Here is a 144,179-nt window from a genome sequence, read left to right as displayed (position 1 = left end):
GGTTGCCATGTGCCAAACAGTGAAGATGTAAGAAGATGTAGCAAGATGAAGGTCAGCAGGCAGAGGAGAGGATCATGCCCCCCTCTGCCTGGACAAGCTACAAGAGGCAGGATATTAGTCCCTAGGGCACAGAGACTTTCAGGGTCCATGCTAAACTGAAAGGCTATGTGCACACTTTGCGGGGTCCTCTGCGGGTTCTCCCACAGTGGATTTGATAAATCTGCAGGGCAAAACCACTGCGGTTATCCCTGCAGTTTTATCGCGGTTTGTTTTGCGGTTTCCGCTGCGGTTTTACTCCTATACTATTGATGCTGCATATGCAGCAATATGCAGCATCAATAGTAATGTTAAAAATAATAAAACATGGTTATATACTCACCCTCTGATGTCCCGATCTCCTCGGCGCTGCACGCGGCGGTCCGGTTCCAAAGATGCTGTGCGAGAAGGACCTTCGTGACGTCACGGTCATGTGACCGCGACGTCACCACAGGTCCTGCTCGCACACCAACCCTGAGACCGGACGGCCGCGTGCAGCGCTGAGAGGTGAGTATATCATTATTTTTTATTTTAATTCTTTTTTTTTTTTACACAAATATGGTTCCCAGGGCCTGGAGGAGAGTCTCCTCTCCTCCACCCCGGGTACCTTCTGCACATTATCCGCTTACTTCCCGCATCGTGGGCACAGCCCCATGCGGGAAGTTAGCAGATCAATGCATTCCTATGAGTGCAGAATTGCAGCGATTCTGCACAAAGAAGTGACATGCTGCGGAATGTAAACCGCTGCGTTTCCTCGTGGTTTTTCCCGCAGCATGTGCACAGCGGATTGCGGTTTCCATAGGGTTTACATGTAAATGTAAACGCTATGGAAACTGCTGCGGACCCGCAGCATCAAAATCGCTGCGGATCCGCGGTAAAACCTGCAAAGTGTGAACATGGCCAAAGACTGCTCGGTTTTCATATAACAAGCAGTCATGTGCTTTTGCCCAGGAATTCATCAGCACATAGAATCAGGGACACTGCTGCAAGAGAAACTGTTTTCCACAGGTTTCCAGCTGCCTGCTCTCTGGAAGAGATCATGGATCCAGTAACTGTTGACCTTTGATCCCCGGGGATCCAATGAATTGTTTACCAGAGGTATGTTTAGCAGCAGGAAGGCTACACTACATCACAGCATGATTAAAAGCTAGTGTAGCTCAAAACGCGTCGACTGTTATCATGTTTTTTCAAGTTTTCCTTTTCATATTTTAAATCTACTTATAAATGTGATGTTTTATGCAGGGGCGTAACTACCGCGGTCGCAGGGGTCGCAATTGCGACGGGGCCCGCAGTGCTTAGGGGCCCACCCAGTCCAGCAGACTGGGCGGGCTCCTAAGAACTCTAAGCTACAAAATGGGCCGCCGGCCCTTTAAATAATTCTTCCTTACAGGCCCTGCTGCGCGTGCACTCGCGATCACGGGTGGGACTGCACTTGACCCGCAGCAGAGCCCCTCCACCGCAGAGAGCCGCACACCACTACTATAGCTGCCACTGCTCTGTGCGCACAGGACCTGTGATGAGGTCACAGGAGGGGAGGAGTTGGAGTCACATGATCAAGGGCTTCCGTGTAGTGCAGGACAGTAGTGCAGTGCTGTTTGTCATCATGCTGGAGGAGGGTAAGCTTTTGTGTGAGGTCAGGAGGGGTTTGGGTGGATGTAGCAGAGCAGTGTGTGTATGAGGTGTACAGAGCGGAGCCGGGTGTGTATGAGGTGTACGGAGCGGAGCCGGGTGTGTATGAGGTGTACGGAGCAGAGCCGGGTGTGCATGAGGTGTACGGAGCGGAGCCGGGTGTGTATGAGGTGTACGGAGCAGAGCCGGGTGTGCATGAGGTGTACGGAGCGGAGCCGGGTGTGTATGAGGTGTACGGAGCGGAGCCGGGTGTGTATGAGGTGTACGGAGCAGAGCTGGGTGTGCATGAGGTGTACGGAGCAGAGCCGGGTGTGCATGAGGTGTACGGAGCAGAGCCGGGTGTGTATGAGGTGTACGGAGCGGAGCCGGGTGTGTATGAGGTGTACGGAGCAGAGCCGGGTGTACGGAGCAGAGCCGGGTGTGCATGAGGTGTACGGAGCAGAGCCGGGTGTGCATGAGGTGTACGGAGCAGAGCCGGGTGTGTACGAGGTGTACGGAGCGGAGCCGGGTGTGTACGAGGTGTACGGAGCGGAGCCGTGTGTGTACGAGGTGTACGGAGCGGAGCCGTGTGTGTACGAGGTGTACGGAGCGGAGTCGGGGGTGTACGGAGCGGAGTCGGGTGTGTACGAGGTGTCGCATCTCTGCTTCAGGAAAATGGCCGCCGCGATCTCCATCTGGGCACGCGCGGCATCCTGCGGCCATTTTCCTGAAGCCGCGGCCAGCAGAGCGCCGCTTCTGCGCACGCGCGGCCAAAGGAAGATGGCCGCCCCCACCGATCACCAATGAAATGTCGCACATCACGCTATTTTCACTCCCCTGTGCAGTGGATTCGGGACCTTGGGCATGCGCACACCACTACGCCACCAACGGAAAACTAAGCAAGATCTGGGGGAAGACACCACGCCCATCTGACCAGACCAGCCTGATTGACAGGCGAAAACGACTACTTTGGTAATGTATTTCGGCAGCATAGGTGGGGAATCGGGGTCCACAAAATACACTATTGCAATGCACAGCTCAGGCCCTATTTAACAGTATTTTTATCTCATACGGAAAAAACGGGGTGACAGGTTCCCTTTAAGAGAAAGCCAAAATAACCCCAGGACAGAAGGCGAGAGCAGGGGGGAGGTGCGGGACAGAGCCGCTTTAGGCTAGTTTCACACTAGCGTTAACTGCAATACGTCACAAATGCGTCGTTTTGCCGAAAATACGCATCCAGCAAAAGTTCTTGCTGGATACGTTTTTTCGTCATAGACTAACATTAGCGACGCATTTGCGACACATTGCCAAACGTCGCGTCCGTTTTGCGACGCTTGGGCGTGTGGTAGTGGACCGTTGGGAGAAAAAAACCTTACATGTAACGTTTTTTGCTCCCGACGGTCCACTTTTTCCGACCGCGCATGCGCGGCCGGAACTCCGCCCCCACCTCCCCGCACTTCCCCGCACCTCACAATGGGGCAGCGGATGCGTGGGAAAAATGCATCCGCTGCCCCCGTTGTGCGGCGGAGACCACACTAGCGTCGGGAACGTCGGCCCGACGCACAGCGACGGGTTGTTCCCGACGCTAGTGTGAAACTAGCCTTAGTCAGGAGAAGCTGAGGAGCTGCAGCCGGTTTACATCAGCCACCCCTGTACCAGAGAGGAGATTATGAGTTGTGTATATGAGCTGGTATCTCTGGTGTGTGTGTGTGTGTGTGTGTGTGTGTGTGGTATCTGTAGTGTGTGTGTGATAACTGTAGTATGTGTGTGATATCTGTAGTATGATGTGTGTGTGTGTGTGATATCTGTAGTGTGTGTGTGTGTGTGTGTGTGTGTGTGTGTGTTATCTGTAGTGTGTGTGTGTGTGTGTGTGATATCTGTAGTATGATGTGTGTGTGTGATATCTGTAGTGTGTGTGTGTGTGATAACTGTAGTATGTGTGTGATATCTGTAATATGATGTGTGTGTGATATCTGTAGTGTGTGTAATAACTGATGTGTGTGTGTGTGATATCTGTAGTATGATGTGTGTGTGTGATATCTGTAGTGTGTGTGTGTGATATCTGTAGTGTGTGTGTGTGATATCTGTAGTATGTGTGTGTGTGAGGCAGCGGCGTAACTACTACGGTCGCAGCTGCAAGCGGCTCTGGCAGGTCAGGGGGCCGTGAGTCCCCTTGAGCCTGTCTCCCTTATGCTTGTGTCCCCATGTGCCTGTCTCCCTTGTCCCCTTATGCTTGTGTCCCTTGTCCCCGTGTGCCAGTCTCCCTTGCCCATTAGTCCCTGTGTGTCCCCTTGAGCCTGTCTCCCTTATGCTTGTGTCCCCGTGTGCCAGTCTCCCTTGCCCATTAGTCCCTGTGTGTCCCCATGTGCCTGTCTCCTATGTCCCCTTGTGCTTGTGTCAGTCTCCTTTGTCCCCTTGTGCTTGTGTCAGTCTCCTTTGCCCACTAGTCCCTGTGTGTCAGTCTCCCTTTCCCACTTGTCCCTGTGTGTCCCCTTGTGCTTGTATCCCTTGTTCCCTTGTGTCAGTCTCTTGCTCACTAGTCCCTATGTGTCCCCTTGTGCCTGTCTCCCTTGTCCCCTTGTGCTTGTCCCTTGTCCCCGTGTGTCAGTCTCCATTGCCCACTAGTCCCCTTGTATCAGTCTCCCTTGCCCACTATTCCCCGTGTGTCAGTCTCCCTTGCCCACTAGTCCGTGTCCCCGTGTGCCAGTCTCTCTTGTCCACTAGTCCCCGTGTGCCCTTTGTGTCAGTCTCCCTTGCCCACTTGTGTCAGTCTCCCTTGCCCACTAGACTCCTTGTATCCTTCTCCCCTGCCTCCTAGCCCCCATGTGTCCCCTAGTGCCTGTCTTCCTTGCCCCCTTGTTCCCTCTCCTCTGCCCCCTCGTCACCATTTGCTCGTGTCTTTGTCACTGCCCCTGTATGGAGGGGCTGCATTATACTATGAGGGGGGCTGCATTGTATTCTATGGGGCTTACATTGAATTTTATGGCGGGGGGGGCCCCATTTGGAAGTTCGCACCGGGGCCCATAACTTTGTAGTTACGCCACTGGTTTTATGACTTATGCGGTTGCTGGGTTTTCCCATTTTTTTTCACAGGTCTGACCAACACCCTGTATGTAAATCCTCTGGAAGTTTTTGGAACTGTTTGCAGAGCTGCAGTAAAAGATACAAACTGATCACTACCGTGTCTAAGGCTGATTACTTTCTGCTGCACTATTCCAACTCCCCAGGGAGCCAGCCCTGGTGGGGAAAGGGTTAATCATCTGGCACTGTCCAACACCACCTAACTCCCAGGGACCCTCATCAATGCCCTGCCATACTAGGCCGAACATCCCAACTGGCATCCCAAACCTTTTTATTATTTTATTATTAACCCCCACAATTGACAAAGACTGGTGCGTGCCCCTGGTCAGACCATACCAGCATTCTGAACCGCCGTGCACCAGTACCGTCACTGCAGCTGCCCAGCCGGGATTGCACAGATCTCCTGTGTGTTGGTCTGTGCAAGGGCCTTAAGAAATGGATACTAAACTGAGCAGGAGGATCCGCTATTTTGTATGAACTTTTTACTTTGTGTTTTCACTTTGTGCTAGAAAAGGCTGTTCTTTAGTTTGATTTCCTGAGCGGTTTATGCAGTTCTAATAAACCTGCCTGGACATTTTAATGAAACCGCTTCCTGTGCCTACCTCAACTGCAGCTGAGTGAATAGAAACCTGTACACTCACCAAAATCATCCTTCCATCTATAGGGGGCAGTAGGTTTCTTAAAAAACTATGGCTGCTTCTATGACTACCACACAGGTTGTCATCCAGCTTTCCTAAACATTTATTTTCAATCAAGAGGCTAAATATCCAACCTGGTACGATAATTCCCACATTCATTTGTTACAATGTCCCAGTGTACAACATCCATTATGTATCATTAGAACACATCTCTCTCTTTTTACCATAGTTTGTTACAATTTTGCAGAGGATTGTCTGGAGAGGATACGTAATTGTGGGAATGTTCAAAAATGTTCCTATTAGCTGACAAGCAGAGATCTTGAAACTCATGATGTGCATGTTGTGTATAATAGTAATGTGACAACTGTTATTTACATTAAGAAAATAAACATTTATAAACCGCTAAAAAGAATAAATTAAAAAAAAGTGTCCTTTTTGCCTTAAGGCTATGTGCACACGATGCGTTTTTGATGCAAGTAAATGGCCCAAAAACACAATGGAATACCAAAGCAAGGTAATTCAATGAGAATCCTGAAGTGTTGTGCACATGATCAATAAATTTCCGTCTGTATTTGCAGCATTTTATTTTCTGCAGCATGTCTATTCTTTTTGTGTTTCTGCAGCGTTTTTGACTCAACTTCAATGAGTCAGTCAAATCTGCAGCAAAAGTGCAGGTGTAAAAAGGTTTGTGTATTTGCTGCCAAAAACACTGCAAATTGTCAAAGTGAAATGCTGTAAGAAGGAGGAAGAGTGTGTGGGCGGAGAATATGTGTGTGTGTGTGTGTGTGTGTGTGCGTGTGCGTGTGCGTGTACGTGTGCGTGTGTGTGTGGAAAATGTGTGTGTGGAAAATATAAATGTGTCAATGTGTGTGGGCGGAGAATATGTGTGTGTGTCTGTGTGTGTGGGTGGAGAATGTGTGTGTGTCTCTGTGTGTGGGCAGAAAATGTGTGTGTGTCTCTGTGTGTGGGTGGAGAATGTGTGTGTTTGTCTGTGTGAGCGGAGAATATGTGTGTGTCTCTGTGTGTGGGCGGAGAATATGTGTGTGTGTGTCTCTGTGTGTGTGTGGAAAATGTGTGTGTGTGTGTCTGTGTGTGGGCGGAGAATATGTGTGTGTCTCTGTGTGTGGGTGGAGAATGTGTGTGTTTGTCTGTGTGAGCGGAGAATATGTGTGTGTCTCTGTGTGGGCAGAGAATATGTGTGTGTGTGTCTCTGTGTGTGGGCGGAAAATGTGTGTGTGTGTGTCTGTGTGTGGGCGGAGAATATGTGTGTGTCTCTGTGTGTGGGTGGAGAATGTGTGTGTTTGTCTGTGTGAGCGGAGAATATGTGTGTGTCTGTGTGTGTCGCTGTGTGTGGGCGGAGAATGTGTTTGTCTGTGTGGGCGGAGAATATGTGCATGTTTGTCTGTGTGTGTGTGGGTGGAGAATAAGTGTGTGTGTCTCTGTGTGTGGGCGGAGAATATGTGTGTGTATGTGTGTCTGTGTGTGTCTCTGTGTGTGGAGAATATGTGCGTGTGTCTCTGTGTGTGGGCGAAGAATATGTGCGTGTGTCTCTGTGTGTGGGTGGAGAATATGTGTGTGTCTCTGTGTGTGAGCGAAGAATATGTGTGTCTCTGTGTGTGGGCGGAGAATATGTGCGTGTGTCTCTGTGTGGGTGGAGAATATGTGCGTGTGTCTCTGTATGTGGGCGGAGAATATGTGCGTGTGTCTCTGTGGGTGGAGAAAATGTGCGTGTATCTCTGTGTGTGGAGAATATGTGCGTGTGTCTCTGTGTGTGAGCAGAGAATATGTGCGTGTGTCTCTGTGGGTGGAGAATATGTCTATAACAACTCTGCTGGCATCACGGCATGGCCTCTCATCTCTCACACTCTTACCCACTGCTCCAGGCCATGATGTGGTTTCTGTTTCATGCCAGCTCCATGTTCTGTGTCTCTACTCTCTGCATGCTTCCTGGCTGTGTGTATAGGGGGGCAGCGCCTGAACTCTCTGGATCTTATAGGAATCAGGTGCACCTGTCTAATCTGTTCCTGACCAATTGCCAGGAGGCCTCCAGTATTTAGTGCAGCTCCACCCAGTGGTCTGGGCCTGTGCAATGTGTTAGCTCAGTTTGTATTTAGCTGCTGAGTTTGCCAGGCCTTCCTCTGAGTTACTGCCTCTCTGGAGGCTTTTCTCTGTGCTATTGCCTTGGTCTTGTTGTCCGCCCTCCAGGAGGCAGAATATCCTGGTCCCTATGTCTTTGTCTTTGTTTCTTGTCTTGTTCCATTTCCTTGTCTGAACTTAGTCTTATCTCGGTCTCCTTGTCTGTGGCTTCCTTCCCTGCTGTGTCTTTCCTCGTGTTCTCAGTCTGCTTACACGCTGCACTCTTGTGGCTCTGCCTGCTCTGTACCTTTGTGGCTTTACCTCTGCTCCGCACTCCTGCGGTTCTGCTCCTTTCTACTCTGCTTAGCTTCTGCAGCTGCCGTAATCTCTTGCTGCAGCTCCTCTCCGCATTCCTTGCGGTTCTGCTCTGCTGCTGCAGTTATCCCTTGCTGCAGCTCCTCTCCACATTCCTTGTGGCTCCACTCTGCTTAGCTTCTGCTGCTGCAGTTATCCCTTGCGGCAGCTCCTCTCCACATTCCTTGTGGCTCTGCTCTGCTTAGCTTCTGCAGAAATCTCTTGCTGCAGCTCCTCTCAGCATTCCTTGCGGTTACGCTCTGCTTAGCTTCTGTTGCTACACTATCTCTTGCTGCTCTACCATTCCTATCCACAGCCTTGTGGTTCTCTTCCTGTGTGAACAGGTCCCAACCTGTTCCTTCATTCTCCTTTCCTTCTGGCTTGTTTCCGTACCTGCATCTCCTGTGTGAACAGGTCCCAACCTGTTCCTTCATACCTCATTCCTTCCTGCTTGTTTCCTTTCCTGCACCTCCTGTGTGAACAGGTCCCTACCTGTTCCTTCATATTTCATATCCGTTCCTGCACCTCCAGTGTGAACAGGTCCCTACCTGTTCCTTCATACACCACATCAACCAGTCCTGTGTTCTCTGCCGTGCCTACCAATCCAGTGTTTCTGCCAGTCCTGCCGTTCCTGCCGTGCCTTCCAGTCCTGTGTTCCTGCCGTCCTAGCCATTCTTGTGTTTCCTGCCGTCCCTGCCAGTCCTGTGTTCCTGCCACCCCTGTGTTCTCTGCCAGCCCTGTGTTCTCTGCCATGTCTCTGCCAGCCCTGTGTCTCAGCCGTGCCAGCCTACTCGTCTGAGTTTCAGCCGAGCTCTTCTGCCAGTCCTGCCTGATGCCCGCACCAATCCTGGTGTTCCTGTCTCCCAAGTGGGATCAGCAGCCACAGCCAGTACTAATGTATAGGTGTCTTATAGACGCCTCTCCATTTCTAACCTGTGGGCTTGATGTCACCTGACAATACAAAGGTGACATTAACCCCACAAATATGGACCCCACTTGCCACCGCTACAGGGCAAGTGGGAAGAGCGAGTCTAAGTGCCAGAACTGGCGCATCTATAAGATGTTTTTAGCTGGGGATGCCAATATCCATGGCCCCTTTCCAGGCTTTTAATATCAGCCCGCAGCTGTCTGCCTAGCCTTTGCTGGTTCGATTTTATAGGGGGACCCAATGTCAATTTTTTCTGGGGTTCCCCTCTACACTAGCCAGTAAAGGCTAAGCAAACAGCTGTGAGCTGATATTAATAGCCTGGGAACCTTTGGCTATTGGCTCCTTCCCAGAATATTACAGCCCTCAGCCGTCGGCTTTCCCTCTGTTGGTTATGAAAATTATGGGGGAGCCCATGCAATTTTTTTTTTCAATTTTTTGAAAAGTAAACAGATATTGCATTTCACGCAGATTTCTAGCAGTTGCTTTTTTGTTACAACATATGTAGGTCAATTATGTTAATGCTCCTACATAGGCTTGTGAATATGTGTGTGTATGTCTTTATTTAATATTAATGAGGGTATCTGGCTGAAGAGGTTGAACAAGGAAATTACATCTCAATTCTTTTTTTTTTATAATATACTGTATCTTTATTGAGCTCTATGGATTTACGAAAACGCATAAAAAACTAGCATATTGTCAGCTGTGTTTTTCTGCCAAGAGATGCAGAAACCTTGCAGAAATTTCTGCAAGCAAATATGCAACGTGCGCACATAGCCTAAGAACTCCTCTGCCTCTTTGTTGCTGGTGGAAAAATTCTGCCCTAAAACATGTTTTAATTAGTGTAATTATGCTGATACTGTGAGCAGCAAGACTACGGATCGTCAGAAACTCAATAGAATTGATTTTTTTTACCTGCTCAATTATTCCTACACTCCCCGGTACTGAGTTTTACGTTCCAGCGCCAAGCAAAGGATTAAAAGTGTTCTACCTTTTGACTTCTTATTGACAAAACTCAGACACTTCTCTGACCCAATCTACAAAATAAAACCTTCAGATTTTACTTATCCTACCCGCCACTTGGGATTGTAAAGTGCTAAAAAAGTGAAAAGCATTGAGCACCTTGTAACCTGAAGTGATCTCAACGACAGCTGTCAATAATGAAAGAGAAATCTACAATCACTAAAATACATTTGAATATGTGAGATTAGTGTAACAAAATATCAGCATTAATAGTGACTACTATAATACTGCCCCTAGATACAAGAATATAACTACTATAATACTGCTCCTATGTACAGGAATATAACTGCTATAATACTGCCCCTATGTACAATAATATAACTACTATAATACTGCCCCTAGATACAAGAATATAACTACTATAATACTGCTCCTATGCACAAGAATATAACTACTATAATACTGCTCCTATGTACAAGAATATAACTACTAGAATACTGCTCCTATGTACAGGAATATAACTACTATAATACTGCCCCTATGTACAAGAATATAACTACTATAACACTGCCCCTAGATACAAGAATATAACTACTATAATACTGCTCCCATGCACAAGAATATAACTACTATAATACTGCTCTTATACACAAGAATATAACTACTATAATACTGCTTCTATGTACAAGAATACAACTACTATAATACTGCACCCTATGTACAAGAATATAACTACTATAATACTGCTCCTATGTACAAGAATATAACTACTATAATACTGCTCCTACTGTATGTACAAGAATATAACTACTATAATACTGCCCCTATGTACAAGAATATAACTACTATAATACTGCCCCAAAGAACAAGAATATAACTAATACAATACTGCCCCTATGCACAAGAATATAACTACTACAATACTGCCCCTATGTACAAGAATATAATTACTATAATACTGCCCCTATGTACAAGAATATAACTATTATAATACTGCCTCCTATGTGCAAGAATATAATTACTATAATACTGCCCCTATGTACAAGAATATAACTACTATAATACTGCTCCTATGTACAAGAATACAACTACTATAATACTGCCCCTATGTACAAGAATATAACTACTATAATACTGCCCCTATGCGCAAGAATATAACTACTATAATACTGCTCCTATGCGCAAGAATATAACTACTATAACACTGCTCCTATGTACAAGAATATAGCTACTATAATACTGCTCCTATGTACAAGAATATAACTACTATAATACTGCCCCTATGTACAAGAATATAACTAATATAATACTGCCTCCTATGTGCAAGAATATAACTACTATAATACTGCTCCTATGTACAAGAATATAACTACTATAACACTGCCCCTATGTACAAGAGTATAACTACTATAATACTGCCCCTATGTACAAGAATATAACTACTATAATACTGCCCCTATGTACAAGAATATAACTAATATAATACTGCCTCCTATGTGCAAGAATATAACTACTATAATACTGCTCCTATGTACAAGAATATAACTACTATAACACTGCCCCTATGTACAAGAGTATAACTACTATAATACTGCCCCTATGTACAAGAATATAACTACTATAATACTGCTCCTATGTACAAGAATATAACTACTATAATATTGCTCCTATGTACAAGAATAAAACTACTATAATACTGCCTCTAGGTATATCTTTATTGTAATTTTACCCACTTTTTGTTTAGGATCATAGGAAATTCATTGTCCCTGAGGGCCTGTAAATTACAGATTACTTTCCCCCCCATCCCCCTCCCATTTTTCTGAACAAACCAAACACCTTGCGAGCTCCTTGATTTCAGTTCTATAGATCAGACCATGAATTATGGAGTGGCCTTGCTGTCATACACTTAGCAATATTAAATTAGATTTTCAATTCCCACTACATCCCGCTTTCTGTTCTCCTTAATCATTTTTGTGATAACAGCTGGTATTCAGTCAGCAGGAAATAAAGGCAATAGCAGTGACGTTCCTCCATCCTTGGCTCATGACGTGATTGCCACATAAACCGATGGTGGAGATTGAAGATGCTAATAGACAACCCAAAGATGCGGCAATGTGCGACACAGAAGGAAGAGAGTGATTAACTGGAGGGAGACCGTGTCCTGTAGCAACAACAAAGCTGTTTTGTACCAGTATCACAGGTGACCGTGAAAAGGTTGGAAATGCTTAAATTATTAGATTACTTAGATTATAAGGGATCTTTTCATCACTTCAAGGCAAATAGTATGTACTAGAATAAAGCAAATTTTTCTAAACTTTATAAAACGTACATGATAAGATGTCACCAATCAAGTAAATTGCTTATCCTGTACTGATCCCGAGTTACATCCTGTATTATACTCCAGAGCTGCACTCACTATTCTGCTGGTGCACTCACTATGTACATACATTACATTACTGATCCTGTACTGATCCTGAGTCACATCCTGTATTACACTCCAAAGCTGCACTCACTATTCTGCTGGTGCAGTCACTGTGTACATACATTACATTACTGATCCTGAGTTACATCCTGTTTTATACTCCAGAGCTGCACTCACTATTCTGCTGGTGCAGTCACTGTGTACATACATTACATTACTGATCCTGAGTTATCTCCTGTATTATACCCCAGAGCTGCACTCACTATTCTGCTGGTGCAGTCACTGTGTACATACATTACTGATCCAGTACTGATCGTGAGTTAAATCCTGTATTATACTCCAGAGCTGCACTCACTATTCTGCTGGTGCAGTCACTGTGTACATACATTACATTACTGATCCTGAGTTACATTCTGTTTTATACTCAAGAGCTGCATTCACTATTCTGCTGGTGCAGTCACTGTGTACACGCATTACTGATCCAGTACTGATCATGAGTTAAATCCTGTATTATACTCCAGAGCTGCACTCACTATTCTGCTGGTGCAGTCACTGTGTACATACATTACATTACTGATCCTGAGTTACATCCTGTATTATATTCCAGAGCTACCCTCACTATTCTGCTGGCGCAGTCACTGTGTACATACATTACGTTACTGATCCTGAGTTACATTCTGCATTATACTCCAGAGCTGCACTCACTCTTCTGCTGGTGCAATCACTGTATACATACATTACTGATCCTGATTTACATCCTGTATTATACCCCAGAGCTGCACTCACTATTCTTCTGGTGCAGTCACTGTGTAAATACATTACATTACTGATCGTGAGTTACATCCTGTATTATCCTCCAGAGCTGCACTCACTATTCTGCTGGTGCAGTCACTGTGTACTTACATTACATTACTGATCCTGAGTTACATGCTCTATTATACTCCAGAGCTGCACTCACTATTCTGCTGGTGCAGTCACTGTGTACAAACATTACATTACTGATCCTGAGTTACGTCTTGACGGTATCTGTAAGGGACTGTACAGAGCGCAGCATCAATCACACATAGTATTTTAGCCTATTGTCATGAATCCCAATGGCTAGGGATAGCAAGGGACAAGCAAAGTCATACAAAATAACGGACGAGCTCTAGGGTGATGGAACCTGGGCTGACCGCTGCCCTACGCCTGACAAACGCAACTAGAGATAGCCAGGGAGCGTGCCTACGTTGGTTCTAGACGCCACGCACCAGCCTAAGAGCTAACTAGTACTGCAGAGAAAATAAAGACCTCACTTGCCTCCAGAGGAATGAACCCCAATAGGTATAGTTGCCCCCCACATGTATTGACGGTGAAAATGAGAGGAAGGCACACACATAGAGATGATATATATAGGTTCAGCAAATTGAGGCCCGCTGTAAACTAAAAAGCAGAATGATACAAAAGGGGTCTGAGCGGTCAGCAAAAAACCCTAATCAAAAAAACCATCCTGAGATTACAAGAACCCATGTGCCAACTCATGGCACATGGGGAGAACCTCAGTCCACTAGAGCACCAGCTAGCATAGAGACATAATAAGCAAGCTGGACAAAAAAAAACCAAACAACTGAAAATCAGCACTTAGCTTATCCTGAAAGATCTGGGAGCAGGTAGGCAGGAACCAAACAGAGCACATCTGAATACATTGATAGCCGGCAAGGGAATGACAGAAAGGCCAGGTAAAATAGGAAACACCCAGCCTCTGATGGACAGGTGGAAACCAAAGGCCGCAACCCACCAAAGTCACCCAGTACCAGCAGTAACCACCAGAGGGAGCCCACAAACAGAATCCACAACAGCCTATACTCTGTAAACAGAGGAAAACAATGTAGCTTATCTCAGTGACCTCCATCCCCCTGGGATAAGTAATATCATCTAAAGGGAAATATGAAGGGGCCGCCATCCTAGATAATTTGCATAAACACAGTAGAAATGTTTCTTTAGCCTGGTGGCTGACGAGGATGTGTATGTGCGCAGGTAGAGCGGCGGCGCGGCACACAATACACAGATTCGCCGGCTCAGCAGTCCTTTTTATATTATATATAGAAGCATTTCAAAGCCTCAAAGACAAAACAAGAAACAAACTTGTAACGCGTCAGCGTCAGAGAAAAGAAACTTCTGCTTATCTAGACTAAACACACCTCATGTATCGTCAGTGCCAGAACTGTGGGCTAATACAAAGAGATCCCACATCATAGGCGAGTACAAAGCGCGTTTCAAGACCGAAGAATCGTTTAATGAAACAATATATCGGCAATTGTTTACAGAGGCTCATTCAGTTTTGTAAAACTAAATGATGCTATCTGGGAATGGATGCGGGCTGGGTCACATGATCAGAAGCAGAAGTTTATATCCTAAGCTACATTGTTTAAATATTGTAACAAAGTTATGTTAGTCATTTTAGTTTAACTCCTGAAAAATGTACCGTGGTTTGGAGAAAGCTGATCAATTTTAATTAGAGGAAAAGGAGCGAAGGTGCAAGATGATGAGATGGATAATTCTTTGTTGCAGTAAAAGTATTGGTGATGCAACGCATTTCAGGTCCAACTCACTCCTTTCTAAATAGTATTGCAGTTGCCTGATAGATCTGAAGTGCAGGACAAGGTGATCACTCCTTTCTCAGAGTAGAAAACAAGACTGTACAATGAGACTGTCACGCGAAGCTCAGTTTTATCAGAAACGTAACGCATTGCTGGTCAAATTGTAAAAATATTGCAGTTACCTGATAATTATGAATGGCAGAACAGGACAGTGACTCAAGGGAATGCATTTCAGGTCCAACTCACCTATTTGTCAGATACATTACAGGAAGAAATGGAGAAAGAGACTGTTCATGCTTTTTACTAAACTTTATGAGAAGTGCAACACGTTTCAGGTCCAATCATTTTCTTTCTCAATTATGTTGCAGCACAAAACAGAAAACACTGTAAGATGGGGTGATTATTATTATTATATTATTATAATACATTTTTATAGCACAATTTATTCCATGACGGTTTACACGTGGAAGGGGCAAATATAGACAAGTACAATAAACATGAGTAAAACAAGGCACACACAAATACAGAGGGAGAGAGGACTCTGCCCGCAAGGGCTCACAGTCTACAGGGGATGGGTGAGGATACACTAGGAAAGGGTAGAACTGGTTGTGCGGCGGTTCAGTAGACTGGGGATCACTGCAGGCTGTAGCCCTCATCCTCATGTTTATAGTCTTTTCACTAGGCACCGCTCCTAATAGCCAGTTTCCTACTCCACACTGATGAGGGGCAAATACCCCGAAACAGCTGTCTGTGGCTGGATACCATGTTTTGGCATAGGTGGTTTTCCTTTATTGGATGCTGCCCTTCCCGTGGTTGTTCCTTCCCGGTGAAAGACCTGGCTATTCATTGCTTGTGTTGAGAAACACGTGATGGTGTCTCCGAGGCTTTTCTACATCCACTTTTATCAGAAGCGCAAGGCATTTCAGGTCCAACTGAAATACTACAGTTTAAAAAGGAGAAAGAGACTGCATGGGATGCTCAACACAAGGTGAATTTTATCAAGAGTCTTAGTGACCCCTTACTGAAAAGTATTTTAGGTGTTTGATGAGTTAGCAGTACAGAACATGGAGGATTGTTTTTAGTGTTATGTTCTCGAGTGAGTTGCTAGACTATCACAACATTATGGGCTTTTCATCCAGTTCTGGAAATGTTTCTGGTTTGATTGAGGTCTAGAGAGAATTGAAAAAGGTCTTTTGATATCTTGCGATCACACCAATAGAACTGCAAATCGCAGACGTAGGAGGGTCCCTGTCTTTGGGGTGGGAGATTTTGTTCGGCTATTCTGAAAAAATCTTTGTCTTAAAGTTCTATCAAGTAAATTGTCTCCTAAATTTGTTGGTCCACATAAGATAATTCAGTTAACTAATCCTGTGATGGTCAAGCTCCAACTCCCGGTTGAGTGGAGGATTAATTATCCTTCTCTTAAAAAGTTTGAGGGGACGTTGGGTCCTCAGGATATCTTTGAGATTGACTTGGAGGAGGACAAGGAGCATGAGGTGGAGCGTGTTTTGGGTTCCTGACTTGTCAGACGTCGACTGAAATATCTTGTTAAATGGAAAGGTTTCTGTCTGGAGGAAAATTCCTGGGTTGGCATGGAAGTCTTGCATGTGGATCACCTATTTAGGGAGTTCTGACAGCAGCTTTAGCAGTTGGGGATCTCAGTGGGTCCAATGGCCCGTCTTAGATGGAGGGCTACTGTCATGCATTTGGGTTTGAACCCTTGAGCCTGTGCTTTGTGGTCGCTTCTCTGTCTGCTGAGCAACAGCAGATACACCTTTTTATCCTGGTGTTTAGTTTCTTTTATCCTCTTTTTAGGGTATCAGGTGTTTTCATTTACTCATTTGTCTGCCCTATCAAGTTTCTGGTGCAGCTCTATATAACTTCTCCATGCTGGTATTTCCTGCTGGTGATAGTCTCATCTGGATGTCCAGCCATACTGCTGTAGTTTAAGCCAGTCAGTGAAAGACCAGCTAGGGATTATCTGTCTGCTGTTTATGTTCTTTACCTGGCACATATCTTGTTTTATTATTTTTTAGCATACTTTCTCTTCTGTAGGTAATTTGCACTCTGCTCTGCCCTCCTGTTTTATTAGTCATTCAATGCATTTCAGGTCCATCTGATTCCTTGTTTCAGATATATTGCAGCATGGAAAGGAAAAGAGATTGAATGATGGAAAGCCATGATTTTTTTCTAGTGTATCATGGGAAGCTCACGTGAAGCTCAGATTTTTCAGAAATCAATGTGTTTTAGGTAAGCTGCATAAATATGAAGAAAGAGTAGTCACAAGATCAAGTTTCTAGATGCCATTGCAATCTATTCCCTTCATTAAGTGAAACATATCAGTTTCCTTTGCTATTAAGTTCTAGCTTGAGACTCCCATCCTGCCATACAGTGACATTGCCATCCCATTACATTAATATTTCTCCATCACGTAGTGTATAAATACACTACAAGGAGCCCACTTGTACATTTCTTTTTTTGCCGAGTTACAACCCAAAATGTGTCAGGAATATTTTTACAATTGGTACGAGCAAGAACACAGCAAATTTGGGTTACCTCCAGGTTCATGTTGGCACTGGATTTGTCGGACCCATGCTGTTTTTCCAGTTTGCCAACTATATAACACAAGGGCGAACATCTCATTGGTGCAGCTACACAGGGGCCCATCCAGCTCCAGAGAAGCTGGAAGGGAGCATTATGAGGAGCTATTGGACTACAAGGGGCCCATATTCTGTTCTGGTACAGGGGCCTCTTCTGTATGTGTCCACAGGTGGTATAAATGGTTTACCTAGAACACTGTGGCCCCCAATCCCATTGGGTCCTGACATCAGTTTAGCACTTTATTTCTGCACTTTTTCTCTACAAGACATACAGTACTTTCTCCAGCAGAAGACAACAGTGGCAGCCACTATTGCGGTTCCTTGTACTCTTTGCAGACTGCAGGGCCCACTGTGGCCCCTGCTCACAATTACTGAAGAAAGAGATCACTTTCCAATAACTGGCTTGTCTGTTACTTTTTCTCTTGGATAGAGATATCCCAAGATGCATGGTATAAGACGATTAAAAAAAAAATGGTGTTATTCTCCCGGGCGCTGGTTATGCTATAGGTGTCTACATGACAATATATCTAATTTCTAAACTGAAGTTCTTCCTGAGGTTAGACTGGTGATGGTGTCGGTCGTGCCGGTCCCCTGAGCACTACAAATCACGGCTGGCACCTCTGACCAGCCGTACGGTAATTTCTCAGCTTCTCGGCTGCTCTATGATCTTACTTCTTGCAGTCGCCTCTTAATCATTCTCCGAGACTTCTGATCCTTGCACCCAGGAAGAACTTTGGTGACTTGATGCCACTTGAAAGTGGTGCAGTCCTCAGATGGATTGTGTGTGTCTCTTTCATGGCTCGATATTGTGGTTGTGCCGGGTCAATGTGTGGTCAAGGGCAAAAAGGTCAAGTCATTCCTTCATGATGAGCCTCAATTTCTCTGAGTCCCCCTCTCCTATAGGCAGCAGCAATCGTACGGGGGGGGGGGGGTTTACTGACAGAGGGAACTGAATACATGAGTGCGCTGCCACTGTGAATGCTCCCATCTCCCGGTATATGCCGATCCTTGGCCGACAGGGTCCCAGTGGGCTCCTCTTTGCTTTCGACTTTTCCTCATTGCCTTTGAAGAGCGACAAATTTTTATTTCTTTGAAAGCTTGTTTTTTGCTTTACAAGTTGTAGGTTTGTTCATTGCGTTTTGGGGTACATACGCTTTCTTTATCTTTTTTTATTCCATTTTTTGGGAGAGAGCATGACCAAAAAATATAGATTTCACGATAAAGACTTTTTTGTGGGTGTTCACCATGTGGAGTAAATATGATAATATTTTATTACTTCAGACATTTATCCACAGCGAGATTTTGGTGTTTGTTTTATTTATTTACACATGTTTTTAGCTCCCAGAGTCCAGTACTCGCCATCACTTGTGCAATACTGATGTACTGAGGTGTATTGTAAACAGGGCCGCACTGGCCATTGGCTAAATCTGGCAACTGCCATTTGGCCGATCTGGCCATGACCCGCACTGACTATGACACTGCTAACAGCTATTGTAGAGCACGGACCACCTGCTTTATGTTGGAACCATCATACTCTATGGGGGGCTGTGTAGAGACCATCATTCTCTACAGGGTGCTGTGTGAGGACCATCATACATTATAGGGAGGCTGTGTGGGAACCATCATACTCTAAAGGGGTTGTGTGGGGACCATCATTCTCTATGGGTGGCTGTGTAGGTACCATCATATTTTATGGGGGGGCTGTGTGGGAACCATCATATTCTATGGGGGGCTGTGTGGGGACCATCATATTTTATGGGGGGCTGTGTGGGGAACATCATTCTCTAGGGGGGCTTTGTGGGGACATCATACATTATGTGTGGTCAAACATACCCTATGGGGGCTGTGGTGGGCATCATACTATGTTGGGAGATTTGGTGGATATCATACTGTGTGGGGGGGCTGTGGTGACTATCTTACAGTGTGGGGTGCAATCATAAGGTGTAGGAATGTAGGGACATCATACTGTGTGGGGGTATTTTCAGTGAACCATACTCTATCAGGGCCATGGAAGGAAATGAGAACATGAAGGGGCTTCATTAGGAAAAAATATCTTTGTGAATGCTACAAAACATATCCATCTCATCTCAAAATTATTACACTAAAGGGGCACTAGGGGTCATTATCATAAGGAGGCACAATGGGGGATTTCTATCATTATAGGGGAAGCAAGGAGGCATTATTACTATTATAATTATTATTATTATTATTATTAAGAAAGCATGGAAGGGTTCTATTATAATAGGGAGGCACTGTATTGTGTGGGGCGCAGGAGGAGGTTACTTTTACCTTAAAGAGGTAGAGGGGGCAATGTATTGTGTGGGGCACAAGAGGAGGGTACTATTACTGTATAGGTGCACCCGGGGGCAATGTATTGTGTGGGGCACAGGAGGGAGGGTATTATTACTTTATAGAGGCACAGAGGTGCAATGTATTGTGTGGGGCACTGGAGGGGGGTACTATTGCTTTACAGAGGCACTGGGGGGTCAGTGTATTGTGTGGGGCACAGGAGGGTAGTACTATTACTTTATAGAGGCAGAGGAGGCAATGTATTGTGTGGGGCATGGGAGGAGGGTACTATTACTTTATAGGGGCACCGGGAGGCCAACGTATTGTGTGGGGCACAGGAGGGGATTACTATTACTGTATAGAGGCTCAGGAGGCAATGTAATGTGTGGGCCATGGAAGAAGAGTACTATTACTTTATAGGGGCACCGGAGGCAATGTATTGTGTGGGGCACTGGAGGAGGGTACTATTATTTTATAGGGGCACCGGGGGTAATGTATTATGTGGGGTACAGGAGGGAGGGTACTATTACTTTCTAGAGGTAGAGGGGGAAGTGTTTTGTGTGGGGCACAGGAGGAGGGTACTATGACCCCTGGCAAAAATTATGGAATCACCCGCCTTGGAGGATGTTCATTCAGTTGTTTAACTTTGTAAAAAAAAAGCAGATCACAGACATGGCACAAAACTAAAGTAATTTCAAATGGCAACTTTCTGGCTTTAAGAAAGACTAAAAGAAATCAAGAACAAAACATGTGGTAGTCAGTAATGGTTACTTTTTTTAACCAAGCAAAGGGAAAAAATTATAGAATCACTCAATTCTGAGGAAAAAATTATGGAATCACCCTGTAAATTTTCATACCCAAAAATAACACCTGCATCAAATTAGATCTACTCGTTAGTCTGCATCTAAAAAGGAGTGATCATACCTTGGAGAGCTGTTGCACCAAGTGGACTTGTACCAAAAAATTACCGCACACTCAGAACCGGTATGATGCAAATGTATTTGACAAGTTTATTGTGTTCACAAACCAGGTTGCCACAAAGGAAAATGTGCAGATAGAAACCCAACGTTTTGACCCTCCCGGGTCTTATTCATGGGGTTACTTGGTGCACGATTAAACACACATACGAGTGGCAGGCGTGGGGCAGGATATATCCCTTGGCACATAAACTGTCGCTTAACAGGGAACAAGATGGGGACATATAGATTCTCAACGGAACATGATTATCCAATAAGGAGGCCGTCACGTTTGCGGTGGGCCTGTATAATCCTGGATATCCTGTGTGGGCGGCGCTCCCGTGTCCTGTCAAGTGTGGCACGCAAGAAAGGGGATATCTTGTATAAGCGGCGCTCCCGCGCCCTGCTGTTGCCCAACTTTTTTTTAACCAAGCAAAGGGAAAAAATTATGGAATCACTCAATTCTGAGGAAAAAATTATGGAATCACCTTGTAAATTTTCATACCCAAAAATAACACCTGCATCAAATTAGATCTGCTCATTAGTCTGCATCTAAAAAAGAGTGATCATACCTTGGAGAGCTGTTGCACCAAGTGGACTGACATGAATCATGGCTCCAACACGAGAGATATCAATTGAAACAAAGGAGAATATTATCAAACTCTTAAAAGAGGGTAAATCATCACGCAATGTTGCAAAAGATGTTGGTTGTTCACAGTCAGCTGTGTCTAACATCTGGACCAAATACAAACAACATGGGAAGGTTGTTAAAGGCAAACATACTAGTAGACCAAGGAAGACATCAAAGCATCAAGACTGGAAACTTAAAGCAATATGTCTACAAGACAGGAAATGCACAACAAAACAAATGAGGAACGAATGGGTGGAAACTGGATTCAATATCAGTGACCAAACTGTACATACAGAAAAGCTAAATGAAAGCCATCATTAACACCTAAACAGAAATAAGCAAGGTTACAATGGACTAAGGAAAAGCAATCGTCGACTGTGGATGACTGGATGAAGTCATATTCAGTGATGAATCGCAAATCTGCATTGGGCAAGGCGATTATGCTGGAACTTTTGTTTGGCGCTGTTCCAATGAGATTTATAAAGATGACTGCCTGAAGAGAACATGCAAATTTCCACAGTCATTGAGGATAAGGGGCTGCATGTCAGGTAAAGGCACTGGGGAGATGGCTGTCATTACATCTTCAATAAATCAACACGTTTATGTTGATATTTTGGACACTTTTCTTATCCCATCAATTGAAAGGATGTTTGGGGATGATGAAATCATTTTTCAAGATGATAATGCATCCTGCCATAGAGCAAAAACTGTGAAAACATTCCTTGAAAAAAGACACATAAGGTCAATGTCATGGCCTGCAAATAGTCCGGATCTCAATCCAATTGAAAATCTTTGGTGGAAGTTGAAGAAAATGGTCCATGACAAGGCTCCAACCTGCAAAGCTGATCTGGCAACAGCAATCAGAGAAAGTTGGAGCCAGATTGATGAAGAGAACTGTCTGACACTCATTAAGTCCATGCCTCAGAGACTGCAAGCTGTTATAAAAGCCAGAGGTGGTGCAACAAAATACTAGTGATGTTTTGGAGTGTTTGTTTGTTTGTTTGTTTTTCATGATTCCATAATTTTTTCCTCAGAATTGAGTGATTACATAATTTTTCCCCTATGCTTGGTTAAAAAAAGTAACCATTACTGACTACCAGATTATTTGTTCTTGATTTCTTTTACTGTTTCTTAAAGCCAGAAAGTTGCCATTTGAAATGACTTTAGTTTTGTGCTAAGTCTGTGATCTGCTTTTTTCTACAAAATTAAACAACTGAATGAACATCCTCCAAGGCCGGTGATTCCATAATTTTTGCCAGGGGTTGTATTACTTTATAGATGCACAGAGGGGCATTATTTCTGCCTAAGGCCCTGATTATAGCACTGTGTGGTTTGTGCAGATGTGTGGAAATGTGATGAGGGGGCTGGAAAGCAGAAAGACAAAGAAGAGGTCATGACTGTCCGGGCCAAGAGGAAAATGAAAGGGAAAATGACTGACCACGATTATCACAAACGTCAGTGGTGAGATCCCGTGCAGTCAGCAGCATGGGTAGGGGTGCTTTGAAATGCCCGGCTGAATTTCAGGTCAGTTATTAATCAGAGCTCAGATGCACGCAGACCGCTCCTCATGCACATCTATGTACAGATATATAAGGTTTGGATACATTGTTGCTTTGTAGCAGGATGTGTACAATTGTTAAAATATAACTTTTAATTAAACAAGATAAATATATTACCACCAATTACCCCCTGCGGAACCGATAGGGGCTGGAAAAGACTCACACTCAGAGGCGTAGCTAGGGTTTCAACTTAGGGGGGGCGCGAAACATCTGAGTGGGCCCCTAACCAGCTAACCCTGATTACAGTTACGGTTGCACACTCTAATTGTGAATATAGGAGAACCTCAGAATATAATCGCACTGTTATTGAAAATAAATCTATATGCAAAAACGAACGTTGACTTTACCGCCATATTGTGACCATATGCAACTTTGATGGTCACAATACTCTGAGTGCCCCTATAAGAATGATGCTTAAGTGCCCACTTAACATTTAATAATGTCCCCTAAGTTCCCCCATGTACTGCTCCATTATACACAGTATGGTGAGCTTAAAGTTTCCCTATACACAGTCTAAGGCCCCCACAGCTCCCCTATACACCGTATGATGTTCTCACTGCTCCCCTTTACACAGTATAAGGCCCCCACAGCTCCCCTATACACAGTATGATGATTCTATAACTCCCCTATACACCGTATGATGTTCCCAATGCTCCCCTATACACAGTAAAATGCTGACAGAACTCCACTATAGAAAGTATAATGCCTCCCAGAGCTCCCCTATATACAGTGTAATGGGCCAACAGCTCCCATATGCACAATATGCCTTCACAGCTCCCTTGTACACAGTATGATGGGCCCGCAGCTCCCTTATACACAGTATGATGGACCCGCAGTTCCCTATACACAGTATGATGGGTCCACAGCTCCCTTATACAGAGTATGATGGACTCGCAGCTCCCGTATACACAGTATGATGGACCCGCAGCTCCCTTATACACAGTATGATGGACCCGCAGCTCCCTTATACAGAGTATGATGGGCCCGCAGCTCCCTTATACAGAGTATGATGAGCCCACAGCTCCCTTATACACAGTATGATGGGCCCGCAGCTCCCGTATACACAGTATGATGGGCCCGCAGCTCCCTTATACACAGTATGATGGGCCCGCAGCTCCCTTATACACAGTATGATGGGCCCCCAGCTCCCTTATACACAGTATGATTGGCCCGCAGCTCCCTCATACACAGTATGATTGGCCCGCAGCTTCCTTATACACAGTATGATTGGCTCGCAGCTCCCTTATACACAGTATGATGGGCCCGCAGCTCCCTTATACACAGTATGATTGGCCCGCAGCTCCCTTATACACAGTATGATGGACCCGCAGCTCCCTTATACAGAGTATGATGGGCCCGCAGCTCCCTTATACAGAGTATGATGAGCCCGCAGCTCCCTTATACACAGTATGATGGGCCCGCAGCTCCCTTATTGTTGTGAACTCTATTTCTGGGCTCCCTCTTGTGGTCACAAGTGGTACTGTGTGAGTGCTGTCTTTCTGCAGGTTTGTAACTGGCATCAGCTGTCTCGTTATCTGTGGGCTGGTTTTCTATTTAAGCTCACTTGGACTCTCAGTCTATGCCTGCTGTCTTTGTATTCAGTGCTATTCTGATTGCTCCTGTCTACATCCGTTATCAGTCTCTCCATGAGAAGCTAAGTTCTGTTTGCTTATTCTTGCTCATCTATGTTCAATATGTTTCCTAGAATATTATGAGTTTTGTCCAGCTTGCTAATATGTGATTTCTCTGCTTGCTGGTAGCTCTGGGGTGCTGAGTTACTCCCCCCACATCGTTAGTTGGTGTGGGGGTTCTCGCATTCTCTGCGTGGATATTTTTTTGTATAGGGCTTTTTACTGACCGCACAGATCCCTTGCTATTTTCTGCTATCTAGTGTTAGCGGGCCTCATTTGCTTAACCTGTTTCATCTCTGTGTTTGTCTTTTCCTCTTAACTCACCGTTATTATTTGTGGGGGGCTGTTCTATATCTTTGGGGTTATTTCTCTGAGGCAAGTGAGGTCTTACTTTATCTCTAGGGGTAGTCAGTTTCTCAGGCCGTGAAGAGACGTCTAGGATTTCAGGAAACATTCCACGGCTACCTTTAGTGTGTTTGGTTAGGATCAGGTTTTGCGGTCAGTCCATTTACCACATCCCCAGAGCTTGTCCTATTTTCTCTGACTTAGCTGGTTAGATTTGTGATCCTAAGCCACTGGGATCATAACACCTTATACAGAGTATGATGGGCCCACAGCTCCCTTATACAGAGTATGATGGGCCCAGAGCTCCCTTATACAGAGTATGATGGGCCCACAGCTCCCTTATACAGAGTATGATGGGCCCACAGCTCCCTTATACAGAGTATGATGGGCCCGCAGCTCCCTTGTACAGAGTATGATGGGCCCGCAGCTCCCTTATACAGAGTATGATGGGCTTGCAGCTCCCTTATACACAGTATGATTGGCCCGCAGCTCCCTTATACAGAGTATGATGGGCTTGCAGCTCCCTTATACACAGTATGATTGGCCCGCAGCTCCCTTATACACAGTATGATGGGCCCGCAGCTCCCTGTCATGATTTGGATGCCCCGGTCATTTACTCATGCTCCGGCGTATTCACTATTTTGTGGCACTGCTGCAGTCCCACTGGTCAAACTTGTGAGCGCAGCTTCTGACAGGCCAGAAGTTAGTATGTCACAAGCGCTCAATGTAAGACTATGAGGCTATGTGCACTTGTTGCGGATTCGTGTGCGGATTTACCGTGGATTTCCTGTGTTTTTAGTGCAGATTTCACCTGCGTTTTACCACCTGCGGAATCCTATACAAGAGCAGATGTAAAACGCTGCGGAATCCTCAAAAAGAATTGACATGCTACGGAAAATACAAGGCAGCATTTCCGCGCGGTATTTTCCGCACCATGGGCACTGCGTATTTGGTTTTCCATAGGATTACATGGTACTGTACACCAGATGGAAAACTGCTGCAAATCCGCAGCGGCCAATCCGCACCGTGTGCACACAGCCTGACAGTGAGAAAGAGGCCAGAACGAGGCTCCCACAGACTCACACTGATTAGTGACCTCTGCGCTGCTCCATGAAACACTGGAGCCGCGGACAGGCCACAAACTGCAGGAGACGGAGCCGAGCGGAGACTAAAACAGATGAAGACGCCAGAAGGTGAGGATCAGACAGGGGGCAGGGGACGGGGATTTTCAGCACCGCTCCAGCAATGAAATAAATAATAATGCTGCAGTGGTGCTGTAAATGTGATGCAGCTCTTGGTTACTGTATGAGGGCTCCTTATACTAATACTATAAAAGACCCAGGTGGTACGTATCAAAAGCCCCCTACCCCCCCATCTCCAGCCTCCCCAGACAGCAAATATTACGTGATGGAGTACATATAATATCATAACAAAAACATTATAATATTCAGCCCCCAGTGCCCTGTCCCCCACCCCACCTCAGCCCCAATACCCCCATCATCTCACATCCACCCCCCAGTGCCCTGTCCCCCCTCACTCACTTTCCGCCCCCACAATACCCCAACGGTCTCACAGTGACATACCTGAATTGAATAAACCTAATAAGTTCCATCCCCAGCACTTACTGATGAAGTTTGCAGTCAGGACCAGGAAGTGTAAGTGAAATGCAACATGTGGGCACTAGGACCCAGCGTGCCTGAGCCAATCCCAGCGTGCACAGAGTGAAGAAAACTGCAGCCGGGGAAAAGCTTCATGGTCAGGTCAGACGGGCGAAACCATTCACTGCAGGGGGAGACTGCAGCCGCCACTGTGCTAGCAGCGTGCAGAGTCTCCGTCAGACGGGAGCAGACATTATACTGCTCTGCTCCTATGCGGTGTTCTGCCTCCTCACAGAAGTGGCCCTGGCTCCCGGTGGGCCCCTTCATGTGACAGGGCCCGGGGCGATGGCCCCCTCTGCCCCCCCAGTAGCTACGCTACTGCTCACACTAAATTGCGATCGACAGGTCATCAATTTATCTACTCGAGTACTTATGGAAATAGAGATAAACTGTGCTTAAACTTACGCATGTTTGCTCGTAAACTAAAGCGGAAGAAACATTTCTCCAAACAAAACAGAGACATATGTGATGAATTAGGGGTCCGATGATGATGTTGGCAGACGATAGGCTATTGAATAGCCTGGCTCAATATGAGGCAGAGTGAACTGCTATGGGAACATTTACCAACCTGAAAAAGAAGAGCACGAAGATGCCAACAATCTCAAACAAATTATCAGCTGTAGACGTCTTTGTGAACGGTTTCACTGAGGATCTCAAAGCTCTCCATGAGTTTCATGTCACAAATAAAGACAACTGTAGCCAAAAAGAGATGCTGGCCATTAGACAACTGTAGCAGGACCACCACATCGTCATAAAACCATCCGACAAAGGTGGCAGTGTGGTGGTCCTTGACCTAGAATAGTACCAGATAATGTGCCTTGACATCCTACACGACGAGGAGGGGTACACCATTTTACAACAAAACCCCACTAACAAATTAATCGATGAGCTTAGGCTGATCTTGGAAGATGCCTCAGAAATTAGATTATTGACAAAACTGAGTATGAATTCTTGTTGCCAAGTAATTGCCGAATAGCCACGTTCTATAGTCTACCTAAAATGCACAAGGGCATGGAGCGCCCGATAGTATCAGGTGGACGATACTCCCGTAGATGATATCTGCCTGTTAGCCAGGATTGACGTAGAGTCACTGTCCTCTTCCATCCCCCATGATAAAGGTATAGAAGCCGATGTCAATATCGTGCCAATAACACATTTCTCCTTAGGACACTCGAGCTCTGCCTAACCAGGAACTTTTTTATTTTTGACAGAATCAGATAAGTCACGTGCGAGATGACGTCTGTCAGGATTTCCCGGAAGTGAGATAAAACAGGCAGCACGTATGCTAATACGCCAATGATGGCACCACCAGGGGCGGCGTATGGAGCATAGGCACGTGTTGAAGAAATCCAGATTATGGGTTCCATGACAGATGTAGTGAGGGTGTGCAGGTCAGCGCTGACGGCAGGAGGATGATACCTACCAAGACACACATTTCCTGATTAGGCCAGGTGATCCGTGATCCTACTCTACGGTGTTTAGGCTGGTGAGGGCAGGGGAAAATGAGCTCAGATATGTTAGTTCTTTTACATGCATCAATCCTCCACTGATGACCAATTGAAGGTGAAATGCGTTGGGGGCACGTAGGGATTTATAAGGTAATATGTTCACTAGGGAAAGCTCTGGACTACCCTTCTTAGGAGTCTTGGGGACCTAGGGCTGACAAGTGCTGATTAGGGCCACTAGGTCCTCCCTCCCTGCTTACACCAGAAAGTTAGCTACCGGGTGGACAATTGACTTCTGGACCTCATCCCGGACAAGGACATCATCAACAACATCATCCACAATTCCAGTTTCTTTCTTATCGGTAATATGCCTACCTAGCAGTGTCTCAGAGGCACAGATGCTGATCGATCTGTGCCATCAGTATCTCCGAGAGTTGACCATGGTCACCAGAACCCACCGGCTATTGTTTATAATTCTTAATCTCTCCTGTCCACCACTGCGGACTAGATACAGTCAGTAACTGTTATTAGGAGTTTTGGGGGATTTGGAATTTTGTGTGTTTTGGTGATACTTTTATCTTGTTTAATGAAAAGTTATATTTCAAAAATTCTCCGCACCCTGTAAAAAAGCAATGAAATTAGTGGAACAGACGGGATTTGTTGGGGCATACTACCTCGCTCGTCGCTTCCTCGGATACATTGTTTCCCATTTGTCACTGTCAGTGGATAAGAGCAAATCTCATATTGTGATTTCCATATCATGTTGCTTTGATAATCTCCGCACCTCTCCTCCCCCATCCCCGCATCTTGACACCTCTACACCCCACCACCGAGCCCGTAGGTCGACTCGGAGCTCGGCTTCTCCCAGACAGAATTCTGTCCATAGAACGTAATTTGTTTTGTCAGGCAGTCGAGGAAATAATTGACCATTTTGAATGGAAGCGTATTATCTTCTCCACCTGTAAAGCGCTCTTCTCGGCGCTCCTCTATCGGCTTTATCTCAAAAGCAGAAGCGAAGAGTGTTGACAGAATAAGAATGCGTCCTGCCGTCCGGGGAATCATTCTGAGGGTTCAGTAGAGCCATCCATCATAAGAGGGCAGGAAAGATGGAAGATGCGGAATATCAATGCCTCCTCTCTAGATAGAATTAGGACAGGGCCCTTTAAGTGATGAGTTTATTATAGGAATGGAGCTTAATTAGGAAACCGGAGAAGTGACGCTTTTCAGGTCCAGAGCTCTCCTCACCTTATGGAGACAAACACTTTGCAGCCACCTGATCAGTTCAATGCCAAATGTAAGCGATGCAGAAAATGTCTGAGCCGTTCTCCTGCAAAACGCGTCAGCCCCAGAAAACGCGTGGCATTGCTGACATTGGATCCACTTCATGGGCCCATTATGTTATACAACTTTCCTTATATCATAGCGGTAGTATTTGCCATTAAGATCTCTGCTTGCTGTCAGTAAATAGAAACATTATTTCCCTTCTCTCCTAGTCCTGCTCAACCCCTGAGGGATTGCTACAATGTATCCAGTCCAGACAATTTTCTGTGAGTCGAGTACATTCGCAGCACAAGTCGCACTCCTAGCCTTAGGCTATGTTCACACGTTGCGCTTTTTACTGCACGCAAAACCTGCTACAAAAAAAAACAGGTTTTGCTGCTTTTTTTCGGCATATTTGCTGCATTTTTTGCTGCCCCCCCCCCCCAAAAAAAAAAAAATCATGATGCAACTTCCTTAGGTTTTTGCCCCAAAATTGAAGCAAAACCTGATCCCTGCATTTTTTGCTGCTTTTTTGCTCCTACTTATTGCTGTCTATGGGTGAAAAAAAGCTGCAAAAACGCAGAAAGAAGTTTGCAAAAACACCGCAGTTTAACAAATTTAGTCAGGAAAATAAAACCAATGTGTGTGCATGAGATTTCTGAAATGTCATAGACCTTGCTGGTACTGTAAAACGCAGCTGAAAAATTGCAATAAAAACGCAGCAAAAGTGCAATGTGTGAATATAGCCTTTTCGCTCTATGTAATGTATCAGTGCAGGTAAAAAGTGTCAGTCTGGAGCCCCGAAAATGGGAAGATGGGAAACAGTTAAAACAAACTCTCAGCTGTGAAAATATCGGATCTACACATTTTCAGATCATAATTCAAAGCAAGAATATCCCTTTAACAGACAGCAAGCAGTGATCTTGAAAAGCTCAGAACATTATGTAGACGGGATACAATTGTAACAAACTCTCAGCTGTGGAAATATCAGGTCTGTTTGGTTGTAAGCAGGTAATGAATGGTTCAAAGGAAACCTATGAAGAAAAAAGCTGTACAGCAAAATCTCTGCTTGTTGTCAAGGAATGGAAAGTTTCTTCATTATATCTGACCTAATGCTTCTCACAGATGGGGTTTTGTTACAACTGCATCTAATCTAAACACCAACACATTATAAACCTCACTCATGTTGCTACAGTGTATCAGAGCAGGTAAAATGTATCGTTCTGCAGACCTTTGCACCTAGACAATCCTTTTAAACCTTTGTACTCCACCTCTATCAGCCCCAATGCACAATATTGAGACACCCCAAATAACTTAATATCCATGTGTTTGATCTTTCAGATCTCCAGACTACATTTCCCAGTATACCCCACAGTCTGACAGCATGCTGGGAGTTGTAGTTCCCTCAGTGCAGCTCCCTTATTTGTGCTCTCTCCTTTGCGGCCTCCATTCTTCTTCACTCGCACCGACCACATGAATATTTGAATGAGTACATTCGCCATCATCATCGTGACTACTGCCATTTCCACCGCTGCACACAATGTCCTAATGCTCCGTTTCGTGCGCTGTTTTAATGACATATAAATCAATGGCTCTGGAAACGTTTGTCAGAAGCGGTGACACAAAACACAGAAGATTTGGGAAAGTTGAAGCAGAAGCAAATACTGTGCACGATGTTGGGATAGGATTTTTTGAAAATTCTATATGATAGTACAACAGCACCATCTGCTGGACAAAAAGCAGAATACATAAATAGTGATATAATTAAAAAAAAACCTGCTCCTACAGCAGCTGCATGAGCCAAAATTCTGCATGTGGTGCCTCAATATTGGGGACATGAATTGTGGTTCAATATTCTGTCATCATAAGATCAAAGGAGCAAAATTAGCCGATCAGTGATGTGACACATTTCAGGTTCTGAGGTCTCCAGACACTTCACAGTCGTATGATCATTTCAATGCCAATGTGAAATATTAGAGCTACTTGTGTGCAGACCTTCTCTGGTATAACATTAGCACAAACACTGCGTCCCCGCCGGCAGCATCATTGCTGAGCTGCTGCATGCAGCAGTACATCACCAAGGACAATGCTGAGTGTCGGATGGAGTGGTGTAAAGACGCCACTACTGGACTCTGGAGGAGACGTGTTCTGTGCAGTGACGGATCGCACTTCTCTATCTGCGTCTGATGCAGGAGTCTGGGTTTGATGATTCAAGGAGTACATTACCCCCTGACTGCATTGTGTCCCCAATACAGATGGTGGAGGAGGATAATGCTCTGGTCTGTTATCAGGGGGCCGCGGACCCTTAGCTCCAGTGATGGGAAATCTTATTCTTCAGCACAAGACATAGTGGACAATTATTATTATTATTATTATTATTTATTGTTATAGCGCCATTTATTCCATGGCACTTTACATGTGAGGAGGGGTATACATAATAAAAACAAGTACAATAATCTTAAACAATACAAGTCATAACTGGTACAGGAGGAGAGAGGACCCTGCCCGCGAAGGCTCACAATCTACAAGGGATGGGTGAATGGGATACAGTAGGTGAGGATAGAGCTGGTCATGCAGCGGTTTGGTTGATCGGTGGTTACTGCAGGTTGTAGGCTTGTCGGAAGAGGTGGGTCTTCAGGCTCTTTTTGAAGATTTCGATGGTAGGCGAGAGTCTGATGTGTTGTGGTAGAGGGTTCCAGAGTAGGGGTGATACGCGAGAGAAATCTTGTATGCGATTGTGGGAAGAGGATATAAGAGGGGAGTAGAGAAGGAGATCTTGTGAGGATCGGAGGTTGCGTGCAGGAAAGTACCGGGAGACGAGGTCACAGATGTATGTAGCTTCAGCTTTCTGGAAACAGTTTGTAGAAGGCTCTGATCTGTCCCCCAAAGTCCAAACAGACATGGAGGGGGAGAATATGAGCGGCTGCACACAGAGCCCCACACAGACATGGAGAGGCGAGAACATCAGTGGCTGCACAGAACCCCACACAAATATGGAGGGGAAAACATGAGCTGCCGCACAGAGCCCCACACAGACATGAAGGGGGGAACATGAGCAGCCGCACAGAGCCCCACACAGACATGGAGGGGGAGAACATGAGCGGTCGCACATAGACATGGAGGGGAGAATACGAGCGGCCGCAGAGAGCCCCACACATACATCGAGGGGAGAACATGACAGGCCACACAGAGCCCCATACAGACATGGAGGTGAGAACATGAGAGGCCGCACAGAGCCCCATACAGACAGGGAGGGGAAAACATAAGAGGCCGCACATAGACATGGAGTGGAGACCATAAACAGCTGCACAGAGCCCCACACAGACATAGAGAAGAGAGGAAAACATGAAAGGCCGGATGGAGCCTCATACAGACATGGAGGGGGAGAATATGAGAGGCCGTACAGAGCTCCACACAGACATGGGGGGGTGAACATGAACAGCTGCACAGAGGCCCACACAGACTTGGATGGGAGAACATGAGTGGCCGCACAGGGCCCCATACAGATATGGAGGGTGAGAACATGAGCGGCCGCACAGAGCCCCACACAGACATGGAGGGAAGAACATGAGAAGCCGCACAGGGCCCCACACAGATATGGAGGGTGAGAACATGAGCGGCCGCACAGAGCCCCACACAGACATGGAGGGGAGAACATGAGAAGCCGCACAGGGCCCCACACAGACATGGAGGGGAGAACATCAAAGCCGCACAGAGCCCCACACAGACATGGAGGGGAGAACATGAGTGGTCACACAGAGCCACATACAGACATGGAGTAGGGAGGAAAGCATGAGAGGCCGTACAGAGTCCCACACAGACATGGAGGGGAGAAAATGAGCGGCCGCACACAAAGCCCCACACAAACATGGAGGAGAGAACATGAGCGGCCACACAGATCCCCACACAGACATGGAGGGGAGAGAATATCAGCGGCTGCACAGAGCCCCATACAGACTTGGAGGGGAGAACATGGACAGCTGCACAGAGCCCCACACAGACTTGAAGGGTAGAAAATGAGCGGCCGCACAAACCCCCACATAGCCATGGAATGGAGAACATAAGCGGCTGCACAGAACCCCACACAGACATAGAGGGGATAACATGAGCGGCTGCACAGGAGCCCCACACAGACATGGAACGGAGAACATGAGCGGCTGCACAGAGCCCCACACAGACATAGAGGGGATAACATGAGCGGCTGCACCGAGGCCCACAGAGATTTGGAGGGTAGAAAATAAGCGGCCACACAAAGCCCCACATATCCATGGAACAGAGAACATAAGCGGCTGCACAGAGCCCCACACACACATGGAACGGAGAACATGAGTGGCTGCACAGAGCCCTACACAGACATGGAGGGGAGAACATGAGCGGCTGCACAGAGCCCCACACAGACATGGAGGGGAAAACATGAGTGGCTGCACAGAGCCCCACACAGACATGGAACGGAGAACATGAGCGGCTGCACAGAGCCCCACACAGACATAGAGGGGAGTACATGAGCGGCTGCACAGAGCCCCACAGAGATTTGGAGGGTAGAAAATGAGTGGCCACACAGAGCCCCACACAGACATGGAGGGGGAGAACATGAGCGGCCGCACAGAGCCCCATACAGACATGGAGGGGGGAGACCATGGAACATGAGCGGTCGCACAGAGCCCCACACAGACATAGAGGGGAGCACATGAGCGGCTGCACAGAGCCCCACAGAGATTTGGAGGGTAGAAAATGAGCGGCCACACAGAGCCCCACACAGACATGGAGGGGGAGAGCATGAGCGGCTGCACAGAGCCCCACACAGACATGGAGGGGAAAACATGAGTGGCTGCACAGAGCCCCACACAGACATGGAACGGAGAACATGAGCGGCTGCACAGAGCCCCACACAGACATAGAGGGGAGTACATGAGCGGCTGCACAGAGCCCCACAGAGATTTGGAGGGTAGAAAATGAGCGGCCACACAGAGCCCCACATAGACATGGAGGGGGAGAACATGAGCGGCCACACAGAGCCCCATACAGACATGGAGGGGGGAGACCATGGAACATGAGCGGTCGCACAGAGCCCCACACAGACATGGAAGGGGAAGAACATGAGCGGCCGCACAGAGCCCCACACAGACATAGAGGGGAGCACATGAGCGGCTGCACAGAGCCCCACAGAGATTTGGAGGGTAGAAAATGAGCGGCCACACAGAGCCCCACACAGACATGGAGGGGGAGAGCATGAGCGGCTGCACAGAGCCCCACACAGACATAGAGGGGAGCACATGAGTGGCTGCACAGAGCCCCACAGAGATTTGGAGGGTAGAAAATGAGCGGCTGCAGAAAGCCCCACACAGACATAGAGGGGAGCACATGAGCGGCTGCACAGAGCCCCACAGAGATTTGGAGGGTAGAAAATGAGCGGCCACACAGAGCCCCACACAGACATGGAGGGGGAGAACATGAGCGGCCGCACAGAGCCCCATACAGACATGGAGGGGGGAGACCATGGAACATGAGCGGTCGCACAGAGCCCCACAGAGATTTGGAGGGTAGAAAATGAGCGGCCACACAGAGCCCCACACAGACATGGAAGGGGAAGAACATGAGTGGCCGCACAGAGTCCCACACAGACATGGAGGGGGAGAACATGAGCAGCCACAGAGCCCCCCACAGAAATGGAGTGGAGAACATGAGCAGCCTCACAGAGCCCCTCAGAGACATGGAGGGGGGAACATGAACAGCCGCACAGAGCCCCACATAGACATGGACGGGATAACCTTCTCGGCTCTGTGCCTGGAACCATTGAGCTGTGCTGCAGGTTCCCCAGGGGGCAGACTTAGAGACTGGGACAGGAAAGAAGCCAGGCAGAGAGCAGGAAAGGCACACGCCCAAGGAACAGAGCAGCGTGAGCAGCGGTCAGAGCAGGGTGCAGCTGCGCTCCGGTAGAGAGAGAGAGCTCCTGGTCTGAGGACAAATACAGGGAGACTGCCCAGAAAGACTGCATCTTGTGAGTACATGAAAGCGGACTCTGCTGTGACTGGAGAGGGACGCTTTGAGACCCGTGTAGAGACATTGGCCCGTGCAGAGACTGCGATCCGGCCCGTGCAGAGACTGTGACCCCCTGGTACCCGCGGTATCAGTACAGAGACTGTGATTCCTGGTGAGAGACTTAACAGTGCAGAACCCCTGATTCCTGGCTGTGCTGTAAAAGCTAAAGACTCAGAGCCTGTGCATATCACATTAACTCCTGAAACCCCAGGCAGCGGGCTCCTAGAGACTACTTAGCCCACGGACAACAGAGGGACGACAAGTGCCGCTGTTTCTCGGTGCCTACGTTGGAGAAGACGAGCCTTCAAGCAAGTCCTCATCACACTGATAAGTGTTCTTTTCTCAAGAAATCTTGCTTGCTTCTGTTACATTCTTTGACTCCCATATTTTTGCACTGTTTTATTGCTAGGTATTTTCCATTGCTTCCTCCCTGCGAGGAGAACCAGATTCCTGTTATTAAACCCCTCAACTGTTGGTCTCTGTTCCGTGGTGACATACTCAGTACCTGCATACTATTACATGTACAGAGCCCCACACAGACATAGCAGGGAGAACACGAACAGCTGCACAGAGCCCCATACAGACTTGGAGGGGAGAAAATGAGTGGCCGCACAGAGCCCCACACAGACATGGAGGGGGAGAGAACATGAGCGGCAGCACAGAGCCCTATACAGATGTGGAGGGGGAGAACATGACCGGCCGCACCGAGCCCCATACAGACATGGAGGAGGGAGAACATGAGCTGCCACACAGAGCCCCCACACAGACATAGAGGGGAGAACATGAACAGCTGCACAGAACCCCACACAGACATGAAACGGAGAACATGAGCGGCTACACAGAGCCCCACACAGACATGGAGGGGGAGACATGAGCGGCTGCACAGAGCCCCACACAGACATAGAGGGGAGAACATGAACAGCTGCACAGAGCCCCACACAGACTTGGAGGGTAGAAAATGAGCGGCCGCACAGAGCCCCATACAGACATGGAGGGGGGAGAACATGAGCGGCTGCACAGAGCCCCATACAGACATGGAGGGGGGGAGAACATGAAAAGCCGCACAGGGCCCCACACAGACATAGAGGGGGGAACATGAGCGACCACACAGAGCCCCACACAGACATGGAGGGGGAGAACATGAGCGGCCGCACAGAGTCCCACACAGACATAGAGGGGAGAACATGAACAGCTGCACAGAGCCCCACACAGACTTGGAGGTGGGAACATGAGCGACCACACAGAACCCCACACAGACATGGAGGGGGAGAACATGAGCGGCTGCACAGAGCCCCACACAGACACAGAGGGGAGAACATGAACAGCTGCACAGAGCCCCACACAGAATTGGAGGGTAGAAAATGAGCGGCCGCACGGAGCCCCATACAGACATGGAGGGGGGAGAACATGAGCGGCCACACAGAGCCCCATACAGACATGGAGGGGGGGAGAACATGAGCGGCCGCACAGAGCCCTATACAGACATGGAGGGGGAGAACATGGAAAATGAGCGACCACACAGAGCCCCACACAGACATGGAGGGGGTGAACATGAGCAGCTGCACAGAGCCCCACACAGACATGTTTTTCTTTAAGTGCTTCCTTATTGTTCTTCTTGAAATAACCACACCACTAGTTTTCAGAGAGTCCAGTATTTCAGCTGATGTTATTTGTGGGTTTTTCTTTGGATCCCGAACAATTTTCCTGGCATTTGTCACAGGTGAGGATGTTACCTTTAGTAGCCATTCAAACATATTTGTGTCAACTTCTGTGCATTTTTTCAGGCCAAAATCTCCAGGGTATGTGACTTTTTGATCAGGGTCATTTGGATGTTTGGGGTTGTCATTATGATTTAAACAGAGAAAACACAGTAGTTTAATAATAAATAGTTTCAGCCAACCACTAACCACAAGTGGAGAAAAAGTTTTGGTGTTAACATTCATATTCTCTGAAAAAAAGGCCAAGAAAGCAAATATTCTGCCAGGGTATGTAAACTTTTGAGCACAACTTTACATCCTGTATTATACTCCCGAGCTGCATTCACTATTCTGCTGGTCACCCATTCAGCCATTTTGCTCATTCCTTCACTAACGCAGTCAAGACTCCGGTGGGAAAAAGCCGTGAGGCCGATTCTGCTGGGGAAGGGACTAGCAGGGGTGGGGGAGCTGAGGGGCCAGGGAGGAAAAGCAATAAAAAGACACCTGCCCAAATGAGGTGTCAAGACAAGCACTGATAGGAAAGAGAGATGGGCTAGCCCTGGGCTTCTGAGGTGGCTCCTATCCTGGATGCCAATCTTGCTGTTGAGGATTCGAGGGATGATGAATTGGATGAGGAGGTCAGAAGGATCCACAATGAGGAAAGCGCCACTTCCTCAGAATCCTCCCATTATGAAAATATGGATGAGGATAATAGGCAGTGTCTAGAGGACAAGCATAAGCTTGGCACCAAGATGAAGAGAAAGAAAACATCTTCTCCCGCTCTGACCGAGGTACCTAAGGAAGGAAAATCTGACTCCCCTCTGGTTGGACTTTCTAACCAGTTTCAAGCCCTTGAGAACATCTCTTCCTCTGAGGAGGAGGCTGAGGGTGAGGTTCCGGAATTAGCTTGGCTTACAGGGGTTGCTAAGTCTCCTTCTTCTGGAGATGTAAGGTCATTGGAGGGAGGGACTGGCCCAGTCCAGAGACGAGGACGATAAATTAGAAAAAACATGTGGGAATGGGCACCTCTGTGTTGTTAAAGAGGGGGAAGGATTCCTCCTCTGAGGCAGAGAATAAGGGGAGTGGGAAGAAGAAAGCCATCTAACTCAATCACCAATGATGGCGGTACCCACTTCGTTGACACTGTTGTCCATTAATGTTGCCAGCATAAAGTCAAATACTGCTGGATTTGCGGCCTTTGATTTTCTCAGCCAGGTTGAAGCTGAAATTTTCTTTTTCCAAGAAACCAGGCTGCCAAACATGGCAGACGTGTTTAAAGCTAAGAGGGAGTGGAGACTCGGGCCCTCCTATTGGTCTCTTGCGGCAGAGCCGTATAGCGGAGTGGCGGTCATTTTTACCGCATCTGTGGAATGCCTACGGGTTATTGAGTTAGAAATGGGGAGGTGCCTGATCTTAAATATCCTCATGAGGCCACTAGAACTCCAGCTCATTAACATCTATGGTCCACAATCTAAGTGGGACCGGAAGTGTCTCCTTATGAGGATCACGCCCTACCTTTTTACAAGTCGGCAGGTTATCTCTGGAGGGGACTTCAACACTGTCACGAGGTTCCGAGATAGAGGAGGTTCCAGAGACAAGCTGACGTATGATATCATCACCCTTAATAGTATAGCTAGTGAGGCACACCTGGTGGATGTCCACATTCAGCACACACCAGGCCTTGAAGGGTTCACCTTTCATAAAGGTAACTGTAGGTACAGAATAGATAGGTTTTATTTAAAGGAGGAAGTCGTCTCTTCAGCAGTGTCTGGTGTTGAGGTGGAATACTCCAACCACAGATTAATTTTGTTTTCTCTGAATGTTACAGAGAACCCCTGCATGGGAAGAGGCTTTTGGAGACTCAATTTATCTCTCTTGGAAGAAGCGGAGATAAGACAGTCTGTAATAATTACAGGGGATAACTCAGGAGACTCTTTGCGTGGAACAAGACAACTACAGGACACAGTTTTATAAGTGGTAAAGTCTATATTATCACACGGTGATTCAAACAGGTGCAGAGAGAAACTCATGTCCACAACACTTGGTGCAAATAATAAACGCAGCTTAGCAGTCTATAAGAAACTTCAGAGGAAAATGCAATCAAGCAGAAAGTCTATGAAGCACAGTTATTCTTGAGGATACTTGACACGAATAAATCCTTGTCTTAATCCAGGCACAGATAGCTATGCTTATTAGGCAGTTCAAATCATATCTTAGCTCAACCAGGGAGGCCTGGTTAATAGTCTCAGGTTATTGCAAAGCAGCAACAGCTTACATGACCAGCAAATGCAGATGGAGTAAACACGAGCAGCAGATGAAGGAGGATTACTGGAAACTTGTGTATGCAGCAGGAACTCAGAGCAGAGTAGCAGGATCACCACACAGGTTCACAGGAGCAGGTGTATAGCCAGGGAGTAATCAGAGGTCAGGAGCTGGATGCAAGGCAGAATACTCTAGCACAGACTGAAGGCTGGGGTGGAGTTTTATAGCAGGAAGACACAGTGCACATGAGACCAAAGACGCCATCTTGGAAAAGGGCAGTAATGCACAAAAGGTAAAAAATGTTCAGAGTCCTGACATTACTCCCTCCTTAGAAGCGGCCTCAGGACGATCCTGGACCTGGTTTCTCAGGGAATCTCTGATGAAAACGAGAAATCTTCTGTTGGGCATTGATGTTTTCCACAGGTTCCCAAGAGTCTTCCTCAGGGGGATATCCCTGCCATCTTATCAGATATTGGAGCCGATTCCTGCGAATCCTGGAATCAATAATTTCCTCCACCACAAATTGTTCTTGCCCATCAATCACCACAGGCTGTGGAGGTGGCACAACACATCCCTGGAAGGAATTAGGAGATACAGGCTTTAGTAAAGATACATGAAAAACTGGGTGTACCTTCATAGTCCTAGGCAGCTTCAGCCAGCAGGCCACAGAGCTCACAATACCGTTGATCTTGAAAGGGCCAATGAATTTCTGTCCAAGTTTTTGTGAAGGAACGTTTAACTTCAGATTCTTAGTTGCTAACCACACGGAATCTCCTACCTTGAACATGGGTGCAGGTTTACGGAATTTATCAGCCGATCTCTTATAACGTTCTTGAGCTGTGGTCAGGGATTCCTTCAGAACCTCCAGATTTTGTCACATCGCAGTCAGCCTTTCCTCCACTGCCGGAACCGGAGAATTAATTGGAGACCTAGGTAAAATACACGGATGATAACCCAGATTGGCAAAGAAAGGTGTAAATTTAGTGTGGAGGCGCTCTGAGAATTATTATATGAAAATTCGGCTAACGGCAACAACTCCAACCAATCATCCTGGAGATGGCTGACATAGCATCTTAGATATTGTTCCAGTGTCTGGTTGGTACGCTCAGTCTGACCATTTGTCTGGGGATGGTAAGCAGAAGAGAGACAGACATTAATATTGAGTGCAGAGCAAAACCCCTTCCAGAATCTTGAAGTGAACTGTACTCCACGGTCAGAGATGATCTCATCCGGAACCCCGTGCAACCGAAAGACATTCTGTATAACCAAGTTCACTGTATCTTTAGCTGAGGGGAGGCCGGTGCACGGAACAAAATGTGCAGCTTTAGTCAGGCGATCAACTACCACCATCATTGTATTCATGCCCCCTGATGTAGGCAGCTCCACAATAAAGTCCATTGATATAGACCCCCAAGGGCGGGACGGAACAGGTAATGGTTGTAGAAGACCCGTAGGTGCCACATGAGGAGTCTTGTAATGGGCACATACCTCGCAAGAGAGAACATAGTCCTTGGTATCCTTCAGGCAAGTTGGCCACCAGAAGAATAGGCTCAGGTACTCTTGTGTCTTTTGTACCCCCCTGTGACCAGCCAACTTGGAGTCATGTACCAACTTGAGGATCTGCAGACGGACGACCTCCGGGACGTAGATACGTCGATCTCTGAACCACATGCCACCCGTAAAGACAAGATTAATATCCACAGGTGGGTTGGCCAGAAATACATCACCTTCATAGGCCTCCCTGCACTCCTTCCACAAGTCCTGATCGTGGATAACTCCGATGAAATTGGCATCAGATAGAATGGTCTTGGACGGGGCTCCAGGTACGGAATCCGCAGCATGGATTCGGGATAAAGCATCAGACTTCCCATTACGAGAACCTGGACGGTACGAGATAACAAAGTTAAATTGATTTAAAAATAAGTTCCAACGAGCCTGATGAGGAGAAAGACATCTAGCGGATCTAAGGAACTCTAGATTGCGATGGTCAGTTAGCACTATGATCTGTTGTGCAGCTCCTTGCAGATGATGCCTCCATTCTTTGAAAGCCGCAATAATAGCCAGCAATTCCTTGTCTCCCACGTCGTAATTCTTCTCTGCTGAGGTTAGTCTACGGGAAAAGAAAGCACAAGGAGGTTGCAGACCCTTCTCTCCAGTTCTTTGGGAGAGAATAGCCCCCAAAGCATTATCAGAAGCGTCCACCTCCACAATGAAAGAAAGTGTTGGATCTGGGTGTATCAACAATGCTGCTGATGTGAAACAGATCTTAAGCCGATCAAAAGCTTCTTGAGCCTGTGATGACCACTTAAAGGGCTTTTCCTTCTTTGTCAAGGAAGTAATGGGACGGACAATATCAGAAAAATTTCGAATGAAGCGTCTGTAGAAATTTGCAAAACCAATAAAACGTTGGACCTCCTTAACGTTCTTGGGTACCGGCCAGTCAAGGATAGCCTGAATCTTACCAGATTCCATGTTCAGCCCCTGGGGAGAGATGATATAACCTAAGAACTGTATCTCAGAACGATGGAACTCGCATTTCTCCAGCTTAATATACAGATGGTTCTCTTTCAGAGGTCTTAAAACAGTTTTGACATGTTCTTCATGTTCCTGTAGAGAGTCAGAAAAGATTAGTATATCGTCCAAATAGATCACTACAAACTGGTCCAACAAATCTCTGAAAATGTCATTAGCAAGGTGTTGAAATGTTGCAGGGGCGTTACAAAGCCCGAAGGGCATCACAAGAGATTCAAAGTGTCCATACCGGCATCTGAATGCTGTCTTCCACTCATCCCCTGGACGAATACGCACCAAATTATAAGCCCCACGAAGATCCAGTTTAGAGAACACCTTAGCATGGCGGACTCTTTCCAGTAATTCAGGTATCAGAGGCAAAGGGTAACGGTTTCGTACGGTTACCTTATTGAGTTCTCGATAGTCAACACAGGGTCTCAGGGTCCCATCCTTCTTCTTTACAAAAAAGATAGGTGCCCCTGCTGGTGAGGAAGAAGGACGTATGAAGCCTTTGGCCAGATTTTCATCAATATACTCTTTAAAGGCTTGAAGCTCAGGTGCCGCCAAAGGGTATATGTTACCAAAAGGAATGGCTGCCGCGGGAAGCAGCTCAATGGGACAGTCATAATGCCTGTGTGGAGGAAGCTGATCTGCATTCTTCTTGTCACAGATGTCAGAGAACTCTTTATAAGCTGGAGGTAAAGAAAATACCTGTACATGTGGTTCCGTAGTCGTGGACTCAGGGACAGCTTCTGTTAACGCTGAGTTGCTCCTTGTTGGGAAGATAATCTCCTTGGTCTCCCAGTTGATAATTGGGTTCTGAGAACGCAACCAAGGAATGCCTAAAATCACAGGAAAATGAGGAGAAGAAATTAGCAAGAAAGAAAGTTGCTCCTGATGATTAGGCTCCAACAAAATTTCAAAGGGGTACGGTCTCCTGATCCACAGGCCCAGAGATTAAAGGTGACCCATCCACTGTTTCCATGGTAATTGGAGAGGCTCTTTGCTGAATTTTAATACCATGTTCCTTGGCAAATGCAATATCCATGAAATTGCCACCTGCACCAGATTCAATCATAGCTGAACTGGAAATCCACTGTCCTGAACACAGGATCTTAATAGGGAGAGAACAGTGAGAGTTCTTTTCCTTCAGCTCCTTGGGGGGTGAAGTCATAGAAAGTGAATGGAATACAGTGTTTAAAGGCAGGCTACATTCAGAGATGTCAGATTCATCATCACAGTTGTCATACTCCCCTTTTGCTGCTAGCACCTTGTTAGGCCATCTAGGACATTTAGAACAAGTGATCAAGAATTGGTCAGACTGGCCGCAGTAGAAACATAGACTTTCATGAAGGCGATGCTCCCGGTGCTCATTGATCTCGCGCCTCTGAGCGGAATCAATTTGCATGGGCACCTCCTCCACTTCCTGAGAGGTTTTACCTGCAGGCTCTTTGGAAGGAAGGGAAAAGTCAGAAACACGGTTATATGCAGCAAATTTCTCCTGCCTACGCTCAGTAAGGCGAATGTCTATGCGCACACAATGCTGTATAAATGTCTCTAGCTCTTGTGGTGACTCAGAGCGGGCTATTTCATCTTTTACAATACTAGACAGACCCCTTTTAAAAATAGGCAATTGTGCATAACTGTCCCAATTGGTATCTATCGCCAATCTCCTGAATTCAGTGGCATACTCAATAACAGAACGTTTAGCCTGGCGTAAAGACAACAAGGCAGATTCAGCAGTTGCACGGCGATTAGGGTCATCAAACATTAATGCCATAGCGGCCAAGAAATCATCCAAGTCATTTAACCGTGGGTCACGAGACTCAATCATCGGATTCGCCCAGGCGAGCACTCGTGAGGTCAGTAGCATTATTACACACAATACTTTGGATCTATCAGTAGGAAAACGGTCAGCATGCACATCAAAATATAGCATACATTGATTCACAAAGCCACGAAATTTGTCGCGATCACCATTAAATCTGAATGGGGCAATTTAGGTGGGCTAGCTGGTGGCGGTTGCCCAGAGGGTAAAGTCCCTTGTGCAGCTATTTGCTTGCTTATGTCCTGAAAAGCTCATCCATACTGGGACTCTATGCCAGCAAGTTTGTTTTCCTGGGCTGCCATGCGGTTGCTCAAGTCCTGCAAAGTCTGTCCAAACACTTGTTGATTGAGTTCAAAGCTTCCAAACTTCTTTTGCAGACGTTCCACATCTTTCTGCAGTGATCTAATTATGGAAAACACCTGTTCTAATCTGCTTTCTGCAGTCATTGTTCCAGCAGTCTTTTTTTTTTTAGGCTAGGGTATCCTGTAATAATTATAGGGGATAACTCAGGAGACTCTTTGCGTGGAACAAGACAACTACAGGACACAGTTTTATAAGTGGTAAAGTCTATATTATCACACGGTGATTCAAACAGGTGCAGAGAGAAACTCATGTCCACAACACTTGGTGCAAATAATAAACGCAGCTTAGCAGTCTATAGGAAACTTCAGAGGAAAATGCAATCAAGCAGAAAGTCTATGAAGCACAGTTATTCTTGAGGATACTTGACACGAATAAATCCTTGTCTTAGTCCAGGCACAGATAGCTATGCTTATTAGGCAGTTCAAATCATATCTTAGCTCAACCAGGGAGGCCTGGTTAATAGTCTCAGGTTATTGCAAAGCAGCAACAGCTTACATGACCAGCAAATGCAGATGGAGTAAACACGAGCAGCAGATGAAGGAGGATTACTGGAAACTTGTGTATGCAGCAGGAACTCAGAGCAGAGTAGCAGGATCACCACACAGGTTCACAGGAGCAGGTGTATAGCCAGGGAGTAATCAGAGGTCAGGAGCTGGATGCAAGGCAGAATACTCTAGCACAGACTGAAGGCTGGGGTGGAGTTTTATAGCAGGAAGACACAGTGCACATGAGACCAAAGACGCCATCTTGGAAAAGGGCAGTAATGCACAAAAGGTAAAAATGAGTCCTGACACAGTCCTTTGAGGATTTTCTTCAAAGCCAGGTACCCTTACTGGATCTTTGTATTAGTAAGTCAGATTGGAGGGAGTTGTTCAAGAAAAGAATGGAGAGATTCTTCCACCAGCTCTTGAGCCTCAGGAGTCTGAGCAGGTACATCCTGTATCAGGGCCTGAGGGGAAAACTTGAGCATCTTGTCTCAACTGGAGGTAGCTGCGTGGAGATCTCGAGTGAAATCTTTGCTTATGAGGTGTCAGTATGATAGACACGCATCTTTGGTTTTTTTTAGAGGGATTACAGGAAGTACCACTCACCTGACCCTTACAGAAGCTGCAAGATGTCACTGAATAGCTAAGTAGTAACAGGACTGGTCAACACTACGGAGTTCCCGAGGCGATCCAGATCAGGGATCCTGTAGGTTATCAGATCCTTCTACTCATACCTCTTGGGGAAGAGGGATCTTGATTGGGATGAGATGTTGACTTTCCAGGCTGAAGCCGTCCCCAAACCAGGGGTAGACCTGTCTCTTGACGTTTTGACAGAGATGATCAGGGAAGAGGATGTTATGTTGGTGATTGAAAGGCTTACCCTAAAGAAATCACCCAGTCCAGATGGCATAACATCTGAATTCTATAAAACCTTTAAGGACGTCTTGGTTCCCCTTTTTACTGAGGTATCCAATGAGTGTCTTTCCTTGGGCACACTGCCAAAATCAATGAGGAGGTCTGCCCTGATCATCCTGTCAAAGGGTAAGGACCTATCTTACATTGAGAATTGGCATCCTATAGCGATTCGCAAAGTAGACAGGAAGGTTCTGGCAAAGGTGCTGTTTAATCAGCTGATGACTGTCACGATATGGTATGAAATATCATATAAGTTTAGTTCTCTTGCTAGCATGCTGTGGGCTAAGCCCCCCTTCTTGGAGTGTCTCTGCAAGAGCTTGTAGCTGCAAATTCCTGACTTTCAGCTCACAAGCTTTCATCCCCCTCACCAAGGTATTTACGACCGGCATTTCCTGTAGTGGAAAGTGACCAGCTTTAACTGGATGAGAAACTTCCAGAATCCATGAAAGTTCTTTTGTTCTGTTTTTGTAAGATATTAGGCAAACCATTTAAGTTAAGAATACGAGAATATATATTCTTAATTCCCCTCGATGGATCTATCCGCCACACTAAACCTGAGCATCTAACTCCATCAGGGAAAGAAGTAGGGATTTCTCTGTAAATATGTATCCCAGATAGGACATATTTGATCTCATTAGAATGCTCACGTTAATCCGAGATGAATACTGGGTTTGTTACGACTATGACATGTTCTGTAGCGAAGTTATAGAAAGTAGACAAATTTAAGGTTGCCTTACTCAAACTGAAGAAAGGGGAGGGCGATCCTAACTCAACCCTTTCTGTGAGGTCACAGGCTGTAGGTTATAAAGTTGCTGGCAGGCTTCCAGGGGTCAGTTGTGAGTTTTTACCTGAAGCGACCTGACTGCGAGTGCTAATGCACTGGGATAGATGGAAACTCCCCTAGCCTGGTTGCCTGCAATGCTTTGAACAATGGTAAGTGTATTTCTCATGTTATTCCCTGTTTTTTTATGATTACCTTGTACATATTTGCAATTGTCTCATTTGTAACATCTTTGTAAAATATTTTGATAAAGCACTGCCTACATTTTGTGGGGTATATTATTTCATGCCAGTTCTTTCTCCATGCTCTAAAAACGTACCCTAAGTCTTCTGAAGGGAAATTACGCTACTGTTTTGGGTTAGCTTCGGACCCGTTTAATCGAAGCTGGTGGCAGTAATACCGTGTACTGTGCAGGCCGTTGGGTGTTGTAGCGACTGCGGCATTGATAATTATTGTTCCTGCCTGAGTGGGAGTAGTTTATCGCGTCGCTGCAGCGTGCCCAATAGCCAGTACAAAGCAGGCAGCCTTTCTGGCGACTAATTACCCTAGGAGCAGTACCTAATCTGACCTGATAGAAAGGGGGGCGCCAGAGAGCTGCAAGTGTTAAGTGGAACTGTAAGCGGGATATACACAAGTCCCTGCAGTTCGTGGTATATTGAGGAGCAGTGGGATACCTAGAATAAGCCCCTGCTGTAAACTAAGAGGTCAATAGCCGTGTGTGTGTTTTTTTCATCACATTGTGGCAGTGGAGGGATAACTAAGATAAGCCCCCCTGCACATGTGATAGCCGTCTGTTGGCCTAAAGTCACCCCGATCCGTGACGTAGGGGTGACGGTCACGGTGTGGATCCCTGACATATTGGTGGAAGCGGCTAAGGGATCGTGACAATTGGTGGCAAGGCGGTGGGATATTAGAGCATTAGTGATTTGGTTTGAGCAATCATTCCTCTCACTAAAAACTTGCAGAAAGTTCTTGCGAGGACTCTGCGCAAATAAGTTTGGAGAACGAACTCAGTGTTTATTAGTCTTGAGACAATTGTGTACTGGTAATTATCCCCTCCCTTCTCTTCGTTTTTCTATCCTATCTTTTATTTGGCAACCATGGCTGCGAAAGGAGAAGCCTGGTACACCCAGCAGAAGAAGGACGCTCTTGCTGGGATATGCACATACCATGGCCTGAACCCCCAGAGCAAGACCAAGACTCAAATGGTCGCTGAACTGGTGCAATGGGAAGCCTCTCTAGACCACTCACAGAGCCCAGAAGCCGCAGAAGCCAGCACCGGCGAACATGGTGTTGCAGCAGAGGTCCAACCACTGAATGCCGGCCCGATTAGCAACCAGGGCGGATTGGACCCCCACCTGCTGGCGGTCTTGGAGCTACTCCCCGCCAATGACCGTGATGGACGTCGGCAGCTGATCCAGCAATACCAGGAGCGAGCCGAGCGAGAGGCCCAGGCCCAGCGAGCCGAGCGCCAAGCCCAGCGAGAACATGAACTGGAGATGCTCCGGCAGGGGGGATGCCTTCCACCGCCCAGAGCCGTGAGCCCAGCAGCACTCAGATACCGAAGCCCCGGCCTGACCACTTTCCTGTTATGGAAAAGGATGGGGACTTGGACACTTTTCTGCGGGCCTTTGAGAAAGCCTGCAGACAGTACCAGCTGCCTTCACAAGAATGGGCACAATACCTGACACCAGGCCTGAGAGGAAAAGCTCTGGAGGCGTTTGCTGCACTCCCTCAAGAACAAGATGGTGACTATGAGGCCATCAAGCAGGCTCTCATAGCTAAGTACCAGCTTACACCCGAGGTGTACCGTAAAAAGTTTCGGACCCTCCACCGTGGCCTACATGACAGTTACAGCGATGTGGTGCATGGACTGGGGACCCACTTTGACCAGTGGACCCAAGGACTGTCAGTGACCACCTTTGCACAGCTGCGAGACCTGATGATCAAAGACCAGTTATTCCATCTTTGCCCAGCTGAGGTGCGACAGTTCGTGATGGACAGAGAACCCAAAGACGTGACGAAAGCAGCGCAGATTGCCGATGCCTATGAGGCCAACCGTAGATCGGAAGTGCGGAAGCCAGTCACCACCAGCTGGAGAGGGGGTAAGCCTGCATCCAACACCAGTACCCCTGCCAGCCAACACACCAGAGGTCCTGTCCCCGTGGCCAACAACCCCAGACCTACCACCGAACTTCGCCAGTGTTACCACTGCAGGCAGCCTGGTCATATCAGTACCTTCTGTCCAAACAAGCAGAAGAACCTCCCAGCCAAGGCCCCAGGGCCTAATGCAGCAGTTCTTTTGGTGGGTGGTGTGGTTGGGAGGGTGTGTGACAACGTACAGCACGTCACTGTGGGAGGCCATGTTGCTACAGGCCTCAAAGACACCGGGGCTGAACGAACCCTCATCCGACCCGAACTGGCGGCCCCTGAAGAAATCATTCCGGGGAAAACCCTAACTGTCACTGGGATTGGGGGCATCAGCTGTCCCTTACCGATGGCCCGGGTTTATATTGATTGGGGTGCTGGGAGCGGGGTGAAGGAAGTGGGGCTGTCTGATAATTTGCCCACTGATGTTTTGTTGGGGACTGATTTGGGGAGGTTGGTGGCATGCTACGTCGTTGACACCCCTCCCCAATCTACTAATGAGGGTAAAGTTAACCCTGATGATGATGATGATGATGGGAAATCGCATGTGTTACCTGACCATGCTTTATCTTGTAATGATGCATCTGATAACCATTTCTTCCCTAGGATTGATGGTGAAAATGTTGTACCTGTGCCAGCTGAAGCTGATAATGATTTTTCTGCAAAGGTTAATGTGTCCATAGGTACAGGCGTGCTCAGCCACGTCGCTCTGCGGAGTGAGACGGCTGAGGAACCCCTAGCAGGGGCAAGTGTCGGTGCTACCGAAAATGGGGAGATGCATGGGAACCGTGAGAAAGGTGACGCCATGAAATTGACCAGTGCCACCGAGGAAGGTAACTGGCCCATAAGTTGCACTGCCCCCGAAGTGTTGGGGGTGGATGGGGAGGTAGAGCCCATAGCAGCGTCGGCTGATGGGTCTGTAGAAATCCCCGGGGAGACAGCCTACGTAGCTGCTGTCACCCGCAGTCAGAGTGCCCGGAACGTGGATAACTGTCTGCCTTCCGGACCCTCCTCAGTCATCAATGTGACTGAACCAGAGGTGGACCCAGAGCAGGTCCAAGAGGGTTCCCGTGGGGAAGGGACCCTGATGTCGCTTCTGGCTTCCCCTAGCCAGGAGTTTCAGGCCGCTCTGCACACAGATGCGAGCCTAGAGAGTTTGAGACAACTCGCCGGGACGCCATTCTCCGAGACTGATAAGGAGAAGGTGTTCTGGGAAGGAGGAAGGTTGTACCGGGAGACAGTACCCGGAAAACCACAAAAGCAGTGGTTGAGGGAAAGACAGCTGGTCGTCCCGCAGCAATTCCGGGGTGACTTGTTGCGGATTGCCCATGAGATCCCGCTAGCTGGACACTTGGGGATCAGCAAAACAAAGGCCCGGCTGTCTCAACACTTCTATTGGCCTAAGATGGGGACAGATGTGTCAAACTACTGCCGCTCCTGTGTCACCTGTCAAAGAATGGGGAAGGCGGGGCCTGCTCTTAAGGCTCCCCTGATCCCTTTGCCAGTGATAGAGGAGCCTTTCCAGAGGATCGCGGTGGACATTGTGGGCCCGATGGCCATCCCCAGCAGCTCTGGAAAGCAATACATCCTTACTGTGGTAGACTACGCTACCCGGTACCCAGAGGCAGTAGCTCTGTCTTCAACTAGGGCAGATAAGGTGGCGGATGCCCTGTTGGCTATCTTTTCACGTGTAGGATTTCCCAGGGAAATGCTTACTGATCAAGGGACCCAATTTATGTCTCGCCTAATGGAGGCTCTCTGTAAGAAAATGCAGGTGAAGCACCTGGTATCGAGTGCGTATCACCCACAGACCAATGGCTTGTGTGAACACTTCAATGGTACCCTCAAACAGATGCTACGCATGCTGGTTGAGACACAAGGGCGTGACTGGGAGCGGTACCTCCCACACCTGCTGTTCGCTTACCGAGAGGTTCCGCAGGCCTCGACGGGGTTCTCTCCCTTCGAGTTCCTGTATGGCAGGCGAGTCCGGGGATCCCTTGGGTTGGTAAGAGAATTCTGGGAAGAGGAGCCGAACCCTTCTGAAGTGTCCATAGTGGAGTATGTCATGCGCTTCCGTGACAAGATGCAGACCTTGACGCAGTTGGTGCATGACAACATGACGCAGGCTCAGGCTGATCAGAAGCACTGGTACGACCAGAACGCCCGGGAGCGGACCTACCACGTGGGTCAAAAGGTGTGGGTGCTGGTCCCCGTACCAACGGATAAGCTTCAGGCAGCCTGGGAGGGCCCGTACGTCGTCCGCCAACAGCTCAACCCGGTCACCTACGTGGTCACCCTTGACCACGCTCGGGGTAGGCGAAAGGCCTTTCACGTCAACATGATGAAGGCTCATCACGAACGTGAACCTTTCGTCCTACCGGTCTGCAGCGCACCCGAAGATGGGGAGGAAGACACCCTCCTGGACATTCTGGCCCAAGCCAAGGCTAATGGGTCCAGTGAGGACGTGGAGGTAAGCGCCTCGCTAGATGAACCACAGCGGTTGCAGTTGCAAACCACACTGGAACCCTTCCGGGTCGTGTTCTCGAACCGGCCCGGAAGGACTGAGTTAGCAGTCCACGAGGTGGACACCGGGAATCACGCCCCACTACAGCGAACACCCTATCGAATCTCTGACCAGGTGCAGCAGATTATGCGCCAGGAGATCGATGAGATGTTACAGCTGGGGGTGATTCGACGGTCAAAGAGCACGTGGGCCTCACCGGTAGTTCTCGTGCCAAAAAAGGACCGGACCACCCAGTTCTGCGTGGACTACAGGGGGCTCAACGCCATTACAGCCTCTGACGCGCACTCAATGCCGCGCATCGAGGAGCTGCTTGAGAAGTTAGCTGGCGCAAGGTACCTGACAATAATGGATCTGAGTCGAGGATACTGGCAGATTCCCCTGAGCCCCGAGGTGCAGGAGAAATCCACCTTTATCACACTCTTTGGACTGTACGAGTCCACGGTCATGCCCTTCGGCATGAAGAATGCCCCTGCCACTTTCCAGCGGATGGTCAACCTCCTGCTTCAGGGACTGGAGAAGTACGCCGTAGCCTACTTGGATGACATTGCCATCTTCAGTGTTGTGGATTCTGTTTGTGGGCTCCCTCTGGTGGTTACTGCTGGTACTGGGTGACTTTGGTGGGTTGCGGCCTTTGGTTTCCACCTGTCCATCAGAGGCGGGGTGTTTCCTATTTTACCTGGCCTTTCTGTCATTTCCTTGCCGGCTATCAATGTATTCAGATGTGCTCTGTTTGGTTCCTGCCTACCTGCTCCCAGATCTTTCAGGATAAGCTAAGTGCTGATTTTCAGTTGTTTGGTTTTTTGTCCAGCTTGCTTATTATGTCTCTATGCTAGCTGGTAGCTCTAGTGGACTGAGGTTCTCCCCATGTGCCATGAGTTGGCACATGGGTTCTTGTAATCTCAGGATGGTTTTTGATTAGGGTTTTTTGCTGACCGCTCAGTCCCCTTTTGTATCGTTCTGCTTTCTAGTTTACAGCGGGCCTCAATTTGCTAAATCTATATATATCATCTCTATGTGTGTGCCTTCCTCTCATTTCACCGTCAATACATGTGAGGGGGCAACTATATCTTTTGGGGTTCATTCCTCTGGAGGCAAGTGAGGTCTTTATTTTCTCTGCAGTACTAGTTAGCTCTTAGGCTGGTGCGTGGCATCTAGAACCAACGTAGGCACGCTCCCTGGCTATCTCTAGTTGCGTTTGTCAGGCGTAGGGCAGCGGTCAGCCCAGGTTCCATCATCCTAGAGCTCGTCCGTTATTTATTTGTACTTTGCTTGTCCTGTGCTATCCCTAGCCATTGGGGATTCATGACAGTATAGCCGGCCCGCAAAGTGTTAATTGTTTGGGCTGAAGCAGGAGAAAAAGAAGTGTTTAAGGGAAATTTTTTTTTTTTTTTTTTTCCCTTCAGAGTTTTGCTGCCTAGCCCTTAATTGCTGTCTAGCTGCTTCTTACCTCCTCTTAACCCTTGAAAGGCTCTGATCTTAGCTGTTTAACATGGATGTCCAGAGTTTGGCTTCCAGCCTGAGTAATCTCGCGGCAAAAGTTCAAAACATACAGGATTTTGTTGTTCACACTCCCATGTCTGAACCTAGAATTCCTATTCCAGAGTTCTTCTCTGGAGATAGATCTACCTTCCTGAATTTCAGGAACAATTGTAAATTGTTTCTTTCTTTAAAATCTCGCTCCTCTGGAGACCCTGCTCAACAGGTCAGGATTGTAATATCTTTCCTGCGGGGCGACCCTCAGAATTGGGCATTTGCATTGGCACCAGGGGATCCTGCATTGCTCATTGTGGATGCGTTTTTTCTGGCATTGGGATTGCTCTGTGAGGAACCCAACCTGGAGATTCAGGCTGAAAAGGCTTTATTAGCCCTCTCTCAGGGGCATGATGAAGCGGAAATATATTGTCAAAAATTTCGGAAATGGTCGGTGCTTACTCAGTGGAATGAGTGCGCCCTGGCTGCAAACTTCAGAAATGGTCTTTCTGAGGCCATTAAGGATATTATGGTGGGGTTCCCTACGCCTACAGGTCTGAATGAGTCTATGGCTATGGCCATTCAGATTGATCGGCGTTTGCGGGAGCGCAAACCCATGCACCAGTTGGCGGTGTCTTCTGAACAGGCACCTGAGACTATGCAATGTGATAGAATTCAGTCCAGAAGTGAACGGCAAAATTATAGGCGGAAAAATGGATTGTGTTTTTATTGTGGTGATTCAGCTCATGTTATATCAGCATGCTCTAAACGCACAAAAAAGCTTGATAAATCTTTTGTCATTGGTACTCTGCAGCCTAAGTTCATTTTGTCTGTGACTCTGATTTTTTCACTGTCTTCCATTTCCGTTGATGCCTATGTGGATTCGGGCGCTGCCCTGAGTCTTATGGATTGGTCATTTGCTAAACGCTGCGGTTTTAGCCTGGAGCCTCTGGAAGTCCCTATTCCTCTGAAGGGAATTGACTCTACACCATTGGCTATGAATAAACCGCAGTATTGGACACAAGTGACCATGCGCATGACTCCCGTTCATCAGGAGGTGATTCGCTTCCTTGTACTGTATAATTTACATGATGTACTAGTGCTGGGTCTGCCATGGTTACAAACTCATAATCCTGTCCTGGACTGGAAAACAATGTCTGTGTTAAGCTGGGGATGTCAGGGGGTTCATGATTATGCACATCCGATTTCTATCGCTTCATCTACTCCTTCTGAGATCCCTGAGTTTTTGTCTGACTATAGGGATGTTTTTGAGGAGCCTAAGCTCAATTCGCTCCCTCCTCATAGAGATTGTGACTGTGCTATAGAATTGATTCCTGGCAGTAAGTTCCCTAAGGGTCGTTTATTTAATCTGTCACTGCCAGAGCATACTGCTATGCGGAATTATATTAAGGAGTCCTTGGAAAAGGGACATATTCGTCCATCTTCGTCCCCTCTGGGAGCAGGTTTTTTTTTCGTGGCAAAAAAAGATGGTTCCCTGAGGCCTTGTATAGATTATCGCCTTCTGAATAAGATTACAGTCAAATATCAGTATCCATTGCCATTATTGACTGACTTGTTTGCTCGCATTAAGGGGGCTAGGTGGTTCACTAAGATAGATCTTCGCGGTGCGTATAATCTGGTGCGGATAAAACAAGGTGATGAGTGGAAAACCGCATTTAATACGCCTGAGGGCCATTTTGAGTATTTGGTAATGCCTTTTGGACTCTCCAATGCTCCGTCAGTCTTTCAGTCCTTTATGCACAATATTTTCCGTGAATATCTGGATAAGTTTATGATTGTGTATTTGGATGATATTTTGGTGTTTTCTGATGACTGGGAGTCTCATGTTCTACAGGTCAGGAAGGTGTTTCAGGTTCTGCGGGCCAATTCTCTGTTTGTGAAGGGCTCAAAGTGTCTCTTCGGAGTCCAGAAGATTTCTTTTTTGGGGTACATTTTTTCTCCTTCTACTATTGAGATGGATCCCGTTAAGGTTCAGGCAATTTGTGACTGGACACAACCTACATCTGTTAAGAGCCTACAGAAGTTCTTGGGGTTTGCTAATTTTTATCGTCGGTTCATTGCAAATTTTTCCAGTATTGTTAAACCTTTGACTGATTTAACTAAAAAGGGTGCTGATGTTGCTAATTGGTCTCCTGCGGCTGTGGGGGCCTTTCAGGAACTTAAGCGCCGGTTTTCTTCTGCTCCTGTGTTGTGTCAACCAGATGTTTCACTTCCTTTTCAGGTTGAGGTTGATGCTTCCGAGATTGGAGCGGGGGCGGTTTTGTCACAGAGAAGTTCTGATGGCTCGGTGATGAAGCCATGTGCATTCTTCTCTAGAAAATTCTCGCCCGCCGAGCGCAATTATGATGTGGGTAATCGGGAGCTTTTGGCCATGAAGTGGGCATTTGAGGAGTGGCGTCATTGGCTTGAGGGTGCTAAACATCGTGTGGTGGTCTTGACTGATCACAAGAATCTCATTTACCTTGAGTCTGCCAGGCGTTTGAATCCTAGACAGGCTCGTTGGTCGTTTTTTTCTCGTTTCAATTTCGTGGTTTCATACCTGCCAGGTTCAAAGAATGTGAAGGCAGATGCTCTTTCCAGGAGTTTTGTGCCTGACTCTCCTGGAGACTCTGGGCCTACTGGTATCCTTAGGGATGGGGTAATATTGTCCGCCGTATCCCCAGACTTGCGACGTGCATTGCAGGAGTTTCAGGTGGATAAACCGGATCGTTGTCCACCAGAAAGACTGTTTGTTCCGGATGATTGGACCAGTAGAGTCATCTCCGAGGTCCATTCTTCTGTGTTGGCTGGTCATCCTGGAATATTTGGTACTAGAGACTTGGTGGCCAGGTCTTTTTGGTGGCCTTCCTTGTCTAGGGATGTGCGTACCTTTGTGCAGTCTTGTGAAGTGTGTGCTCGAGCTAAGCCTTGCTGTTCTCGGGCCAGTGGGTTGTTGTTATCCTTGCCCATCCCGAAGAGGCCTTGGACGCACATTTCCATGGATTTTATTTCTGATCTCCCGGTTTCACAGAAAATGTCCGTTATCTGGGTTGTGTGTGACCGCTTTTCTAAGATGGTTCATTTGGTGCCCTTGCCTAAGTTGCCTTCCTCCTCTGAGTTGGTCCCTTTATTTTTTCAGAACGTGGTTCGTTTGCATGGGATTCCGGAGAATATCGTTTCTGACAGGGGATCCCAGTTTGTGTCTAGATTTTGGCGGACGTTTTGTGCCAAGATGGGCATTGATTTGTCTTTCTCGTCTGCATTCCATCCTCAGACGAATAGCCAGACGGAGCGAACTAATCAGACCTTGGAAACTTATTTGAGGTGTTTTGTTTCTGCTGACCAAGATGACTGGGTTGCTTTTTTGCCAATGGCCGAATTTGCTCTTAATAATCGGGCTAGTTCTGCCACGTTGGTCTCTCCTTTTTTTTGTAATTCGGGGTTTCATCCTCGTTTTTCCTCTGGTCAGGTGGAGTCTTCGGATTGTCCTGGAGTGGACATGGTGGTGGACAGGCTACATCAGATTTGGAATCAGGTGGTGGACAATTTGAAGTTATCTCAGGAGAAGACTCAGCAGTTTGCTAATCGCCGTCGCCGCGTGGGTCCCCGACTTCTTGTTGGGGATTTGGTGTGGTTGTCTTCTCGTTTTGTCCCTATGAAGGTCTCTTCTCCTAAGTTCAAGCCTCGGTTCATCGGTCCTTATAGGATCTCGGAGATTCTTAACCCTGTATCTTTTCGTTTGGATCTCCCAGCATCGTTTGCTATTCATAATGTGTTCCATCGGTCGTTGTTGCGGAGGTATGAGGTGCCCGTTGTTCCTTCGGTTGAGCCTCCTGCTCTGGTGCTGGTGGAGGGAGAATTGGAGTATGTTGTTGAGAAGATCTTGGATTCTCGTGTTTCCAGATGCAAACTCCAGTATTTGGTTAAGTGGAAGGGTTATGGTCAGGAGGATAATTCCTGGGTGATCGCCTCCGATGTTCATGCGACTGATTTGGTTCGCGCCTTCCATAGAGCTCACCCTGATCGCCCTGGGGGTTCTCGTGAGGGTTCGGTGACCCCTCCTCAAGGGGGGGTACTGTTGTGGATTCTGTTTGTGGGCTCCCTCTGGTGGTTACTGCTGGTACTGGGTGACTTTGGTGGGTTGCGGCCTTTGGTTTCCACCTGTCCATCAGAGGCGGGGTGTTTCCTATTTTACCTGGCCTTTCTGTCATTTCCTTGCCGGCTATCAATGTATTCAGATGTGCTCTGTTTGGTTCCTGCCTACCTGCTCCCAGATCTTTCAGGATAAGCTAAGTGCTGATTTTCAGTTGTTTGGTTTTTTGTCCAGCTTGCTTATTATGTCTCTATGCTAGCTGGTAGCTCTAGTGGACTGAGGTTCTCCCCATGTGCCATGAGTTGGCACATGGGTTCTTGTAATCTCAGGATGGTTTTTGATTAGGGTTTTTTGCTGACCGCTCAGTCCCCTTTTGTATCGTTCTGCTTTCTAGTTTACAGCGGGCCTCAATTTGCTAAATCTATATATATCATCTCTATGTGTGTGCCTTCCTCTCATTTCACCGTCAATACATGTGAGGGGGCAACTATATCTTTTGGGGTTCATTCCTCTGGAGGCAAGTGAGGTCTTTATTTTCTCTGCAGTACTAGTTAGCTCTTAGGCTGGTGCGTGGCGTCTAGAACCAACGTAGGCACGCTCCCTGGCTATCTCTAGTTGCGTTTGTCAGGTGTAGGGCAGCGGTCAGCCCAGGTTCCATCATCCTAGAGCTCGTCCGTTATTTATTTGTACTTTGCTTGTCCTGTGCTATCCCTAGCCATTGGGGATTCATGACACTTCAGTCCCTCCTGGGGGGAACACCTGCAGCATCTCAAGGAGGTGCTCAGGCGAATTCACCGAGCAGGACTGACTATCACGCCGGGAAAGTGCCAGATGGGCATGAGGGAGGTCCACTACCTGGGGCACCAGGTAGGCGGAGGCACCCTGAAGCCAGAGCCTGAGAAAGTGGGCGCGATCGTGAACTGGCCCACTCCTGGGACCAAGAAACAGGTGATGTCCTTCCTGGGCACTGCAGGGTACTATAGGCGCTTTGTGCAGCACTATAGTAGCCTGGCAAAACCTTTGACGGACCTCACCAGGAAGAAGCTACCCCACATCGTCAACTGGACAGATGGCTGTGAGAGGCCTTCCAGGCGTTGAAAAAAGCACTGTGCAACGCCCCTGTGTTGAAAGCAGTCGACAGCAGTCGACCGTTCTTGGTACAGACTGATGCCAGCGAGTTTGGCCTCGGTGCTGTGCTCAGCCAGGTTGACTCGGAGGACCAAGAGCACCCGTGTTGTACCTGAACCGGAAACTTTTGCCGAGGGAAGTGGCCTACTCCACCATCGAGAAGGAGTGCCTGGCCATAGTCTGGGCCCTGCAGCGCTTGCAGCCCTACTTGTACGATCGCACCTTCACCGTGGTGACCGACCACGACCCTCTGCGCTGGCTAAGCACCATGTGTGGAACCAACGGCAGGTTGCTATGCTGGAGCCTTGCCCTTCAGCAATTTGACTTCACCATTGAACATAAAGCGGGCAGGGATCATGGGAATGCAGATGGACTGTCCCGTCAGGGTGAACCTACTGAGGTGCGCATGGAGGCATACCGTGGGGTTCTACCTCCGTAGCGCACGCCAAAAGGGGGAGGTGTCACGATATGGTATGAAATATCATATAAGTTTAGTTCTCTTGCTAGCATGCTGTGGGCTAAGCCCCCCTTCTTGGAGTGTCTCTGCAACAGCTTGTAGCTGCAAATTCCTGACTTTCAGCTCACAAGCTTTCATCCCCCTCACCAAGGTATTTACGACTGGCATTTCCTGTAGTGGAAAGTGACCAGCTTTAACTGGATGAGAAACTTCCAGAATCCATGAAAGTTCTTTTGTTCTGTTTTTGTAAGATATTAGGCAAACCATTTAAGTTAAGAATACGAGAATATATATTCTTAATTCCCCTCGATGGATCTATCCGCCACACTAAACCTGAGCGTCTAACTCCATCAGGGAAAGAAGTAGGGATTTCTCTGTAAATATGTATCCCAGATAGGACATATTTGATCTCAGAATGCTCACGTTAATCCGAGATGAATACTGGGTTTGTTACGACTATGACATGTTCTGTAGCGAAGTTATAGAAAGTAGACAAATTTAAGGTTGCCTTACTCAAACTGAAGAAAGGGGAGGGCGATCCTAACTCAACCCTTTCTGTGAGGTCACAGGCTGTAGGTTATAAAGTTGCTGGCAGGCTTCCAGGGGTCAGTTGTGAGTTTTTACCTGAAGCGACCTGACTGTGAGTGCTAATGCACTGGGATAGATGGAAACTCCCCTAGCCTGGTTGCCTGCAATGCTTTGAACAACGGTAAGTGTATTTCTCATGTTATTCCCTGTTTTTTTTATGATTACCTTGTACATATTTGCAATTGTCTCATTTGTAACATCTTTGTAAAATATTTTGATAAAGCACTGCCTACATTTTGTGGGGTATATTATTTCATGCCAGTTCTTTCTCCATGCTCTAAAAACGTACCCTAAGTCTTCTGAAGGGAAATTACGCTACTGTTTTGGGTTAGCTTCGGACCCGTTTAATCGAAGCTGGTGGCAGTAATACCGTGTACTGTGCAGGCCGTTGGGTGTTGTAGCGACTGCGGCATTGATAATTATTGTTCCTGCCTGAGTGGGAGTAGTTTATCGCGTCGCTGCAGCGTGCCCAATAGCCAGTACAAAGCAGGCAGCCTTTCTGGCGACTAATTACCCTAGGTGCAGTACCTAATCTGACCTGATAGAAAGGGGGGCGCCAGAGAGCTGCAAGTGTTAAGTGGAACTGTAAGCGGGATATACACAAGTCCCTGCAGTTCGTGGTATATTGAGGAGCAGTGGGATACCTAGAATAAGCCCCTGCTGTAAACTAAGAGGTCAATAGCCGTGTGTGTGTTTTTTTCATCACATTGTGGCAGTGGAGGGATAACTAAGATAAGCCCCCCTGCACATGTGATAGCCGTCTGTTGGCCTAAAGTCACCCCGATCCGTGACGTAGGGGTGACGGTCACGGTGTGGATCCCTGACATATTGGTTGCAACCCGACTCCTTTTGGAGGTCCAAATTTGCTCTGCTCCAGGTCGCAGCACATTTAATGCTGTGCTCTGTGTCTGAGAGGCAGTGGAGAAGCGTAGGACTGGTTATTGGAAGGTGTACATGCTGCCACTGGACCATTCAAAAGCATTTGATTTGGTTAATCATGAGTACCACTGGTCTGTCCTTCTGAGATATAGCCTGTCGGGGGGTTGTTGATTGGATTAAGACCTTGTACGGTGGGGTAGAGTTTCCCTCTTGTGAACGGTTGGATTGGCAACTCTTTTGAGGTTGGGCCTGGTATTCATCAGGGTTGTCCCTTGAGCCCGCTGCTCTATGTGTTTGCGATTGAGCCACTTCTTAGGATGGTGGAATGTGGACCGTTAGCTTGGATTGGGATGGACCGGTCAGCACCGGAAGCCACTCTGAGGTTGGTGGTGAATGCCGATGATGTCACTGTTTTTGTTTCCTCTCATGAGGAGGCAGGGTGGCTGATGTCAGAGGTAGTGTCACGGGGCAGTAATGGGAAAACAGGAGATGAGGAATATGGGCCCCTGAACTGCTCCTCAGGCTAGGGGGAGCCCTGTCAAAGGTAGAGAGGCCCAAGTCACTGACCTGTCCCTATCTCCTGTTAAACCCTGAGCTAAACCCCCAACCCCCACCCCAGGAGGTGAACAAAGTAATCAGCATGTGATGCCCAGGAGACCGAGGTACCAAGCACCAGACCAATGAGGTCTGTCTCTTGAGGGGGATGTCACGAGTGGCTTGACCTGGTGCTGTGGTCTCAGGCGATGCACAGTGTAAGGGATATCATGAAGGAACAGACACTTACTTGATCAACAGCAGGTCCTCCCAACAGTGATGATCCCGATCCTGGATAGATGGTTATTATCCAAATGAAAGACTGAGGCGCTGAAACGTTTAACCAGTTTACTTCAACATAAAGGGATTCGCAATCAATACTGTCACCGGAGTCTGTATAAGAACTCTGAATTACTTTGACCCTGTCAGGATTTCCATCTCTTATTATGCGCAGTTTCTGTATGGCCCTGCTGCTGTATGTGAACTGGCTGCCGACCCAATCTGTCCCTTCTGGGCTCTAGTTCGACGGACAACCCGAGTCCTTTTTGTCGGTTTACCCCCTCTGGGAGTACCGCTGAACTCTGTGTCTGTTGCTGCGTCTGACCCTAGTGAAGCTGATATCACCTCACGTCCTTCTGGTTACTGTATTATATATAATGAATATAGCCACGGATCCGGTATCCGTCTCTGCGCCTATTCTGGGTGATGATTAATGCTACCCGGTTCTCACAATGTCCCTTTTCTCTATTCTCCTTTTCCTCAGGCCGATGATTTTGGACTTATCAACCGTCATAGGGTTATTAGAAATTCAGCTGTATGACCTCTCACTCCTAGCTCCTTAGCCCAACTGCCTGTTCTCTTTCTCCAACCAGAATGGATAAAGGGGAGTACCTGGAGCTCCCCCTTCTGACCGGAGATGGTAGTGCAGTCTTGCTATCTTAGTATTTGTATTTAGTGTCAGTAACTGTTTGTGGCAAATACCCCTAGGGGCGCCACAAGCACCACAAAGCAAATAAACAGGATGACACAATATGAGAGTAGGTGGAACACAATACCAAAAGGTGAATGCACAAACTACAAAGGGACAAAGTAACAAAAAATCAGCACTTAGCTTGTGCACACCACTGATAAACTCTACACCAGAGGTGTCAAACTGCATTCCTCGAGGGCTGCCAACAGGTCATGTTTTCAGGATTTCCTTAGCATTCCACAAGGTGCTGGAATCATTCTGTGCAGGTGATTAAATTATCACCTGTGCAATACAAGGAAATCCTGAAAACATGACCTGTTGGCGGCCCTCGAGGAATGCAGTTTGACACCTCTGCTCTACACCACAGATAGTACAGCAACAGAGCTCCAAACACCAGACTTGGCTGACACCAGGGAGCTGCTCCTGCTAGGTTGGTCTCCATAAAGGACCTATATCACCAACAGTCAGCTCATGCACCAGGTGACCTTTTAAAGTGTGTGAGCGTGGTCACCATCAACATCAGCTGACCCAGCAACACTGCAGTAACACCAGGTTGCCAGCGGAGAAAAACTGCATTTAACCCCCAATGGCCTGAAAGGAAACAAGCTTTAATGTGTGTGAAACCAGAGCTGTCACAAATCCAAAAATGGATCGTGACAGGTAGATTGCTACCTGGAGGCATCTGGGTCCAAGATCAACCAGTATAAGTGTGAGGGTCTCTGGCTGGGAGGAGGAGATCCTCGTTTTGATCTCTCAAACACCCTTTCAGGACCCAAAATCTCTACAAAAGTCCTTGGCATTGAATTTGGCCAGGGGGATTACCCCAAACAAAATTGGGAGAGCAGGCTAGAGATCACCACTCAGAATATGAACCAATGGAAGTGTTGGTCTTTGACCCTAGGGGAAAGTTAACCCTGATCAAAGCTTACCTTAAAACTTAATATTCTCCTGTAGTGGATGGTTTCAGCCTTTCTTCCAGGAATGGGAGACAGGAGGGCAAGTAAAGGATCTTCGCACACCACATGGACATCTTCCGGCTTATGTCACTATGGTTCTGAAGGTAATTTGCCGGTAGGGTCTGGGAATGTGGGAGATCAGGACTCTGCCAAGGAATCTCCTTGATAATAGAGTTCTGTTGACCCATTTCCAGAGGCCTCTGGCACTCAGGAATTGCCCAAGCTGGGATCTTGGGGTGGGTTTTCATCTTCTGATTTCTATTAGGATCCCCTCAAAGTTTTGGGACTTGGCTTGGCGCTGCTTCCATGGGAAACTGTGTGTGAGGGACAATCTGAAGTGTAGGAGCTCTGAGATCAGGAACTGTCCACGGGAGCATTGTGGTACAGTGCTGGAAAGCATAAACCACTTCCTGCTTTGATGTCCCTTTAACACAGAGGTGTACAGCAGGGTAGGTGCCTCCATTGGCTGGTTTCGACTGGCTGGTCTCTCTTATGCAGACTGGGCCTAAGGAGCATTCTGAAACCTTGGTGGTCGGGACCGCTGCACCCTATTTCTAGTTAGCACAGTGGTTAGGTATCACAAGTGGAACGCACGGTGCTTAGTATCGACACAATGGAAAATCCTCCCAGTGGACGATGTGTTTAGGACCATACTCAGTGACCTGGTGAAGGTGCACTCTCTGGAGTATGGGAGACTGGGCACATGGAGGGCCGCTCTCCTGTGGAGGAGCTTTTCATTTAGTGTGCCCTAGTCTGGTCAAATCCTTTCCTGGTGGTGGGCTGCTGCTGACACTGTAGATTTTTGTTTTGTTTGATCATTTTACAGTGATGTAGCGTTGCAGGCGCCGAACTTGGGCTTTGTGATTTGTGGTTCTTGCAGTGTTTGTTGCTGTATATATATTGTATATAGGGTTTTAGATTTGGGTGTAGGTGTTATGTTGGGTGGTGGGAAAAGGGGGGAGATCAAGTCTTCTTGTGGGACTATGGGACACTGGGTTGTTTGGGGGAAAATCTGGCACTGCAGGACCAGCTCTCAGGTCAATGTGGGGGTTGGGAATGGTGGGCTTGAGTGTGGGGTGGTGGTGGTTAGTTTAATCTTGCATATATTTGCATAGTTTGTGTTTATTTTATATAGAAAAAAAAGGAAAAAAAAGATTATATATTTATGTCGGCTTTTGTTTATTTTATTTATTGATTGTTAGTTATTGATTTAGTTGGTGACCGGACCAGAAGGTGAAAGTAGTTATTACAGTATTGTGATTATTCTGTATATATGTATAGTATGTGTGTGAGGAGAGAATGAGCAGCTGGAGCAGTGTTCATTAGAGTGATTATTTTCTGGTTTATATTTCTGTTTTGTTTCTGTTGTTATTATTGCTATATTTTTCATTTTTATAATAAAAGATATACAGGATGTAACTCAGGATCAGTAATGTATGTTGTAGTGCAGCGGTAGCACACTTATGCAGTGATGAGGCAGTGACCCTGCAAAGTTCAAAGCAAAACATCTCTTTAATGTTCAACTCAATAAACACAGCACACAATATCCTCCGGATCGCAGCCAGGAAACAGGACAGTCCACCTCTGGATCGCAGCCGGGAACAAGATATTTTATCTCCGATTCACAGCTGGACATATATCCTCTGGATTACAGTCACTAAACACACCAGTCCACCTCAAACTAGTTGCAATGGGCGACTGCACCACCGTGTTAATGTCTCTTTACTCGTAGCAAAAAAGAAAGAAAAAAGCGTATGCATAAACATAGGGATCACCACAATATATAGTTAGAAATAGAAAAAATCTTTATTCAAAGAACAACATGCACAGAACATTTAAAAACATCTAAAAACAAAGAAAATAATGGGTCCACTGTTATAACAGATAAATGCTGACAGAAAAAAGAACCCTACACAGCTGATACATATCCTCAAAGCTTATTAAGCAAAGTAAGCAACAGGACCAAATAGCATATATAAAAAGTACAATAGGAAGGTGTACACCGTAAGAAACACTATAACAAATTGCTAGGCAGTTAGAAAGGTACCCCTACACCACAAAATAACATGGTACCAAAGGCACGATATCCTCAGGTGGGGATATATATATTGGAGAGCACCCCAAAATCCAGTGACTACCTCCACCTAGCCTTCCTCAGCAATCCTAGAGAGCCTCTTACCAGCCCGGTGTAAGCACCTAACAGAGCGGTCCTGGTCCAAGTGGTCTTGGTACCCACACAGCTTGACTGACCTGACGTGCTTGACAGCTCAGGACCGCTCTGTTAGGCTCTGCCCCCAGCCACCCCAGAAAAGGCACATCTGTAAGATGCGCCTATTCTGGCACTTGGCCACTCTCTTCCCACTCCCGTGTAGCGGTGGGATATGGGGTAATGAAGGGTTAATGCCACCTTGCTATTGTAAGGTGACATTAAGCCAGATTAATAATGGAGAGGCGTCAATTATGACACCTATCCATTATTAATCCAATAGTACGAAATGGTTAATAAAACACACACACATGAATAAAAAGTATTTTAATGAAAGAAACAAACAGGTTGTTTTAGTATTTTATTGCTCTCTCAATCCATCAGGAACACCCTCGCTTGGCAAAATAATAAACACACAAGATACATACCTTCTGATGTCCTATCACGTCCCACGAGGTAATCCATCTGAAGGGGTTAACTAATATTACAGGCAGGAGCTGCGATAAACCACTCGCTCGTGCCTGTAATCCCCGAGTGCTGAAAGGAAAGCAGTGATCTATACTTACATTGAGTCACGGTGATGCGCCCTCTGGTGGATGTTCTCATGAACTGCAGCCTGGGAACTTTTTCCCACGCTCCAGGTCATATGAGGACATCCAGTAGGGGGCGCATCACCGCGACTCAATGTAAGTATAGATCACTGCTTTCCTTTCAGCACCCGGGGATTACAGGCACGAGCGAGTGGTTTATCGCAGCTCCTGCCTGTAATATTAGTTAACCCCTTCAGATGGATTACCTCGTGGGACGTGATAGGACATCAGAAGGTATGTATCTTGTGTGTTTATTATTTTGCCAAGCGAGGGTGTTCCTGATGGATTGAGAGAGCAATAAAATACTAAAACAACCTGTTTGTTTCTTTCATTAAAATACTTTTTATTCATGTGTGTGTGTGTTTTTTAACCCTTTCAGACAATTGGATTAATAATGGATAGGTGTCATAATTGACGCCTCTCCAATATTAATCTGGCTTAATGTCACCTTACAATAGCAAGGTGGCATTAACCCTTCATTACCCCCATATCCCACCGCTACACGGGAGTGGGAAGAGAGTGGCCAAGTGCCAGAATAGGCGCATCTTCCAGATGTACCTTTTCTGGGGTGGCTGGGGGCAGATGTTTTTAGCCACGGGGGGGCCAATAACCATGGACCTTCTCCTGGCTATTAATATCTGTCCTCAGTCACTGGCTTTACCACTCTGGCGGAGAAAATTGCGCGGGAGCCCAAGCCAATTTTTTCCACCATTTAACCCTTTATTTTAGCAGCTACAGCGCTGAAATGTTGCACATACACACTACTAACATTAGTAGTGTGGAATATGCAAAAAAAAAAAGGGATATGAGATGGTTTACTGTATGAAAACCATGTCTCATATCATGTCGGGTTTAGGCAGGAGAAATGAGAAGCCGGCAATTGAATTACCGGCTTTTCACAGATATCGCGCTGAATGAAATATAAATACAGAATATATATTTATGTGTCTCAATGACATATATATATATATATATATATATATACTGTATATATGTTTTCCCAAACATTTGAGCACATAGATCCATTAGATGTCGGTTTTGCAAGCCTGCGAGAAAATATCGCAGTACGGATGCCATACGGATTACATACGGAGGATGCCATGCGCAAAATACGCTGACACACCTAAGCAACGCATTAACTACGGAAGTCGATTACGGAGACATTTTGGCGTATTGAACGCGTAGTACGGACGTATAATACGTGGCGTATTGTCTTACGCCAAGTGTGACACCGGCCTAATAGATGTGCCTTTTATGGGCGGCTGCGGGCTATTTTTAGGCTGAGGGGGCAATATCCATGGCCGCTTACCAGCCTGAGAATACTACCAGCTCCCAGATGTCTGCTTTAGCAAGACTGGTTGTCAAAAATGGGGAGATCCCATGCCGATTTTTTATTATTTATTTAAATAATTAAAAATGCAGCATGGGGACCCCTATATTCTTGATAACCAGCCTTGCTGAAGCTGACAGCTGAGGGTCGCAGCCCCCAGCTGTGAGTTTTGCCTGGCCGGGGAACCCATGTAGGTTTTTTTTAAATTATTTATTTAAAGCATAGGAGCGGCTGATGAATACTCCCAACTGCCGCTCCTGCTCTCACTGCTATTATCTGCAGCAGGCGGCAGCTGATAGCCTGACACCAGTGACCAGAGGTAAACTTTATACCCCCGATCACAGCTGAGTGCTCATGCTGTCAGAAGACAGCGTGGGAATCGCAGCTCTCTGACCAGCGGGGATAATTTCACAGCCGACTAAAAGTGCTACACCACTGTTTCCAACTCTGTCACATAGCGTGGGAAACACCTGCTTTTGTGCTGTGCATGTTTGGCTATATCCGGCTATTTAATTGACAATTAAATCGGCGAATATTGCAAATTCAGCCATCGTGAGCCGAACCAAACATTGAAATATTTGCTCATCTCTACTCGTTACCCATGTGCCACAGGGTCCAATATAACTCATCACTCTCACCCACCAAGCACTCCACGGTTTAGCACCACCCTACGTCTCCTCCGTCATCTCAGTCTACCACCATTCCCGTACCCTCCGTTCTGCTACTGACCTAAGGGCTCGCTCCCACTTGTGTTGAAATCAGACAAATGCAATCTGATAAAAAATTAGATTGCGTTCGGATCAGTTATTCAATGAGTCACTGCTTTTGATCAGCTCGAATCGGACTGATAAGGAATCTCAGCATGCTGCGAGTGGATGCGAATTTCGGATAGTAACTGCCAATACAAGTCAACTGGTGTGAGAAAAAAAAATAAATCACACAGCACATGGGCCATGTGAGTGCCGTCCGATTTTTACACATCCATCTCTTAGAAAACCCGACATTTCATCATTTTACAGTAAAATCAGAGCGTGACTCATCAGAATAGAATAGATATCTATATATATAATTGTCTAAGGGGTACTTCTGACTGTTTATCTACTTATCTGTCTGTCTGTAACGGAAATCCCAGGTCGCAGATTGGTCGCAGCCGGCTGGCCGTGACCAATCAGCGACAGGCACAGTCCGTCCGCGAATTGGCCCCTCCCTACTTCCGTCCAGTCAGTGCCCCCTCCATACTCCCCTCCAGTCAGCGGCCACATAGCGTTTTAGGACTGTGTTACACCGCGGCATAACGCGGTGTAACGCAGTCCGTTAATGCTGCCATTAACCGTGTAAGTGTGCCCAACTGTTTACTATTGATGCTGCCTATGCAGCATCAATAGTAAAGACATATAATGTTAAAAATAATAATTTAAAAAAAACCATTATATTCTCACCTTCCGCGCCAGCTATTCCCAGTCCTCACGACGCTCCGGTCCCAAGAATGCATTGCGGCAATGACTGGACATGACGTAGCGGTCTCGCGAGACAGCTACAGCATCACGTGTTCTTGCCGCAAGGCATTACTGGGAGTGAAGCATTGCAACGAGCATCGGTAAACGCCTGGCCTGGATCCGGTGGGCCGCCGGAAGGTGAGTATATAACTATTTTTTATTTTAATTGTTTTTTTTTAACAGGGATATGGTGCCCACATTGCTATATACCACGTGGACTGTTTTATATACTACGTGGCCTGTGTTATATGCTGCATGGGCTGTGCTATATACTACGTGGGCTGTTATATACTGCGTGGGCTGTTATATACTGCGTGGGCTGTGTTATATACTGCGTGGGCTGTGCTATATACTGCGTGGGCTGTGTTATATAGTAGGTTGCTGTGCTATATACTACGTGGGCTGTGCTATATACTATGTGGCTGTGCAATATAATACATGGGCTGTGTTATATACTGTGTGGGCTGTGCTATATACTACGTGGTTGTGCAATATACTACATACATATTCTAGAATACCCAATGCATTAGAATCGGGCCACAATCTAGTATAAATATAATCAGTCAAGAATAGTGCACTCTGTATAAAGAAATGGTGCCCGAAGGAAAAAATGATACAAATGCAAGATAGTTACCTTCGGTACTCAAAAAGTCACAAGGAGATTCACAGATTCATATGATAATCCTTTTAATGAACAGCCGACATAATGAAAATATATAGAAAGATCAGGGTCACCTGCACACTGTTAGATAAATTGGTGCTTTCAGAGGAAAAACAAAGTCAATGTAATAGAACAACCTCAAGCACTCCAAAAAATGAAAATATTTATGTCTTGAATCAATAGTGAAACTTTATTCTGGGAATTCACAGCCACGAGAAAAGGATGTAACAGAAGAAATTTGTCAATGTTTCGACCATAGAACGGTCTTTTTCAAGGGTTCATTCTATATAAAGAAAATATAACAAAATAAAGTGTAAACACATAGAATACAAAAATTAATTAATAATCCACTGTATAATACATACAAAAAATTAAATAAATACAATCTGAATATATTGTGAATTCATTTACAAGGAAAAAACGCATCCTATTAATTCCTATGCGAGTCATATACTAGTAGAGAAAAATTCTGATGAACATCGTTGGTGGTGGGTACCTAACACATCACTATATAACGTACAGTGTACACATAACTACATGTCTACCTACACACCACCCAAGTATGGAAATATGTGGATAACTGCAAGAACAATCGCAAAACAAACCTCAAACCACCACAGAGCAGTCATGGAATCCAACAGCACTTTATTAAAGATATAATCAATAGAAAATATAAAACACACTATATCAGACAGACAGATACAATGGGGCTAAAAAAGATGACAAGGACAACATCAGCATCAACACAAGCCCAAGGTAGGGTACATCCCTGACAGTGGTAATTATATGCACAAGATCCACATAATTGCAGAGTGAAGAATAATGCAGTACTAGTGACAACCACTCACACCCACGGCTATGCCAACCGTAAAATCAATCTATAGGTAGTCCAATACATGTCCTACATAGCCGTAGTGCCAGCAAAGATAACACTGATAACAAATAACATTCTATGCATACACATTACCTAGTGCAGGTGGCAGAGAGCACACGCAGGGACACCCGTCCACCCCGACGCGCGTTTCGGTATGCTACCTTCCTCAAGGGACCCCGGAAAAAGCCGAAAGAACAAATCAAAAGTGCACATGCGCTGTATCTAATAAGCCGAACACAGCCGAAAGAAACCAGAGAGAGAGATGCAAGAAAGAAGATGCAAAGCGCATGCGCTAGTTTACTTAATGCCGTACTAATAGACCGACCAAAGCTGAGAAAGATCAAAAGGGGGAGAGATGCAGAGCGGGTGCGCTACTAATTGTAAAGATATAATACTAAATATAAATGCTAGGAAAGAAAATAGAAGATATACATACTGACAGAAATATAAACGGAGGAAAAGAAATAAGGAGTGATAGAGCTCAAAAAGGGATATATTACCAGGTTCGTTATGTAACCTGTAAAAGTAAAAAGAGAGGAATTATTATAATGGTTACTGTATATATTAAATACATATGAAACAATATGACTATATAGTTAATAGGTAATCTCATACTCCCTATTAAGACCCCACGGTTCCAGCGTTTGTAATGTGAAAATCCAATAGGACTCCCTTGATTTTAGCCTTTTGATCCTATCACCACCCCTTCTGGGTAATGCTACACTTCCTATTATTTGATACTTCAATTGAGACACATTATGTCCTGCAGCAGTAAAATGTGCTGGAATTGGTAACATGAGTCTTTTGCATCTGATCGTAGATTTATGTTGGGATATACGGTCCCGGATATGCTGGGTAGTTTCTCCAACATATCCGAGACCGCAAGGGCACTTGATCAGATATACTACGTAAGATGATTCGCATGTGAAAAAAACGTCTACTTTAAATATTTTGCCAGATCTAGGGTGTGAAAAAGTTTCTCCTCTTGTAATATTGGAACATTGTAAACAATGTAAGCAAGGGAATGTACCCCGTTTCTGTGTGAGAAATGTTCTTTGTATACATTGGGGCTTATTTGACCCAATGTCTGCCCTGACTATAAGATTTCTAAGATTTGGGGGTTTCTTATAACACATAATTGGAATGTTATTAAACTCAGGTACATCCGGATAAGCCTTGCCCAGTAAATCCCAATGGCGTAAGATACAGCTTTTAATCATTTGTAGATATGGATGATATGTGCTCACAAAGGGTATTCTTTGTCTATTTGTGCTATTCCTTTCGTTTCTAATATTTGTAGTTGCCCTGTGAAGTATTTTCATAGGGGACTGTTATGAATTCCGTTCTTGGGCTCCCTCCGGTGGTTGTAAGTGGCACTTTTGTGAGTTCTGCTCTTGGGCTCCCTCTGGTGGTTTTGAGTGGTATGGCTGCTTCTTGGATTTAGCATCAGCAGCTGCTTCCACTGATCGTCTTTCTGGCTCGGCTATTTTAGTCTGGCCTTATCCCTCAATCAATGCCAGTTGTCAATTGTTCCTGCTTGGAGTCACGGCTCTTTTGGATTTCCCTGACACTCTGACCTGTTCAGCAAAGATAAGTCCTTGCTTGTCCTTTTGCAGTCCTCTTGTTGTGGACTTTATTGTTCAGCACATTCTATGTTTTGCTCATTTGTCCAGCTTATCAGTATGGATCTATTCAGCTAAGCTGGAAGCTCTGGGCAGCAGATTTTGCCCTCCACACCTTTAGTCAGGTGTGGAGATTTTTGCATTTCTCTGCGGTGGACTTTTTCTAGTTTTTGTTACGGACCGCACAGTGTTCTGTCCTGTACTATCTATCTAGCTAGAAGTGGCCTCCTTTGCTAAATCTTGTTTCATTCTATGTATGTCATTTCCTTCTCCACTCACAGTCATTATTTGTGGGGGGCTGTCTGTCCTTTGGGGATTTTCTCTGAGGCAAGATAGCTTTCCTGTTTCTACCTTTAGGGGTAGCTAGTTCTCCGGCTGTGACGAGGTGTCCAGGGAGTGACAGGAACATCCCACGGCTACTGCTAGTGTTGTGTTAAGATCAGGAACTGCGGTCTGTATAGTTACCACCTGCTCAGAGCTAGTCGCATGTCGCTCCTAAATCACCAGTCCATAACAGTACAACTGACCAAAAATGAGTTGAATGCATCTCAAAAGAAGGAAAAGAAAAAGAGTTCTGAGCCAATTTTTTTTTCTTTAGTCTGTTTTGTCTTTTTCCTTCCTCTTAATCTCTGGGTGGTTCAGGATTTGGGCGCGGGCATGGATGTTCAGGGTTTGTTTTCTCGTGTGGATCAGCTTGCTGTAAGAGTACAGAGTATCCATGATTATGTTGTTCAGACTCTGGCTTTAGAGCCTAGAATTCCTACTCCAGATTTGTTTTATGGGGATAGATCCAAGTTTTTGAACTTTAAAAATAACTGCAAATTTTTTTTTGCTCTGAAACCCCGTTCCTCTGGTGATCCCATTCAGCAAGTTAAAATAGTTATTTCTTTGCTGCGTGGTGACCCTCAGGACTGGGCATTCTCCCTTGAGTCAGGGGATCCGGCATTGCTTAATGTAGATGCATTTTTTCAATCGCTCGGATTATTGTATGATGAACCTAATTCTGTGGATCATGCGGAAAAAACCTTGTTGGCCCTGTGTCAGGGTCAGGAAGCGGCAGAATTATACTGCCAGAAATTTAGAAAATGGTCTGTGCTCACTAAATGGAATGAGGACGCTCTGGCAGCAATTTTCAGAAAGGGTCTTTCTGAAGCCATTAAAGATGTTATGGTGGGGTTCCCCACGCCGGTTGGTTTGAGCGAATCTATGTCTCTGGCCATTCAGATTGATCGGCGCCTGCGCGAGCGCAAAGTGGTGCACCATATGGCAGCGTTCTCTGAACAGAGTCCTGAGCCTATGCAATGTGATAGGATTTTGACTAGAGCAGAACAGAGGGGATACAGACGTCAGAATGGGCTGTGTTTTTACTGTGGTGATTCTGCTCATGCTATCTCTGTTTGCCCTAAGCGTATTAAGAGGGTCGCTAGGTCTGTTACCATCAGTACTGTACAGCCTAAATTTCTCCTGTCTGTGACCCTGATTTGCTCATTGTCATCCTTTTCTGTCATGGAATTTGTGGATTCAGGCGCTGCCCTGAACTTAATGGACTTAGAATTTGCCAGGCGCTGTGGTTTTTCTTTGCAGCCTTTGCAGAGCCCTATTCCTCTGAGGGGTATTGATGCTACACCGTTGGCCAAGAATAAACCTCAGTATTGGACTCAGCTGACTATGTGCATGGCTCCAGCACATCAGGAAGATTGCCGTTTTCTGGTGTTGCATAATTTACATGATGTTGTTGTACTGGGTTTCCCATGGTTACAAGTACACAATCCAGTGCTGGATTGGAAATCTATGTCTGTGACTAGTTGGGGTTGTCAAGGGGTACATAGTGACGTTCCTTTGATGTCAATTTCCTCTTCCCCCTCTTTGGATGTTCCTGAATTTTTGTCAGATTTCCAGGATGTATTCGATGAGCCCAAGTCCAGTTCCCTTCCTCCACATAGGGACTGTGATTGTGCTATGGAATTGATTCCTGGCTGTAAGTTCCCTAAGGGCCGACTTTTCAATCTATCTGTGCCAGAGCATGCCGCCATGCGGAGCTATGTGAAGGAGTCTTTGGAGAAGGGGCATATTCGGCCGTCTTCGTCACCATTGGGAGCGGGATTCTTTTTTGTTGCCAAGAAGGATGGCTCCTTGAGACCCTGTATTGATTATCGCCTTCTTAATAAGATCACGGTCAAATTCCAATACCCTTTACCTTTGCTTTCAGATTTCTTTGCTCGGATTAAGGGGGCTAGTTGGTTTACCAAGATTGACCTTCGAGGGGCATATAATCTTGTTCGTATTAAACAGGGTGACGAATGGAAAACTGCATTTAATACGCCCGAAGGCCATTTTGAATACCTTGTGATGCCTTTCGGGCTTTCTAATGCTCCTTCTGTATTTCAGTCCTTCATGCATGATATTTTCCGCAATTATCTTGATAAATTCTTGATTGTGTATTTGCATGATATTTTGATTTTTTCTGATGATTGGGAGTCTCATGTGAAGCAGGTCAGGATGGTATTCCAGATCCTTCGTCATAATGCCCTATTTGTGAAGGGGTCTAAGTGCCTATTTGGAGTTCAGATGGTCTCTTTTTTGGGGTTTATTTTTTCTCCTTCGTCTATAGAAATGGATCCTGTTAAGGTCCAAGCCATTCGTGACTGGATTCAGCCCACATCTGTGAAGAGCCTTCAGAAATTTCTGGGCTTTGCTAATTTTTATCGCCGTTTCATTGCCAACTTCTCCAGTGTGGTTAAACCCCTGACTGATTTGACGAGGAAAGGCGCTGATGTGACGAATTGGTCCTCTGCGGCTGTTGAGGCCTTTCAGGAGCTTAAACGCCGATTTACTTCTGCTCCTGTGTTGCGTCAGCCGGATGTTTCTCTTCCTTTTCAGGTTGAGGTTGACGCTTCTGAGATTGGGGCAGGGGCCGTTTTGTCACAGAGGAATTCTGATGGTTCCTTGATGAAACCATGTGCCTTCTTTTCCCGAAAGTTTTCGCCTGCGGAACGCAATTATGATGTCGGTAATCGGGAGTTGTTGGCTATGAAGTGGGCATTTGAGGAGTGGCGACATTGGCTTGAGGGAGCCAGGCACCGCGTTGTGGTCTTGACCGATCATAAGAATCTGATTTACCTCGAGTCGGCCAAGCGGCTGAACCCTAGACAGGCTCGATGGTCCCTGTTTTTCTCCCGTTTCGATTTTGTGGTCTCATATCTTCCAGGATCTAAGAATGTTAAGGCGGATGCCCTCTCTAGGAGTTTTTTGCCTGATTCTCCTGGAGTTCTTGAGCCGGTTGGCATTCTTAGGGAAGGGGTGGTTCTTTCTGCCATCTCCCCTGATTTACGGCGGGTGCTTCAGGAATTTTAGGCTGATAAACCTGACCGCTGTCCTATGGGGAAGCTGTTTGTTCCTGATAGATGGACAAGTAAGGTAATTTCTGAGGTTCATTGTTCGGTGTTGGCCGGTCATCCTGGGATTTTTGGTACCAGAGATTTGGTTGCTAGGTCCTTTTGGTGGCCTTCCTTGTCGCGGGATGTGCGTTCTGTTGTGGAGTCCTGTGGGACTTGTGCCCGGGCTAAGCCTTGCTGTTCCCGCGCTAGTGGGTTGCTTTTGCCTTTGCCTGTCCCTGAGAGGCCCTGGACGCATATTTCCATGGATTTTATTTCGGATCTTCCTGTGTCCCAGAGGATGTCTGTTATCTGGGTGGTTTGTGACCGGTTCTCTAAAATGGTCCATTTGGTACCTTTGCCTAAATTGCCTTCCTCCTCTGATTTGGTTCCATTGTTCTTTCAGCATGTGGTTCGTTTGCATGGCATTCCGGAAACTATTGTGTCTGACAGAGGTTCCCAGTTTGTTTCCAGGTTTTGGCGGGCCTTTTGTGCTAGGATGGGCATTAATTTGTCTTTTTCTTCGGCGTTCCATCCTCAGACAAATGGCCAAACTGAGTGAACTAATCAAACCTTGGAAACCTATTTGAGATGCTTTGTGTCTGCTGATCAGGATGATTGGGTGGCTTTCTTGCCGTTGGCCGAGTTTGCCCTTAATAATCGGGCCAGTTCGGCTACTTTGGTTTCGCCTTTTTTTTCTAATTTTGGTTTCCATCCTCGTTTTTCTTCAGGGCAGGTTGAGCCTTCTGATTGTCCTGGTGTGGATTCTGTGATTGACAGGTTACAGCAGATTTGGACTCATGTGGTAGACAATTTGACGTTGTCTCAGGAAAAGGCTCAGCGTTTTGCTAACCGCCGTCGGTGTGTTGGTCCTCGGCTTCGGGTGGGGGATTTAGTCTGGTTATCTTCTCGTCATGTTCCTATGAAGGTTTCTTCCCCTAAGTTCAAGCCTCGGTTTATTGGTCCTTATAAGATTTCTGAGATTATCAATCCAGTGTCTTTTCGTTTGGCCCTTCCAGCCTCTTTTGCCATCCACAATGTTTTCCATAGATCTTTGTTGCGGAGATATGTGGTACCCGTTGTTCCCTCTGTTGATCCTCCTGCCCCGGTGTTGGTTGAGGGGGAGTTGGAATATGTGGTTGAGAAAATATTGGATTCTCGTTTTTCGAGGCGGAGGCTTCAGTATCTTGTCAAGTGGAAGGGTTATGGCCAGGAGGATAATTCTTGGGTGGTTGCCTCCGATGTTCATGCCGCCGATTTGGTTCGTGCTTTTCACTTGGCTCGTCCTGACCGGCCTGGGGGCTCTGGTGAGGGTTCAGTGACCCCCTCCTCAAGGGGGGGTACTGTTGTGAATTCCGTTCTTGGGCTCCCTCCGATGGTTGTAAGTGGCACTTTTGTGAGTTCTGCTCTTGGGCTCCCTCTGGTGGTTTTGAGTGGTATGGCTGCTTCTTGGATTTAGCATCAGCAGCTGCTTCCACTGATCGTCTTTCTGGCTCGGCTATTTTAGTCTGGCCTTATCCCTCAATCAATGCCAGTTGTCAATTGTTCCTGCTTGGAGTCACAGCTCTTTTGGATTTCCCTGACACTCTGACCTGTTCAGCAAAGATAAGTCCTTGCTTGTCCTTTTGCAGTCCTCTTGTTGTGGACTTTATTGTTCAGCACATTCTATGTTTTGCTCATTTGTCCAGCTTATCAGTATGGATCTATAAAGCTAAGCTGGAAGCTCTGGGCAGCAGATTTTGCCCTCCACACCTTTAGTCAGGTGTGGAGATTTTTGCATTTCTCTGCGGTGGACTTTTTCTAGTTTTTGTTACGGACCGCACAGTGTTCTGTCCTGTACTATCTATCTAGCTAGAAGTGGCCTCCTTTGCTAAATCTTGTTTCATTCTATGTATGTCATTTCCTTCTCCACTCACAGTCATTATTTGTGGGGGGCTGTCTGTCCTTTGGGGATTTTCTCTGAGGCAAGATAGCTTTCCTGTTTCTACCTTTAGGGGTAGCTAGTTCTCCGGCTGTGACGAGGTGTCCAGGGAGTGACAGGAACATCCCACGGCTACTGCTAGTGTTGTGTTAAGATCAGGAACTGCGGTCTGTATAGTTACCACCTGCTCAGAGCTAGTCGCATGTCGCTCCTAAATCACCAGTCCATAACAGGGGACCCCCGTTGTAGAAACCTAGCTGACATTTTCTGTTATCGGGCTGTTTTTTTTTCATCATTTGATACAATACGGGATACACGATGGAATTGAGATGTTGGTAGTGACTATTTGACATGTCGAGGATGACGACTAGTATAATGCAATAAGCTATTTTTATCTGTTGGTTTGCAATAAAGATCCACGTCAAAATTTCCATTCACTTCCAATGTGATCAAAGTGTCTAAAAAATTTATAGACGTTGTACTCTTATGCATTGAAAATGATAAATTGGGAACAAAGGCATTGATATCATGTACAAACTGAAGAAGGGATTCTTCTTCACCTTTCCAAATCATAAAAACATTGTCTATATACCGTTTCCAATATACAGAGTGTATTAAAAATAATGGATGTGTGTAGCCATAGGTCTCCTCAAATGCCGCCATGAAAATATTGGAGTATGGTGGTGCCATGTTTGAGCCCATGGCTGTCCCAGTTTTTTGTATGTAATATTGGTCCCGTAGACAATACTGTACTCGAGGGCACACGGATACGTACATGCTCACAGGTAGGGACAACCAGATCGTCTACAATATATCATCCAAAATCTCTCACCCACTGAATACAATGTCTTACAAAAGGGACTTTCATTCTGTCCCACACCCCCCTTCAATGGGTTTACATTAGATCAAGAACTACATCGTTTTTTTTGGTCTTTAAGACTCAAAGCACACTTCAGCGGTAATCCTACTGAGGACCATGTTACTGGTACAGATAATTCTAGCCAATCTGAAGCACCATTTAAACTCAAACAATTGGGTCTTCGGATCCCGAGTAATTTTCATGCACCACGTACTTATCACCCAATCGAAAAGTACATTTAGTTGGTAAGGAGGGATGTTGATCTTAGTCTGAAATCTATATATATAAGAGGCATCGTGATTACTCGCTAATCCCGCCCCCTGCACAGTAGCTCCACCCCCCACACATCACCACACATAATCCCGTCCCCCACATTACCACACATAATCCCGCCCCCCACCACATCACAACACATAATCCCGCCCCCCACACATCACCAAACACAATCCCGGCCCCCACCACAATACCACACATAATCCCGCCCCCCACCACATTACCACACATAATCCCACCCCCCACATTACCACACATAAATCCTCCCCCCACCACTTTACCACACATAATCCCGCCCCCCCACCTCTTTACCACACATAATCCCGCCCCCCACCACATTACCAGATAATCCCACCCCCTGCACAGTAGCTCCGCCCCACCCCATCACCACACATAATCCTGCCCCTCACCACATTATCACACATAATCCCGCCCCCCCAACACATTACCACATAATCCCGCCCCCACATTACCACATATAATCCCGCCCCCCCACCACATTACCACACATAATCCTGCCCACCCACCACATTACCACACATAATTTCGCCCCCCACCACATTACCACACATCATTCCGCCCCCCCACCACATTACCACACATAATCCCGCCCCCCACATTACCACACATAAGCCTGCCCCCCCACCACATTACCACACTTAATCCAGCCCCCACCACATCACCACACAAAATCCCGCCCCCCACCACATCACCACACATAATCCTGCCCCCACCACATCACCACACATAATCCCACCCCCCAGCTTATTACCACACATAATCCCACCCCCCACCACATCACCACACATAATCCCGCCCCCCACCTTATTACCACACATAATCCTGCCCCCTCACCACATCACCACACATAATCCCACCCCCCACCTTATTACCACACATAATCCCGCCCCCCCACCACATCACCACACATAATCCCGCCCCCTCACCACATCACCACACATAATCCCGCCCCCCCACTACATTACCACACATAATTCCGCCCCCCACCACATTACCACACATAATTCCACCCCCCACTACATTACCACACACCCCCCCACCACATTACCACACATAATCCCGCCCCCCCACATTACCACATGAGGCTCCGTCCCTCCACATTATCACACGAGGCTCCGTCCTCACACATTACCACATGAGGCTGCGTCCCCACACATTACCACACGAGGCTCTGTCCCCACACATTACCACACGAGGCTCTGTCCCCGCACATTACCACACGAATTCAGTTTGCTTTTGATTTTACGCTGTGAATAAAATGTATTAGTATTATTCTGATTTTTAATTATTATTATTGTTATTAACTTCATTTTAAGTTAATTTACCACCTGCATAAGCGAATTTTGAATGTTGTCATTATTTACTTTAGTTTAATCACTAGCAGCGTTAATTAGATAGCAATGAGCATGCCGAGCGTTAGCTGGCTGGAAACAGCTAGTCTATCAATAAAGGATCAATGCGTATCCATAGAAATGTATCCATCATAGAAAAGGATGCATTGAGATCTTTAAAAGACAACAAGCGGATTGTGATCAAACCCACTGACAAAGGGGGTTCCATAGTTATTATGGATAAATCACATTATGTATCTATTATCCAGTCACAACTAAATGATACGACTACATAACAGCCAATTGATTGGGACCCTACTTTCGACATAGCAAAAGAGATACGCCAGAATCTTAAAACATACAAGGAAAGGGGTACAATTGATGTAAAATTAAGTGAATATCTCATTAATACTCAACCGATAACATCAGTATTTTATATACTCCCTAAAGTGCATAAGGATTTAATGAATCCACCAGGGCGGCCAATTGTGGCATCTACAAATTCCATCTTATCACCTCTTGCCATTACTCTGGATCGTATTCTGACTCCTTTGCTACACAACATTTCTTCATAGATATAAATACCACTGATACATATCAAACTAAACCCTAGAACAGGGATATGCCCTAAAAATGGACATATGTTACAGGGAAAACTCCACTAATCAATATTTCCTACAGCTGAACGGAGTATAGACAACCCAAAACCAATTAGTAAAAAAGTAGTAGCAAATTTTATTATACATATAGCAACACAATTAGAAATATTCTATAAGGACAAGGTACACGTAGAGCACATATACTTAGGACACAACACATTGGAAGTAACACCATGGGGGAATACATAAGACATGGGCATATCAGATATAGGCATATCGCCTTCTAACTGTGAATCAGGTAGGACTAATCTATCATATGAAAGTGCATTGTGCCTAGTGCAAAAAGAGTACTCATCTCATCAAAACATCCCACCTAGATACAAAAGTGACCAGTCTGCCATGTATATCTTACCCATATGTCGGTGCCAATGTGTGTCCTGCTAGCCCCCCCGAGGAAGCCAAACGCGAAACGCGCGTCGGGGCTAGCAGGACACACATTGGCACCGACATATGGGTAAGATATACATGGCAGACTGGTCACTTTTGTATCTAGGTGGGATGTTTTGATGAGATGAGTACTCTTTTTGCACTAGGCACTATGCACTTTCATATGATAGATTAGTCCTACCTGATTCACAGTTAGAAGGCGATATGCCTATATCTGATATGCCCATGTCTTATGTATTCCCCCATGGTGTTACTTCCAATGTGTTGTGTCCTAAGTATATGTGCTCTACGTGTACCTTGTCCTTATAGAATATTTCTAATTGTGTTGCTATATGTATAATAAAATTTGCTACTACTTTTTTACTAATTGGTTTTGGGTTGTCTATACTCCGTTCAGCTGTAGGAAATACAACATTTCTTCATACCTTAAAGATACAACAGATTTTTTTTCTAAATTGCGTGTCATCACTCCCGTAGCCTCTGGGTGTACACTTGTTACTTTAGATGTGAACAGTTTATTGATCAGTGCATTGATAGTGCATTGATCATCAGAAAGGGATGGAAGCAGTCCAATGGTTCTTGACAGAGTATACTGGGTTTTTTTTCCAGACCAGTTTCAATTTTGCTTAGATTTACTATCCTTAATTTTACATTAAAAAAATTTCTTGTTTGGGGACCAATAGTACATACAAAAAACTGGGACAGCCATGGGCTCAAACATGGCACCACCATACGCCAATATTTTCATGGCGGCATTTGAGGAGACCTATGTCTACACACATCCATTATTTTTAATACACTCTGTATATTGGAAACGGTATATAGACGACGTTTTTATGATTTGGAAAGGTGAAGAAGAATCCCTTCTTCAGTTTGTACATGATATCAATGCCTTTGTTCCCAATTTATCATTTTCAATGCATAAGAGTACAACGTCTATTAATTTTTCAGACACTTTGATCACATTGGAAGCGAATGGAAATTTTGACGTGGATCTTTATTGCAAACCAACAGAGAGTTTGTTCTATTATAATGAAAATATAGACATGAATCCATCCAACTTTTCGGCATGTCTGTCTTTATCAAGGAAGTCCACAAATATACAGATACAAAAAATAAAGATGAAAACAAATGAAAAACCTAGATCTGATTCACCATCTCATATACAAATAGCCAAAAGGCCATACTTATGGTGTTATATATACTGCGTGCAGAATTATTAGGCAAGTTGTTTTTTGGATCACATGATACTTTTTATACATGTTGTCCTACTCCATGCTGTTCAGGCTTGAGAGCCAACTACCATTTAAGTAAATCATGTGATGTGCATCTCTGTAATGAGGAGGGGTGTTGTCTAATGACATCAAAACCCTGTATAAGGTGTGCTTAATTATTAGGCAACTTCCTTTCGTTTTGCAAAATGCGTCAGAAGAGAGATTTGATGGGCTCTGAAAAGTCCAAAATTGTGAGATGTCTTGCAGAGGGATGCAGCAGTGTTGAAATTGCCAAACGTTTGAAGCGTGATCACCGAACAATCAGGCGTTTCATGGCAAATAGCCAACAGGGTCGCAAGAAGCGTGTTGGGCAAAAAAGGCGCAAAATAACTGCCCATGAATAGAGGAAAATCAAGCGTGAAGCTGCCATTTGCCACCAGTTGTGTCATATTTCAGAGCTGCAACGTTACTGGAGTATCAAAAAGCACAAGGTGTGCGATACTCAGGGACATGGCCAAGGTAAGGAAGGCTGAAAAACGACCACCTTTGAACAAGAAACATAACATAAAACGTCAAGACTGGGCCAAGAAATATCTTAAGACTGACTTTTCAAAGGTTTTATGGACTGATGAAATGAGAGTAACTCTTGATGGGCCAGATGGATGGGCCAGAGGCTGGATCAGTAAAGGGCAGAGAGCTCCGCTCCGACTCAGACACCAGCAAGGTGGAGGTGGGGGACTGGTATGGGCTGGTATCATCAAAGATGAACTTGTGGGACCTTTTCGGGTTGAGGATGGAGTGTAGCTCAACTCCCAGACCTACTGCCAGTTTCTGGAAGACAACTTCAAGCAGTGGTACAGGAAGAAGTCGGTATCGTTCAAGAAAAACATGATTTTCATGCAGGACAATGCTCCATCACATGCCTCCAACTACTCCACAGCGTGGCTGGCCAGTAGAGGTCTCAAAGAAGAAAAAATAATGACATGGCCCCCTTGTTCACCTGATCTGAATTCCATAGAGAACCTGTGGTCCCTCATAAAATGTGAGATCTACAGGGAGGGAAAACAGTCCACCTCTCAGGACAGTGTCTGGGAGGCTGTGGTGGCTGCTGCACACAATGTTGATCGTAAACACATCAAGCAACTGACAGAATCTATGGATGGAAGGCTGTTGAATGTCATCATAAAAAAAGGTGGCTATATTGGTCACTAATTTTTTGGGGTTTTGTTTTTGCATGTCAGAAATGGTTATTTCTAAACTTTGTGCAGTTTTATTGGTTTACCTGGTGAAAATAAACAATTGAGATGGGAATATATTTGGTTTTTATTAAGTTGCCTAATAATTCTGCACCGTAAGGGTATGTGCACACGTCCGGATTTCTTGCAGAAATTTCCTGAAGAAAACCGGAAATTTTCTGCAAGAAATCCGCATTTTTTTTTTTGCGTTTTTTTTCCGTTTTTTTTCGCTTTTTTTTAGCATTCTGCAAGCGTAATTAGCTTGCAGAATGCTAAAGTTTTCCAAGCGATCTGTAGCATCGCTTGGAAAACTGACTGACTGACTTATGCAGCATCTATAGTAAAAGATAGAATGTTTAAAAATAATAAAAAAAATAAAAAAATGGTTATACTCACCCTCTGCAGACAGCCAATCTCCTCAGCGGCGACCGTTCCTATAGATGCCGGTGTGGTTCAGGACCTTCGATGACGTCGCGGCTTGTGATTGGTTGCGTGAGTCACATGAGCGGTCACGCGACCAATCACAAGACAGCGACGTCATCACAGGTCCTGAACCACACCATCTATAGGAACGGAAGAGAGAGCATGCACCGGAGAGGCGGGAACACTTCGGGGGCCATCAGAGGGTGAGTATATCACTATTTTTTATTTTAATTCTTTTTTTTTTACCAATTATATGGTGCCCAGTCCGTGGAGGAGAGTCTCCTCTCCTCCACCCTGGGTACCAACCGCACATAATCTGCTTACTTCCCGCATGGTGGGCATAGCCCCGTGCGGGAAGTAAGCAGATCAATGCACTCCTAGGTGTGCGGAATCCCCGCAATTATGCATTTTTAATGAACATGTTGCTTTTTTTTCCGCGATGCGATTTTTTCGTGGAAAAAAATGCAACATTTGCACAAAAAATGCGGAATACCCTGTAAATAATAGGAGGCATATGTAAGCGTTTTTTTCGCGTTTTTAACACGTTTTTATAGCGAAAAAACGCGAAAAATCCTGAACGTGTGCACATGACCTAATAGTTACCTACACAAACAGATATCCTCCTAAGATAGCCAAATCTAAAAAAAACACACTCCAACTTCCAAAAATATTAAGCTTTGATATTTCTGAGTCTTTTGGGTTGATTGAGAACATAGTTGTTGATCAATAATAAAAATAATCCTCTAAAATACAACTTGCCTAATAATTCTGCACGCAGTGTATGTATAACAAGCTAATAAAGAAATGGATAACCAGCGGCTGTAATTCAACAATTTCCCTATGGTAATATATTTATCTGTATACATACATGTATAAAAACAGAAGGGTGGCCGAAACTAGGTCCATAATATGATGTTCATATAATCAGGCAAGCAAAATATTAGCAAAAATCTAATAAAATGCAAATAAGGTGATTCCACTGAAATAATCAAAGTAAGGGAGAGTAAGCAGAGCCCCCAATGTGGAGGCATAGGGAACAGAAAAAGAAGAAATAATTCTAGCGAAAGGTACCCAAAAAAACAGGAGGGTAAATCAGTAAAAGGAAAAATAAATACTGCAGCAGATACCAGAGAAACAAATGTGAACCAAGGAAAACGTATAGCAAAAGGTATACAGAGTCCTGTGTAAATACCTGTATAAAAGCTGTATAAAGTTCAGGACGATGTGATACAAGTCAAAGCGATGACATATAGTAGGAACAGCACCTATGATGAAATAACATACGAGTAACGTAGAAAAATGGGTGTTACTAAGAAAAAGGGAAACCAGTGTGCACACAGACGCTTAAAGCCATTGAATAATACCTGTGATGTGAGGCTGTCGGCGTACTTGCCTTACATCACAGGTGGTCCCACTCACACTGTCTGGGATACAGCCAGGGTCGCCATCAGGGCATTACTGCCCTGACTGGCGTATGGGGCCCGGTCAGCAGAGGGGGCCCGCATAGGGCCCCGTCTTTTCTGGTGATCGGGCCACAGAGCCAGGATTTTGCCGATGCAGTAACTGAACCCTGCGTCCAAGATATTAGTATTGTGGGTTTTTTTTACTGATCAGTATTGTAGTATTCAGTCACTATGTGGGGGTAATATGTTGTCTGGACATGGTGTGGTGGTATTTGTTCCTTCTATGTGGTATTATTGGTCACCATGTGATAGTAATATGTGGTCTGGTCATGGTGTGGCAGTATTTGTCCCTTGTATGTGATATTATTCGGTCACTGTGGTTTTAATATGTGGTCTGGACATGATGTGGCGGTATTTGTTCTTTGTATGTAGTTTTATAGGTCACTATGTGGTGGTAATATGGTGTCTGGTCATGGTACGATGTATTTGTCCCTTGTGTGTGATATTATTGTTCATTTTAAAGATTTAAAAATACACCTAAATTGCATTGCATATTTTAACAAATGTTTAATAGGTTAGAGTCGGGCCCGGCCAAAAAAGTTTACTGTGTCGTGGTGGCTGCTTAAAAAATCTTTTGGCCAAAACAAAGGCTGCTGGTTATATGTGTGAGTTAGCTCACCAGAGTTAGCCATCTGCTAAAGCACAGGATCTACATGTCACCTACTCCAAGAGTGACACAGTGCAGAAAGGGCACTATCAGGACTTATTTTCCAGAACATACACGTGGACTAGTAAGTGACTAAGTGACCAATCATCTAATATATAATTGCCTAGAATACTACTTCCTGCAATTTGTGCCAACTTCCGTGGCTTTGTCCGGAGCTAATGTCCGGAGCTAATGTCCGGAGCTAATGTCCGGAGATAAGTGACGTCACCAGTGTCCTACACCCAGGCAGAGCACAGTGGCCCCAGGCAGAGCACAGGGGCCCCAGGCAGAACATGGGGCCCCAGGCAGAGCACAGGGGCCCCAGGCAGCATATGGGGCCCCAGGCAGAGCACAGGGGCCCCAGGCAGCATATGGGGCCCCAGGCAGAGCACAGTGGCCCCAGGCAGAGCACACACCAAATCGGAGGCCGAGGGGCCCCGCCAACCAAATCGGAGGCCGAGGGGCCCCGCCAACCAAATCGGAGGCCGAGGGGCCCCGCCAACCAAATCGGAGGCCGAGGGGCCCCGCCAACCAAATCGGAGGCCGAGGAGCCCCGCCCACCAAATCGAAGGCCGAACGGCCCCGCCCACCAAAGCGGAGGCCGAGGGGCCCGGCCCCGCCCACCAAAGCGGAGGCCGAGGGGCCCCGACCACCACATCGGAGGCCGAGGGGCCCCGCCCACCAAATTGGAGGCCGAGGGTCCCCGCCCACCAAATTGGAGGCCGAGGGTCCCCGCCCACCAAATTGGAGGCCGAGGGTCCCCGCCCACCAAATTGGAGGCCGAGGTTCCCCGCCCACCAAATTGGAGGCCGAGGGTCCCCGCCCACCAAATTGGAGGCCGAGGGTCCCCGCCCACCAAATTGGAGGCCGAGGGTCCCCGCCCACCAAATTGGAGGCCGAGGGTCCCCGCCCACCAAATCGGAGGCCGAGGGACCCCGCCCACCAAATCGGAGGCCGTGGGGCCCCGCCCACCAAATCGGAGGCCGAGGGTCCCCGCCCACCAAATCGGAGGCCGAGGGTCCCCGCCCACCAAATCGGAGGCCGAGGGTCCCCGCCCACCAAATCGCAGGCCGAGGGTCCCCGCCCACCAAATCGGAGGCCGAGGGTCCCCGCCCACCAAATCGGAGGCCGAGGGTCCCCGCCCACCAAATCGGAGGCCGAGGGTCCCCGCCCACCAAATCGGAGGCCGAGGGTCCCCGCCCACCAAATCGGAGGCCGAGGGTCCCCGCCCACCAAATCGGAGGCCGAGGGTCCCCGCCCACCAAATCGGAGGCCGAGGGTCCCCGCCCACCAAATCGGAGGCCGAGGGTCCCCGCCCACCAAATCGGAGGTCGAAGGTCCCCGCCCACCAAATCGGAGGCCGAGGGTCCCCGCCCACCAAATCAGAGGCCGGTCCCCGCCCACCAAATCGGAGGACGAGGGGCCCCACCAACCAAATCGGAGGCCGAGGAGCCCCGCCCACCAAAAGTAAGTGCGGCCCCAAAAGTAAGTGCGCCCCCGGGTGCAAAAGTAAGTGCGCCCCCGGGTGCAAAAGTAAGTGCGCCCCCAGGTGCAAAAGTAAGTGCGCCCCCGGGTGCAAAAGTAAGTGCGCCCCCGGGTGCAAAAGTAAGTGCGACCCCGGGTGCAAAAGTAAGTGCGCCCCCGGGTGCAAAAGTAAGTGCGCCCCCGGGTGCAAAAGTAAGTGCGCCCCCGGGTGCAAAAGTGCGCCCCCGGGTGCAAAAGTAAGTGCGCCCCCGGGTGCAAAAGTAAGTGCGCCCCCGGGTGCAAAAGTAAGTGCGCCCCCGGGTGCAAAAGTAAGTGCGCCCCCGGGTGCAAAAGTAAGTGCGCCCCCGGGTGCAAAAGTGCGCCTCCGGGTGCAAAAGTAAGCGCGCCCCCGGCCCCGGGTGCAAAAGTAAGCGCGCCCCCCAGTCCCGTGTGTGAAAAGTGTTGCTGTAAAGCTGGGAGCGCTGTTCAAGCACCATGTATTTCCTTCAGGAAATGCCCATCTAATATATAATTGCCTAGAATACTACTTCCTGCAATTTGTGCCAACTTCCGTGGCTTTGTCCGGAGCTAATGTCCGGAGATAATGTCCGGAGCTAATGTCCGGAGATAATGTCCGGAGATAAGTGACGTCACCAGTGTCCTACACCCAGGCAGAGCACAGGGGCCCCAGGCAGCATCTGGGGCCCCAGGCAGAGCACAGTGGCCCCAGGCAGAGCACAGTGGCCCCAGACAGCATATGGGGCCCCAGGCAGAGCACAGTGGTCCCAGGCAGAGCACAGGGGCCCCAGGCAGCCTATGGGGCCCCAGGCAGAGCACAGTGGCCCCAGGCAGAGCACAGGGGCCCCAGGCAGCATATGGGGCCCCAGGCAGAGCACAGTGGCCCCAGGCAGAGCACAGGGGCCCCAGGCAGCATATGGGGCGCCAGGCAGAGCACAGGGGCCCCAGGCAGAGCACAGGGGCCCCAGGCAGCATATGGGGCCCCAGGCAGCATATGGGGCCCCAGGCAGAGCACAGTGGCCCCAGGCAGAGCACAGGGGCCCCAGGCAGAACATGGGGCCCCAGGCAGAGCACAGGGGCCCCAGGCAGAGCACAGGGGCCCCAGGCAGCATATGGGGCCCCAGGCAGAGCACAGGGGCCCCAGGCAGCATATGGGGCCCCAGGCAGAGCACAGTGGCCCCAGGCAGAGCACAGTGGCCCCAGGCAGAGCACAGGGGCCCCAGGCAGAGCACAGGGGCCCCAGGCAGCATATGGGGCCCCAGGCAGAGCACAGTGGTCCCAGGCAGAGCACAGGGGCCCCAGGCAGCTTATGGGGCCCCAGGCAGAGCACAGTGGCCCCAGGCAGAACATGGGGCCCCAGGCAGAGCACAGTGGCCCCAGGCAGAGCACAGGGGCCCCAGGCAGAACATGGGGCCCCAGGCAGAGCACAGGGGCCCCAGGCAGAGCACAGGGGCCCCAGGCAGCATATGGGGCCCCAGGCAGAGCACAGGGGCCCCAGGCAGAGCACAGTGGCCCCAGGCAGAGCACAGGGGCCCCAGGCAGCATATGGGGCCCCAGGCAGAGCACAGTGGTCCCAGGCAGAGCACAGGGGCCCCAGGCAGCCTATGGGGCCCCAGGCAGAGCACAGTGGCCCCAGGCAGAACATGGGGCCCCAGGAAGAGCACAGGGGCCCCAGGCAGAGCACAGGGGCCCCAGGCAGCATATGGGGCCCCAGGCAGAGCACAGTGGTCCCAGGTAGAGCACAGGGGCCCCAGGCAGCCTATGGGGCCCCAGGCAGAGCACAGGGGCCCCAGGCAGCATATGGGGCCCCAGGCAGAGCACAGTGGCCCCAGGCAGAGCACAGGGGCCCCAGGCAGAACATGGGGCCCCAGGCAGAGCACAGGGGCCCCAGGCAGAGCACAGGGGCCCCAGGCAGCATATGGGGCCCCAGGCAGAGCACAGGGGCCCCAGGCAGAGCACAGTGGCCCCAGGCAACATATGGGGCCCCAGGCAGAGCACAGGGGCCCCAGGCAGCATATGGGGCCCCAGGCAGAGCACAGGGGCCCCAGGCAGCTTATGGGGCCCCAGACACAGCACAGTGGCCCCAGGCAGAGCACAGTGGCCCCAGGCAGAGCACAGGGGCCCCAGGCAGAACATGGGGCCCCAGGCAGAGCACAGGGGCCCCAGGCAGAGCACAGGGGCCCCAGGCAGCATATGGGGCCCCAGGCAGAGCACAGGGGCCCCAGGCAGCATATGGGGCCCCAGGCAGCATATGGGGCCCCAGGCAGAGCACAGTGGCCCCAGGCAGAGCACAGGGGCCCCAGGCAGAACATGGGGCCCCAGGCAGAGCACAGGGGCCCCAGGCAGAGCACAGGGGCCCCAGGCAGCATATGGGGCCCCAGGCAGAGCACAGGGGCCCCAGGCAGAGCACAGTGGCCCCAGGCAACATATGGGGCCCCAGGCAGAGCACAGGGGCCCCAGGCAGAGCACAGGGGCCCCAGGCAGCATATGGGGCCCCAGGCAGAGCACAGGGGCCCCAGGCAGCTTATGGGGCCCCAGGCAGAGCACAGTGGCCCCAGGCAGAGCACAGTGGCCCCAGGCAGAGCACAGGGGCCCCAGGCAGAACATGGGGCCCCAGGCAGAGCACAGGGGCCCCAGGCAGAGCACAGGGGCCCCAGGCAGCATATGGGGCCCCAGGCAGAGCACAGGGGCCCCAGGCAGCATATGGGGCCCCAGGCAGCATATGGGGCCCCAGGCAGCATATGGGGCCCCAGGCAGAGCACAGTGGTCCCAGGCAGAGCACAGGGGCCCCAGGCAGCCTATGGGGCCCCAGGCAGAGCACAGTGGCCCCAGGCAGAACATGGGGCCCCAGGCAGAGCACAGGGGCCCCAGGCAGAGCACAGGGGCCCCAGGCAGAGCACAGGGGCCCCAGGCAGCATATGGGGCCCCAGGCAGAGCACAGTGGTCCCAGGTAGAGCACAGGGGCCCCAGGCAGCCTATGGGGCACCAGGCAGAGCACAGGGGCCCCAGGCAGCATATGGGGCCCCAGGCAGAGCACAGGGGCCCCAGGCAGCATATGGGGCCCCAGGCAGAGCACAGGGGCCCCAGTCAGAGCACAGGGGCCCCAGGCAGAGCACAGGGGCCCCAGGCAGAGCACAGGGGCCCCAGGCAGCATATGGGGCCCCAGGCAAAGCACAGGGGCCCCAGGCAGCATATGGGGCCCCAGGCAGAGCACAGCGATATTTTGGACCACTGTGCGGTGTTTCAGACCCCCTGTGTGATGTCTGGGGCCCTGTTCTTAAGTATATTAAAGATTAAAGTAACGTATATTAAAGTATATTATAGATCAAATTTGACACGTTTATGAGCACCATTGAGTGATATACTCAAGAATGACATAATTTTTCAACATTTTATGGTTTCAAACTGTAAACACTCAGAGTTTTTTTTACTTCAACCAGAAAACCTTAACGGTTCATAAAAAACTTGACTGTTCAGGATATGATAAAAGTCATAGTATTCTGAATCTTTAACTTATAAAGATACCTTTACATGGGGTGATTATTGGTTCCAGAGAGGCTTTCGGCCGATAATCGTACACATGGCTGGTGACAGGACAATACAATATAAACGTTCAAAGGTAAACACTGATAACATTAAAATCTAATATATAATTGCCTAGAATACTACTTCCGGCAATTTGTGCCAACTTCCGTGGCTTTGTCCGGAGATAATGTCCGGAGATAAGTGACGTCACCAGCGTCCTACACCCGCTCAGGGTGGACAAAGATATATGCCTTCGTGGTGCGCGGCACTTTTCTGATTGGTTGCCGCCTGCCGCGAGCGACCAATCAGAAATGTGCCGTACTGTCAAGAATTGTCAAGAGCTGGTGAGTGCAGCCATTTTTTGTTCTTTCTTACTATTATTTATTAATTGTATTATTCTTACATTTGAATAAATAAAGTATATATGGATTCTAGACTCCCGATTCTTTAGAATCGGGCTGCCATCTAGTTACTATATATTACGTCGGACTTGGAGTTCCACTTGCGAGAGCCTCGCATCACTTCTCCCTGCAGAGCCGCCCTTTCTTTGGACAGGAGTGTGCAGCTGCATAGAGATACGGACGTTTCGGGTGATACAATGCAAGGCTCGCGCATCGCTCTCGCATAATTGGCATATAAGGGGATGACTTATATAAAGCCCCTCTTCTGTATGGTATTGTAGAATTTACAATAGCTATCACTCATGTATGAAGTGAAATCTAGCATTGTACTATACCTATATTTCTCTACTGTATCTGTACATCACGAATCGTGGTATGTGTTAAAGGGGGGGGCCCACGGAGACTCTTTTGCCTGGGGCCCTCAAAAACCTGGAGCCGGCCTTGCTTGCAGCGGTTACATGCAGGTGAGTAGAGGAGGAAGCAGGAGGTTGCCTATAAATGCAGCTCCCCCTAGACGTCACGTCCGGTGAGTTTGTGCCCAAACTGACCGCACAGAGATACCCGAAGGGAAAAATAAGGCCCGCATGTGCGCAGTAGGGAATCTGAAATCTGATGTGCTGACAGACAAAGAAAATTAAGTTCGCATGTGCCGCTGGCACTTGAAAATGGAGGAATTTATAGAAACCGCCTGGTGCCAAATGAATGAAGGGAAAAAGACATAAAGGAGACACAGAGGTGGTAAATGGGAATAGACACAGTATGAATTATAGGTCGGAGAAGAAAAAAAGGAAAAAAAGGGGGGGAGGAGGGAAAAAGAAAGAAAAAAGGAGAAGAGGAAAAAGGAGAGGAAAAATGAGGAGATAAGGAATAGGGACTTATAAGAGTGATAGGAATACGAAGAGGATGAGGAAACAGTAACAGGAGGAGGGAGCGATGTCCAGTAGGGAGATAAAGTAAGTGGAGAATATTGCACTCATAAGGGAATCTAAGAGAAAAAGAAGAACAGAAAATTATAATTAGTACATAATTCAGTGACAATCACAGAGTATATATGGATGAACTTAATTAAATTCAATACACTTCAATAAGAAAAATAGATTATCGATAAGGAGCTTCATATTCTCTATTCATGCCCTATGGATGAAGCATCTGAAGTGTAAAAAATCCAGAACGGCTCACGCTCTTTAAGTTTATGTACTCTGTCGCCACCTCATCTAGATTGGGTTATGTTTTCCTAAACCTGAAATCTCAATTGGGATACTGTATGTCCCAACAAAGTGTTAATCCGCACAACGGGGAAGCTCACTCGGTGCACAGGTAATTGCATGAACTGATGCTGCAAGCATGTATACAGCAGTAAGTGCTCCGTGAGCCGGGGTGCCACTCCAAAGAAAATAGCCACAATGCATACAAAAATTGAAAGGAACGGATGGCACTCATCGGTTAAAAAACTTCTTTAGGGTATGTGTCCACCTTCAGGATTGCATCAGGATTTGGTCAGGATTTTTCATCAGTATTTGTAAGCCAAAACCAGGAGTGGAACAATTAGAGGAAAAGTATAATAGAAACATATGCTCCACTTTTGCATTTATCACCCACTCCTGGTTTTGGCTTACAAATACTGATGAAAAATCCTGACCAAATCCTAATGCAATCCTGAACGTGGACACATACCCTTATTCCAATACTTAAAAACATCTGCATTGGGAGGATGGGAGCAGGAGTGGAATGGATGTCAGCCGTTTCACGCTGCAGTGGCGCTTCTACTGGTGACCAGTAAAAGCGCCACTGCAGCGCGAAACGGCTGACATCCATTCCACTCCTGCTCCCATCCTCCCAATGCAGATGTTTTTAAGTATTGGAATGAAGAAGTTTTTTAACCGGTGAGTGCCATCCGTTCCTTTTAATTTTTGTATCCATTGTTACTATATGTCCCGCTGAGATAAAATGTTAAGGCACTGGCAACATCATGCGCTTGTAGCGGATTGTTGATTTGTGTTGAGAGATGCGGTCACGGATACGTTGGGGTGGTCTCACCAACATATCTGAGACCGCATGGGCACTTAATTGAGTATACGACGTAAGAGGAATCACATGTAAAAAAACCTCTAATAGGAAAATGTTTTTCTGACCTGGGATGCGAGAAGATATCCCAATTAGTGACGCTGGAACATTGGGGACAGTGTAAACAGGGAAAACTCCCCTTTTTCTGAGTCATTAATGTCAGTTGTCTCTGTGTTTGTTTCTCAGAACCAATATCTGCCCTGACCAACAAGTTTCTAATATTTTGAGGTCTCTTATGAAGATAAGGGGTGGGACAGTAAACTCTGGAATAGTAGGATAGGCCTTACCTAGAAGTGGCCAGTGTTCGAGAACACAATTTTTTAGAAAATTCATGTACGGATGATATGTGGTAATAAAGGCCATCCTGTTAGGTTTAACAGTTCGAGATGGAGTAAATCGTGTGGCCACCTCCAATACTTTGTGGGGATATCCCCGATTCGAAAATTTATCTCGCATTTCAGAGATGCGTTGTTCCCTTACCGTTGGATCAGTGACATTACGATTCACTCTGTGTATTTGAGATTTAGGTAATGAGACGGGTGACAGCTAGAATAATGCAATAAACTATTCCTGTCGATAGGTTTGGTATACAGGTCAATATCAAAGTTACCATCCTCTCTTATTGTAACCAAAGTATCCAGAAAATTCACACTACTTTTATCTTTGTGTAATGTAAAGGTCAAATTCGGAATCTGAGTATTAATGTAAAGGAAGAATTGCATTAAAGAAGGTTCATCTTCATTCCATATCAGAAAGATATCATCAATGAATCTTTTCCAGTAAAGGGAATGCTTCAAAAAGAGTGAATAGGTTTAAACATATTTCTCCTCGAATGACTCCATATATACAGTTATATGAAAAAGTTTGGACACCCCTATTAATCTTAAGCTTAATGTTTTATAAAAATTGTTTTTTTTGCAACAGCTATTTCAGTTTCATATATCTAATAACTGTTGGACACAGTAATGTTTCTGCCTTGAAATGAGGTTTATTGTGCTAACAGAAAATGTGCAATCTGCATTCAAACAAAATTTGACAGGTGCATAAGTATGGGCACCCTTATCATTTTCTTGTTTAAAATACTCCTACCTACTTTTTACTGACTTACTAAAGCACTTTTTTTGGTTTTGTAACCTCATTGAGCTTTTAACTTCATAGCTAGGTGTATGCAATCATGAGAAAAGCTACTTAAAGTGGCCACTTGCAAGTTGTTCTCCTGTTTGAATCTCCTCTGACGAGTGGCATCATGGGCTCCTCAAAACAACTGTCAAATGATCTGAAAACAAAGATTATTCAACATAGCTGTTCAGGGGAAGGATACAAAAAGCTGTCTCAGAGATTTAACCTGTCAATTTCCACTGTGAGGAACATAGTAAGGAAATGGAAGAACACAGGTACAGTTCTTGTTAAGGCCAGAAGTGGCAGGCCAAGAAAAACATCAGAAAGGCAGAGAAGAAGAATGGTGAGATCAGTCAAGGACAATCCTCAGACCACCTCCAGAGAGCTGCAGCATCAACTTGCTGCAGATGGTGTCGCTGTGCATCGGTCAACTATACAACGCACTTTGCACAAGGAGAAGCTGTATGGGAGAGTGATGCGAAAGAAGCCGTTTCTGCAAGCACGCCACAAACAGAGTCGGCTGAGGTATGCAAAAGCACATTTGGAGAAGCCAATTTCTTTTTGGAAGAAGGTCCTGTGGACTGATGAAACCAAGATTGAGTTGTTTGGTCATACAAAAAGGCGTTATGCATGGCGGCAAAAAAACACAGTGCGTTGTATAGTTGACAGATGCACAGTGACACCATCTGCAGCAAGTTGATGCTGCAGCTCTCTGGAGGTGGTCTGAGGATTGTCCTTGACTGATCTCACCATTCTTCTTGTCTGCCTTTCTGATGTTTTTCTTGGCCTGCCACTTCTGGCCTTACAAACAAGAACTGTACCTGTGTTCTTCCATTTCCTTACTATGTTCCTCACAGTGGAAATTGACAGGTTAAATCTCTGAGACAGCTTTTTGTATCCTTCCCCTGAACAGCTATGTTGAATAATCTTTGTTTTCAGATCATTTGACAGTTGTTTTGAGGAGCCCATGATGCCACTCTTCGGAGGAGATTCAAACAGGAGAACAACTTGCAAGTGGCCACTTTAAGTAGCTTTTCTCATGATTGCATACACCTGGCTATGAAGTTCAAAGCTCAATGAGGTTACAAAACCAAAAAAAGTGCTTTAGTAAGTCAGTAAAAAGTAGGTAGGAGTATTTAAAACAAGAAAATGATAAGGGTGCCCATACTTATGCACCTGTCAGATTTTGTTTGAATGCAGATTGCACATTTTCTGTTAGTACAATAAACCTCATTTCAAGGCAGAAACATTACTGTGTCCAACAGTTATTAGATATATGAAACTGAAATAGCTGTTGCAAAAAAAAACACAATTTTTATAAAACATTAAGCTTAAGATTAATAGGGGTGCCCAAACTTTTTCATATAACTGTATATTTGCGTAGGGGGTCGCTACATTGGATACCATTGCTGTACCGACTTTCTGGCTAAAAAATTTACCCGAAAAAAGGAAGAAATTACAAAGTGAGTATCAGGGACAGTAAAGCCATACAAAAACCTTTCTGATCAAGTGAAAATTCTGTGTATGTGTCCAGAAAGAGGCGGACCACCTCCATGCTCTTAGTATTATCTATGCTAGTATACAGGCTGTGAAGAAACCAGATTGTATCTTAATTTCCCAGACAGCCATGTTTTTGCAAAGCCAAAAGAACTGGCTTTTTGTCTGTATATTGGCTTGTGAATTTAGGTGTTTGTGTCTGGTGGGTCAAGAGGACAGACTTGCCCACTGATATACCATCTAACATACTGTGTAAAGGTACCGTTACACTAAACGACTTACCAACGATCACGACCAGCGATGCGATCGTTGGTAAGTCGTTGTGTGGTCGCTGGGGAGCTGTCACACAGACAGCTCTCTCCAGCGACCAACGATCAGGGGAACGACTTCGGCATCGTTGAAACTGTCTTCAACGATGCCGAAGTCCCCCTGCAGCACCCGGGTAACCAGGGTAAACATCGGGTTACTAAGTGCAGGGCTGCGCATAGTAACCCGATATTTACCCTGGTTACCATTGTAAAAGTAAAAAAAAAACACTGCATACTCACCTTCTGATGTCTGTCACATCCCCCGGCGTCCACAGGGTTACGCGCTGCTGCTCAGAGCTTCCTGCACTGACTGAATGTGTCAGCGCCGGCAGCAGCGGTGACATCACCACTGTGCTCTGCTTTACGGCCGGCTGGTGCTGACACATTCAGTGCAGGGAAGCCGCCGGCGGGGGACGTGACAGACATCAGAAGGTGAGTATGTAGTGCTTTTTTTTTTAACTTTTACAATGGTAACCAGGGTAAATATCGGGTTACTAAGCGCGGCCCTGCGCTTAGTAACCCGATATTTACCCTGGTTACAAGTGAACACATCGCTGGATCGGTGTCACACACACCGATCCAGCGATGACAGAGGGTGATCAGCGACGAAATAAAGTTCTGGACTTCTAGCTCCGACCAGCGATATCACAGCGGGATCCAGATCGCTGCTGCGTGTCAAACACAACGAGATTGCTATCCAGGATGCTGCAACGTCACGGATTGTCGTCGTTCTCGCTGCAAAGTCGCTTAAGGTACCGTCACACTAAGCGACGCTGCAGCGATACAGACGACGATGCTGATCGCTGCAGCGTCGCTGTTTGGTCGCTGGAGAGCTGTCAAACAGACCGCTCTCCAGCGAACAACGATGCCGAAGTCCCCGGGTAACCAGGGTAAACATCGGGTTACTAAGCGAAGGGCCGCGCTTAGTAACCCGATGTCTACCCTGGTTACCAGCGTAAAATGTAAAAAAAACAAACAGTACATACTTACATTCGCGTCCCCCGGCGTCCTCTTCCTGCACTATCTGAGTGCCGGCCCTAACAGCAGAGCGGTGACGTCACCGCTGTGCTGTACTTTCACTTTCACTTTACGGCGCTCAGTCAGTGTGGGAAGCGGACGGCGGGGGACGTGAAGGTGAGTATGTACTGTTTGTTTTTTTACATTTTACACTGGTAACCAGGGTAAACATCGGGTTACTAAGTGCGGCCCTGCGCTTAGTAACCCGATGTTTACCCTGGTTACCAGTGTAAAACATTGCTGGCATCGTTGCTTTTGGTGTCAAACACGACGATACACGCCGATCTGACGACCAAATAAAGTTCTGAACTTTGTTCAACGACCAGCGATATCACAGCAGGATCCTGATCGCTGCTGCCTGTCAAACACAACGATATCGCTATCCAGGACGCTGCAACGTCACGGATCGCTAGCGATATCGTTTAGTGTGACGGTACCTTAAGTGTGAAGGTACCTTAAGTCTGTAAAGGTACCTTCACACGAAACGACTTTGTAACGATATCGCTAGCGATCCGTGACGTTGCAGCGTCCTCGCTAGCGATATCGTTTAGTTTGACACGCAGCAGCGATCAGGATCCTGCTGTGATGTCGCTGGTCGCTGAATAAAGTCCAGAACTTTATTTGGTCGTCCGATCGCCGTGTATCGTTGTGTTTGAAAGCAAAAGCAACGATACCAGCGATGTTTTACACTGGTAACCATTGTAAACATCGGGTTACCAAGCGCAGGGCCGCGCTTAGTAACCCGATGTTTACCCTGGTTACCAGCGTAAAAGTAAAAAAAACAAACAGTACATACTCACCTGCGCGTCCCCCAGCGTCTGCTTCCTGACACTTACTGAGCGCCGGCCCGAAAGTGAAAGCACAGCGGTGACGTCTCCTCTCCTCCACCCTGGGTACCAACCGCACATAATCTGCTTACTTCCCGCATGGTGGGCATAGCCCCGTGCGGGAAGTAAGCAGATCAATGGACTCCTAGGTGTACGGAATCCCCGCAATTCCGCATTTTTAATGAACATGTTGCTTTTTTTTCCGCGATGCGATTTTTTTGCAGAAAAAATCGCAACATTTGCACAAAAAATGCGGAATACACTGTAAATAATAGGAGGCATATGTTAGCGTTTTTTTCGCGTTTTTATCACGTTTTTATAGCGAAAAAACGCGAAAAAAACGCTAAAAATCCTGAACGTGTGCACATGGCCAAAGGGTATGTGCACATGTCCGGATTTCTTGCAGAAATTTCCTGAAGAAAACCGGAAATTTTCTGCAAGAAATCCGCATTTTTTTTTCCGTTTTTTTTCGCGTTTTTTTTAGCATTCTGCAAGCGTAATTAGCTTGCAGAATGCTAAAGTTTTCCAAGAGATCTGTAGCATCGCTTGGAAAACTGACTGACAAGTTGGTCACACTTGTCAAACATACTGTTTGACAAGTGTGACCAACTTTTTACTATAGATGCTGCTTATGTAGCATCTATAGTAAAAGATAGAATGTTTAAAAATAATAAAAAAAATGGTTATACTCACCCTCTGCAGACAGCCAATCTCCTCAGCGGCGTCCGTTCCTATAGATGCCGGTGTGGTTCAGGACCTTCGATGACGTCGCGGCTTGTGATTGGTCGCGTGAGTCACATGAGCGGTCACGCGACCAATCACAAGACAACGACGTCATCACAGGTCCTGAACCACACCATCTATAGGAACGGAAAAGAGAGCATGCACCGGAGAGGCGGGAACACTTCGGGGGCCATCAGAGGGTGAGTATATCACTATTTTTTATTTTAATTCTTTTTTTACCAATTATATGGTGCCCAGTCCGTGGAGGAGAGTCTCCTCTCCTCCACCCTGGGTACCAACCGCACATAATCTGCTTACTTCCCGCATTGTGGGCATAGCCCCGTGTGGGAAGTAAGCAGATCAATGCACTCCTAGATGTGCGGAATCCCCGCAATTCCGCATTTTTAATGAACATGTTGCTTTTTTTTCCGCGATGCGATTTTTTTCGCGGAAAAAAATGCAACATTTGCACAAAGAATGTGGAATACCCTGTAAATAATAGGAGGCATATGTAAGCGTTTTTTTCGCGTTTTTATCACGTTTTTATAGCGAAAAAACGCAATAAAAACGCGAAAAATCCTGAACGTGTGCACATGGCCAAAGACCCTGGGTAATTCTAAAAATAGCTTACATGCCTTGGGTATAAAAAAGACTCAGAGATCACATCCTGAGAGACTGAAGTAACACAGAGCTATCAGCCAGACATTCTGCAAACCACCCAACAGACAAGAGAAAGGACTGCAGCCAATTCATCATGGCACTATCACGAGGGACACTGATCTATGATTCTATAAGAACCAACCCAGGGGTTTTAAGCTCTGGTTGGAAGGACACAGATCTGATCCAGTGACCATCTCTGAACCATGGATCTGTTTGGAGAAAGCCAGGGTTGGGATCTGCTGGTCGCCTGGTTCCATGGAGATGGTCAGATAAGCCATGTGGTGACTCTCGTGTCAACTGGCTTTGGACCTTGTATGGACTCTATGGACAGTTCTTGGTCATCTCCCTATGCTTGTCGTTACCCCTTCTCTGTGCGTTCATCCACAGATGGAGTAGCGACCCTGGGAGCTCTGACATCGTGTAAACTGGCTTTGGACCTTGTATGGACTCTATGGACAGTTCTTGGTCATCCCTCTATGCTTGTCGTTACCCCTTCTCTGTGCGTTCATCCACAGATTGAGTAGTGACCCTGGGAGCTCTGACATCATGTCAACTGGCTTTGGACCTTGTATGGACTCTATGGACAGTTGTTGGTCATCTCCCTATGCTTGTCGTTACCCCTTCTCTGTGCGTTCATCCATAGATGGAGTAGCAACCCTGGGAGCTCTGACATCATGTTATACTGGAAATACATGGAGACGCAGTGATCTTTTATATGTGCCCATGTGACCCTGGGAGCTCTGACATCGTGTCATACTGGAAATATGTGGAGACGCAGTGATATTTTATATACGCCCATGTACCCAAACAATTCCAGCCATGGTGAGATTGTTCTGTTTGCTATTATGTGTTGTGGTTCAATAAAGTATTGCCACACTGTTTTACCTTAACCCTGTGTTGTCTGTGTAGTGTATTGCCCACGGGGAGATAGAGCGGGCGTTCAGTGGTATGAGCCGTTGTCCATGCAGTCTTGCTAAAGACAGCCGGGCCAGCGGACGAGAGCACCCACTGACCCCGTTTCTCCACACAGGCTATTAACGTCCATTGTGGAGAAAACACCGTGTGCACTGCTATTTCTGGTGCAGAGACTAGGTACCCAAATCCTTTTATGAACAGAAAAAGAAGTCTCGCACTCAACTTAAGTATATTTGCAGATTTATTTGGTGCTGAGGTAGCACTGGGGAAACGTTTCAGCCTCAACTAGGCTTTCATCAGTCACGTGCTGTGCCTTTCACGCTGCATGGACATTAGTAATGGTCAGGACACAAGACATGTGTGATGCCTAAAAACTGGGTGGTCGCCTTGTGGAAACGTACAATAGTAATAGAAACCGGATACTGAGTGAATTGTAGATCACTCAGATGGGCTGGCCCGGGTAGACGGTAATATGTAGCAGGGTAACCAGATGAGGACTCCGTGGCTGGAGGGAAGCCGCTGTGGAGTAGATGTGATCCTCACAGACGCGGTGTCCACCGCTTCTGTGAGGATCACATCTACTCCACAGCGGCTTCCCTCCAGCCACGGAGTCCTCATCTGGTTACCTTGCTACATATTACCGTCTACCCGGGCCAGCCCATCTGAGTGATCTACAATTCACTCAGTATCCGGTTTCTATTACCATTGTACGTTTCCACAAGGCGACCACCCAGTTTTTAGGCATCACACATGTCTTGTGTCCTGACCATTACTAATGTCCATGCAGCGTGAAAGGCACAGCACGTGACTGATGAAAGCCTAGTTGAGGCTGAAACGTTTCCCCAGTGCTACGTCAGCACCAAATAAATCTGCAAATATACTTAAGTTGAGTGCGAGACTTCTTTTTCTATTAACGTCCATTGTAACCAGAATGCAATCTTTCTGTAGTGAATTCAATGTGCGTGAACCAGCCAGAAAATCTGAAGTGTCCTTGATAAACGAGACCACATTAATCAAAAGAGGGGTAAGGATCTTCTCCAATGTCTTAGCTGCTTGTGATAATAAAGAGTTAGTAGAAGACACAATGGTGGTCGTGTCAAATGTTTATGTATCTTTGGCAATACGTAAAAGATCGGAATGGTAGGGTTTGGATTAATGAAGCATTCACTTAATTTAGAATGAATTACTTTCTTGGTTCTAAAAGAATCAACAATCTGACGAATCTCATTGGAAATCTCAAGGGAAGGATCCCTTGCAGGGGTAAGTACGTGTTCCTGTCATTAAGATGTTCACAAACCATAGAGATATAGTGAGAACTATCTAATACCACGATCGCTCACCGCTTATCCGCTAGTTTGATAGTTATGGTTTTGTTAGATTTAAGATATTCAAGGGCCCTCTTCTCTAGTATGGTGCAATTACGTTTAATCCGAAAGAGACCCTGATTGATCTGTGTACAATTAGTCTGAATATCCTATGTAACAAGTGAAATGTATGTCTCAAGAGGGTGATAAACTTTGGGTGGGTTGTAAGTATTCGGTATGAATAGACCTACTGTAATTGTTTTAGACCAAAAGGAGTATCAGTATGGTCAATTGATGTGACTGGAGAAGTGGAACCTACATCCAAGTTTTTGGTATCAAAGTGTGCCTTCAGTCTCAGGTTTCTAAAAAATCTCTGAAGTTCCTGATCTAATTGGAAACTATTGAAAGAAGGTGTAGGACAAAAAGTGAGTCCTTTCTGAAGGACATCTAGCTCTGATTGTGAAAGGTTGTATGAGGAGATGTTGTATACAATCTGATCCCTACCAATAGATATATACACATAGAATAGATATAAAGATGTCAGTGACATTTACAATTAGTGCAGTGAGTGTGCAGCTTACTCTACATGTATTTAATTAATCAATAAATTAAAGAAAAATGGTGTAGGATCCTCCAAAGTTTTATTAACCAGCGGAGTGAAAGCTGACGGCTGGGGGGCGATGCTTATAGCCTGAGAAGGGGGTAATACCCACAGAGCTTCCCAGGCTATTAATATCAGCTGACAGCTGTATACATAGCCTTTACTGGCACAGCAGACAGCTGTGGGCTTATATTAATAGCCTAAGAAGGGGCCATGGATACTGCCCCCCTCCAAGACTTAAAATATCAGTTCTCAGCCACTCCAGAAATGGCACGTCTTATGGATGCGCCATTTCTGGCACTTTGTCTCTTTCTTCCCTGGTGCCACTGTAAGTGGGGTGATAGTTGGGTGGTTTATGTCACCTTTGTATTGGCAGCTGAGGTTAGTAATGGAGAGACATCTATAAGATGTCCCCCATTATAAATCCCATAATCATATAGTAAATAAAAAACACCCAGAATTACTTTAATTGAAATACTCTTGACACCTTTACTGAAAAAAACTAAATTTATACTCAGTTTGATGGCTAACCCACTGATCAATAAAGTGTATCGTATTGTAGCATAAACCAACATATCCCCGACCTGTCCGACGTGAAGATACTCCTTCAAAGCCCTTGTCCCCTGTCAAAGAGTTAAAAAACAATAAACAACCATATTCCTCACCTGTCCGGCAAGAAGATAATCGATTTGTCCCTTGATAAGTCTTGCTGTGCTTTATGTACATGGCACACTGAATGCTGGCATGATGCGAGTGCTCATCCTGTAGCCAGCAGAGACACTGAGCAGCGTGTGATAGCCTACAGTGAGGTGAACGGAGGTCATTGGGTATGAACTCCGCTCAACTTTCTCATGTCACCATGATGCAGAACTGAGCTATCAGGCGCATCTCAGTGTCCCTGCTGGCTGGCAGGATGAATACTCCCATCATGCCTACATTCAGTGTGCCAAGTACATAAAGCAGAGATAGACTCGGGACAAATGGATTATCTTCTCTTTGTACAGGTGGGGAATATGGTTATTTTTAACCATTTTACTTGGGACAAGGGCTTCGCAAGATTATCTTCTCATTGGAAAGGTGAGGAATACGGGGTTTTTTTTAACCAGTTTACAGGGGACATGGGCTTCTAAGGATTATCGTCACGCCAGACAGGATGGCGGTTTATATGTATTAAAGTATATTTACTATAAACACTATGCGTAAATGTCAGAGAATTACCGTGGAAAATCTCATGTCAAAATCGCATTGTGCTCTCAAGAAAAACACACGCCTCTTGCGTGACACTCGTCCGACTTTTCAGGAACAGCGTAGCGATTTTTTTTGAACACCAGGGTCTCTCTGGGCTCAGACAATCCTCCATAAGCTGATCCTCCTACTCTAGTCTCCAGGACTCCTCTCATGCTGCAGCAGTTTTCTGGAATGCACTACCCAGGATAATTCCATTAATTCACTAACACATTTCTTTAGACTATTTTTTTTTCATCCCAGGAAAGATCTTGACAAGCTTAGAACCGCAATAAAGTCTTTTTACTTTTAGTCTGTATTATTTATTCTCAGGATCTGCTGTTTTGTTACTTGCTCATTCCTGCACCGTTGTACGTTAACTCCCTGCACCACGGTTTCCGCTGTCGCACATCACCGCCGATTACATCATAGAAGTCGCACGCAGCAAAACAACTGCGGCATCTCCGGGCCGCACCATGTGAGTACAGGGGTCGCAGCCGTCACGCCCCCTCCTGGCTTTGCTTATGTTATGGGCAAACACTAAGCGTTCACCCCTCTTTCTCCAGCAGAGTGGTACAGTCTAGAATCGCAGTACCAGAGCTTTATCTAGAAGATACCATTAATGTGCAGAGGGGTGGTATTTACATTAGAAAGTACAGAACACGGGTATTATAGTTTATTTTTCAGCGTTCGGTTGAATATAAAATGTGACTATACATGTTGTCTGCGTTTTTTATGTAACAAAATGAAGAACCTATGAAGCATATTTTATCTACCCCATAATGAATGAATAGTGGTTCGACCTTACTATACAGTTGCTCAAACTGGAATGCACCATGTTTTTATGGAGGGGAGATGTGGTCAGTCGGAAATGACGATTAGTGTAGGAGGTCAGGTTGCCTCTGCTGTGGCTGCTTTGTCTTCTTCTGGTCTTTCAGTGTGCGCCTCATATCAGCCGTCAGTACAGAGGTCTCGGCCTGTGCTCCCGCCTCCCCCCGGGTCAGTGTCGTGGTACATTCCACAGCGCAGTGTCAGTTGTCCCCGCCCTCTCCTTCACCTCCGCTTGTTGTTCCCCGGGGTCCGGAGAGGACAGTCGGCGCTCGTCTCCCGGTGTCGTCCATGGCTCTGTGCGGGGATGCGGGAGCCTCGTCCCTCCCCAGCGAGCTGGTCGTGCACATCTTCTCGTTCCTGCCGGCGCCGGACCGGCTGCGGGCCTCGGCCGCCTGCTCGCATTGGCGGGACTGCCTGTTCTACCCGGCGCTGTGGCCAGAGCTGCGGCTGAGCCTGCAGGCGTCCTTGGCCGAGCGGCCGCGGCTCGAGTTCCTCATGCGGAAATGCGGCTGCTTCGTGCGGGAGCTGCGGGTGGAGTTCGCGGCCGAGAATTATCTGTCCGGATCGGCCGAGGCCGGCGGCGCCTCTCCCCCCTCCTGCTCCGCTCAGGACGCCGCGGACGGGGAGGCGCAGCCCTCGGGGAGGTGGATGGAGGTGCTGAGGACCTACCTGGAGCTGGTGCTGTGCGTGCTGGGCTGCGTGCGGGGCAACAGGTGAGCGGCGGCCCACAGTCTGTGTGGGCCCCCATTATCTTCTCAAAGTTTGTACTGCCCCTCTAATTCTGTATCTCTCCCCCAATCCAGGCCTTCCCTGCACACTATACGGTACATAGGCTGACCTCTAGTACTCCCATCACTGCAATACACCCCCATGGCCCGGGTGACCCCCTATACCTTTACAGGGAGACCCCAGGGTCTTGGCCCCCTCCCCATTGCACAGGTGACCCCAGGATCTCGACCCCCTCCCCTATTGCACAGGCGACCCCTATATCTTTACAGGGAAACCCCCAGGATCTCAGCCCCCTCCCCCATTGAACAGGTGACCTCTATATCTTTACAGGGAGACCCCCAGGATCTCTGCCCCATAACATAGGAGACCCCTATACCTTTATGGGGCGACCCCAGGATCTCAGCCCTGCCCACAGGTCACCCCCCCTGTACCTTTTCAGGGAGACCCAAGATCACAGCCCCCTCTTCCATCCCATAGGTAACCCCTATACCTGTGCAGGGAGACCCTAGAAATACGGTCCCTTAAACCATCCCCCGCTCCTCTTGGAGCCCTTGACTCTCCAGCTGCCGCTGGCTGTGTGGGTATGCTGGGAGTTGTAGTTCTAACACTGATTTGGTATGACCCTTCTATGTGCGTTCTGTAATCCGGCTACTGGTCTCCTTGATGACATATTACAGGGCTTTGCTGGAGAATGATAATCAAGTTTTTGGGTCTCCTACGTGGTCGGGTTTCTTCAGGGAGGTGTTGTGTGCGCACATTTCCATGATGGTGGGGGGCACGGAGATCTCTGCCCCATGTGATTGTACATATGGCGACATTGGCGCAGCCTATTGTGGAGTCCTGATGCCCGAGAGCAGGCCGCATTGTGCCTGGTTGCCATGAGATCAGGAACGTGATCCAGGAGCTTCTGCCTGGGCAGTCCTGGCCTTCACTGGCCGAGATAAGAGCAGAAACTTGAAATCACAGGAAGAGGCTAGCTGTAAGGTGACAGAAAGCGGCAGTCCTGCATGTACCCTCTGTAGTGCCCTGCCAGGACCTTCCAACCTTGTGATGTCCCCAAAGAGCTCACAGGGAGGAGCTGCCGTCATTGCTGCTTTGTGTCAGATCATAGAGAAAAGGGGCGCAGGTCCTGTGGGTGCGATGAAAGCTTGACAGGGTGCCCAGTCTATAAATGTGATCTCCCTTCTCTTGATAGGTGGTGGATCAGTGGATTAGGTTTGTTTGACCCCATAGATCACCAGAAATGGTGGATGTGTATACAGGGGACTTGGGATGGCGGCTGGTTGCATTTTCCCCCTCCTTACCAAGGATTTCACAATGGATTGATGGAAGCGTTCTTGAATGGATGCTCCATTCACAGTCTCCTGACCACAGGGACCTCCAGTAATTAGGAGACTTGTGTCCCTTCTGGCCATGAAATGGGCACATAAGCGCAGTCGGCCTGTCTGACAGTCGTGCCATGTAATGTGACGTTGCAGGGGGCATGCAGCACCACTCGCTTCATGCAGGACAGAGATTGTCCCCTTGTTATAGTGATCGGCGGGGTCAGTACCTGCACATGCATTAAGTTATTGTTTTTTTTGTGGACTGGAATACCCCTTAAAGACGCCATCCTCTGCTTAATGTCTCTTATTTTGTTTCTCCCGCTTTGCAGGAATCTCCAGAAGCTGAGCCTTTTTGGCGACATCAGTATTTTGCAGCAGAACGGGACCATAACGAGCACTTACCTAAATAAAGCGGATCCAGGCGGCAAAAAGATGCAGCAGTAAGTGGAACTGGTGAGGGGGTCACCAGTCCTGCTATCAGTCACTGCTTCCTAAGGGTCCTTTTTATGGGGGTCTCCAGCTGCTGGGGAAGGGTTGGGGGGTGGCATTCCTAATTTTGCAGCACCTATTCGCTAACTTGGGTCTCTGTTCACAGGATCCAGCAGCTGTTCGAGGAGATCCTGGCAAACAGCCGGCACCTGAAGTGGCTGTCCTGTGGTTTCATGCTCGAGATCGTGACGCCAACCTCTCTGGCATCCTTGTCAAATCCAGTGGCCAACACCATCGAGCACCTGAGCCTCCTGGACAACCACACGTCTGCCGACACCACCCTGGTGACGGCCATCGAGCTGGAGCGCTTCGTCAACCTGCGCTCGCTGGCTCTGGACTTCTGCGACTTCACGGCGGAAATGACACGGGTGTTGGCGAATAATAACCACGTGCCTTTGCATCGCCTCTCGCTCCTGGTCCACAGCACCTCGCTTAAGAGCAAAACTCTGGACAAAATGCCGGAGGACGAGGACTGGAGGGCACTGACGCGGAACAGCGGCAACCTCCGTGTGTACATGATGGCGTTTGATGTGAAAAGCGACGACATGTTGCGAATACTCAAGCCTGGCATCCCGCTGGAGAGGATTCACTTCGACAGCTACATCACTTGCGTGTCCGGGGCGGTGGTGGACCTAATCTCCCGGCAGTACGACACATTCCTCACCCACTTCATCCTCATGAATGACGTCAACGACACGTCCGGCTTCCCGGATCTCAGCGACAATAGGAACGAAGACCCACTGGTCCTTTTGGCTTGGAGGTGCATGAGGCTGTCTCTACTGGCGATCCACGGTAAGGGGGCTGATGTGGGTGACACTGCATGGAATCATGCCGTGTGGCACTTAAGGCGCGTCCGCCATGCTCCAGAGAACAGCACAAAACCATTGAGGACTTGTCCTGCCCTGCAGTACACAGGCAGCTCATTGATGTAAATGGACAGTGTAGCTCTTCTTTTCCTCATAGGGGAAACTGAACACTTACTGTCAGGATTGAAATTTTCTGCCCCCTAACTGCTCACAGGACAGGTGTCTGCTCTCAGACATTCAGCTCTCGGCTGTGATCAGACCGGTCTCTGATCTCTGCTTTATATGCTTCTATTTGAAATTGACAGCAGTGTTTGTAGACGTCATCAGACTGGACATATTTATTAGACAAAGGTTGCTTTACAATAAATGTAGGCATACTCTCCTTACAGAGAACCCTGCGGATTAAAGGGAACCTGTCACCTGAATTTGGCGGGACCAGTTTTGGGTCATATGGGCTGGGTTTTTGGGTGTTTGATTCACCCTTTCCTTACCCGCTGGCTGCATGCTGGCCGCAATATTGGATCGAAGTTCATTCTCTGTCCTCCGGAGTACACGCCTGCGCAAGGCAATTGCCTTGCCCAGGCGTGTACTCCGGAGGACAGAGAATGAACTTCAATATTGCGGCCAACATGCAGCCAGCGGGTAAGGAAAGGGTGAATCAAACACCCGAAAACCCCGCCCATATGACCCAAAACTGGTCCCGCCAAATTCAGGTGACAGGTTCCCTTTAAACACAGGTCACTGCGGAGTGCCATTACAGCGGCCAGGTGACCAGAAGGGCGCGTGATTGGATGTTTCTGATGACGTGCTCTTTTAGTTACATGACGTACTGTGACTTGTGGTTGGGTCCGACAGTTTATGGAGGCAATGGAGACTTCTAAAGTGACCAGTGCTGGAAGGCAAGTCTGCCTCCTTTTCTATTTCCTAGGCCTCTTTCACACTTCCGTCATTTCAGATCTGTCGATTTTTGAGAAAATTCCCTCTCCCTTTCCCTCTCCCTCGTACAGGCCAACTAGTAAAGAAATATTTGTATTTCTTTAAATTTTATTAGACACTGCTCAAAAAAATAAAGGGAACACTTAAACAGAATATAACTCCCAGTTTTGGTCACTTTTGAATGTTGGTTGTTCTTTCACACTTGTAGCATGAGACGGACTACAACCCACACAAGTGGCTCGGGTAGTGCAGCTCATCCAGGATGGCACATGAATACGAGCTGTGGCAAGAAGGTTTGCTGTGTCTGTCAGCGTAGTGTCCAGAGGCTGGAGGCGCTACCAGGAGACAGGCCAGTACACCAGGAGATGTGGAGGGAGCCGTAGGAGGGCAACAACCCAGCAGCAGAACCGCTACCTCAACCTTTGTGCATGGAGGAACAGGAGGAGCACTGCCAGAGCCCTGCAAAATGATCTCCAGCAGGCCACAAATGTGCATGTGTCTGCACAAACTGTTAGAAACCGACTCCATGAGGATGGTCTGAGTGCCGATGTCCACAGATGGGGGTTGCGCTCACAGCCAAACACCGTGCAGGACTCGTGGCATTGGCCACAGAACACCAGGATTGGCAAATTCGCCACTGGTGTCCTGTGCTCTTCACAGATGAAGGCAAGTTCACACTGAGCACTTGTGAGAGTCTGGAGACGCAGAGGAGAGCGATCTGCTGCCTGCAACATCCTTCAGCATGACCGGTTTGGCAGTGGGTCTGTAAGGCTACTTTCACACATCAGGTTTTTGCCATCAGGCACAATCCGGCGAATTTTGAAAAAAATGGATCTTTGGGGTTTTTTTCCGCCGGATCCGTTTTTTTCTCATAAAGTTGTATTAGCGACAGATGGCCTAATGTTTCATCTGTTTTTTGCCGGATCCGTCCAAAATTAGTTTTCCGGCAACGAAAAAACACAGTGACGGATGCTGCGATAAACGGATGAAACCTGAGGTGAAATGAGTGAATCCGGCTACTCTCTCACTGTCAAAAACGGATCCAGGAAAAAAAAAAAAATTTTTTTGCAAAATTCGCTGGATTGTTCCTGACGGCAAAAAAACTGATGTGTGAAAGTAGCCTAATGGTGTGGGGTGGCATTTCTTTGGAGGGCCGCACAGCCCTCCATGTGCTCGCCAGAGGTAGCCTGACTGCCATTAGCTACCAAGATCCTCAGACCCCTTGTGAGACCATATGCTGGTGCGGTTGGCCCTGGGTTCCTCCTAATGCAGGACAATGCCAGACCTCATGTGGCTGAAGTGTCAGCAGTTCCTGCAAGATGAAGGCATTGAAGCTATGGTCTGGCCCGCCCGTTCCCCAGACCTGAATCCGATTGAACACATCTGGGACATCCACCGTCACATTGCACCACAGACTGTTCAGGAGTTGGCGGATGCTTTAGTGCAGGTCTGGGAGGAGATCCCTCAGGAGACCATCCACCGCCTCATCAGGAGCATGCCCAGGTGTTGTAGGGAAGGTCATGCAGGCACGTGGAGACCACACACAACAGAACATCATTTCCTTGTCTTGAGGCATTTCCACTGAAATTGGGCCAGCCTTTAACTTCATTTTCCACTTTGATTTTGAGCATCATTCCAACTCCAGACCGCCGTGGGATATTAGTTGTGATTTACGTTGATAATTTTTAGGTTTTATTGTTCTCAACATATTCCACTATGTAATGCAGAGGTGTCAAACTGCATTCCTCGAGGGCCGCCAACAGGTCATGTTTTCAGGATTTCCTTGTATTGCACAGGTGATAATTTAATCACCTGCAAGAATGATTCCAGCACCTTGTGGAATGCTAAGGAAATCCTGAAAACATGACCTGTTGGCGGCCCTCGAGGAATGCAGTTTGACACCTCTGTAATGAATAAAGATTTACAACTGGAATATTTCATTCAGTGATATCTAGGATGTGGGATTTTAGTGTTCCCTTTATTTCTGTGAATGTTGTATATAGAGGTATATAGAGTGATATATAATGTAAATAAACACAAATATTTACATATTTATATTCTTAAATTCTACTGTCGGCTCTTTGACAGGCGTTTTTTTTTTTCTTTCCCCTTTAAGTGATTGGAGAAAACGAACGTTGACTAAAGGGTTAATCACAGCTGATCGCTGAGGGTCCTGCCACTTTGTAATCAGCTTATAGCCAAGAGACCTTTGTAGCATGTAGGGAATGTTGGGGCCGTCGACCACCTGCCCCCCCCCACTATAAATTGGATATCAGTTCCCCTCCCCGAGTATTTTAATAGTGGGAAAACCTTTGACTTGAACTCAAAATTTAGGGATGATATTACTGGATCCGGCCTCTGATGGCCAGGCCGATCTCAGAGGTTGCAGGAAGACTTGTTCTGGATGACGCCTGCAGGTTTTAAGGATCCTCTGCTGATCACTGCTCCCTGTATGCGCAGCAGCCACTGATGCAATAGGACTACACATGTTCCTTACAGTTGTCGTATTGTTGTATATTTAAAAAAAAAAAAAACGCACTGCGATTTCCGCATCGCACATCTTGCCACTCACATCATGTTCTATGGGAATTATATGGCATGGAATTGGACTTCAATTCCTTTAAAGGTTTTTGCTATGTGATGTAGCGGAGTCCAGCGATGTATAAGTGGGCTGCTTGCTTCAGTTTTAGTGCAATCTGTGTTTTATCAGCCGGAGATTCTATGGAGGTCAGCATTCAGAGATCTGCAGCACGGAAAACAAAGATTTATCTATACTGCAGCAAGCAGCGCAGTAAGTGACACATCGCTGCACATCTGTATGTCACCCAACTTTCCACACTGACCCTATTTCTGCTCCTTGCATCCACTTGGTATGTTTTTCGACTAACCCCTGCTATACCCCCAATGTTATTTACGACCTCTTTGTTTACTCTGCCTTGATCATCCTGTGTTTGGCTCACTCATAATTATCTGACCAAGATGAGCACAGACCACTCTTCTGCTCCACACCTGAATGCGTTTACTAGCAAATACATTGCCAACCATACGTCTTGCTTCAGTCTGCCCAGTGCATCATGAATTAATCCTGAAGGTAACTGGATACTTGGTCGCTGTAAACAATGTTTCTGTTTGTTTTCACTTTCTGCCCATCCCCCTTATAATCCCTACACCTAATAATGAATCGGTCATCTCTCCCTCCATCCTCCCCATCCATCTCGCCTCCTCCTCAGAACTGTTCCTCAACATACAATCCTGTATCTCCAAACACAGACAGAGCCCCCACCTGTTATCACGGTCTCGGCTCCTCCTCACTGCCAGCGATATCTCTCCAAATCTTGGTCCTCCCCACCACATCCCCAGTAGTTTCTACCGCCCATCCACGATCTATCACAAATTTCTGTAATCTCTCTAACCTTATACCCACTCACCCAGTCCCACTAACAGGAGCTCTATGGAACGCTTGCTCTGTCTGCAACAAACTTTCCTACATCCGTGATCTTTTTATTACTAACAAACTTTCCTTTCTCGCTATCACTGAAACCTGGCTCACCCCTCTGACACAGCCTATCCTGCTGCACTTTCGTATGGTGGATTCCACCTTTCCCACACACCCCCGCCCAAGCAGCAAGCCTGGCGGAGGAAACAAAAACATTTCCTAATTCAATATCTCCCTTAAACCACGTGGTAGGGGTGCTGTAGTGGCACAGGACACTCTCAAATAGCCATTTAATACTAACTAAGCATGACGGAGAAGTTGGGTTTTCTCCTGTCAGATAACTGCTCCTTCACCAAAATCCCACTGCCACCCTCAGTTACCCTCCCTTCCTTTGAGATGCACACTGTGCGCATCTAGTTCCACACCAACTTCCAACTGGCTGTCATTTCCAGGGTTGCTGAGCGTAGATGGAGAAGATCCCACTCCATCGAGCACTTCATCGTATTCAAACAGTTCCTCGTTACTTTCAAGGCCACACTCGCAGCAAAACAAACATCATATCCTCTCTGTCTCACAACCCTAAACAGCTATTCAACAACTTCAATTCTCTCCTCGGTCCCCCAGCACCTCTCCGCTCATCTCAGCTGAAGACTTTGCCTCATTCTTCAAGCAGTAGACCGATAACATCAGAGAAATCTTTGGCCTGCAACCCTCAGGGCACCCTCCCCCCCCCTAACTACTCAGCCCTCCTCCAAAACCAACTTCTCCACCATCAAAGATCAACTTTCTGCCCTACTGTCAGGATCACATCTCACCACCTGTGCACTTGACCCAATCCCATCTCATCCCAAACATCACCAGTCTTCATACCAACCCTAACCCATCTCTTCAACCTGTCACTAACAACTGGTGTTTTCCCCTCATGCTTTAAAAATGTCTCAATAACACCCATCCTCAAAAAGCCCTCTTGACCCATCCTCTGTATCTAGCTATTGCCCCATATCACTTCTCCCCTATTCCTCAAAACTACTGGAACACGTCCATCTTCAACTGCCCTCCCACCGCTCTTCCTGCTCCCTCTTCGAACGCTTACAATCTGGTTTCCGACCACTTCACTGAAGCTGCTCTGACTAAAGTCACCAATCTAACCACCAAAGCCAAGCTACACTACTGTCCTCCTCTTTTGGACCGGTCCTCTACCTTCTACACTACTTTCCTCCTCCTGGACCTGACCTCTGCCTTCTACACTACTGTCCTCTTCTGGACCTGTCTTCTACCTTTGACACAATAGACCACTCCCTATTACTATAGACCCTCTCATCTCTTTGTATCACAGACTTGGCCCTATCTTGGATCTCGTCATACCTAACAGACAAGGACATTCAGCGTCAACTCACCCACCACCTCCTCACCTCGCCCCATGTCAGAGTCCTAGGGCCCCTGCTCTTCTCCATCGACACCTTTTGAATGGGACAGCTCATGGAGTCTCACAGCTTTCAGTATCATTTCCATGCTGATGATACACAGATCTACCTCTCTGGACCCTATATCACCTCCCTACTAACCAGAATCTCACAATGTATGTCCACTATTTCATTCTTCGCTAGATTTCTAAAACTTAATATGGACAAATCAGAATTTGTCATCTTTCTACCATCTCACTTGACCTATCCATTAAAGTAAATGGCTGCCCACTCTCCCCTGTCCCACAAACTCGCTGCCTTGGGGTAATCCTTGACTCTGATCTCTCCTTCAAACCACATATCCAAGCCCTATTCACTTCCTGCTGACTTAAACGCAAAAATATTTCCCTGACCTGTACATTCCTCAACCAAGAAAAAACCCTAGTCTATACCCTCATTATCTCCAGCCTTGACTATAGCAACCTCCCGCTCTGTGGCCTCCCCTCGAACACTGTTGCACCCATCCAATATATTCTGAACTCTGCTGCCCGACTAGTCCACCTGTCCCCCTGCTATTCGCCAGCCTCTCCCTTCTGTCAATCCGTTCACTGGCTCCCCATTACCCAGAGACTCCTATCAAAAACCCTAACCATGGCATACAAAGCCATCCATAACCTGTCTCCTCCATACATCTGTGACCTAGTCTCCTGGTACTTGCCTGCACGCAACCTCCGATCCTCACAAGATCTCCTTCTCTACTCCCCTCTTATCTCCTCTTCCCACAATCCCATAAAAAATTCCTCCCGTGTATTCCCCCCCCCTACTCTGGAGAGTTTTACCACAACCTATCAGACTCTCCCTTGCCATGGAAACCTAAAGCAGTGTTCCCCAACTCCGGTCCTCAAGAGCCACCAACAGGTCATGTTTTCAGGATTTCCTTAGTATGGCCCATGTGATAATTACATTACCTGGAAAGGCAAGAATTCCATCACCTGTGCAATGCTAAGGAAATTCTGAATTCATGACCTTTTCTTGGCTCTTGAGGACCGGAGTTGAGGAGCACTGTTCTAAAGGAATCTGAAGACGTACCTCTTCCGACAAGCCTACAACCTGCAGCAACAACCGATCCACGAAACCACTGCATGACCAGGTCTACCCTCACCTACTGTATCCTCACCCAACCTTTGTAGATTGTGAGCCCTGGCGGGCAGGGTCATCTCTCCTTTTGTACCAGTCGTGACTTGTATTGCTTAAGATTGTTGTACTTGTTTTTTATTTTGTATACCCCCCTCCTCACATGGAATAACTGGCGCTATAATGATAATTCCCCCAGTAACTGCATTTTCATCTCCTGTAGGTTACACCGTTTGGGCCCACAACCTGATCGCCATCGCCCGTCTACGAGGACCAGACCTGAAAGTCCTGGAAGTGACGGAGGAAAGCATAGACTTTGACCAAAGCGAGCTGGCTGACCAGGACGTGGACCCGGTGCACAACCTGATAGAGCAGGTGTCCATCGGCCTGGCCCGGCCCTGGCGCGCCGTCATGGACATCGAGCTTCTCAGCGTCTTCACCGAGCCGGCCCGACACTTTTACCGCGAGATGCAAAACTTCAGCGAAGGCATTTAATTATGATTATTTTTCTTTTTTTTCTTTTTTAATTCTTCCCCTTTCCCCCCCCCCCCCCATCCTCGTGGTTACAATATGCAATTAGGGTCTTATCATGTTTCCTCGGTGGAGTGAGTTAACCCTTTGTGCCGTGTTTAATCAGTATTAGCGCTATATATAAAAAATAAGAATTGATGCGTGTACGGACTGATGGGACTGAGGAACGTCAGCTCTTGGTTCAGAAGCTGAAAGTGACACCGGTTTTTGGGTCTTTCTTTACACGGTTAGAAGCGATTCTCTCTGACTCTGGAGCTCGGCAGGTCATGGGCGGACAGTAGAGAATTTGCTGCATTGGAAACTATCAAGAGCAATTACAGCAGAAACTTCTCGTGCAGAACTGAACTGTTTTGAGTCTTTGTTGTTTTTTTCCTTTCTTCGTAGATTAACTTTGCCATTGAGTCCTGTGTATGGATAACTGGCCAAAAGTGCATTTACCCCCTGGAGGTCTAAAAGACCCCTGATCAATAAGGTCATCAATTATAGCAGGACCTGATGGAAAATATCGGAAACTTGTTTGATTTCAGGGGAGGCAAATGGACTTTCAGGCCTTGGTCACATGATGCATTTCCAATGTGTTTGTTTTTTCTTGCGAACGTGCAAAACAAAAGCATCATGTGAACACGGCCTTAGGGGTTTGTTTTTGTGTATGATATACTATGTTATGTACTTTTTTTTGTTGTTGTTTTGCTTTGTGTTTCCATATATTTCTGTGCCAGCGATTCTGTAAACAGTGTGCGCTAATCGTTTTGTAACTGACTTGGAGCTTCAGAAGGGGGGATCCCGATGCGCCTGGAGGGTCGGTGGTTACTCTGCGCGTTGATAGGTCATGTCATTATTTTTCTTTTTTTTTTTTCTTTTTTGCGGGGGGTCATGCTTTAGATATATATATTTTTTTCCTTCCTTTTGGGGCCTCTGGGTGCAGTCAGACTCCAAAACTCGAAAGGACTCAAGCCGGGGAGCGATCACTTGTGCGCTGGCCCAAGTTTTCCTTTTTTTTTCTTTTTGTCTCCCCTTATATATAATCGTCTTTTTATGTCCACAGTTAGACGCTCGCAAGCTTTTAGTCGTGAGATACCTGACGACGGTCACTAGATTTTCTCTGTCAGCGCCTGTTTCAGCTGCCAAAGAATAGATTAAAATAAACTTTTAAGAAGTGCCCACATGCTGGCAGGAAAGGGAGGGGTTGGGCTGTGCCACCGTCATGGGTGGCCGCCGGCCGTGACACTGCTAGATTGTAATATAAAAAACACAAAGGTCGGGTTTCGACCTGCGGTACGCAGCTGTGCTGTGGTTCAGTGTGAACAACGCCTAAGAATTCTTAAAGAAACAAACAACCTGTTTTCACTGTGACTAGCGAATGTAAAAAAAAAAAAAAAACGAGAAGAGATATCGCTGGTGTGAGCCGCTATCACGCATTACTACCAAGAGAAAACATTCCATAACGTTTGTTTTAATATCTCGTTCTATCCGAGAGGCTTTTACAAGCCGCCTTTATCTCGTTTCAGGGCAACCGCGGTACGGACGTGGTCTCTGTGAGACTTCCATCTGACCCCAGTTTTAAGTGGTACGAATGTTGTGCATTTAACGATATTATATATATTTATGGACGGTCTGCAATAATGAACCAATAGCCGACGAAGTGTGTGCGCGATAGGGGGGGGGTGTCCAGCAGAGCTTGACCGCACCCGGGCCGCGACTTCGAAAAAAAAATCCCGACCATCTACGTTTAACAGATGTCCGGATGCGAATTCTATTTATGGAGATATATTAAGAAAAAGAAAAAAAAAAGTTTCTATGTGTTTTACAAAGTAAAAAAATGGTTTTACCATCTTATATTTAAGGACGCTGCTCTCGGACAGCTGTGCGCTGCGTTTTTTCCAGCACACGCCGTGCGGATTATTTTATATGATGTACATCAGTGTAGAGGAGCCACGGGCGTGCTGTGCGGGGGAGGGGGGACATACTGGCCAGATGTGGTGGCAACGATGGCGGCGTTTTATCAACGAGGTCAGAATCAAACGTGGGAGAAAAACTCCTGACAGGGGAATGACACAAATGAGGAAACAGCCGAATGTTAGCGATGACTGATGATGTTTGGTTTATGTTCAATGTATATTCTTTTAATCGATGAATAAAGCATTAAAATACTGCAGCCGCTTCCGCTGGTCACTCTACCGCTCCCACGATGTCACCACATTATCGTGTGGGGCTTGTTAGTTCTCTGGGGGTGAGTGGGGGAGAGGAAAGTCGGGCAGCTTCTATTTCATTTAGACCGGCGTCACACTACAGCGTAATACAGATGAGTGTTAAGCGAGAAAAAAATCGCATAGCACTCGGACCAATGTTAATCTATGGGGCAGCTCCCATCATCCGTTTTTTTTTCTTGTCCGTATTACACTTGCGAGTGAAATCGTAGCATGCTGCGATTGTCTGCGTATCTCAGCTGAAAAACGCCAATGCAAGTCTATGGGTGCGAGAAAAAATCACAGCACACGGACCATCAGTGTGACTTGCGAGAGATTCTCAGGCTTTGGGCAGGTGACAGGAAAAGCTCAGCCATTATTTGCTCATTTTGCAAGTGTGTGAGAAAATCTCTCCATACGGATCACCATACGGAGAACATTTGTGCGATTCTCAGCAGGCAAAATCGGACAGATTTTTTTATACATTGTGTGTGACCCCGGCCTTACTTTGTATATTTAAGTTAAAATTTTATCTGCTTGCCCTCTTCGCCTCTGCTTTCCCTCATACCCACCTCCCCTCTGGCCTCTGTTCCCCACATGCCCACCTGTGGCCTCTGCTCTCCGGCCCGCCTGCGGCCTCTGCTCCGCTCCCCTGCCTGGCCTTTGCCTTTCTGAAAAACTCCCCATGACTCGCCTCCCCCTCCCTGCCCCCCTCTGGTCTCTGCATTGGCCCCCTTCAGTCCAACCTGTGATATGATGAGGGCAGGCACATTCAGCTTAGAGCAGACATCGACAGACTGTTAGCACCTCTGTGGGTCTTTTGAAGAAGAATAAAATTGCAAGGGAATGGTTTGAAGCAAAATAAAATGTCAACATTACCAGGGATTCCCAGCCAATTTCCCATGCTGGTACTTGCCTAACCTCAAGCTGCTTAGCAGTTGCTATCTGATAAGAAAATGCACATTTAGCTTAGTGGCCATTGACAGATTATCAGCACCTCTGCGGGTCTTTTCAAGAGGAATAAAATAGTAAGGGAGAGCTTTGAAAAAAAACAAAATAAAATGTCAATGGGATCTTTGATTCTCTGCCTATCTCCCATGCTGGTACTTGCACAGCCTCAAGTTGCTTAGCGGCTGTGACCTGACAAGGGCAGGCACATTCAATTTGGGGTGGCCATTGACAGACTGTTAGCAACTCTGTGGGTCCTTTGAGGAGGAATAAAATCGTAAGGGAAAGCTTTGAAAAAAAACAACAAAATTTTACCCTTTGCCACGACGGCACCCCACATGAGAGAGAGGGATCCGCCCATAGGAACAGGAAACCTACAGAATAAAAGGAGGCGGTCCCCTCTCCTCCTCAGTTTAGGTTTCCTGTTCCTATAGGAATCCGAAGTCACCTGCAGTTGAAGAGGATTCCTGGGCCATGCACCCGCCTGTGTCGGTTATGAGGGAACGGCAGGGGCTGCGGTTCCAGAAGCAGCGGCGGGGGAGCCCCTGCTTGCAGCCTCCCCCCTCGTCTGGTCAGCCATCCATGTTCCGGGTCCGGTCACCGCTGGTCCACCCGGCTCCATGAGGACGCGCACGCTGCAGCGGCCGGCTTAATATCTCCGGCTGCAGCATGGTGAGAGAGCGGCGCGTCTAACCCGGAAGTTGCCGGAGCACTTCCGGGTTAGGTCCGGGGAGGCAGGAGATTCGGCGCCAGATTCAAAAGCGGCTCTGACATCGGGCCGGTGTGTGTGAGTATGGCTTCACCTGCCTGCAGCAGAGCAGCGTTCTCCCAGTAAAGAGAGAAGCGCTAGGAGCAGCACTAAGAGTGGTGGTCGGCCTCCAGAGAAGCGATCTACCACCAAACAGAAGGATCACTTTCCAAAAAAATCCGCCTCCAGAACCGGTACCTGTCAGCTTCACTGGGGGAGTTTTTTTTTTTTTTTAAAAAAAAGCCTCTTCCGATATGCTGATATGTTCCTCCTGTGTCCCCTTCCTCTAGACTAAGAAAAGGACACACAAATCCAAGCACAAGGAATGTGCCTTATGTACGCAGCCCCTTCCGGATTCTTATACTAAAAGGTTGTGCTCAGAATGTATCATGCTAACCTTACGGCAAGAGAATATAATGACTCCATCTGATGTTAGAGCCATAATCCGGGAAGAAATGCAGGGTTTGGCGCATACAAGTAGCACCAGTACCCGCCAACCAAGCAGGTCCCGATCTCCAGCAAGCTCAGAATCAAAGGATGTACATAGATCCTCGGACGAATCTAGATCCCAGCAGAGTTCATCCGAGAATGAAGGGGGGCTTTGTCTACCTAACAGCAGTATAGACAACTTAGTAAAATCTGTCAGAAGCACAATGGGGTGCCCAGATGAAAAAGGGAAAAAATCGGCTCAAGACATCATGTTTGCGGGGTTAGGACAGAAAAAACGTAGATCCTTCCCCGTCATACCCACTATTAAAGACCTAATTAAAAAAGAATGGGATAAGCAGAATACAAGGGGTTTCCTACCATCATCCTCTAAGAGACGCTATCCCTTCAGCGATGAGGAACTAAATTCCTGGTCAAAGGTTGATGCCGCAGTTGCTTCCACTTCTAAACAATCTGTCTTACCAGTTGAGGATTCGGGGGTCCTAACAGACCCGTTAGACCGTAAAGCAGAAGCCTTACTACAAAGATCGTGGGAAGCTAACACAGGGGCGTTCAGGCCAGCTATATCTAGTACCTGCACCGCAAAGTCACTTCTAGTGTGGATGGAACAGCTGGAGGAACAAATTAGAGGTAGAACTTCGAGAGAATTAATCTTGCCGAAAATCCCTCTAATCAAAGAAACGATAGCATTCCTGGCAGATGCCTCTGTGGATTCGCTACGCCTAGCAGCCAGATCAGCTGGCCTAGTGAACACAGCCCGGCGAGCATTCTGGTTAAAAAACTGGAAAGGGGACGCACAAGCAAAATCAAAACTTTGTGCGATCCCTTGCCAGGGTGAGTTCCTTTTTGGGAAAACATTGGATGATCTCCTAAATAAAGCGGGAGAGGGAAAGAAAGGCTTCCCTAATCAATCTCTTCCATCTTACAGGAGAGCCTTCAGAAGACGCCCCTTTACCAGAAACAAACCGTTTGAGACTCAAAGGGAGCGCTGGGAGACAAAGGATCCAAAACAAAAAGGTGCTCTGTTTAGCGGATCCTATAATACGAAGCGTAACAAATACCGCTGACCATGAAGTGGGCGGCAGATTAAAATTTTTCTTTCCTAAATGGAAACAACATCTAGCCAATGGATCCTGGACATTATACAATACGGTTTAAGATTGGAGTTTGATCGAATGCCTTGGGATTCTTTTGTAGTAACATCACCAAAAGGACGGGAACAACAAAGGGCTCTGGAATCAGAGATCCTATCTCTTCTATCTAAAAGAGTCTTGATAGAGGTTCCCCAGGATCAAGAAGGGAAGGGGTTCTATTCCCCTTTATTTTTGATCAATAAACCAGATGGTTCATTCAGAACCATCATAAATCTCAAAAAATGAAATTCTTTTTTGCGTAATCATACTTTTAAAATGGAATCCATTAGTTCTACCATCAAACGTTTGTTCCCTAGATGTGTCATGGTGGGGATAGACCTAAAAGATGCCTACTATCATCTTCCCATACATGCTGAACCCCAGCGGTACCTAAGGGTAGCAGTCATCCTGGCATGACAGGTTCGTCACTTTCAATACGTTCAATGCCCTTTGGGCTTTCGATGGCTCCCCGCATCTTCACAAAAGTGATATTAGAAGTGATGGCTCATCTACGCCAACGGGACACTTTAATAATACCCTACCTAGATGATTTTCTAGTAGTAGGAAATTCTATACCTCAATGTAAGATTCGATTATCTAATACGATCTCGTCCCCTACAGGAGTTAGGTTGGATCGTCAACTTCGAAAAGTCCAGGCTGAATCCAGAAACCGTTCAAATATTTCTAGGAATCCAGCTAGACTCCGTAAGTCAGAAATGCTTCCTCCCACAGTCAAAAAGATAGACTATACAATCAAAAGTGTCAGAGGCAATGGAAAACCCACACATGACACTAAGGAGAGCTATGTCCTTACTGGGATCATTATCCTCATGTATTCCATGTGGGCCCAATTTCATACCCGTCCATTACAGTATGAAGTATTATCGGTTCAGGGAGAAGGACATCTGGAAAGTAAACTAACACTTTCCAGGGATGTCATAGAATCCCTATCATGGTGGCTAGATATGGAGCACCTTTCAAAGGGTGTACCATGGATAATAGACCCTTCTAACATAATTACCACCGACACCAGCTCTATTGGGTGGGGTGCCCATATGGAGGATAATCTGGCCCAAGATATCTGGGATCAGACAGAGTTAACATGTTCTTCCAATTGGAAAGAATTAAGAGCGGTAGAATATGCCTTAAATAATTTTCTTCCACAGATTCGAGGAGCTCATGTAAGGGTTTTCTCGGACAATTCCACCACAGTGGCATATGTGAACCGTCAAGGTGGTACACGGTCAGGAAGTCTGATGACCATAGCAGCAGACATTTTCCAGCTAGCAGAGACTCATCTCGCAGCCCTACACATCAGAGGTGTCGAAAACATCAAAGCAGACTACTTCAGCCGAAACATGTTACGCCAAGGGGAATGGACCTTAAACAGAACCATATTCAGAATGATAACGAGAACATAGGGTATACCATAAATAGATCTGTTTGCCACAAGAGACAACAGACAACAGACAAGTAAAAAGGTTCGCTTCCCTGAACTTCATGGATCATCCAGATATGTTGGACTCTCTTCACTACCCTTGGAAGTTCAAACTGGCATATGCCTTTCCTCCGATGTTTCTTATTCCACTAGTGATTAGAAAAATCAGTAGGGAACGAGCAAGAGTAATCCTCGCACCCTTTTGGCCAAGGAGACCATGGTTTTCTTGTCTCCAGACCATGTGTCTATGCGACCCGTGTATTCTTCCATCAAACAAGGAGCTGCTGTTCCAGGGCCCCTTTTTCCAGCCGCAAGTGAAAGGTCTTCACTTGACGGCGTGGAATTTGAGAGGCAACTATTAAGTTCAAGGGGGTTTTCAGTGGAACCAGTAAACATCCTTTTACTAAGTAGAAAAAGATCTACCACCCTAATATATAGTAGGTTATGGAATAAATTCTTAAACTTTTATACAGTACCGTTCACTAGGCAAGTTCCGGTGACACCTATTGTAGAGTTCTTGCATAAGGGCCGAGAATTAGGGTTATCGGTAAACACCTTAAGAGTTCAGGTCTCAGCATTGGGAGCCCTATATGGATGCAATATAGCAGCTAATAGGTGGATCTCCAGATTTATAAAGTCTTGTGAACGTAGTAACCCGGTCCATAGTCCCCGTCTACCTCCGTGGGATTTAAATCTAGTACTGGAGGCCTTAACCGGCTCCCCATTTCAGCCACTAGATTCCATACCTTTAAATGTCCTAACATATAAAGTAGCCCTATTGGTAGCTCTAACCTAAGCCAGAAGGGTTAGCTACATCCAGGCCCTATCATTAAACCCACCTTTCTTACTAATATTTCAAGATCGGGTAGTCCTAAAACCAGACCCCTCATACCTCCCTAAGGTGGCATCCACCTACCACAGATCACAGGAAATTTTTCTCCCTTCCTTTTTTGATTCCCCTGTAACTCCAGAACAACATAAGTTCCACACCTTAGATGTCAGAAGAGCCATCCTGACCTATATAAAAAGGTCTCAGACAGGGAGGCAGAGTAGGGCTCTGTTTGTCTCCTTTCAGGGCCACAAGAAAGGACATGGGGTCACAAAAGCTACCATATCTCGGTGGATCAGAGAAGCTATCTGCTTGGCCTATACATCAAAAGGCGAGATTCCTCCAGTGGGTATAAAAGCACATTCAACACGAGCCATGGCTTCCTCCTGGGCGGAACAAGCAGATGTACCAATCCATTTAATATGTAATATGTAACCTGGTCAACACCTTCTACTTTTTACAACCATTATAGACTTGATCTATCTACATCTTCTGACCTGACCTTTGGTAGAGCTGTCCTTAGTACAGTAATCCCACCCAGATAATGGCTCTCTGAAAATCTCATGTGGGGTGCTGTCGTGGCGAAGGGTAAAAAGCCGGATTACTTACTGGTAATGCTCTTTTAATGAGTCCAAGACAGTACCCATTTACTACCCTCCCTAATTATGCACAAATTCCTTTTAAGCTCACAAATAATGGTTGTATTTGTAATTGCTGATTATGAGTTAATACTAAAACTTTGCGGTTCCCTTTATACTCTGAAAACTAAACTGAGGAGGAGAGGGGACCACCTCCTTTTATTCTGTAGGTTTCCTGTTCCTATGGGCGGATCTCTCTCTCTCTCATGTGGGGTGCTGTCGTGGACTCATTAAAAGAGCATTACCGGTATGTAATCCGGCTTTTCAGCGGGACCATGGATTCCCAGCCAGTCTCCCACGCTTGCTCATACCCAAGCTGCATAGCGGCTGCGATCTGACAAGGGCAGGAACTTTCATCTTAGAGTGGCCATTGACAGACTGTTAGCACCTCTGCGGGTCTTTTCAAGAGGAATAAAATCGTAAGAGAAAGCTTTGAAAAAAAACAAACCAGGGATTGAAGCTTGAGGAGGACAATTTGCATATTCTAGGTGCCTTCTGGGAAAAGCGAAGTCTCCCTCAGCAAGATCGTTGGGTACAGCCAGGACAAGCTGCTTGGAATCATCCCCAAAGCAGGGATAGAAGCTTGAGAAGGACAATTTGCATATTCCAGATGTCTTCTGGGAAAAACAAAGAATCTCCCTCAGCAAGAAGTTTGTTGGGTACAATCAGGACCAGCTGCTTGGAAAGCATCCCCAAACCGTGCACTTTACGGCTCACAAATTTTTGACTCTAGGACTTTATTGCAAGAAAGCTTGGCTGATTAAGTAGATTACACAAGAAGGTTACACACAGTAGATAACACAAGAATGAAGACACATAGCAAGTCAGCAGGATCTAGGAGCAACATGGCAGATGTGACAACTTACATGATGAGCTGGAACATGTGCTACATGCTCACAGATCGACCAGAAGAAGAATCCAACTTCACCTGCCAAAAGTTTAGACTACTGGCCCTTTCAGAAGAAAAGGTACGGGGTCTGGAAGAGAGAATTGCAACTTTGAAACTCATCAAAGAAAATGAAAACTTCCTAGACAGAACAGAAGCATCTCTACTGGCCACAGAAGGTGAAGAAAGTGTCAGAGAACCTCCAAAAGCAGACGAGTGGAAGCATGTGACCAAAAGATGCAAGAAGACCATGGAGACATCACCAACCACACAACTTAGAAACAGATACCAAGGCCTTGTGAAGGACGAAGATGGCACACCTAAGGATGAGGCACTACCAGCAAGCAAAGAAGAAAAGGGCACACAGCAAAACCCAGAAGTGACAACAAAAAGTACAGCCAAGAAGCGAAGAAGAGTGGTAGTGTTGGGAGAATCACTACTGAGAGACACAGAAGCAGCCATCTGCAGACCGGACATAACCGCAAGAGCAGTATGCTGCCTCCCAGGTGCGAAGATCAAGGATGTGACTGATCGGATACCAAAGCTCATCAGTTCCAAGGACATCCACCCATTTCTTCTGATACATGTTGGCACCAATGACACAGCAAGGAAAGACCTACCGACAATCTGCAAGGACTTTAAAGAGTTGGGGAAGAAACTAAAAGGAACTGGATGCACAGGTAGCTTTTCTATCTTCCAGTAGACAGGCATGGCACAAAGAGATGGAACAGGATCCTTGATACGAACAACTGGCTAAGATTATGGTACAGCCAACAAGGATTCTGATTCCTGGACCACGGTGTGAATTACCTGTACGACGGACTCCAAGCCAGAGACAGACTACACCTCAACAAACCTGGGAAACACATTCGCCAGAAGACTCGCTACACTCATTTGGAGTGCGTTAAACTAGAAGAAGGGATGGCCAGAAAAAATACTGATGAAAGATATGAGGTGCGCAAAGAAGACCCAAGACAACCTACTCGGAAAGGAGGTAAGAAAATTTTGAAAACAATCCACAGGGAGGAGATTGGAATAAAACAAAATCCTCTAAACTGCATGCTCGCAAACGCCAGAAGCCTGACAAACAAGATGGAAGAACTAGAAGCAGAAATATCTACAGGTAACTATGACATAGTGGGAATAACAGAGACATGGTTAGATGAAAGCTATAATTGGCCAGTTAACTTACAGGGTTACAGTCTGTTTAGAAAGGATTGTAAAAATCGGAAAGGAGGAGGGGTTTGTCTTTTATTTAAAGTCTTGTCTAAAGTCCACTTTAAGGGAGGACATTAGTGAAGGGAATGAGGATGTCGAGTCCATATGGGTTGAAATACATGGAGGGAAAAATAGTAACGCAATTCTCATTGGGGTCTGTTACAAACCCCCAAATATAACAGAAATCTTGGAAAGTCTACTACTAAGGCAGATAGATGAAGCTGCATACCATAATGAGGTCCTTGTTATGGGGGACTTAACTACACGGATATAAACTGGGGAACAGAGACCTGCGAAACCCATAAAGGCAACAGGTTTCTGCTAATAACCAAGAAAAATTATCTTTCACAATTGGTGCAGAATCCAACCAGAGAAGCAGCCCTTTTAGACCAAATACTATCTAATAGACCTGACAGAAAAACAAATCTGCAGTTCGTCGGGCATCTAGGAAATGGCGACCACAATATTGTAGTTTCACTTGTCTTTCACTAGGGGAACGTGTCAGGGAGTCACCAAAACACTGAACTTTAGGAAGGCAAGGTTTGACCAGCGTAGGCTAAGTTCACATTAGCGTTTCTGTGCGCAGCGTATCATCTGCATGCGCATAAGCATGCAAAAGCATGCTTACGCCTGCGCATCACCTTGCGCATGATGCAAACAAAAATGCGTGTGCATGCGTTTAAATGTGTTTGTGGTTTTTATGTGCATGATGGAGGTGGTTACATCATTTTCTGGACATGCGCAGTCTAAAGTACACATGCGTTTCAAATGCATTCGTACGCATGTCATTGCTTACCAATGGGTTCCCGTAGACAGCAAAAACGCAATCGTCCGCATGCGGAAGATTTCGCAATATTTGATGCCTCAAAAAATGCAACATGTTGCGTTCGCCGGACACCGCTGCACACCGCAAAATGCCGCATGCATACGCATCCGCATGCAAACGTATGTCCCTGCGTACACCATGTTAAAGATATGTACACACGACGCATGCGGATGTATGCGGATCATATGCTGCACACAGAAACGCTAATGTGAACCCGACCTTAGAGATGCCCTTAATCTGGTTGACTGGGACAATGTCTTATCTAATCAGTTTTTATGAAGAGGTAAGCTATACAGTAGACTGGACCAAGGTGAGTCATTGGACATAGTATATCTTGATTTTTCCAAAGCGTTTGATAACGTGCCACACAAGAGGTTGGCTCTAATGATGGGCGAGCACTAAAATGCTCGGGTGCTTCTTGCTCGGGACGAGCATATTGAAATGCTTGGTTGCTCGACCCAAGCAACAAGCCCAATGTAAGTCTATAGGAAAAGCAAGCATTTTTTCCACGGCCTCCCTCCCAGAGGTCTTTAAAGTGTCTATAAACTGCGGAAATCAATGGGAACAGTGCTCAAATGACATAGGAACATCATGGGGAAGACCCCTGGAAGCATTTCTGACTCCCAGGTCACTCCTGTGAACAAAGTTGTCAGAGTCTTGTGCCACTTTTACAGACTTACAATAAAACATACAAAAAGGAAACCAAAATGGATTTTCCTGGGAAATATGTTAAGAAACATCCTTTCCAGTTTAATGACTTGTATATAAGGCAAAAGAAATAACCCAAAACAAAAATGCTCCTCCATAACTAGCGTTTTTGATGTGTTTTTAAACTTTAGCAATGCTTTCAACCAAGACAAATGCACTCACTGGGAAATGTCATTTTAACATTGTACAACCTTATTTGGCCATGTGGTGTGTGTGACACATCATCTGACACATCTGGTTTCATTTATGAAGGAGGGACTCTGAAAGTCACAGCCTATTTTTATAGGGCCATCAGGCTGCCTTTACTATTAAAGGGCCAGCAGTCGTTCCTCACTATTCTTGAGTAGTGATTAGCAAATATACTCGTTACTCGAGATTTCCTGAGCACGCTTGGGTGTCCTCCGAGTATTTTTTAGTGCTCGGAAATTTAGTTTTTATTGCCGCAGCTGAATGATTTACATCTGTTAGCCAGCGTAAGTACATGTGGGGGTTGCTTATGCATTGCATGCAAGGCCTGCCCTGCATCAAATTTAGATGCACCCCAATACCCCTTTGAAGAGCCGTACAGGAGGGCCACCTGAAAGCAATGTTCCCATTATTTTGAAGTTGGCACTCCCATACTGTTTGCATATGCATTGCATGCAAGGCCTGCGCTGCATCAAATTTAGAAGCACCCCAATACCCCTTTGAAGCAACGTACAGGATGACCACCTGAAAGCAATGTTCCCATTATTAGGAAGTTGGTACTTCCATACTCTTTGCTTATGCATTGCATGCAAGGCCTGCCGCCCTACATCAAATTTAGATGCACCCCCCTATACCCCTTTGAAGAGCCGTACAGGAGGGCCACCTGAAAGCAATGTTCCCATTATTAGGAAGTTGGTGCAGGGCAGGCCTTGCATGCAATGCATAATCAAAGTTTCACGCACCCAAATAATCCTTTGAACAGATGTACTGGATAGCCACCTGAAATCATTGTTCCCATTATTAGTAATTTGGTACTCCCATACTGTTTGCCTATGCAGTGAATTGCAGTGTTGAGCCTGAAGAACCTACATTGGAGAATTGCAGTGTTGAGGATAAAGAACCTGCATTGGAGCATTGCAGTGTTGAGGATGTACACCCGGCAGTGGAGCATTGCAGTGTTGAGCCTGAAGAACCTCCATTGGAGATGGTCAGTGTTGAGGATGAAGACCTGGCAGTAGAACATTGTAGTGTTAAGCCAGAAGAACCTGCATTGGAGAAGGTCAGTGTTGAGGCTGTAGAACCTGCAGTGGAGAATTGCATTGTTGAAGCTGACCAACCCCTACAGTTCCCTTTATTAGGAAGAGGGTCCTGCCCAAAATTTGGACGCACCCCAATACACCTTGGAAGAGACGAGGATGAGGGCCTCCTAAAAATCTGTTCCCATTACAAAGGAGCAGGTCTCCTATACTTGTAATGCCCTTGCAGTAAGTGTATGGGCTGACAAACACTTCCCCCTGGGGGGTATACATCAAATACTGTCTAAAAATTTAGTTTTCGGGCATCATAAACACCCTTTAAAACAATAATGAGGGTGTTGCATCATGGACCACTGTCACCCTGGTGATTAAATGGTGGTGGATGATGAGAAAGAGGACAACAGCAAATAGAAGTCTTGCCCAATCCAGCCCTTGTTCATTTTTATAAGAGCCTTTTCAGTTTACAGGCGGATGCGCTTATCAGTTATAATTCCACCAGCGGCACTAACTACCTGCTCTGACAAAATGCTAGAGGCAGGGCAGGCCAGGACCTCCAAGGCATAGAGAACCAGTTCATGCCACATGTCCAGCTTGGATACCCAATAATTATAAGGCACAGAGGAATCACGGAGGACGTTGGTACGGTCAGCAGGGTACTCCCTCAGCATCTTCCAAAATGTTGCACTCCTTGTGAGAGTACCTTGTGCCTCAGGGCCAGTGCGATGGGTGGGTCTGAGAAAAGTCTCCCAGAACTTTGCCAGTGTTCCGCAGCTTCTGCTGGATTGGAGTTGTGCCTCTCGCCTGTACTCCTTGGTTCTCCAACGAATTGTGACCTCTGCCACCAGCATTTTCAGATGGGAATTTTTTTAATAATTCCGCAACTAGGGCCCTCTGGTACTGCACCATTTTAGTAGACCTGTCTGCCTCTGGAATAAGAGATAGAAGTTCTCCTTGTGTGGATCTAGAAGTGTCACCAGCCAGTAATGACTGTCACCCAATATTTTGAGAACGCGAGGGTCCCAGGAAAGTCAGCGTAGCATAAACTCCCATACGTGCCAGACGGCTAACAGACAAGATTTCCGTGTCCTCACCAAGAGGACGACTGACCTTGCTCTCCTCCTCCCTGTCCTCAGGCCATCCACTCTGAACACACGGTATAACAGTTGTGCTTGTAGTACTGGCTATAGCGCATGGAACTAGCTCCTGTTCCTCCTCTTCCTCATTGTCACCGAATCCACGTTAGGATGAGATGAGGCTGGGCTGTGTGTAATCACCCTGTATGGTTCCTTGCTCTGTCTCATCATGCTCCGCCTGCAATGCATCCTCTTTCATTGTGAGCAGAGAGCGTTTTCAGAACACAGAGAAGTGGGATGGTGATGCTAATTATGGCATCATCGCCGCTCACCATCTTGGTGGAGTCCTCATAGTTTTAGAGGATGGTACATATGTCTGACATCCATGTCCACTCCTGAGGTCTTATGTGTGGAGTATGAACTGAATACCGACAGCCTTGTTGATGCTGGTAGTCAACAACTGCCCTCTTTTGCTCACAAATCCTTTCCAACATCTGCAGTGTAGAGTTACAATGCGTGGGGACATCACACAACACTGGGTGAGCCGGAAGTTGCAAATACTGCTAAAGCGTGACAAGGGCGGCAGAAGCTGTAGCTAACTTTCTAAAATTGGCATGCAGGCGGTGCACTTTCACAAGCAGATCGGGATAGCGTTTGAGAAACCATTAAACAAGGTTAAGCACATGGGCCAGGCATGGTACTTGTGTGAGCTCACCTCGCCTCAGATCCGCCACCAGGTTCCGGCCATTGTCACACGACCAGGCAGTGCTTCCAGCTTGTGACTGATGTGGTCATTTTGGAGATGGAGGCTGAAGAAGAGGATGAGGTGCAGGAGCTGTAGACTGTGGGGCAACCCTGACTGGCCCGGCTTCCACTATATTAACCGAGTGTGCCGTCAGCGAGATGTACCGTTCCTGCCCACAAGCACTTGTCCACGTGATTGTGGTTAAGTGGACTTTCCCAGTAAGTGCAGTGTTGAGGGCACGGTTAATGTGGGACACATGCTTGTGGAATGCGGAGATGGCACATCAGGAGTAATAGTGGCGGCTGGGGACCAAATACCGAGGGACTGCCGCTGCCATCAGGTTGCAGAAAGCTTCTTTCACCACGAGCCTAAAAAGCAACATTTCGAGCGCAAGCCGATGAGAAATGTGTGAATTTAGTAGTGTGGCCTGTGAGGCATTGGCTGCGTATTTGTGGTTGCGTGCCAAGGACTGGGGTATGGACAACTAAACTGCGCTGGGACAAAGACGTGGACGTGCTTGATGATGGTGCTAGTTAAGTGTGTGCAAGGACAGGTGCAGGGTAGGAGGCATCTTTGCATGCACCATGGACAGAGGATTGGCTTTCACGCACAACAGTGGAAGAAGCAGTGGTGTCACTCGCAGACACTGTTCGTGGACCCTGGGGTTTGGCCCACCAAGTCGGGTGCTTTGCTGCTGTCGGGGTCGTAACGACAAATACATCCTTCCTTCACCAGTCATTCCAAATTAAACTATAAGCATGAGCCGAGCATTTGGTACCGGGTAAGAATGACTCAGACAAGGTGCTGATTCAATCTCAATTGAATGCCCGTGCATCTACTCATGTCTGCAACGGTCACAACAACTGGCTTTATTCTAAAATACACAATACTATATTGAGTGTTAGGGGAAGGCGTGCATTAGGCGGGGTTTAAGCTAGCATTCAGTCTTTCTGATTTGTTCTGACGTCTTCTGGTGGATCCTCCTTTTCTTCACATTCCTTAAGTTTCGATTTCCAAAGAAATGACTTAACCCTTCGGTCACTAACCTGAAACGAAACTGAACACTGGCAACCATCTTTAAATACAATTACATATGCATTAGCTAGCAGATAGGAAAAACTTATTGTTTCACAGTATAAGAGTATAAAAGTACAGAAAGATATATATAAGAAATATATTTTCACCTTGACAATCCCCCCTAAACACTAAGTTTTTCCCTTAAAGAAAGATCCTTCGAGACTGTCCATGTGATGGGAAAAGGGGAGGTGGATTTCTTCATCCAGACACCTCAGAAGCTCTCCCCTAGCGAGAGGCCTCCAGGCAGCTGAACCCTTCACTAACCTCACATGGAGTTCTCCCACTGTCCCTAAACTAAATCTCTTAGCATCATCTGAGAATGGGGGGGTTTTGTCTACTCTCTTGAGGGGAATATACTTAGGGATCTCCCTTGGATCAGTACCATCGTACTCTGGTGGGTCTACTTCTTGATTGAGGAAGGTGCCAGTCGGAGTTGCTTTGGCAATAACCTTTTTATACTAAACAAGCTTGTTGAAGGAATCCCTCGATCCCACCTAACCAACTGGAGAAGAAAGATGTGTCTATTCCAGCATACGTGACACATCGTCTTATTGTCCTAATTCGTTCAACTTCTTTAGAAACCTTCAGGTCTTTCGGATCTACATTTCGCCATTCAGGTCTGGCTGTCTATATTTCGTATCGTAAGTCTTTGGTCATACCATCAATGAATGTATTTACCAATACTCTAACATCAAGTGGGTTTATGGGACTGTACCTCATGTCTTCCCATTTCAGCCGTAACCGTCCAAAGTATAGCTCTACACTCTCTCCTTTTGTCACATCTGCAAAAAGTCTTAATTTGCGTCCTAGCACGTCACCTGTTTTTGTGCTCACTAACTACCTAGGCCTGCCCAGGTGCACTTATACGTCCATCATATTGTCTTTATCTGAAAAATGGGAAAGGTTGGTTCTCAGGGTCAGCCAATTGTTTTTGCATAGCTAGCTAGTCAGAGGGCCTCCAGGGATAATACTCCTGTATCTGTCTTACCCTACCTGATGTGGTTGGTTCTCTGGTGGTGGGGAGTGACATGACATGCTGGTCTACAGCTCCTTCCCAAAAGGATTAATGTCAGCCTACTCCTAAAAGTTAATGTCCCCACTATCCACCAACCACAATCCTGTATCAGCTTCTTATATCACTGCATGTGATCTTGTCTGGACAGGATTCAGTGTAATTCTCTTAGGTCGGGTTGCAGCACGGGTCATACAAGTGTTAGGGCCCAAGCCCTCAACTATATCCTGAAAGGCATCACAGCTATAATTGACAAATCTTTGTTCACTGTAATATATATATTTGATCCATTCAACATTTTTATTAATCTGCACTTGTGGGATTGTAGAAGCAATGCCGGCATAGATCTGGTTCTGGGCTTTAGACTGGTCAGGCACCCCCCTTGGCACTCCAATGGTATCAATATATACTAGTGGATCTTCTTCATAACTCATGTGGAGCTGATCAAAACTTCTCCTCTTTCTGGTAGGTTCATCAGGTATCTTTGGTGTACATATATTGTGTATGTTTGATTAGCAAATCAGTATCTAGAGAACTGTTCCCTTTGCAGAAACCTGTCTCGAAGATCCCTACTGGTGTACCTGTGGTGTCGTGGGAATTATAGCAGGTGTAATTGTCAGCTAATACGGTTACTTCTCCTGGGACCTTTAGTCTGGGTTCCTTATGAATTAGTAGGACATAATCTGGACAATCAGTGGACTTCAAACCTTTCAACAAATTCATGACACAGGCGGTGGTGTTGTCATCAGGAAAAAGCAATTCATGCGTGTATAGATGTGTATTCGCAGCAGCATAAGCAATACATCCTACAGATATATTCTGGACTCTTACATTGTATCTCACCCATTCTAACCATAGGTTTTTCCTTGGGGCTGTTTGTGTTTCTATGGAGAAAACCTCTTGCCAACTGAGACCTGGAATGGGGATCACTTCATTAACTACATTCTGCAAACGCTCACCTGGGCTTGTTTTAGGTGTACTAGTAACGGGGGCCTTGGTTGGTCTGAAACTAATATCCTGGAGCTGTATATGGCCTAAATTCCCATGGTATCCACTACTAAATACATAATTATAATGCCTTCCCAAAACGAACGTCTGTAGATCAGCAGATTGGGGGCTTTCGAGATTTAGGAGGAGGGGGTGACAACTTTTACCCCATCTACAGCCCCTAAGTGGTTGCAGAAGGGCTGTTAGATGCATTCTCTCATGAAGACTCCTACCCGTCCCATCCTTGGGAACATGGCTTCACTAGGTTTATATCCCCAATCATCTCCTGTATTCCAGGCAGCATCTGACCAATAATAACAGTTATTGTTGTCATTTCTGGTAGCACACATATAAAACTGGATGATTCCCTCTACCACCTGTTCAGTCTCAGGGCACTTGACTACATCACAGAAATCAAATCGCCAGATATTCACCGGGGCTGTCAGGTTTACCCAGAGAATAGTGGGACCAGAATTCTTATTTTTACAATAGGGACCAAAGAGGTAGGGGCGAGGATAGCCCTCAGTTCCAGGATCAAAAACAACAGCAACATTTCCCTTCAGTCACTACTGTGACTAAACCCTGGTTCGGTCTCTTTTACAGTGTGAAGCGTGAATCCAGGTGCTCTTTCCTTCAAGTTTTACTGCAGTGGGGGTGACCGGGATCACCGTGTGGGGTCCTTCAAATCTCGGCTGGAGACAATCTCTGCGCACAAACTTTTTCACATACACCAGGTCTCCTGGCACAAAGGGATGGTGTCCAGGAACCTCGTCTGGGTCTGGAAGAGAACTGAAAACGGTTAAATGCACTTTGGCAAGGTGTCCATGTAAGGCCTGCACATAGCTAGTCAAGTCCTGGTACTTGAGCTGCAACTGTTGTGGAAAGAAACATTCAAAATTGGGGCTCCTGCCAAACAGAATCTCATACGGTGACAGTCCTGTCTTCCTGTTTGGGGTATATCTTACTGAAAACAAAGCTAGAGGAAGGCATTCTGTCCATGGTTTACCAGTCTGTCATTGCCTTCTGGATTTTAAGCTTAAGAGTTCCATTTAGTCTCTCCACTCTTCCACTACTCTGCGGATGGTATGGAGTATGCAATGCTTGACTTACCCCCAGTGCTGCCATTACCTCTGACATGATCTCTCCAGTAAAATGGGAACTCCGATCGCTTTCAATGACTTCAGGAACTCCATACCTGCATATGATCTCAGCCATCAGTTTCTTCGCCGTTGTCTTAGCCGTAGCTTTGGCAACTGGGTAGGCTTCTGGCCAACCTGAAAATAAATCAATGCAGACCAACACATACTCATACGTCCCTACCCTGGGTAACTGAATATAATCATTCTGCAGTCTCTGGAATTGGTTAAAGGGCCGGGGAGTGTGCTTGGATGGGGTTTTCACTGTCCTACCCTGATTATGTGTGGCACATATCATGCAGCTCTGTACCTGCCTTTCTGCGCAGGTGGAAAACCCGGAGGGCAATCCATTGTCTCTGTAGGGTGTCACACATGGCCGTCTTCGAGTGGTGCACATTCCCGTGCAGAACCTGTGCCATCATTGGGTACAGTACCTGTGGTAGGCAGACCTTTTCACCCCTCCCCCATAGTCCAGTGACGGTATCAGAGCAAGCCCCTATCCTTTGCCACCTATTTTTCTCCTCCTTACTTGCCTGTTCTTGTAACCGGGCTAAGATGTCTTTCAACACAAGTGGAGATGGTGGGGTGTCTAGGTGATGTACTTCAGAGGCTACAGGAGTGCTTGCTGCTTTCTTGGCAGCCTGGTCTGCCAGTGCGTTACCCTTTTGTCCGTCCATCAGTGCCTTTGGTATGTGCCTTTACCTTTATAATGCCTGCTTGCTTGGGTGGGAAGCTGTAGTGCATTCATAAGTTGCTGGACTGCCTCAGCATGTTTAAAGGGGTGGCCATTTGCTGTCAGAAAAGCCCTGGCTCTCCAGATAGGCCCATAATCGTGTGCAATGCCAAAAGCATACCTGGAATCAGTGTAGATATTTACAGTCTTACCTTCTGCTAGTTTGCTCTGCTTCTTGTGCACACATATGAGCTGGCATTGACTCTGCCTTGATTACCTCATGTTCTGAGACCACAGCATATCTGGTACAGTAGCATCCTCGGTCATCTTGGTGACGGGATCCATCTACAAAAAGCTCAAAATCAGCATTAGAATAGGCACACTAGAGATCAGCCGTTTCAAGAAACATCAATTCTAGACATTCATGTGATTTGGAAACCTAATCTTGTTCCTCTGGATCCATTCTAGAAAGAAAAAGAGTGTCCTTTTTCATGTCACCTACTCCTCCCCCCTTTGGATCCAGGGGAACTAGGAGAAAAGTAGCGGGGTTCAGAACAGTGCACCTTTTCGAAGTCACATTAGTAGGCATGAGAATAGCACACCGAAGTCGCAGCTGTCAAGCCATGGACATATGTGGCTAGATTGTACTTGGTTAAGGATACCATATACATCGTGGGGTATGGATCATCAGTGAGTGATTCAAAACAATCTCTGAAGATTTGTGTAGCAACAGCTGGACAGACAACACAGTCCAAATACAGGAGGGACTTCCTCTTGCCACCGTATCCAGGCGGCCGCTGTAATAAGCAACAGGTCTCTATTTGTCTCCATGAAGCTGAGTCAGCACACCTGTAGCATGTCCTGCATAGGTGAGCTCTGTCTGCAAGGCAGTCTGCAATACTGTACGGCAGTGCTCGGGTGTCTTGTAATCATATACGGGGCCTGCAGTGTGTAGCACTATATCACAGGGCAAATTCCCTCCCTGGGTAGTCATAGCATCTCCTGGATGCAAGGGGCCATAAGTGGCAAGGTAGGCCTGACACTCTTGGGCTATGACTGGGCCCCCCTTTGGCATAACTGTCCACGTCAATTGTCATCCCTGATAAATGAATGCAAACAGAACTGGCAATCTGGGTATAATGGAATGCTGAAGAAGACATTGGCAAGATCGATAACTATGAACCAAGCAGCATCCTGAGATATCTGGGACAAAAGAGTATGTGGCTTAGGCACCACCGGAGTTTCTGGAACAGTAACTGCATTAAATGCCTGTAGATCTTGTACCAGCCGGTACACAGGGGGTTGGCCGGGTGGGGTCTTTTTCTTAACGGGAAACAAGGGTGTGTTACATGGAGAAACACAGGGTATCAGGGCACCATTATCGAATAACATTTGTATTTGCCCCTTGAGACACTGCTCCTGATCATATTTCAAAGGGTATTGATGGGCTTTAGAAAAAGGGGCACCAGGTTTGAGAAACACTTTTACTGGTTCTACAGGCATTATTGGGGGAGAATCTGGGTCTATCAGGACCATCATAACCGTAGGAAGGGCAAGTAGGATACACATCTCTTTATGTTCATCTGCATAGGAATTAAATAACGCAAGGACCATCTGACCATCATCTTGGAATTATATCCTGGAGCAGAACTGTAATAATAAATCTGCCCCCAGTAAATTTACCGAACATATAGAAGAGATTACGAACTGAGCAGTAACTTCAGGGAAAGGTCCCACAGGGATAGGTTTTATAAGAGTATATTTATTGGGTCTGTCATCTACTCTAATTAAAACAAGCTCTTGATCTGAGAATTTGCATGGCGGGGCTGGGGAGAGAGATTCCCAGACAGGGTTAAAAGGGATATTTTAGTATGAGACTGGATTTGTGTAAGGGGGGAGGGCTGGAGCTGATAAGAAACGCTGCTGTCCTCGCAGCTGTGAAAGGGGGGCTGTATTTGGAGCGGGGAATTGCTGTCAGCGTTTAGCAAGGGAAAGGTGGGGGCTACAGCTCCGGGTCTTCTTGAACAGACCTCTCTACACTAAGATAAGAATTAGTAACTCCGCATACATCACAGATCCACGCAGCCGGATCACAGGATGGAGGCGCACCAAGTTCTGACAACCCAACATATATATTGGTGCCTTAGGATTGAGGGGCACAGCCAGATTTCACTTTCAATTTACAATATTTCACAGATCTACCAGGGCGTACAACACTAAGAAAACACAGAGAGACTCAAGAGCGCAGCGACCTGCTGCTGCCCCTCCCTACCAGAAACACGGAGATAAGGACAAAAATCACTGCATTCCTCAGCACAAAAAGGGAGAAGCGAGGCCCAGCTCCCTGCCCCCCCCCCTCTCTCTCCGGCACGTAGCGCAGATAAGGAGAAAGAAGAAGAACTGACAAAGAAATCTCGCAGCGGTCTGCCTCGCCCCTCCCCTACAGTACACAGCACTGCTACAAAGCTCCGTATCCTCTACAAAGTCACAAATTACAGCAGTTTTCAGACCTAATTTCTACAAAACTTTCCTATAATCCTCCGTGGTCTGGGCGGAGCCCCAAGGACGGTCCGTACACACACACGCGGCAGGTCTCCACCCAGGTTGGATTCTGCACAACACAAACAGGACACACCTACACTTCTGGAGATCTCTTTCCGCCGCCATTACAGGGCGCTGGCTGAGACTGCATTTTCATCATCAGTGGCACGGCGGCCATTTTACAATCTGTAAAATCACAGTTCAAAGACATTTTATAACCAAACACGGGCTCTACATTATTTGATCCTTCCTCTCCATCAACCTATTTTCATCCTTTGTTCTTTAAGCCTCGCGCAACTCGCAGATAAGCTTCTTGACTGTCTCTTGCCCTCCCGTGACCACTGTCTTGACTTCCACAGCATCCTCATCTAACTTGTGGGGGCACAGACTTCTTTTGCTTTAAGATACGCAGCATGACTCACAGAATACTACGCCCTGCTATAGCTCAGGATCGCTGGCAGCGATTTCAACACTGGTATTCTACAATACGGAATCTCGCTCAACGTATTGGAAAAAGAAGAGCCTCGCGCTCAACATTTTCTGTCCCTAACCTGAACACCAGTGATTAACAGACTATCCTGCCACGATATTCTAAACAGTCGGGAGGCGGTCTCCTAGTGAGAGCCCTCCACAGAAATACAGGTGGTCCCTGCTCGGGACGTCTTAATTACCTAGCTGGTACAATATCACAGAGGCTGCGTCTCCTATCCCTTCTCTAAGCCGCCCCACAATCTACAACTAGCTCAATTTTTCAGTCCACTTCACTACTAGACAATAGTCACGGGTAGGGTGGTTGAACGGAGTACAATGACCGGTGGAGGAGGTGTGGTGTACAGAGGTCGCACAGGATGCGACGTCTCTCAGTTGCTGGTTCAGAGCGTGGCACAGGATCGCGTTCGGTCTCACCACTCGACCGGTCACCTCCCGGACCCAAAGAGACCACAGACAAACCAATAACAGCTGAGACACTAGCAAGTGTGACACATACAGTGTATATGATCACCACTTACCGTGTGCGGAGGGTGATCAGTCCTCGAGGTCAGCCACTACGGGTATCATCCACAGACATCCAGGCATGGGTCCAGAGGGTCTCGGATCGCTGGCCACGCCCCCCGTTGGGCTGCCAATTGTCGGGGTCGTAACGACAAATACATCCTTCCTTCACCAGTCATTCCAAATTAAACTATAAGCATGAGCCGAGCATTTGGTACCGGGTAAGAATGACTCAGACAAGGTGCTGATTCAATCTCAATTGAATGCCCGTGCATCTACTCATGTCTGCAACGGTCACAACAACTGGCTTTATTCTAAAATACACAATACTATATTGAGTGTTAGGGGAAGGCGTGCATTAGGCGGGGTTTAAGCTAGCATTCAGTCTTTCTGATTTGTTCTGACGTCTTCTGGTGGATCCTCCTTTTCTTCACATTCCTTAAGTTTCGATTTCCAAAGAAATGACTTAACCCTTCGGTCACTAACCTGAAACGAAACTGAACACTGGCAACCATCTTTAAATACAATTACATATGCATTAGCTAGCAGATAGGAAAAACTTATTGTTTCACAGTATAAGAGTATAAAAGTACAGAAAGATATATATAAGAAATATATTTTCACCTTGACACTGCCATGTGCCTGATCATGCTGGTGGTCGTCAGGCTGGTAGTTTTGCTACCACTGCTGATGCTGGCATGGCAGGTGGAGCTATTGGCCTTTTTGGGGTTATCGGCAGAGTCTTTAAAAAAAAATCCAGACTGGGGGGCTTGGCCAGCAGCCGACAGAGTCAGAAGTGTGTTCCTGAGCTCCTCTCATTGCCACAGGAATCAGCCAGTTATCACAATTTTTGTAATCCATCCAGACCCTCCTGTGACAGCAAGGGATTGATAAAGGACCCGGAGATGAGTTTCCCCATTTTAGAAGCGCCCTTGTTTCTGCAATCACTGTGGAACCTACAGAGAAGTTTGGGGCCTGTCAAAGGTACTTGCCATCCGCCATCTTCCCGCCTCACTAGCGGGCCTTCCCACATTGTGGTATCACAGTGCCGCCCCTATAGACACTTCAGCGGGTCTCTCCCGGTGCAACCAGCGCTCCAGTGATACTTTTGAGCACACGCCAGTGCCCAGGCAGAAGTAAATTGAGGCCGGCGGTGGGAGCTGGGACACACACGGGGAGTTATCCCGGACGTGGTCCCCACGTGTAATACCATCTGCTTCCCCGCTTACCATTGGAGCAGTGCTCACTAGGCCTGGTGGGATTGCAGCAACAGTCCCCGCTGATCTTCCAGGGGCTTGATTTCTGAGACACTTCAGAGCCTCGGACATAGCGGAGAAGGAGGATCTGACAACAGATCTACTCACTGCCTGACACCTGGCGATATCTCCGACTGCTTCCCTGTAGACTGACATCGCTAACCGTGGAGGGTTACCCTGGACATTTGGTGGGCCTGGAGAGACCGAGGCACCCCAATGGCATGCACCGCTGGTGAGACGCAATCAAATTTAGCAGGGCTTGCATCTAGATACAGCCTTATTCCTTGCCTGGGAGAGAAGGCTGTAATTGGGCTGGTCTAATATACACAAAATTCAATTAAGAGCCTGTGTGAAAGACAATAGACAAAGACATTGGCTCTTAAGGCCCCGTCTCACTAAGCGATTTACCAACGATCACGACCAGCGATATGACCTGGCCGTGATCGTTGGTAAGTCGCTGTGTGGTCGCTGGGGAGCTGTCACACAGACCGCTCTCCCCAGCGACCAACGATCAGGGGAACGACTTCGGCATCGTTGAAACTGTCTTCAACGATGCCGAAGTCCCCCTGCAGCACCCGGGTAACCAGGGTAAACATCGGGTTACTAAGCGCAGGGCCGCGCTTAGTAACCCGATGTTTACCCTGGTTACCAAAAAAAACAAACAGTACATACTCGCCTTTCGGTGTCCAGGTCCCTTGCCGTCTGCTTCCTGCTCTGACTGAGATCCGGCCGTACAGCGAGAGCAGAGCGCAGCGGTGACGTCACTGCTGTGCTCTCACTTCTCACTGTACGGCCGGGAGTCAGTGAGAGCAGGAAGCAGACGGCAAGGGACCTGACGGACATCAGAAGGCGAGTATGTACTGTTTGTTTTTTTGTACATTTACGCTGGTAACCAGGGTAAACATCGGGTTACTAAGCGCGGCCCTGCGCTTAGTAACCCGATGTTTACCCTGGTTACCAGTGAAGACATCGCTGGATCGGTGTCACACACACCGATTCAGCGATGTCAGCGGGGCCTCAACGACCAAAAAAAGGTCCAGGCCATTCTGACACGACCAGCGATCTCACAGCAGGGGCCTGATCGCTGGTACGTGTCACACATAGCGAGATCGCTATGGAGGTCGCTGTTGCGTCACAAAACTAGTGACTCAGCAGCGATCTCGCTAGCGATCTCGCTATGTGAGACGGGGCCTTTACTGTGGCCATTTAGCTCATTTTTGATTGAGGTGCTCCATCTGTTGGTCATTCTAAATACATAATGTACATTTCATAAAGATGTCTATTTAACCACATCTGTGGGCCCAACCAGTGATCACAGCACGCCCGTATACATTTGCAAACAGAATGGTACGCTCAAATAAAGAACGGGCGAAAAGTTTAACCAGAAATATCTCCATCAATCTAAAGTAAACTTCCCGGGGAGAACTTGACAAATTTCTAATGAAAAAATCGGAGGCTCTGCGGTCCCTAGACAAATTACAAGGAAAGAACCTGGAGCCACCTGTACTACCTGAAAATTCGGACATCAGCCCAGATAAGTCAGAATGTGAATCTACTACGAATGACCAGGTTCCTATCTCACGAAATTTCATGAAAAAACCCTTAGCCACAAGTATGAAACCTTTGATTGAGGAGGTCGCGGGTCTAAGGTCCGACATGAAACATATCGGCCATAGAGTTGAAGTATTAGAAAGCTCTCAGACTGATATAATTGAAGCTTCCAACACGTTGAGAGAGCATTTACTGATTCATCAAAAACATCTAAATTCTGCTTCTCTCACCATGGACGACCAAGAGAACAGGAGTACGAGAAAAAATATACGGCTGATGGGTAGGTATCCCAGAGTCATTTGCCCCAGAATCTCTTAATAAAGTTTGCAAAGAGATTTTCTCGTCCATTCTGAGCCAGGATCGAGCTGACACCATCATTATCGAAAGGGTCCATAGAGCTCTTAGACCGAAACCTAAAGTCTCTGAATCACCTAGAGATATAATCTGCAGACTTCTTAATTACCTCGATACTGTGGCAATTTTAGCAGGAGCCAGAGAGCACTCCCCACTGACATATGAAGATATGAATTTTCAAAATTTTCAAGACATCTCTCCCTCCACCCTGACTAAGAGGAGAATCCTGAAGCCACTGACAGATGCACTGGTAGCCAAAGGACTAAGATTTAAATGGCTTTTCCCATTTGGTATTGGGATCACTAAAGATGGTCGTCAGATTACCATCCGAAGCCCGGAAAATCTGGAGAACTCTTGGAAATCATTGCAAATAAGTCCTATACAAGTCCCTTCCTGGATGCCCTTGGATCTAGGTTTGGACATTCCGAAGCTTGACAAACCAACGGAGTGGACCACAAAAAAGAAATCTGCCTCCCTGAAAGTCAAGAAGAATTCTTTCAAATGTCATTTAACATGATATGTCTGTTATGTTTTTGTCAGAGCCGAATTCGCTTCAGCTCTCTCCTTTTCAGATCTCTACTTTTCAGGGTAGAGCCTATTGAGGATCCTTAGATTAAATAGGTTCTGTTGGTTGGTCCTCCCTTCTTTTATTTCACCTCACTAATAACTGTACTGTCTTAGAACACTGCTGTCTGAGGGGGTGGAGGAGGGGGGAGTCAGATTTTGGAGCTCAGCTTCATGAGAGAGCTTCTTCAGGTTGTTTATTTCATTTACCCTTTCACGATTGCTGTTTGGGTCAACTATGTCTCGTCTTTAATGTTGTGGTACTCACACACACCCCCCCTGCTAAAGATGAGAATGTTTTTGTATATAGTTCTATGTTGATTAATATGTTATTTTACTTCAGGTGTACACTTCTGGCATCAGAATCCATTGTTTCACATGCCAATGGCTGAACGGAACCAGGGAGACTCGATCACCGTGGCCTCATTCGATGTAAAAGGTATAAATGTGCCCGCAAAATGTAGTCAAATTCTCTCCTTATTACAGGAAAACCATGCACAGATTATTTTTCTCCAAGAAACCCACTTTAAGGTAGGAAGAGCTCCCAATACTTCATTTTCTCGCTACCCTACTTGGTTTAATAGTTGCTCTTCCTCAGCTGTGAAGGGAGTCAGTATTGTCTTTAAAAAATGGCTACCTTTCACTTTAGAAGATTTCCTTGTGGATTCAGAAGGAAGGTATATCTTCGTGAAAGTTTTTTAAGCTAACATCTTGATTACATTTGGGAACCTATATGCCCCTAACACAGGACAGGCACGATGGTTATCTTCAACTTTATAGACACCCTGGCTTTGTTTAAGGAGGGCCTTCTGATTTTTGAAGGAGACTTCAAAGGGAACCTGTCACCCCGTTTTTTTCAGTATGAGATAAAAATACCATTAAATAGGGCCTGAGCTGTGCTGGACAATAGTGTATTTTGTGTACCCTGATTCCCCACCTATGCTGCCGAAATACCTTACCAAAGTTGCCGTTTTCGCCTGTCAATCAACGTGGTCTGGTCAAATGGGCGTGGTGAAATCGCTTCTTCTCCCCCAGATCTTCCTTATCTTTCCGTTGGTGGCGTAGTGGTTTGCGCATGCCCAACAGCGGAATGCACTGCACAGCTGAAGAAAAAGAGCGCGATCTGCGCTATTCAGCGCTTTATCGCTGGCGGCGGCCATCTTCCTGAGGCCGCGCGTGCGCAGATGGAGCGCTCTGCTGTCCGGGGCTTAAGGAAAATGGCCGCGGTATGCCGCGCGTGCGCAGATGGAGATCGTGGCGGCCATTTTCCTGAAGCCGAGTTCACATATTGACTTCAGGAAAATGGCCGCCGCGATCTCCATCTGCGCACGCGCAGCATCCTGCGGCCATTTTCCTGAAGCCCCGGACAGCAGAGCACTCCATCTGCACACTCCATACTGAAAAAACGGGGTGACAGGTTCCCTTTAATCTAACATTAAATCCGAACCTTGATACATCTAATGTAAAGTCATCATTACCAATAAACGAGGGATAACCTTCTACACAAACTAAATTCATTAAATCTGATTGACCCATGGAGAATTTCCCACCCTACTACAAAAGACTATACCTTCTACTCAACGCCACATAATTCTTATCAAAGACTAGATTACATACTGGTACAATCCTCATCTATTTCACTAATTGTAGACACTACAATAGGCCCTATCACAATTTCAGATCACGCACCAATTTTTTTAAAATCACGCATCACCTCTCTTCCCCTACCTGCTCCGACGTGGCGTCTGAATGAATCCCTATTAGATAATATGAAATATATTTCCCAACTGAAAATTTAAATTGTTGGATTTATCAGAGAAAATGTCCTGGAAAAGAATACCACTCCCATCGTTTGGGAAACTCACAAGGCGGTCCTCAGGGGGGAACTGATAGCATTAAGCGCTCACATTAAGGGTATGTGCACACGTCCGGATTTCTTGCAGAAATTTCCTGAAGAAAACCGGAAATTTTCTGCAAGAAATCCGCATTTTTATTTTGCGGTTTTTTTCCGTTTTTTTCGCGTTTTTTTTAGCATTCTGCAAGCGTAATTAGCTTGCAGAATGCTAAAGTTTTCCAAGCGATCTGTAGCATCGCTTGGAAAACTGACTGACAGGTTGGTCACACTTGTCAAACATACTGTTTGACAAGTGTGACCAACTTTTTACTATAGATGCAGCTTATGCAGCATCTATAGTAAAAGATAGAATGTTTAAAAATAATAAAAAAAATGGTTATACTCACCCAGACATCTCCTCAGCGGCGTCCGTTCCTCTTCCTATAGCTGGTGTGTGCGCGCAGGACCTTCCATGATGTCGCGGTCATGTGAGCGGTCACATGACCGCTCACGACCAATCACAAGACAGTGACGTCATCACAGGTCCTTCACCGCACAGCAGCTATAGGAACCGAAGCGGCAGCATGCAGCGGTGAGGCGGGAAGACATCGAGGGTGAGTATAGGACTATTTTTTATTTTAATTCTTTTATTTTTGACCAATTATATGGTGCCCAGTGCGTGGAGGAGAGTCTCCTCTCCTCCACCCTGGGTACCAACCGCACATAATCTGCTTACTTCCCGCATGGTGTGCACAGCCCCGTGCGGGAAATAAGCAGATCATTGGACTCCTAGGTGTGCGGAATCCCTGCAGTTCCGCATTTTTAATGAACATGTTGCTTTTTTTTCCGCGATGCGATTTTTTCGCGGAAAAAATCGCAACATTTGCACAAAAAATGCGGAATACACTGTAAATAATAGGAGGCATATGATAGCGTTTTTTTCGCGTTTTTATCACGTTTTTATAGCGAAAAAACGCGAATAAAACGCGAAAAATCCTGAACGTGTGCACATGGCCTAAATGTGAGAGAGATAAAGAAATTTCCCCCCTCTTACACCAAATCAGCACGGTGGAAAGGATCAACAAGAAGGGGAGATCTGAACGTACCCTGGCAGATCTGTCCTCCTTGCGTTGTAAACTTAAAGACTTACTAAATCTAAACACTGGCAAAATGTTTGCACGATGTAGACAAAAAATCTATATGCATGGCAACAAGAGTAGCAAATTTACTTCCCGAATGCTTAGAAACAAAAAGAGAAATATTTAATTACACAGATTCGCTCAGATGGAGACATTAGAGTACGCGAATCAAGGGACATAGCTAAAGCCTTTCAGAACTATTACCACTCACTATATAAGTTAGACACACCCGTCTGAATGATAGATCCCCATAAAGCTTCACAGAACATTCAAAATTTCCTCGCCTTGCTCTCTCTGCCTGGGGTTTCCCGTTTGGGTCAAACTATACTCCTGAAGGAAGTTACTGCCCAGAAGTGTAAGACACATTAGCAGAAACCCCGGGCCCACACAGTTTTCCCATAATTTGTTATAAAAAAAATTCAGATGTTTTAATTCCACGAATGGTTGAGGTCTTCAACTCTTT

At 46.8% G+C, this 144,179-nt stretch overlaps 1 protein-coding gene and 1 long non-coding RNA gene across 2 annotated transcripts; one reads left to right on the top strand and one right to left on the bottom strand.

The window, feature by feature from the left end:
- Window positions 1-67,977: 67,977 nt before the first annotated feature.
- On the bottom strand, window positions 67,978-103,127 carry LOC143781907 (uncharacterized). Its single transcript, XR_013216835.1, has 5 exons — window positions 102,991-103,127; window positions 83,350-83,422; window positions 69,339-69,355; window positions 68,932-68,999; window positions 67,978-68,247 (listed from the first exon to the last, which is right to left on the bottom strand). It is a non-coding gene; the product is annotated as an uncharacterized LOC143781907 (long non-coding RNA).
- Window positions 102,789-115,706, top strand: FBXO33 (F-box protein 33). The gene is made up of 4 exons (XM_077268821.1): window positions 102,789-103,477; window positions 105,148-105,258; window positions 105,414-106,099; window positions 113,246-115,706. Exons 1-4 carry the CDS (start codon window positions 103,053-103,055, stop codon window positions 113,515-113,517), a joined length of 1,494 nt encoding a protein of 497 aa, XP_077124936.1. The 5' UTR covers window positions 102,789-103,052; the 3' UTR covers window positions 113,518-115,706.
- The last annotated feature ends 28,473 nt before the right edge of the window (window positions 115,707-144,179 follow it).

The sequence above is a fragment of the Ranitomeya variabilis genome, chromosome 1 (assembly GCF_051348905.1).
Source record: "Ranitomeya variabilis isolate aRanVar5 chromosome 1, aRanVar5.hap1, whole genome shotgun sequence".
Lineage (NCBI taxonomy): Eukaryota > Metazoa > Chordata > Amphibia > Anura > Dendrobatidae > Ranitomeya > Ranitomeya variabilis.
This window is presented reverse-complemented; position numbering and strand designations above follow the sequence as displayed.

Bases quoted from the DNA above. Each gene is read 5' to 3' on its own strand.
- FBXO33 (XM_077268821.1), top strand. From the start codon at position 103,053: ATGGCTCTGTGCGGGGATGCGGGAGCCTCGTCCCTCCCCAGCGAGCTG. The intron at 105,259-105,413 runs GTAAGTGGAACT...CTCTGTTCACAG, and splicing joins GGCGGCAAAAAGATGCAGCA to GATCCAGCAGCTGTTCGAGG. The intron at 106,100-113,245 runs GTAAGGGGGCTG...CATCTCCTGTAG, and splicing joins GTCTCTACTGGCGATCCACG to GTTACACCGTTTGGGCCCAC.